Source organism: Gymnoscopelus microlampas, assembly GCF_963454915.1.
Source record: "Gymnoscopelus microlampas genome assembly, chromosome: 7".
Classification (NCBI taxonomy): domain Eukaryota; kingdom Metazoa; phylum Chordata; class Actinopteri; order Myctophiformes; family Myctophidae; genus Gymnoscopelus; species Gymnoscopelus microlampas.
The window spans coordinates 27144414-27288592 of record NC_139944.1 but is presented as its reverse complement, the minus strand read 5'-3'; the positions used below and the strand labels follow the sequence as shown (position 1 = coordinate 27288592).

The 144179-nt window shown below is 42.5% G+C and overlaps 1 protein-coding gene across 1 annotated transcript; it reads right to left on the bottom strand.

The window, feature by feature from the left end:
- Window positions 1-38204: 38204 nt before the first annotated feature.
- tafa3a (TAFA chemokine like family member 3a) lies at window positions 38205-140455 on the bottom strand. Its single transcript, XM_084061560.1, has 5 exons — window positions 140266-140455; window positions 75833-75945; window positions 46704-46853; window positions 45611-45735; window positions 38205-38788 (listed from the first exon to the last, which is right to left on the bottom strand). Exons 2-5 carry the CDS (start codon window positions 75942-75944, stop codon window positions 38777-38779), a joined length of 399 nt encoding a protein of 132 aa, XP_083917686.1. The 5' UTR covers window position 75945; window positions 140266-140455; the 3' UTR covers window positions 38205-38776.
- Between the last annotated feature and the right edge of the window lie 3724 nt (window positions 140456-144179).

Genomic DNA, 144179 nt, shown 5'->3' with positions numbered 1-144179 from the left:
TTTGTCAGCTCAACTCAATTCCTCCAAACAAATCAACAAAACCCACTGATGCACCTAAAGGCTTAAGTTGTACGCAGGCAAAAGCAAACATTGTCCACACGTTGAATTTCATTTTTGCATATTTACTGATCCAAGTGGGCAAGTATGTACAAACAGCATTATGGCATTGTTCTCATTATGGCATTGCGCTGATAAAAACCATCTGTCTACCCAGGTGCATGCATTATCCAATCAACCAGGCCTAGATATGCCCTTAAGAGGCATGCCCTTGGTGCCCACAAATAATCTAATGAACCAATAATCCATCAAAACAAATACAACTAATGATACCAAATAATAACAACAATAATAATAATAATAATAATAATTAAATAAACAAAAACAGGGAAATGGCTTCTACACTCCGGCCCCTAATTGTGCAAAAATATAAACACAATGAATAAAAATACATTTCTAAAGAAGCCATAAGCACAAGAAAAACATCAATAAATGGTACAGTATGATATGTGTCATGTATTTAATCTTGACAGAATCTTCTTGGTTGATGATACTGCAAAAAGAAAGAAAGAAAGATGGAGAAAAAGAAAGTATTCTTTCTAACAGTCTTAGTCCGTGGCCTCGAATAGCCAACAGAGCTTGATGACAGGTCTTTTCAATTCAATTAAAGTCTATGTGTATGTCCCTTTTCTCTGGCACAACTGCAGCACAGCCTTGATTGCTTCCTGAGAAGTCAGTGAGAAAAGATGTGCATTCTTCTTGAAGCTTTCTATTCAGGTTGAGGCGTACGTCGTTTTGACATTTCAGCTTGCTCCTCTGAAATCTCCTCAATAAAGTCATGCTGGTGCTTAACAATGATTTCCTCTGTGTGCATGATAGAGATTATGTTGGTGGTAATGGTGGAGCAGCCACATTTGCTCCTGTTGTCAGTTCCACCTTGACGTGGACCACTAAGAACCCACCCCACTCTACTTCTTACCGCATAGGGCACACCTCCCTGACTATTAATGACTTGCCATAGTTTTATGACTTTTGGAGCATTAGTTCCAATGAGAAGATCTATGTCAGACTCAATTTGTTGTAGTTTGATACCACGCAAATATGGCCATTGATCCACATCCTCTTGCCTGGGAATGTTTCCCTTGGATACAGGCATGCTGCTGTGGGTAAAAACATCAGGCAAGTCAATAAAATCATCATTGTCCACTCCAGACACTTCCAGTCCAGACACTTGATGGCTAGCAATTGTCTTGAACTGCACCATGGTGCGCAACAGCATGTTAGTTCTATGTTTCTTCACGGTCAACTGTTGTGCTAGTCTATCTGTGCAAAATGTACCAGAACTACCAGGATCCAAAAATGCATACGTTTACTATATTTTGTCACCTTTTTTGGACTTAACCTGGACTGGTACAATCGAAAAGATACAATCGTCCTCACAACCGGCCCCAATATGACCACATGTCTGAGGTGCAGGTTCCTTGGATTGTTCTGAGGATTTTCCTTTATCCTGATGTTCAATGTGGAGAATTCCTGGCTGCTTTTGGCTACACAAATTGCAACTTAACCGCTCCTCACAGTTGTTGCTAATGTGTCCCTCCTTTAGGCAGCCGAAACAGAGTCCCTTCTCCTTTATGAAAGTTAATATTTTCCTTGTGCAATTTTCCTTTGAACCTTGTGCACTTGTCTAATAAGTGACTGCTCCTTTTGAAGTACAAACAGTCTTGGTAAGTAGGGGGAGGGGGGAGTGTACATCCCTCTCCATCCATTCTGATGTTGCCTTTCCTTCCACCAAAACATTGGTGGCAAAACTGCTCAAAATAAATGCATTGATGAACAACAACAACACTCCTTTACAATTTAGGCATTTAGCAGACACTCTTAATCCATAGCGATTTACAGTAAGCAAGGTAAACACAAGGTAATACATAAAATGCATAGAGATAGTCATCTAGGATCATAGGTAAACCAATCAGTCTAAACAGTATAATATCAAAACAATTATAATGAAATAATGAAACTTTCCAAACCATAGGATGCCAGGTCAACAAATGAACCTGGCATCTGTCTAAATAACATGCCATCTAAATTACATTTTAACATTTGCATAAACCTGCAAGGTCATCAAGACTAGGGCAATTGCCTGCCCTGCTTGTAGTGCCTGGTGCATCCACTCTCAAAAGTCCTCTCAGTACGCCAAGGGATGTTTTCTGACCGTCAGGGTCAAGGAAATGGAGGTGAAGAATGGGGAGACAAAGTGACTTACGGCAATGCACATTCCTTTGGTTACACCAAGAGTTCTATAAAAAAAATCACACCCAGTGTGAAGTGGGCGGTGTGTGGTCATCACAACATGACTCACTTTAAAAAAAGGATAAATTACTTTTTTTAGTCCATACTGCTATTCATAGGGCTGCACATGTGTCATGTGTTTCGCTAGCCAATCACAGTCCTGAATTTACAAAGTCAGCCAATCACATTACAGTTAGTGGTGATGACACTAGCTGTAATGTGATTGGCTAACTTTGCAAAAGTATCGATTTGCATTAACAATGGAAGGGTTAGGGGGTATACAAATCTTTTGGTCGGTGTCCAAAACTCACTTATAGGGGGCGGCTACACCGCCCCAAAAAAACAGTCTGTGTCACACAATCAAGTTTCCCTATCTGTTTCTACAGTCAGCAGTCAGGTTACCCACAGGGGAACCACAAAGAGAATCCCCAACAAGCCCCACTATCTCCACCAGTCCCCCACCAACGCTGCCTGACCTCACTTAGTTTTTTCCATAAACAGTAAAACCAACAATATGTGCAAGATTACCAACAACACGTAAATGTATGCAAAGAAACGTGTGAAGCAATGGGGAAGGGCTATACATAATAATCTGTCGAAATAGCAATGTGCACAGGCTGGAGAGATCCCCCGCATCGGAGATTAAAGAGGTGACCCTCATTTCCCATAGGAGCACTTACACCCCCTCGCCCAAATCCCTGCTGAATACATGATCATGGTGGAGATTGCAGCGCAGCAGGCCTGGATGTAAACATCTCAGAAAGAGAGAGACTGAGAGATTGGCGGGGGGGCTCTCCAGAGCCCTTCTATCAACATGATGGGAGGTGTTATTTCTTAAGCAGGCAGACAATATCCATGTGATCTGTCAAGGACAGCAGAGTAGGGCTCAGGTAAGGTGGCAGACAGCTAGACGCTGCACGGCATAATGTACATTTGGTGGCCATGCGTGTGCATGAATACAGTGTAAGAAAGATGCACATAGATGTACACACACACACACACACACACACACACACACACACACACACACACACACACACACACACACACACACACACACACACACACACACACACACACACACACACACACACACACACACACACACACACACACACACACACACACACAGCCATGACACAATAATACAAACTTTCGTTATCCTATAGGAGGGATTGAGTGCTAGATTGTGAATGGACATGGTTTGAATTGGATTGTTTAAATCACATATAAGGCACAAATGAATACTATCCACATTTACACTACTTAATATAAATAAAGGTGACTGCAGTATGTTTTATTTTATTTTATTTTATTTTTGTGGAAGTCTCTAAGGGTCAGTATCCATCTTGCTGACACTGGTCAGAGATAAACTGACAACTTATATTGCATTTCAGCGTACACACACACTGGTTCAATTCCCAGCAGTGTTGCCTTAGGCTTGGCACGAACACTCCAACAAACACAATTGGCAGTGTACGGAGCCACCTAGGGATCATGTCCTTGTTGCAGTGCCTCCTCATTGGGGAAGGGATCTGAGGAAGATAGTGTGAACCACTGAAACTCCTCATTGTCAGGTGGAAAGAATTGTCTCACAACTCTGTAACCATTTATATCCAGTATTTTGACAACTATGCCGAATTGCCAAACCCAAAACATGGTTACACATCTGTTTATTACTGACATCCGTAGGACCATGTCGACACAATCAAATTTGTGATACAATGCTGGGCACTAAATAAATAAAATACCCATGATATTCTACCAGAATATTATGTGTAGGCGATTTTTTTAAACTTTTTTTTTGCCAATATATGGCAAGTATATGCAGAATATATGCTGCATATGCCATATTCAGGTTAATATATGTGCATATATGTGGATATATAGGAAATATATGTCTCTTCTATGTCCACATATATTCCACATATATGGATATATCTGTACATATATAGAGAAATATATGCAGGCGGCCAATTTCGTATATGTCACATATATGATAAACATATATGTTGAATATATATAAAAACATATATGTTCATGTATTTTCTTTGCCCCCCCTGGTGGCAGAGGCAAACATCGCCTATGGGCATATGGTAACCTCATGTAACCGTATCCCAGAGCCAAAGTCCCAACCTTCAGAATTTCACACAAATTAGAGTAGACCCTTCCTGACAGTTAGTACTTAGTGCTGCTAGCTTCATTGAATGATCTTATCCCACATTGATTATTGCTCCACAAACTGGTCTTAGGTAGATGATTCTTAAACCAATAGAACAGCTTTACAAGGCCCTTAAAAGGATCCCTTGCTAATAAGCCTTATATGCCTTAATACATTATGAATTCCCTCTATAACTAAAAATAAAATGAAAAACACCTTAAATATTTTATTTATTTTAGAAATAATCCCCTTTTACTCAAGGGGGACAATGCCATTCGCAAGTTGATGATGTAATTTGCCCATGTGTCCAGCCCTATGGAATGTATGGAATGCAATGCATGTGCTAATTAAAGCATAATAATATTTAATATATAGTTTTGATGCTCATATCAACGGAAGTTGAAGTATTAAGTTGTTTTTTAGTTTGTGAAGTGGGTATTTTCAAACCCTGGAGTGGATTTAGGGGAGAGTCAGTGAGAGCTGGAGAGTCAGTGAGAGCTTTTACCTAAATTAGGTAAAATGTGTCAAATGGAGTCTGTACGGCTGTCGACAAATGAACACATGACGTCGGTGGGAGAGGACATATTGTGTGTTTTGGACAAACAGCAGTGTGGTGCTAATGTTTGTTGTGTGAAGCTTAATGTCAGAGTGTTTGTGTTGGAGCGCCTCAGTGTGGCTGCAGAGTTCATGTGCAACCTCTTGCATGTGTGGCTGTGGCTTTACAGTTTTCCGTTTTCCTTCGCCGTGTCCGTAGGTCTCCAGGGACCCCCAAGGGTCTTGCGAGACCCCCAAGGGGTCCTGGGTGCACGACTAGGGCCCGTGCACGGCTAGGGGGCAGGGCGCCCGGACCTCTAGTTCCATACATGCCATAGTGTTGGGCCACACATGGACTCCCTTGAGGGAATTCATCAAGAGGACTGTTAGTGGGATTGGCATAGGTCAACCACTAGAGGGAACTGTGAAGTGCAGCGTGGCAGGGGCGCAGCCATGGGCCACGGCCCACCCACATAGAAAGCTGGCCCACCCAATCGATTTTCAGAAATAATTCAGGCAGTGAATGAGTTAAATAACATAACCCTAACCTAACCCTAAAACCGAAGTAAAGTAACAAAAAAACGCCCCAAAACGCCCAAAATCCGTCCAATAACCGCACATTTTGGGTCGGGGACGCTCCGCCCACCCGCTCCTGCCTAGGCCCAGCCTATACTAGCGTTCTGGCTGTGCCACTGCAGCGTGGTGAACCACATTCTGACAAATGTCCTATAATATCCCATCGGCCATAAGAGATTGTCCTACTTTCAAGCACAATCATAAAAAATGGTTACTTGATAACCAATCCATCCTTGCGACCATTTATAATCGATCCAGCACTTTATCTGACAACGTATCCTGCGACTAGGCTACTGTACTTGTAATTAATACTGCACTTTACATAACTATCTTACTTCATAGACCAATTATTTGTTTACCAACATTGAGACTGGATGCACAGGTGATTGTTTCATGCAATCAATTCTCAACCTGTGCTTTCGGGGTGCGCTGGTTTCAGCACACCCAACCCCCTCTTGTGTGTTGGCTAGTGCTGCGCGCCCTAGCGAGACCTGGCAGAATGGGTTTGACGGTTGCGCAGTATGACGCTTGCAACCAGCGTGACGTCGTCTGTTAAGGGGTCTATATACAGGGCTGCACATAACTGGTGCGCAGGTGCGCATGCGCACCCAAAATAAAAAATGCGCACCACATCAGGCGACGCGAGGCGCTTTTGCGCACCAACAGCTGGGACAGGAATTTCCAAGCTTTTATTTTTTAGCAAAACTAAAAAATAAAAGCCTGGAGATCGAGGCTAGGAATTTACTTCCTGAAGCCACACTCACACAATCACTCTAAAGCACCCGTCGGCCCCATGTACAGCCATTAGGCACAGGGGTAGAGATATGACTTGCGTCGCCTCGCATCGCCTCGCATTGCCTCGCTGCGTGCACGCAGCCAGCAGCGGCTGTTAGAGGCACTCGTCACCGATGATGAACGCACCGTAATGGTTCCAAATATGCCGTGAACGTCCCAATCTGGCAGATAAAATCAGTGCAGCAGCACAGGGCACAAACCTTGGGGGCTTTACCTAACAGCGTGAGAAAAAAAAACGGCGAAAATCGGCGGAATTTAGAAGCAGAGCATCCTTTTTTTCTCGCCCCCCCCCCTTGACAAAACTGTCCGGTGGGCACCGTGCTGAACACCCCCCCCCCCGTTGACAAAACTGTCCGGTGGGCACCGTGCTGAACCCCCCCCCCCCCCCCCCCCGTTGACAAAAAGGAAGGGGACCATGCGCACCAAGTCACATCTCCAGGTGCTCTTCTGCGTACCAGACCTAAAAAGTTATGTGCACCCCTGTCTATATATATATATATATAACGGTCACGTCACTCTGACTCAAACATAACCATAAACAAAGCCGACACGCCTATTTATAGGCAGGAACATGGCCACGTCACTCTGACTCAGGCATAACCATAAACAAACATGATACGCCCATATATAGGCATGTCACTATGACTCAGGCATAACCATAAACAAACCAGATATGCCCATATATAGGTATGTCCCTATGACTCAGACATAACCATAAACAAACCCGATACGCCATATATAGGCATGTCACTATGACTCAGACATAACCATAAACAAACCTGATACCCCTATGTATAGGCATGTCACTGACTCAGACATAACCATGAACAAACCTGATAGTAGTCCCAGACCAACAGTAGGGGTTGGCAATGACTAAATTGCTGAGAAAATGGGGGGAAATCACCACACAAAAAAAGAAAGAATCACGGTGTAAACAACACAAGGTGTAGTGTAGTGTTTCAGGAGAGGGCGTCACTTTACAATGTTGGTCTTGGAGTTCAAGGGCATGATCAAGGCATTTCAGGAGATTCATCTCTCTGTGTCTTGAAGAAAGACATTTTAGGATGGAGGTGTCGGGTCATCACTCTTCAAAAGCTGGCCCGGAATCCTTTGGACCAAGAGTATCTGGTTTATTACCAGGGCCAGAGGGGGATGTCAGGGGCCAACTGAACTGGTGAGCTGGAAGTCTCAGCTTCACGGCTTGCCACCCAAACCGCTATGACCCACAGCATAGGGCGCATGGCTTCAAGCAAGGACACCAGAGAGAATGCTTGTGTGTGTGTGTGTGTGTGTGTGTGTGTGTGTGTGTGTGTGTGTGTGTGTGTGTGTGTGTGTGTGTGTGTGTGTGTGTGTGTGTGTGTGTGTGTGTGTGTGTGTGTGTGTGTGTGTGTGTGTGTGTGTGTGTGCATTTTTGTGTGTTATCTGTAATGTTTAAAAGATTGTACTTCATGTTCTCCCACTTCGCCCCCTTTAATTAATCTCCATCATCATGTAACATAATAACCAAAATACCCCAAAGAATGTTAAACTGAATAAAAAAAATGTGCTGTGTACCTATATACCTCTTTACAACAGCATAATTCAAGGTCCCACCTAAAAAATAGAGGGAGTTTGTGTCGACAAACACATGCATAACCCGGAACAAGACAGGCAGAATATGCATTTCATCTGAGGTACACTGGCATTTCTCCAGTTATATAATTCATCACACACCTGTTTTTTCCTCTGTACACCCCCCAACCCCCCCAACCATTTTGTTTTGTATTCTGCTGTGCTCCTCCCTTCGTGCTATGATTATTCATTACAGGGGCCTTCTATCCACAGTGACAGTGCTCATTATGATGGAGTGGGCTCTATTTGAGCATGAACAGCTGGACTGTCTGAATGTGAAGTAATCCACCGCTGCAGTTGTTGTAACAGCACTGCCATGCTTTTGGCACTATCATCTATATAAGGCTGTGAGTGCTGTGTCATTTCTCACCCCAATACTGTACTGTACATTCATAATGACATCAAGTGGCACGTCAGAACTCTCAAAACACTGTATTATTCAGAAAAAAAGAAAGACAGCCGTGAGCCGAAGCTCACCAGAGCTCTTTCTAAGGATTTCCAGTGTGTCTCTGGTGTTTTATTGCTCTTTTAAGAATGCCAGCTTCTTGCTTCCCAGGGTCTGTCCTCAAGTAACAAAAGGGACATGTAGAAGAGTTAATGGGGAACCTTGCCGATATTTAATATTCTTGTTATGAGGAGGGCATGTGAAAATCTGTCAAAAGGCATAATACCTTCTGTGTGTTGAGAGATCGCTTTCTACATGTATATGCTGGAAGATCGGTACTAGCTATAGCTACAGTAATATAAAACAACGTGTGTGGATGAAATGTATCCAGGGTGGTGGTGATTTTCCACTGCAAGCTCATGACAGGAGAGGAGACAGAGAGGGATATAGAGGGGAAGCCTATGTCACCCATGCAATAACCTGGGCAATACAAGGTGATATGAACTTGTATAGTACTAGAAATTCAGGCCGCATACGCGGGTTGAAGAGCTCGCTTCTCTTGGGCTTGTTTTCTTAAACCTGGTTGCTTGTTTCACGCGCACAATCTGGCAACACTGATCCCGAACGTTGGTGTAGAAGACCGCACAGACAAACCGCGAAAGTGCAAAGGCACAGTAACAAACACCTTTATTTTTAGTTTTTTTTAATTACCTTTTTAGTTAGTTTTTAGTTAATGCAATGAACACATGCTCCTTGTGAGTCAAATTCAACTCCTGTCATGTCTCATGCTTTACCCCTCTCTCTGCCATTGGTTTCCTGTCTTGGAGTTCCAGCACACGCCTACATCTAACCCCTATGCTATGATCCAGACTTTTGGTTGAGGCTGCTCTTCTATTGAATCTGACCTCAATCCAGTCTTTATGGAGTCCTGTTGGGCACTGGTTCTCAACGTGGGGTCCGGGGACCCCCATGGGTCCTTGAAGGGGTTCCAGGGGATCCCTGGCTAAATAATTCATAAAGGAACTAAATTGACCCTTATGTGTCTATAGATCTGAGAGCATGCAAAAGGAACCAAATGGACCTTGGATTTCACAGTTTAGATTGGGATCCCATGGATAAGAGTCATATCAAATCTCTTTTCAAAAGTGTCATGGAGTCCAGGCCATGTCTCGTAACAGCAACTCTCTCTGCGTTCTTTAAAAGAATACATTAACTTATTTGGTGATACAAGGTTTCTGCATGACACCACTGATGTATTTCTTATTAAGCTGATGTTCTGCAGCCGCGAAAGGATGAAAATAAACCAGCCATTTGATTGACTGTGGAATTAGTCATCCTGTAGGCAATTACGGCAGCTGACAAGCTGGAGAGCTGTTTATTAACTCCTATTTTAAAAAGCTATGAGACAAATCCTCCAGTCTCAAGCCCCTACTCTGCACAAATACATACTAGTGTAATTAGATGCCACATAGTATGTATATATTTGTATTATTTTATTGTATTTTTCATTACAGTGCATATCATGAGCAACTCCTCCCAAATTCTTATTCAGAAACACTTAAAGCCCAATTTATGCTTCTTTGTAGAAGACAGTTGTGATGCTTGTAGATCAGCTATTTATCGGCACGTCTAAACACGATGATGGGATACAGTATAAATTCTGTATAACGTTGGGGGACATAAGGGTTGGTTCACCATCCCTCGGTAAGTGAGTGTGAGAGGTAATGAGTAGAGAGGGCAGGGTTCAGGACATGAAGACGTGCGTGCGTACGTGCGTGTGTGTGGAGGTTTTATTTTCTTTTTTTTCTGTATTCTCGACAAGCAACGAGGCCCCTGGACCCCTTTCTCTGGGGAGGGGGGAGGTTCAGATGCAGGTTTCTGCTGTTTCTCCAAGCTGCATAGCAAACCGAAGTCCTGGCAGTGGCACCTCTATTAGATGGCTGCCTAGGTGTTAATGTACTAAAGCTCTAATGTAAAGGTTCATTAACAGTTTGTCTGTTCTGTTCATCAGCACCTTGGATGTCTCATCTGGGCTGTTACAGGGTTTAGTGCAGGAGGACGGAAGGAGGCTGATAACCTAGCAGCTGGGTAAGCATAATGTTACACTAGATGGCTCAAATGAGACAATGCTGATTGCCGACATGGTGGTAATAGAGGTAATAGAATCAAGTGTGGGAAGCTTGCCCCTTCAGGGAACCCTGAATGTGTACACTAGTGGAGAATATCTATCCTTTTATTCTCCGTTCTTCTTTCCTTGGCTGACTCCATCATTTTAAGGTCACAAGAATACATTGTTATTGTTGTAACCGTGTGAGCCAAATGAAAATTTAAAACACTCACTTCAATGGCCCATAATGAGGAATTCTTCTTGGTTCAGTGGTGCAGAAGGAAAACTTTTGTAATTTAATTACAAATAGAATTTTGGTAAATAAGTGCTATTCCAGTTAATGTCAGCCTACTTGACAAGGCAGTGCTGGATGATTTATGGCCTGCTGGGACTATTTAGGCTCTTTATAGAGTTATTTACAGCTCTTCTGTTTATCTGTCTCTCAGTAGGATGTCATTAAAGCCCTATTTTCCATGAAAAAAAAACGTTGGAAGTGGTGCTGCTTCCCCTGTGTTGCTGAGCATTGATATACTGTAGCTGAAGCTCTGCTTCTCCCCCCAGCCCCTCTATTCACAAGCTTTGTCTGTCTATCTCTTCTTTTTTTCACTCGCTCCTTATTAATTTGACATTCACCAAAGTGTTTCTTTTGACTTCAAACGTATAACTCCCTCCTTTTCTAAGTCCCATTGAACCACACATTCCCATATTTATTTACTCCATCAAAACATAGTCCTGTCAGGGGGAGATACTCTTAATCAACATGAACCATATTACATTCTGCTTCTTCTGTACTGCTTCTATTCCATCAAATAAATTCATGAAATAAGATGTAGCAACATTCAAACTGTTAAAAGTAAAACTGATTAAAAAGCGATAGCTGAAAGAGATTAGGAGGTGCTGTTGGGGACATGCTCAGGATAAGTGGAGAGGAATGAAATAAAAGAAACTTCAGCAAAAGTTATTGGTCCAATTATTTAACTCGGTTCCCTGGGGTTTAGTGCCCCATATTTATGATAGCAATCAGACCTTTTTATCACTGACGCCAAACCGTCCGTCACATCTTAAACAAGCTTTAGTCATTAACAGCATGGTAACATATTCCTTTTATATGTCCACTAATGAAATAATGATTTGTCTGCCAGAGGACAGAGGAGAAAACACTGTGTATTTAGTTGATTTGGGCCCATCGGTGCTTACTGCCTGTAAGGCTCTAAAGTTAATACTGGGAGTTATGACATGCTTGAAGGTCTACCTCCAAGCTATGTCACCTGTGATTTAACGCTCACTGCTTGATGCACTAAAGAGTCCATGCTGGGTATGCGAACTCATTTCTCAACCCCTCATTTACTTTTACGCACCTGTCACTGATACAGTGATAAAGTTCCTCACATATAAAGAGAATGAGTGAATGGCCATTATCGCCCAGGAATTCTAACATAAATATTTATAAATTATATGTGTGTGTGTGTGTGTGTGTGTGTGTGTGTGTGTGTGTGTGTGTGTGTGTGTGTGTGTGTGTGTGTGTGTGTGTGTGTGTGTGTGTGTGTGTGTGTGTGTGTGTTCACGCACGTGTGTGCACATGTGCTCTGCATGTGTGCCATGAGTCGTGGAACCTTTGACCATGTGTTTTATTCATAGCTTTTATTTTGATACAACACTTTCAGATAAGGTGTCATGTCTCTCATCTCACGGCTCAAAAGCGGCGCTCTGAGTTCACTCTTGGTGTATCATAACACCTCCCCAGTTTTCTCACCTCAGCCTGAGCACACTGTGAAAGTCCGCACATCGCACCACCATCACGGTGTTATGATGCCCTCTCAGACACAGGCATGGGTTCAGCATCTAAAAATAAAACATGCCATACCCTCTCTACATAAACTTGCTCATTGTTCAGCTATCTCAGTGACTGGGACAAATGAAAAGTTCTGTCAACCAACTTTCAGGACAAAATAAGGGCATTTAGCTTTAGTTACATAAGTATTCATGTATTTATTTTAATTTTAAAATGAATTATAGTAAATGAGAAACTATTTGTGGTGCTTCTTCTATATTGGAAATCCTTTTATCAGTTCTACATTTTAATAATGTGGTTGAGTTTCTGTTACCATAGATACAGTAGATACAGTAGATACATGTAGATAGATAGATCGATAGATAGGCTGTATATATATATCAAAATATATAGAATTAAGCATTAGGCCTACAGGATTATTAGATTAGTAAGAATATACACCATTGATTATTTTAAGATTGCTTGTGTTCAGCCTCTTCTCAAAGACAACAACAACAACAACAAACAGTCTTGAACCAACCATCTGAAACAATTAACAGGTCCATTAATTCAGAACATTCTGCAAAAGTCTTAACTTCTGACAGCTGTTAAATCAAATACTATATTTGACAAAGATTTCAACAGCAGAGATGGGTGAAAGCAAAAAGTGTATTGATACAAATTACAAATACTGTCAAAAGATGCATCTCAAAATAAATACAAAATACTGGTCTGAGAAATAAAAATACGTATTTTGAAAATAAACGAAAATACATTTTATAAGAATTGATGCAATGATTAGTCAATTCAGAGATTGATTACCAAATATTAAATTAATTGCCTGTATGTCAGAATTTTTCAGAATAAATTGATCATACAAGCAGAGTATTTTCATGGTGTTTGGAACAGGCAGCCAACATGTTTACCACTGTGTGTGAAAGCGCATACTGAACAGAATACTGACACCATGCTGACCAGGATACTGACCACTGACCAGGATACTGACACCAGGATACTGACTACTGACCAGGACACTGACACCAGGATAGAGGATACTGACTAGGACGCTGACACCATGACCAGGATACTGACCAGGATAATTACCAGGATACTGACCAGGATACTGACCAGGATACTGACACCAGGATACTGACACTAGGATACTGACACCAGGATACTGACACCAGGATACTGACACTAGGATACTGACACCAGGATAGTGACACCAGGATAGTGACTGTCATGCAATTTCTAGGGGATTCATCCAAGCAATGTTCAAATTTGTTGCACTCTGTCCTATCTCCCATGCAGGAGCACAGCTCGTCCAATACGACTCACAGTATGTCATCCTCTTTCTGCCCATGTTGGCTTTCCCTTGGGTTGGTTCCCATAGGATGAGAGGGGATGGTGTGAGCTCATAGAGGTCATCACTTCTCAGGTATTCTTCCCATGACATGTCCAGGGCCATCCGCACATTCATGTGTTGGTCATATTAAGTGCCTTGGACTGTTGGGCTGTGAGGGTCAAGGTTTCAGCATTGTGAACTTAAGTAGTATGGACTCAGAAAGAGAGGCAGCCAACCAGAAGTGCGCTGTGCTCTGAAGCAGGCATGGACTAGGCGCACACACTCAACACCACAGAAACTGAATACTGTATGGAAGTATTGAATATTGATAACAAAGTTTTAAACTAGCCGTTATGGGTGGGAAATGAATTAAAGCAACTTCATGGCCTATTTCTTACCTAAAATGTATATTGTTTACAGACAAGCTGCCGAGATGAACATCGAGTGTCTGTACCTCTCCTGCCTGCCTGTGAGCTCCCCAGCTGGGTTCAGCTGCTCGCCTTGATCCACTCGGAGCAGCAGGGCTCTCACTGAAGCACAAACCACTTATTTACGATGGTGTCACTCATACCTCGGGCACGCCCATTTTACTGAATTTTGGACAGTCCCTTGTACTGCTGTGAATTTGGCATCAGGCCCGGCAGGCTGAATCAGCCCTTGCCTACAACTTTGCCTGATACACTAGCCCTTTGTTGGATAACCTCAGGCAACAGTGAATGTCCAGTATATACTGTATAAATAAACTATGCTACAAATGTACAACTGACTTTCCCCTTGAAGTCAGTAGTAGAAGAGGAGAGGGCTGTTGCCCCACCTTTCACCGATAACTATAGATGTGATGCATCAAGGGGAACATACAGAGGACACACATCACAGCTGCTGTCCCAACCTGTCAGCAATGGCTGTAATTTTTCTGTCCTTTGTAGTGCAGGTGCTGTATCATTAAAGCCAAAAGGGCACTGTGACAGGGACAGAAACATTAGGGTGCATGGGTTACTGCTACCATCAAAGGGGTCAGTGTTTCTCCTTGAGCGATCAAACGTGGGCCGAAGCACCTAGACAAGGGCAAAGAATACAGATAACAAAGCTCTACATAAGTAGATACTGTGGAATTGTACACTAAGGATTTATCATCAGCGCAAGTAAGCAATCATAGGTTACATGATGAAAGGAAAAAGTTGTACATGATTCCTATTCGATGTAACATTAAGCATTGTGGCTGGCCTGCCCATTTATCACTTGCATGGCGTGGGGAGGAGTCAGACCAAGCGACAACACTAACATCAACAACATCAACAACAACCAGTGGTTGATGAATGACTGCTGGCATGGAGAAGGGGGATCGAAGGGATTGATCCGAGCCCCGCTATCTCATCCCCTGTTTTTACCCTCTGTCAAACAGCTGCCGAGGGGAGATGGATTTTGTCTGCCGAAGGAGTGGATTAATGGAAGGGAGAGAGGGGGGAGTCTGGCTGCGCCCGCGCCCAGCCGAGTGCTACTGTCCTCTGGGCAGAGTGGAGGTGGCAGAGGGGATATTGACAGGGCTCCAGCAGGTCAGCGGAGGTGCCAATGCCGCAGGTCTGGTGGAGACAGGAGGGAATCTGTGCACCACACACACGCACACGCACGCACACACACACACACCCACACACACACGCCGACAGTAGCCTACATCCAAATTGAGTGGTCGCACTAATGAATATGCATGCCTGCGCGGGTGATGTTCACAACTTCAACACAGAGCATATAAATTGCCAATTGCTCTGAGTTAATGACACAAACATAACCCTTTGTTCACTTTCCATCGACTTGGTGTGCAGAAAATTAATTGTGTGGCTCGCAATTACAATGGATGTTTTCAGCACGATGGAGATGGATTCTATAAACATAGATTACATTACTCTAATTGAGGGAAAGGAAAATAATGTCTAAATAATTCTCAGCATCAAATCAGCGCTAATGGCAAACCAAAATGGAGGGAGCTCCATTCATCATTGCCAACGATAACTCAATTATCTGTAATGCAACAGATTTGGGCTGTGACACGATTGGTATTCATAGTAAACTTTGAAGGTCACAGTCTAAGAGTACAACTTGTGTGGAATAGTGTTATAGATTCGCTAGCTGGCTCGGTGTGTTGCGAGGAGGTAGAGGTGAGGATCTCAGTATGCTACTTGCATCCATCTCTCACCCCCCCCCCCCCCCTCTACATTCCCCACCCACCCTGACACACACATTCTTGTCTTCTCTCTCTCTCTCACGGCACATCAGTCCCTTGAAACAATACTGACAATTTCTCAGTGCAGCAAGAAGTGCTAATGCTGGTTTTCACAAAAGATGCTCGGTAAGACAACAGGGTGCGCTCTATCTTAGATTAATGAGCACTTAAATGTAAGTGGACAGCAGTGGAATTAACAAGGGCCTCATCGCCTCATCTGTCTCTCTCTCTCCCCGTCCCAAACCCCTGCCTCGTTTTCTTGATAATTTCTTTTTGTTGATCTCTAATTAAGAAAAAAGAAAGCAAAGAGAAATGTGCAGTTCCAACTTCCTGCACGTCTCCTCACACATCAGTGAGACGAGAAGGGCACGATGGTATCCTGTCCAGATGCGTTTGTGACTGACACGCTTGCTGGTGGTCACTGTGGCAAAGATTCTCTTCTGAGAGTTTGCAAGATGCATGAAATAGGAAATGTGAATACTCTGGTATCAAAAAAACAACTCATTAACGACAATGAATTATTCCTTCATTTATACTGACTTGCGCTCTTTGGAGAACATAATATGATAAATGCCTCAATGAATACTTCAACCTATAATTATATCCTAAATGAATATGGTAACTAATTAAATTAAATTAAATAAACATCAATTAAGGAGGCAGCTATTGCTGTAGGTCTACAATGTGCCTTTATGGAGGTCAGTATGACATGGGACCAGACCATGTCTTATATAGTTTCTCTGTTGATGTTATATCCACACGTAGTATCCTGCTTCTTACAGGCCTGGATTAACACAATATTCCCTAGGGTGTCCACAACAGAAGTTCCCCTCTCCCACTACTCTAGATAAAATTAGTGAACATCAATGTGATAAATACCATAGATTTACATAAGCCTATAGAGCTAAACTTCTAGGCTCTATTCTAGGAACGGTGACTTTAAATTAGGCTATGTATTTCAAAGATCAAATCATCGTATAATGATGTGCTCAATCTCAAATATATTACTAGCATGTGGAAGAACCTATTTTTAGAAATGCATCTTGGCTGCATAGCACCACTGAAGATATGGAAAATGTGTGTATGTGTGTTTCCAGCATAATACAGTAATGCTTAGCTTATTGTTGATAAACACCAACAGTCACAGTGTCAGATATTATAGAAATAATTTGACATGAGTCTCATTGCACACACAAAAGTGCATCATAAAGGCAAAAGGGAATAATAGGTGAACAATTATAATTGGAATCAATTGGAACATTAAAAGGACATGTAGCCTATTCCTTAGAATTAAGACAGAGTGCCACTTAATATATTTGCATACAGTGGCCTTCAGTGGTCTTCTGTTTAGTGCAGATAAATTAAACATAAGCCCAGTGAGTAAAGTAATATAGTCTACTAAATAGAAGCATAACAATGAAAACAAAACAACGGCAACAAAAAAAGTTTCCTGTGCTATCCAGTCGTTCTTGTTCAGGAAAACAAGCATATCCACATGTGAGGTCAGTTGGGAGCGTGGTCAGAGATAAGTCCTGCCATGGAGAGCACCCTCTTTGCACATGGAGGTCACTAGTATAAAAAGATTGAGTAGCCACATATGGTTTATGAGATAAGCAATAGACAAATGACAATTGTACATGGGCAAATGATATGGACATTCCAGCCCTGCAAATTGTACCTATTAATGCTACTTGACTGTATTTCTTATTACTAGGGCTCAATTTGCTTGGGGGGATGGGGGTATGACCCCCCTGGTCATACATTTGTCTCCGCCAGGCCGAAAGGCATGGCGAGAGTATGTTTTACCCCCTGTCCGTCCGTCTGTCCGTGTGTCCGTGTGTGTCCGTGTGTGTGTGTGTGTGTGTGTGTGTGTGTGTGTGTGTGTGTGTGTCCGTGTGTGTGTGTGTGTGTGTGTCCGTGTGTGTGTGTGTGTGTGTGTGTGTGTGTGTGTGTCCGTGTGTGTGTCCGTGTGTCCGTGTGTGTGTGTGTGTCCGTGTGTGTGTGTGTGTGTGTGTGTGTGTGTGTGTGTGTCCGTCCGTCCGTCTGTGGACAGCTAATCTCTGGCACCATTGGCTTAATCGCAGCCAAACTGTGCACACACCAAAGATTTGGGAGGTTCTTCCTTGGTTTAGTGGGAAAGTGTGTGCAAAGTTTCCCAGCGAATCGGCCGCTGCATTCATGATGTGTGGCATTTTCGGCAAAATGGCCACCCCCACAAACTTTGTAAGCCAATCGTAGCCAATTGGAATGGAATATGCGAAATGTGACAGATACGTCCTTGATCACTTACAGATAATAAAAAAAAATTAAAAAAGTATACCGATTGCGTCCGGTTTGGACAAAATCTGTATGAGTAGTAACAAAACATTTGTTTAGCAAAAATATGTCTCATGGTGGGTGGCGCTACAACCAGTGGCGCGGGAAGGGGGGGGCTACGGGGGCTGCAGCCCCCCTGATGATGGGAAAGGATTTTTAAAAAAAATGGTTTATTACATTTAAATTTAATTAAAAGAATTAAATAACGTAACCCTAACCTAACCCTAACCCTAAAACCGAAATAAAGTAAAGGAAAAAAAGTGCCAAAACCCACCCAAACCCGCAAATTTTTCGACCCGAACCCGCAAAAAAATCGCGCGCGCGCACGGACGGGACACATGCGTCAAGCGGATTCCCCCGACGCTCAGCCCCCCCTGGCTATTAAGTACTTCCCGCGCGCCTGGCTACAACTTATTTGGGGAGTGCCATATTCCATAAAGATCCAAGGAATCCAAGGGAAAGTGAATTTTGTATGACCTTCGATTAAAGAGTTAAAGGCCAAAACGTGAATTTGCCTATTATAGCAGCATCGTATGATGAGGCCGATTTGAAAAATGTAGGGTGGCATTTTTTCTTTGGCCTAGTGGGAATGTGCGTGCAAATTTTTTTTTTGTTGCAAAACTCTGTATTGGTGAGGCTATAACAAGCCTGATGTGACACATTTTGGGCAGAGGTTCTGCTCTGGCCTCCATGAAGTGTACTGTACGTGCACAGTTTCACGCTGATCGGTGCCAGAGATTAACTGCTCACAGACGTATGGATGGACACACACACACACACACACAGGCGAAAACATAGTCTCGGCCACATCTTCGGCCTGGCGTAGACAATAAAAAAATATGAAAACACCAAACGTGGTTAAGAAAATGTTCCTCCTGTTATTTTTCCCCCCCTCCAAATCGAACCCTGGTCATTACTGTATTATGCTCAGCTCATATTTCATAAATGATACTGTCCCGTTGCAATATTTTCATACTGCCCAGTTAATTGTCTCCGCCAGGCCGAAAGGCATGGCGAGAGAGTATGTTTTACCCCCTGTCCGTCCGTCCGTGTGTCCGTGTGTCCGTCCGTCATTCGATCTGTCTGTGTACAGCTAATCTCCGGCACCGTTGGCTTGCTCGCAGCCAAACTGTGCACACACAGTCCCTGGCTACCAGAGCAGAACCTCTGCCCCAAATTTTTCACAGGGGCCTGTTATAGCGCCACCAGGAGGCCGATTTGTGCAAAACACATTTTTTGACAGTACTCCTACAGATTTTGTCCAAAAATCCCACAAATCGGTACACAGTATCTCTACAGTCATTAAACGAAACGGGTCTTTCAGATTTCTCATATTCCATCCTGATTGGCTAAAAATGTTAGCAGGAGTGCTCCGTTTTGAACAAAATGCCTCAAATCATGAACACAGCATGCACTTTCCGAAAAATTTTGCAAGCACATTCCCATTAGGCCGAGGAAGAACTACCATTTGAACATTTTTAAATCAGCCTCATGGTGGCGCTATAACAGGCCGATTCGTGTTTTTACCTATAATTGCACCGATCTGTGTAAAACTTTGTATGCACACTCCCTATAGGTCAAGGAAAAACCTTTGCCCTGCATTTTTCACATCTGCCTTTTATAGCGCCACCAGGAGGCCGACTTGTGTAAAACACATTTTTTTATACTACTCCTTCCAATTGTATCCAAATTTCACGCAAATCGGTACACATGATCTCTATAGTCATGTGATCACGACGGATGTGTTTGATTTTTCATACTCCATACTGATTGGCTAAGATTGACATCTAAAGTTTGCATTATTGGCTTGTTTTGAACAAAATTCTGCAAATCATGAACGCACCGTCCAATTGCGCTCAAACTTTGCACGCACATTCACACTATGTTGAGGAACAAATGCCACCCTTTTAACATTGGCCTGTTATAGCGCCACCAACAGGTCTAATTCAGCAAAACACATGTTTTTGACAAAATGCCTCAAACCATGAATGCAGTCAGTGTCCGATTGTCGTGCAAGGCCTAAGAAGAAATGGCACCCTTTTCACGTTGGCCTATTATAGCGCCACCAGGAGGCCACAGTAGCCTACCTGACCTGGCGGAGACCTGTGCTCCGAGGAGCACTTTTTCTAGTTGATATTTATTTTATACTGTCCAAATATTGTTACAGTATACTGTCCTCCGTATTGCACTTTGTGAACTGTATGTGAAACAGGAATTCATTGGCTGGTCTGATCACTTTGTTAGCAGCTGGCCAAGTAGGCAGCTGATGAGGCCTTCGGCTACCTTCATCGGTCACATGTTTTCATTGTCTCCGCCAGGCCGAAAGGCATGGTGAGAGAGTATGTTTTGCACCCCGTCCATCCGTCCGCCCGCCCGTCCGTGGACAGCTAATCTCCGGCACCGTTGGCTTGATCACAGCGAAACTGTGCACACACACTCCCTGGATGCCAATTCAAAACCTCTGCCCCACATTTTTCATATGGGCCTGTTATAGCGCCACTAGGAGGCCACTTTTTGCAAAACACATTTTTTGACCGTACTCCTACAGATGTTGTCCAAACATCACGCAAATCGGTACGCAGTATCTCTATAGTCATTAAACGAAACAGGTTTTTCATATTCTATCCTGATTGGCTAAGAATGGCTTGTTTGCAGGAGTACTCCGTTTTGAACAAAATGCCTCAAATCATGAACACAGCGTGCAACTTCCGTGAAATTTTGCACGGACATTCCCACTAGGCAGAAGAAGAAATGCCACAATTGGGGGTCCTTGACATGAAAAGGATTGAGCACCACTGATATAGAAACATACGTTTTTTCAGAATACTGTTGGGATTCAGGAGACATGTAGAATCGGCTTCAGGTCTTAATGGGTTAATGAAGGATTGTTCATTCTGCTGAGGCAATAGGATATTATTAGCTGCTTACACCAGAACCTTTTTCATTTTTATACTGTATTGCACCTTGTGCACTATACTGTATTGAAGCCAGTAGGAGGTGTACCACTAGTCTGGCAGCCGCTGACGTGGGGTGGGACATTTGGTCTATGTTTTTTTTTATTGGTCCAAAACATTGTCTATATATACTGTTCCTAGACATTAGTGCAAGAAGAGTATCAGTGCATTTACATGAAGATCGAGGTGCAGAGTAAAGGCAAGTGTCAAGTTCAAAGATATAGTCCTCAAAGGTTATTTACTGATATAATCCACAGGTACCGGTACATCTATGAGGAAAGCAAAAGTCCAAGGCCAAGTCGATGACAGGCGGTGGCGGTGTGGTGTGTTTGTGTCCCACTTGAGCTGCACCCGTAAATAAAGGAAATAAGCGTTGGATTCGAGTCAATAACCTTCACTGTTCAAAACGAAGTGGCTGATGAAGAAGCAACTGTAAATTGACCATTTTGTCAAATTGTTTTGTGAAATGTTTCTTCTTCCTATAGACGCCTTTACAGACTACATCACACTGATAAGAACCAGTATGCACGCGCAGGCTGGCACCAACTGAACCCCACCGCTCATAAGATGCAATGGTAAAGTGGTCACAGCCTCACAAAAATGCATCCCATCAAACTTTCAGATGCTGTTTTTCTCCCAGTGTGGAGGAAGAATGCTTAGGATTTTTACTGTGATCTCTCGCTCTTGAAATATATAATCCTTGGTTTCTGTTGTGTGTAAACAATAATAATAATTCAAAGCAGCAAATAATTGGTTTATTAAACTTTTAAATGAAAAAATAGATTGTCTTGATGTCTTGATGAATGTAGCTGCAGTGACTAGTGTGAAAGGTCAAATGACCAAGTCCAGGCCCGGATTTACACAGTCCCCTTGACCTTTTGGTACCTACCAAAAAGTGACCTTTCAAATGACCAGGTCCAGGCCCGGATTTACAGAGGCCTATGTCTAAAAAGTATTTAATGCAAATTCCAATGGTAGCCAATTGGAATGGAATATGAGAAATATTCCATTCCACACACACACACTTACAATAACAGCCACAACACAGCCGACATAGTCTAGATTCACATCTGCCTTCAATTCCAGAGCCACAAACAAACAGTTACTGAACATGTTTCACTGCCACACCGGGCCCAAACAGAGCTACATCTTGAACCACATCAGCACATGACACGAACAGCATCCAACATAAACTGCAGCAGCAGCAGCAGCATCCAGCAAAGGAAAAGGAAAAATTAGGTCATAATCGGACAGTCCTAAAGAGGTTCTTACTTTGAGCCGTCTTCATCAGCCGTCTTCAGGGGAAACCCCCGAGAAGGACGAGGTCTTTGGCCGTTTGACTGTGCGGACCAAGTCTTCGGAGGAATCCCCCATGCAGACAAACCCATGGATAAGAGAGAGATCTCCAGATCTCGTTCTCTAGGGCTCCTCGGATGAGCCTTCCAGCGGCGACTCCCGCCATCTCCATCCTCCATACATCTGGTTAGCTTCACCAGTACTTTATTAGAGGTGGATGGTCTGGGAGGGTGTTACACTGTAAGTGAGAACCTCAGTCTTCTGGTCATTGACGTTGCAGATGTCATCTGCATCGTCATTATGTACAGTATGTGTGTGTGTGTGTGTGTGTGTGTGTGTGTGTGTGTGTGTGTGTGTGTGTGTGTGTGTGTGTGTGGGTGTATGGGTGGGTGTGTGTGTGGGGTGTGTTTGTGTGTGTGTGCGTTTATAAAAATGTAAAAAAGACTACATCAGGGAGCCACCTAGACCTCCTAGTTGTAGTAGTGAAGCCCAGTTCTTGCTCCCCTCCTCCACTGATGTCTTAATGCATAGTCCAGGCTTATAAGGAACACCTCTGCCAGCCTTGAGTATCTGAAAGAAAGAAAAAAAGAAAGCAAGAAAGATTCATTCAAGTACCGTAACCGAGAGCCACATATACGTATACTGTATCCTGTAACAACATACAGCCTAATAAACGTATACAAGAGCTTGTAGATCGGCCAATATCACAATGTTTGCCTCTTTCTTACATAATTTGACCATTTGGCCAGTTTAGTATTAAAGTCATTAAATTGTAACTTTATAAATGTGCAAATACCCTGTAGGCCTATACACTTAAAGGGCATAGCAGTGGCGCCCATGTTGTGGTGTCAAACCCATTAACTTTAGATTTCCAAAATATTTTCTATAAATTATGTTGAGCCTGGAACCAAGCCATCCAGAATCCTGGTGAATGTGTAAAGTGATTTACTAGGCCCAGTGGTGTAAAAAGTACTCATATTCTTTACTTGAGTAAAAATACAAATACAAAAATACTCAATTACAAGTACAAGTCTGGTATTCAAAATGTACTTGAGTAAAAGTACAAAAGTATTGGCATCAAAATATACTTTTGAGTACGCGTTGTGAGCTTGTAGATCGGCTATTTTCAAATAGCCAAACTATATAGGCTGTGGGCTGAAGTGGTATGTTTTGTAATAATAATCCAAATCTGCAAAGTAACTAGTAAGTAAAGTTTTCAAATAATTGTAGTGGAGTAGAAGTCAAATATTTGTCTGGAATGTAGTGGAGAAGTAAAAGTATTGAATATTAAAATACTCCAGTAAAGTAAAAGCTCCTCAAAATTCTATTGTACTTGAGTACATGTACTTAATACTTTAGTTTACACCACTGACTAGGCCTGCATACTGTAGCCTGTCTTAGCATCACAATCAAACACGGCTCAACAATACAACATATTCACTTCACTTCACATCACATCACACAACACAACAATGCTGCATCCTGACTAGTTGTTGCTTTACCAAGTCAAATAAAAGTGAAATTACACACAATTCCATCAATTCCTTTAATGCTAAGCAGCTAATTAGCTAAGTTAAGTCACCTGCAGAAACTCACCTCAGGTTTGTCAAATTGCACTTCTGTTTGTGTTTTAGAAGCTTTGACGACTCTGGTAATTAAACACTGACAACTGACAACTCTACTCAACGTTCATCTGGAGTAACGTTGTATTATGAGTTGTTTATTTTGATCTTTTACTTCCAAAACATTGCAGAGACTGTGTGTGTGTGTGTGTGTGTGTGTGTGTGTGTGTGTGTGAGGGGGGGGGGGGGGGGGGGGGGTGGCGCCCGACAATTGGAGGACTTATAAAGCCCGCCCCTCCCTCCCTCCCTGCTCCCAGGGAGTGTGGAGCAATAACTAACTACCTTCCAGGGCAGGGTTTCTCAAAGTGGGTGCCCCGTGGCAGACGGTGGCACGCTAGGGTGCCGTGACACAAGTCCAGGGGTGCCACAGCAGGATACTAATATTTGGAATTCATTCAATATCACTTCAGTTTAACCACTTAGACCCTCTAGATTTAATTAGTAAAACGGACCTTGTGACACGTTGTGAGCTTGTAGATCGTTTGTTTGGCTAATATTCCCCCAGAATAGGGATGCTGGGGTTCAAGTGGTTAAACGTCAAGTATAACGTCAATCTGTCTTAACTCCAAAAGGAATTATTCTCTCAAGTTTTCACTGTGACACGCTGTATCTTAGGGGGAAAGATTTACATATTTGCGTGGCGTAATTTGACATAAATGTAAGGTGATATAAAGTAACAAATGTATTCAGGGGTGCCGTGGATGAAAAAGTTATTTACAGGGATGACCTGAGAGAGATATATAAAGTGGTTAAAATGATGGTAACGCAGCGCAATATCAACTATAATTGTCTCCGCCAGGCCGGAAGGCATGGCGAGAGTATGTTTTGCCCCCTGTTCGTCCGTCCATCTGTGTGTCTGTGTGTCCGTGTGTGTGTCATTCCGTTGGCTTGATCACAGCAAAACTGTGCACACACACTCCCTGGATGCCAGAGCAGAACCTCTGCCCCACATTTTTCACATGGGCCTTTTATAGCGCCCGCAAATCGGTACACAGTATCTCTATAGTCATCAAACCAAATCAATCTTTCAGATTTTTCATATTTCATCCTGATTGGCTAATATTGCCTTCCAAAGTTTGCAGGAGTGCTCCGTTGTGAACAAAATGCCTCAAATCATGAACACAGCTTGCAATTTCTGTGAAATGTTCCACACACATTCCCCCTAGCCTAGGCTGAGGAAGAAATGCCTTTTTCAAATCAGCCTCATGGTGGCGCTATAACAGGCCGATTCGTGTTTTTACCTATAACTGCACCGATCTGTGTAAAACTTTGTATGCACATTCTCTAGAGGCCAAGGAAAAACCTTTGCCCTGCATTTTTCACATTTGCCTTTTATAGCGCCACCAGGAGGCCGACTTATGTAAAACAATCTTTTTGATATTGAGCCTTCAGATCTTATGCAAATTTCACGCAAATTGGTACACATGATGTCTACAGTCATGTGATCAAGACGGATCTGTTTGATTTTTCATATTCCATCTTGATTGGCTAAGATTGACATCTAAAGTTTACAGGAGTGGCCCGTTTTGAACAAAATGCCGCAAATCATGAACGCAGCGTCCGATTGCGGTGAAACTTTGCACGCAGATTTTCACTACGTTGAGGAACAAATGCCACCCTTTTAACATTGCCCTATTATAGTGCCACCAGGAGGCCAATTTTTGCAACACTTTTCGGCTGTGGCACTGAATGGCACTTTTTTTTACAATGAATTTTGGCCAGTGGCACTGAATGAGTTAACCCTAACATTAACCCTAAAATCTGTCAAAAGGTCATCCTGCATAAATCTCATAACATTACTTTAAGGTAGTTTGTCATTCAGACCTTCCAGAGACGAAAGTCTGTAGAGTGAAAATACAACACACGTCACATTTTCAACAACAGGTCATGATTGCCCCCTCTATGTGGTAGACTACCCTTTCAATGGTGCAAAGAGTGTTGTTAACAAGAATCAAGAATTATGTCACTACTCATACCGGTTCAAGCAGTGAAATGCAAGTGGTTGTCAAGGTCCACAAGCCTGTGCTTCAGCAACACAACAATAACAACAATAATTCTGAATAAGATGTGATAAAGCCCCATGCAGCGGGGTATTTGGGCTGCACAGCTTAGTACATAGAATGTGCAATAAGGCATAACCATACAGATACATTTATATATTGTGCAGTATCAGTTTGAGCAATCTATACATACAAGATACATTTTTGTTTTGTTTTGTTTTTTTCTTTAGATTTTTATCCATGTGCTTGTTTATGACTATGTCATTCACTTCGGCCTTGAGGCCTAGGCATTGAGACTCAAAAGACGCAGTCACAAATCTCAGGATTACTGTACATTACAGTCTGTCACAATGAAAGTGCAATTATCATATAAAGTGCAATTGTCACAAAATGCAAGTTAGAACATCAGCCTTGAGACACTGCGTTGGTGTATACAGAATGCAAATGTAAAGTGCCCTAACCATCTATTTGCTCATCATTTGACATCTCTGGTGGAAAAGCAACACAAAACATTAAGAGGGATAATTAAGTGATAGGATTGTTAATTCAGCATGACAGTGTCTGACACATACTGTAGAGAGTATGCCCCAAGCACAGAATTCACACTAATACAGCAGTGACATTGTGATGAGCATATGAGGAGCTTATACAATATCTGTCTTCACCTGAGGGCATTGTAATTTTAGCGTGCATGTAAAAAGCCAGGATAAATACTGTATAGTGATGAACTTGCAACCATGACACAGGGACTGAAACAGGTAAGGCGTTTTATTTCAAGCACTCTAAGAGCAAAAAGTGATTTTGAGCAAGCCAGTTGGGTTCAGGTCCACTTCCAAGAGTAGCCTATGCTTTTTGCAAAGATAAAACCACCCAGTTATGGGACAGGGCTCTTGGACAACTAGGTCATCATTGCAACCCACCATTTACCTGGAAGGCTGTAGATGATGGGATGCCTTTTGTACCAACTTTGGCTGCTGCCTGTCTGGAGGCCACTTCTTCAGAAGAATCACAGGTTTGTGCAGTCATATGGCATTTAGTCATAGAAGGAAGCAGTAATAAAACCAGGATAAATGGGAATGTGGAATGAGGATTGGGAGTCAGGCGATTTGAAGACAAGGCAGAAAGGGTTGGAGGGTTGATGATTAATTGTTTTCTGTGCACAGGGGGAGAGGATTCAGAGTACTTTTCTCTACTGTCCCCAACCTTCCCATTTGTCTGTGTCACAACCAAATACAGATACTCTGGTGCGAGAGAGGAGTTCATTTTGAAGAGGGGTTCAGTGGAAACAACGACCCTTCTGCAATCATCAGTTCAATCTCTTAGCCAATTCCAGCCAAAGAGGTTCACTTACAAAGCAAGTCCATGGGGAGAGCTCAGTCTATATACTCAGCATAACACCTTTGGTCCATTGATTAACATTTGCTAGCAAAACTGTAGCATTGGGAATACATTATTTCAATCCACTATCAACGTTCTACACACTGTTAACTATTTCTCATAGTGAGAACTAATACACAGTCAGAAATACACATTGTTATCAATATCAACCAATATCAACGTTATCAAGATTAAAGTGTCTCATTCCTTTTTAATTCATTCACTCCTTTTTGCACATCCTGAATGGAGCCTATAGTATCAAGAAATGACCTTCCTCCCATTTGCTCCTGTCTATGTCATTTGAGAGCTCTCCCCTCTCTCATCTCTGGCACATATCAGCTGAGTTGTCCCTTGCAAGCCTCCTGTCACACAAAATAAATTGCCTGCACTGTGAATGGGTCAAAACAACACAGAGATGTCATTATTTCACTGCAATTGATCATACCTTGGGAAACACAAGTCAATAGTTTCTATAATTGCAATGTCTCCAGCCCCTTGGAGGGTTCTCTCCGCGAGGGTTCTTTGCTTCTTTTGTATTTATTTTTTCGTGCCGATTACCATTTTCACATTACATTTTTCTGTTGTCCTTGGTCTCTTTAAAGTTTAAAGGAGGTTGGTCATTAGGAGAAAAAAACATGTTACGTATTTTCAGAGGGAATTATCATTGGAATGTGAAATCGAATGCAACAAATTCATACTTTAAAAGCGTATTTTCATTTTCCAGCATTTAACGAGTCTAAAAGCAAGTCAGCCTTTTTACATAATTCCTAATTTATGCTCCGTATGACGGTGTTGCCTATCAAAAATAGCTGATGTACAAGTTCACTATGTGTCACATCCTCAGTGTTCTGCTTGTAACACAGTATTACAATTAATAATAATAATACAAAATACAAGATAAATAGCAGAATAACTAAACTTTGTTTTTGTCTAGTTACTACTTTAGAATGATAATTTCCAGAATACAGTTCTGTATAGAATAAAATAACAAATAAAAACAACTGTTGTTTATTATAAAGGTAACGCTTCGACCAAAATGTTGCCTTTATAATAAAAGTTGTCTTTATTTTGCCAAGTGTCACACTTGTCATTTTATAATGACAAGTGTAGGTGGTGTGCGGGTCATTCTATGTTATTCTATAGCCTACACGTGTGCTATAGTACTTCACCGACACACCCGTCCCTAAGCTGACAAGGTGTCCAAAAGATTTTGCTTTTCCCAAGATACAGTACTAGAGGCAGAATGAAAACAAACACTTTAACTTTTGAGTAACATGAGGAGACATTAACAAAACTACTGAAGTGACTTAGGAGTTTGCATGGCAAAACTTGTAAACATATCAAAGTTAAACACACACTATTTAGGTGAAATTTGTTTTTGATTATTTGAGCAAGATTATCTTATTAAAGTCACAAGGGTCAAGTCCATACTTTTCTTGCAACAATACAGTACCTTCCAGTGACAATATTTGACCAGATTCAATCCGGCAGGGGAACCAACTTGCCTCACGGTGGATTTGTGAGAATTGTGTCAGTGGAAGTCCAACTGTAAACAGCAGTTAAGGGAGTGAAAAATGGCAACACAGTGCAGAGAACAGCCTCAACAAAGGCAAACATGCTGAGACTCACTTGGAGTTTAATGAAAGTGAAGTCCTGCCGCGCTGGGCCAAGCAGCCCTTCTGTTAGGCCTCACCAGTCCTGACACTGTGGCCATAAATGTACTGTACTTTAATCATCTGCTTCCCTTTTCTCTGGTCTAAACACAGTTGAACCGTGCCAGATCTGATGCATCTTTCAGTATTTGATCTTTGCATTCATATCTGACAACGGAGCACTGGTAAATACCCACAGAAATGTCACCATTACTTTGGCTTTGCCTTCAACAGATTCACATATAAATGTGCTGAAAATGCGTGGTTGTGTTTAATTTTATGCAAATGTGCACACAAATACACACACGCACAAGGAAACACATAAGCATGCATGTGCATACACTTATGCAAACACACATACACAGACACACTGACTGAGGATCGTGTGAATATCATCAGTCCCTAATGTAACCATCTGCTCCGGTCTCTGTATTTCTTTTACGCACAAAATGCTAACCATCTCATATGTATCACAGCTAATTAATGAGTTACCTGAGAGGGAACATGAATAGATATTTTGTGAGTCTAATGGGAAATTAAATATGGTTAACAACTCCGAATCAGCCAATCAAATGGAAGGTGCTGCTGTGGCCATTCTGGACGCACTCGGTACGCCACCTAAATTGCCAGATCACACAGAGGTAAACATGGGGAAGTGCAGGATGGTTCCATAACTGGCAGGTTTAATGAGCAGTAAGCTTAATCAAAAAAATAACCCATGGTGCTCCAGCAGGGTTCAGAATGTTGGTTTGAGCAGAGCTCCAATTAACAACAGATCATTACAGGGTTCCCATCTAAGTATTTGGTGTAGTTAATGTGTGCCGTGTGATTTTTAAGTTTTCCAAATTCTTCATTAATTCCATGCTCCACTAGCTCGACTAAAATTACATTTCAGATCTTTTGTCTTCAGCATATTTGAACCCTCACTCCTCCATCTGTTGTCCCCAGGAGGCCGTCAGCAGAACCGGGTGCAGTCACAGGAGATAAGGAGCTTGGATCACACGTATATCTTAAGGCAGCATACATCAAAGTCATTGGATTAAGTTCATTATATAAAACAACTCTACGGAAAGACTTATTTTGTATTGTTTGACAAGAGATCACCTGGGATAACATTGATTGTCACAGGACACCATTCTACCAGGGGATTCAGTTTCACATGGGAATGGCAAAGAATCTGAATTATGCAATGATGGAACATTCTGATGGACATCAAAGTGGCACTATTTGAAACAAAAGCAGTGAGATGTGATGTGCGGTATACGACTCTCATACAGCTGGGGGGGAATATGCGATTCGATGCTTTGACAGGAATGCGTTTGAAACTGTTCGGCAGTTATTGGAAACAGGGACGAATGATTGGCATGGTGCAATAAAATGGACCATCTCTTCCCCCCTCCCCTGCTAGTCAATGAAAGTAAATTAAGCACCCTGGGTGCGTACACTGTAGGTCACTTTGGCCATGCATGTTACAAAGTCAGCTTCCATTCTCAGTCTCCTTCACCTACTGACAAATAAAGGGGAGTGTTTGGAGGAGGGTTAATGGGGTTCATGTACCGTTTATTGTCTTATCATGCCGCTCCTCGCCTCTCTCCTCCTCCTCGCCACTATTCAGGCCCACCTCCTGCTTGCTACAATGTTTTGTTACGATGGATGAACAAATGAAGGAAAAAAACAACATTGCCCTAGTGACAAGAAAGCTTTTTTTCTGATTTCCTGAGAGGATTTTGGGTGCTCTCTTTTACCTTTTGCTTGTTTTATCATTTGCTTTTCAAAACCGTTTTTCTCACATGGCAAGAATACTTGGCACATCCAGTCATCCAGTTAGCTATATTCATCATGCTTTGATCACATTGCCAACTACCCACCTACACATAACCTCATCTATGATTTCCATGTCCAAAAGAGAGGGAGCATCCAGTGCACTCTGATTGGTTTATCAAATTGACAATCGAAAACGTCAGTTCTTTATTGGTTCATTGAATATTGCCTCTTATAGCTCCATATTGCAATGTCCCTTTTTTGGTAGATTTTTACTCCTTTGTGTTTTCCTAGGGAATGTAAACACCGGACTGTGGGAAGGAAACGGTAATCCCTCAACACAGCCAAACTCGTTCCGCTTATCCAAGAACATTGGGGGCCTTAAAGCCTACCTCCATCTGTATCCCACAATCCAAGGACATGCATCTTTGATTTCAAAGGTGGGGCAGACAAGTTTTGTACCGGCCCACATTCTCAGTGTACAGGGCCACAATCTCCCACTTTAGACACTTTAACCACTTAAACCCTATATATACTTAGTTGACCGGGGTCCATCCTTTTTCCCCTCTACACCAAATCCTCTTCCGAAAATAGCCGATCTACAAGAACACAACACGGCACATTGTGACGTGTTGTGAGCGTGTAGAAGTGAAATCTTTCAGCAAATGTTCACCTATTATGACATACCCAGAATAGGGATGCTAGGGTTCAAGTGGTTAAAGACCCATTCCCCTTTCTGGCACAACCTTGAACCATGGTCAAGAGTTGAATTTCATTATGTTGTGATGATGATGTTCTTTCTTTATACCACCCCTAATAGCCTTTCATTTCTCTCAAACTAACTGACCATTATTATTTCCTTTCCAGTGGCTAACCTTCCCAGGTAGGTGGGAAGTTTGTTTGTTTTGGGCACATCCTCCCAATAAAGTCATAAGCACAGATCAGACTTACACTTCAGTGGCACACTTTGAATCTACACTTTCATACCTCCTCTGACTTCACCCTTTCTCCCAGCCAACACGGCTTAATCTCAAACTCAAGCCCCGGGTTGCAGAAGTCGCTCTACATCTTGTCAGGACAATATTTTCACTGCCTCATTTCCCAGTGGCAATGACCTTCCATGTGTCTGTGATCTGTACACCACAGACACCCAGCCCACATTGACAGGGAAAGGCAGCTAAGCATATCTTAATCCTTTATAGCTCTGCTTGCTCTGACTCGAGTTGTCTCAGGTGCCGATGGTCCTGTTCACATACAGGAAGGAGGGAGCAGTGGACCTCTCGACCTTCTAGTCCATTAGCCTGAATGGAAAACGGAAGTTTGGACCGAGGGTTTTTAGACTACTGACAGACACCAGACTATTCTGTCCTTTCCTGTTATGAAGCTAAAAACACTTGTTTTTCTCTGGTCTACCCCTGCTGAAATATTCAGAAGGTGATTGCGTGGAGTACAGTATATGAGCACTGTTTCAATTTGCTCTCCTTGTAAATGCTCCTTTGGTAAATTATTCAGTAGTGTGAATGTGCCAACATACTCATCACAGTGAATGGCGTTGGGGAACCGAAATTTCATCTTTGTCTCAGATCCTACAGTAAATTCCTTCTGAAAATGTATTCACATGGCATTACAGTAACTTGCACTGCACTCTGAGGTGTTGAGTCAACTCAATTCAGCTTGTAGGGCATATCAATTATTGCATTATCCCTTTCAGTTGCATGCTTTTTGCAGTCTTGAAATTATTGCATTAGACATGGAAATGTAATAAATAAATAGAAATTAGAGTGCAGTCTATTCTTCATAGTGCTTTCTCTTTATTGAGATTGACAAGTTTAGTGGGAGAAAGCACGGGGGAGGAACATGTAAGAAGTCTGCAGGGAGATCTGATCCAGGGGCAGTGCCATCTGCTTCAAATAACTGTATTGACATGTCAACCTGTCAGCGCCCTACCCAACACCAGGGTCAAAATGTCTCAATGGAAGAATACGGAGACCACCTCCATAAACCACTAAAGATGAACTACTTGTATATTGTATTCATACTCTACCATAGCCTACAGATTGGTTAAAATACAATTGTATTCATTAAAATAAGTCCCGGATTGTAGCTTTAAATATCCACACCATACGGCTGTTGGTTTTGTGGAGAACACTCGAACGTAACATCTGTTGACTTTTGCACTTTATATAACTCCTCCCCCATTGAGTTTAAACGGCAGGACAGGGGGATGTTTGCACTTGAAAACTGACATCTAAAGGTGTGTGTATGGCGCTGGCGTCTTGCTCGTGGCCAGCCCGTGTACCTCCCTAGTTCCCTTCACAGATGGACAGGAGTGCCCCAGGTAAGGATATGAAACACACATGACCCGCTCCCACTGGAAGAGCACAGCGGAACTGAGTGGTTCTGGGATCCGCACTACAATAGATAATTAGTCGGGAACATCTGTTGGAGGACTCCGCCACATCCAGCCCCCCATCCCCTCCCCCCTCGTTCTTCAGTGGGCCACAGATCTTAAATCACTCTTTGGCTGAAAGAGGAGCTCCAGCTATTTACTTTTGATAAATAATTTGTATTAATCACGAGTTCTACCTGTACACCACTATAAGGTTGTGATGGCGCTGTGAAGAAGAGTGCTGCCAGTCGTGCCAGAACTTTGATCATTCCCAGCGTTGGTGAAGCATAGATCAGAGCTGGAACTAAATTAAACATTTTCTGAACAAGTCTGAACCTTGTTGGACCTTATCTGTGTTCCCTTTAGAGTTTGATCACTCATCTCAGCCTTTCAAAAATGAGCCACGCAGGGGTAATCTAATCTCATGCGCAGTCGATTTAGTTTGAAATCTGGACATGTGCCATCACTGCAAATTGCATCAAAAGCGATAGACGATAGATTCCCTGATTCCTCCCGCTTATATAACGGGGGAGGAGAAAGTGGTATTGGTGCATGATACCAGTATCTTCAACATATTGTGCCTGCTGTGCTGTTCAGCAGGGTGCAACCGACATGGGAACCATACCCCCACAAATTGGATTTCTTGATCTGTCCCAAATCCCCCCCCCCCCCCCCCCACCACCACCACCCCACCTTGCTCCCTGCTCCCGATGCCATCTAATAATCATCAATTTGAGGGACCGGTGACAATTGACATCAGGGAAAACACACAAACAGCCCATCTGCAGCTGCAAACAGGCATGAGGAAATTGTCCTCAAGAAAATATCGGTGGGGCTCCCATTCGACAAAACAACGCTCCATTGACCTCCTCTGACGGGCAAATGTAGAATGATACTTTAATTTCACTGGCATCATCAACCTGTCCTTCAGCTCATCACACACCTTATTGGTGCCTGACCCAACTCATGGCATTGTGTAACTTGTCCATTAGACAAAATCAGCTTCCCCTTCCAGGGGCTATTTACAGCATGTGGGGGGAAATAAGTAAATATATATATATATATATATATATATATATACGCGCGTGTGCGTGTGTGTGTCCATTCCGATAGATATCTGCTCATTCCACACCTCACTCCCATTAACCTGTTCAAAGTTGCCAAGAGACGAAGTCGTTTTTTCCCCACCTTTCGATCAACCGTTCTACCACCCCTCTAACTGAGCACAGTCAGACACAGATCACGTGCACGCATGCATGCGCTCTCCCTCACATTCCTTTTTCAGCTCCTTCCGTCTGTCTGAGCAAGTATGGCAAAAAAAATAATTTCCTTTTCAAATTACAACAGGCCTTTCTGTTGACCCCAGGGCATTGTGATAATGCAGTGTGGGAGCCAAGCGTGCCTCTGATGAGAGACTAGAGCAGCAGATGCACTGGCCTGCACTAATGCCTGACAACAGCTTGGACACGGGCACCTATAGCATATTGCACGGCTCCGGGCTTGTTGGGTGAGCTTATGCATTCGGATTCTTTTCACTGCAGTTCTGATCACAGCTAAAATCCGTGTTGGTCGGAAAAAAACATTTGCAGTGAGACGTCGCTTGCTGGCTGAGGCTCTTATACAAGGCAGCAATCAGGTTCAGTGACACAGGATACATGGCTGTTGATGGACACGCATTTGGTGTTGCGGGGGGGGGGTTCAACCTTCTGGCCTTTCGGTGCAACAACTGCACCACCTATCACCCCCATCTCATCACAGACAGCATAGCATCCGCGTATGGAAACGCACATCATGCTGCGCCGAGTAAAGCTTTGAAGGGGAGATATCTAGGAGGTGTGACTGAAATGCTGTAACAATTCTTGGGCTGTGTTGTGATATGCTAGCTAGGCTAATCACCTCTCATCCAAGCCCGGCAGGAGAACCAGAGGGACGGAGGGAGATGTCAGGTACAGCCAGGGATACTTTGATATTAAAATTCTATGCGTCTGTGTCTTGCCCTGAGCAGGATAATCCCATTATGCCTCAGGTCACAGTGGTGCACACATGACAGAGAGGCAGAACTCACTTTGAAATAAACTGCTTAGGGTTGACGGAAATAACACAAACCGCCGTCAGAAATAACATCAAACTACGACCCAGAGTGAATTAGAGAACATCCAATTTGGGGCATGGGAAATACCGCAGATATTGAAAATGGAGAGCACAACACAATTAGATAAACAAGCGGGGGAACTTTTTCCTGCAAGAGTTTTGCAGTTCATCTTGGGTGTTTTCGAGATCCAGTGGTTTTTCATTACACTCTGTCAGCTTTCATTACCAAGTGAGAAAATCTAATTTTGTGTGGTGAGCTGACAGTCTTTCAAACTAACTCATCCTGTTAAGGCGCTGCTCTGGTAGACCCACCAGATGGTGTTTGTGTAATGGAGAACTGTTGTTCTTATAGAGCAAACCCTTGTGATTGTTTTGCTTTATTCTTAGTTTAGTTCATTATTTTTATTTATTTATTATGGTATTTTATTTTTGGGATGGGGGCTGTTGAACAGCTTATTTATAAAAATAGAGAAACCATTCTCTTTTTTAATATGCATGGTCACTCAATTCAAGCTTCAAAAACATCTCTGTGAAAGCCATAGCTTGTATAGTTCACACAGCTGTGTAAAATCACGCAACTCTGCACAGATAAGAGAACATTACTGAGTGAGGATAAGCCTTTCATAGTGTGACTACAGGTGGTGCAACATCACAACAGGTGACTTATCTACACAATGCGTGACCAGTGCCATACACATCCCCAGTGCCCCCCCCCCCCCCCCCCCCCATCTTCATGCAGAGAATGAAGCACTGAGGCTATCCGCCACATAGAAATGTCAAACAGCGAGCCTTTAGATCCACACTGTGGTTTTCAAAACACACCACATTCATTACCATTCAACTTTTTACTTTTTGAGGTCTTTTGTGCCCAAGTAGCAAAAACACTCCAGAGGACCCTGTGGTATGAAAAGACATTTCAATATTAATAGAATATTAGCACACGTAAAGGTGAATGACAATAATTGTGTTTCAACACTGCAGGGGCTATAGGGGGCATGCAGGTTAATTCTCTGATCCAAGGGTAGGTTGGTTCATGGTTTGTAGATTGAAAGGGCTTTTCCAAGAGGGACTGGATGCATACACTCTTTCTCTTTCCCTCTGAGCACTGTGGTAGATTGCTGCTCTGATTAATCTTAATGAATTATGCAAATAGCCTTTATCTCAAATGATTTAGGAATGTTTCTCTATTGTTTTATTAATGCACTTTTGAATTACTCTGTATAATCATGTAGCCCTTTTTCTCCACCGTTCCATGTTTGTAATTCATCGCTGGCTCTTTATTAAATCCGCGGTGGTCTCTGGTGGCTTGTGCACAGCAATGAGAAATTAGTCATTACTGTAATTTAATGATTTCTAACCAAACAAGGGGCAAACTGGTTCGCTAACTGTAGGGGCCCTCTATCCCTGCCTCCCCTACAGCATTGGTCCCTTGGGTCTGATCTTTGGCAATATGCTTTTCCCTTTTTTTTTGTTTTGCTTAATTAATTATGGATATTATATGGAGCATTCCATGGTGAACATAGCATTTCAATTACAGAGGGAAATTTACTTACAATAAAGAAATTCCCTACAATGCATTGAGGTGTTTTGGGGTCTAGAAATCATCTTGATTATGTTAGTCTTTTCGTGTTTGGCTGTGTGCATGAGTGTACTTACTGTAGGTCGCAATTAACCTCAGAAGCAATTTATTTTGCCAGGTTTACTCAAATACTTCTCTCATTAAAGGTCTGATGGTGTGCTGATTTTTGTGCCTTCACCACTGTGACAGACATACATTAAATTTCAATTTCAGAAATATTCCTATTTATCCTTGCAGAGGTAAGGCCACACACATTATATAGTCCCCTGTCCCTAAGGTGAGAATGTCATAAGCGTAAGTGAAATATAAGATGATCTCCACCTGTGCCGCCCTCTATCTTTGCTCCTCCACTGAGTTGCCTGCCTATAACCTGTGTTTGGTTTCGACAGGGAAGAGGAATTGAGCCGCATGCTGATAGGAATATCGAAAATGATAATGGCCACAGTACATATCCATGTCGAAATGGAGGGATGTGCCATTCGCCCTTGGCCCACACAGATTAGAGACAGGCAGGCAGCACAAATGTATGGCCACCGGGGCCAACTAATCCCGCTACACCACGCTAGGGTCTCTGTCTCAAGCTGTTTTCACCCACCCACCCCCACTTGATGCGACACGACGCACACGGAACCGCAGCGTCGGTTTATTTTTCTGTAAGCTTTTAATGACATGCACTAACAGCGCTTTGGGATTTCTCTCAGGCAGCGACAGCAACAGAAAATCACTCAGACAGAAAAAATGGCAAGTCTTTGTGGATGACGGGCACTTTCATTTAACAACGCAATAAATGCCAGTTTAGATAATGACAACATTTCGTTTTTTTAAAACTGAATCAAGCAGGCTTAGAGGTGTTTCTTTGGAAGAAAGAAACTCATTATCAGTTGCTGTGCAGACCAGATTTCAGGTAGCTTACTGTGAATTGTGCTCATTTAGAAACACAGCTCTTTGTTCCTAACATTTGAGCTTTCTTTACACTCCATTATAAACACAACCGAAATGATCTGATCTCATATTATCGCATTACCTACTGTAACTACCTTCAGTACCTACAACATCGATACAAAAATGTTTATTCAGTGATATCCATTTAGATAGATTTATTGAGATAATACTGACATTTGTAATCAATGTTTTGTCACAAGGCTTTGAAAACAACAGATGTCACGAAAACAGTTTGGCGGAGCACAGCTTTACATCACCTTAAACTGTGGTTTTGAGCCCCGATGGCGCCTTGTCAAACATCATACTGTAACTACTCCTTTCTTCCACTGCTGCGGCAATCTCCTTTTGATGCATCAAGTCTTTGAAAAGAAGACTTGACGCTCTAATTTTACAAGAGCCAAACACTTGTTTGTTTCAAGTCCCCCATCCTTACCCAAAAAAATTAAATAAAGAAGAAGAAAAAACATTTAAAAAGAAGAGACATCTGCTTCATAAGGCGGAAAGGAATGAAAATGCTCATGATCTCACTAGGTCCTCAACGTACAGTAGATATGTATCAGGAGTCCCATGGCTCACTGTGGCGAGAGAATAACACAAAAATTTCACGTCACATGATTTTTGTTTTAAGGTGTTTTTTCTTTTGTTTTTTGTTTTCATGTGTTATCCACAGTCATTCAGTCAATATATTAAGTTCAGGCATTAAGCCTCCGTGTCCATAGGCAGAAAACTATGACACAAAAAAAGAGAAGATTTGGCGGGCAGTACAGTTCAGAGTAGGCTACTGTTGAAGTCTAAAGACCAGTAGTCCATTATGGATGATGTGTAGTCTTGTGTGGTTGTCCGGTGATCATCGTTCTCCACTTGCTTGGTGGAATGTCAGTGCTTTTTGTCCCTATTGGTCCCTAGTTTCCACCATTTGTCAAAACCACATCATATCCACAAGTCCTATGGTGTCGGTTGTCGTGTTGGGGTTCGCCTGGCACCAAATCTGGTTGTCTTAGAGGACTATCGGGTAACCTGAAAGAGAGGGGACCAAATGAAATGATTAAATCTGTGTTACGCAACAGAAACAAATTATTTCACCTAATGACCACGTGTGCAAACATATATTTAACCACTTAAGCCCTATTTTACACTTTGTCTGTGTCGCCTGAAAATGGCTGATCTAGAAGACCACAACGTTTCATATTGTGACACGTTGTGAGCTTGTAGATCTGCTAATTCTGCAGTTTTTGAAAATTAAGCAGATTTTCTTTTGTTTGTTTCAAAGTTCTGGTTAAAAACTACAGCAGGGTAAAACATGGCAAGCTGCATAACCTTAGAGTACAACGCAGCTGCAGCTAATACGATGAATAATAGCCGTGTTAGATTTAGGTGTGTGAATGTGCAAGCATTGACCAGTTGCACTCCGATGGCTCTGGGCACACATAAATCTAACACACCAATTATTAATTTTATTTATTAGCTGCACCTGCGTTGCTTACTAGCCTGCCATGTTTTTAATCTGCTGTAGTTTTTAACTTGAGCAGGAGAACAAACTACAAAATCAGGCAAGGGTTTCAGGCTCCTGTCACACCTGCTCCAACATAGTCACCAAATCTAATTCCATGGATTGATCCTAGATTACTATATACATGACAACAGTATAATTGGTGCACGTATAGCACCTATCCAAAGCGCTTTACAATGTGCATTACATTCACCCATACGACGGAGTAAACCATGCAAGGCACCAACCTGCTCATCAGGAGCAGTCAGGGGTTCAGTGTCTTGCTCAAGGACACTTTTGACAGTAACACAGTGGGAGCCCAGGATCGAACCGGGAACCTTCCGATTCCCAAGCAGCCACTCTAACACCTGAGCCACTGCCGCCCCATGTGTCAAACGTGTATTCCTAGTTTTTAAATTCCCAGGGGTCATTTCCTTCATTCATATGCCCTTGGTGCAATAGCCACATTATGGTTAAGCCAAAACACTTTACAGTTATACTGCAACGTGATGCCTATGTTTAATTCTAAAATGAGATTTATACCTTTACAAACTGATTCATATCAGACAATAAAAAAGACTACTGTACGGTATCTAAAGTCCGTGTTTTTTTGGGGGGCTTTTATGCCTTTAATGACAGGACAGTAGGCTGACAGGAAATGGGGAGAGAGAGATGGGGAGAGAGTGATATGCAGCAAAGGCCGTCGGGATCGGGACTCGAACCCGCGACACGCTGTCAGGCTACACTGAGCCTAGGTCAGGTCGCCGCTACGCCAGCAGTCCAGGCTAACATAATTACTCTTGAATGGAGTTTGTCATACTGTATTCTATGATCAACATTTGATGTAGTTTTGGAGCACACAGTGCTGTTCATAACCATAAGGACATTGTGGTGAACATTATTATTCAGTACAGCATTCTGCTGCCATAAGTATTTTTAGGTGTATTTATTCATGAATATTAATCTAACAGATTGTCACAAGACACAGTATGTGCTACCCTTTACATTTAGCATTGTCCTATAAATACACCAGTGGGTGAAATGTGTCCTTTGTTTGCTATCTTGCCCTTTAAAAGTGGAACATAAGGAACTTTCTGGCATGCCCTCTGATTTATGCTGTATTGTCAGAGGAGTTAGCTCACACCAGGCACACACACGCACGCGCATGTGTGCACGAACACGCACGCACGCACTTACGCACGTACGCACGTACGCAGGAGGTCCTGTTTGAATACAAGCATCCATTAGCAGTTGGCAGGGACACAGTTGTCTAAAATGTGGGACTGACTCCACCCTGTCCAGATTTCTGAGGGAACAATTGTAATATTGCACCAGAGTTTTTTTTTCTGTTGTCTGGCATGGCAACAGAGTATGCAGTGCATACTGTTCAGGGAGGCACAATTTAATCTTCACTTCAATGTGACAATCCTTGGGAATCAGGGGGTGGAGAGCGACAATATAGAAACTACTACGTGGTCCCACAGCGCTGGTAGCAGCAGACTGGAGAACATAAATAAGAACTTATGCCAAGTGGTTCTGTCACAGCATTAGCAGAAACCAACTTGTTAAGCTAAGCTGTGTCCTCCTGCATGTTTCTGCTGGCAACAGTACATCAAAAACAACAGAAACCGTGAGGGTGCAAAAATACTTTATCAACACAAATATGGAGATAACTTACTGTAGCACTGAATACTTACTGTAGCACTGAATACTTTGCATGTAAAAGTTACATCAGTGAGCTGATTGTTGTTATCATGCAGATTTGCTTTATTCATTATAGATGCAATATGATCTAAGCTTGGTTATGTTTTCTATCTCTTTTTTTTTTTACCCTTTTTTATAGTCAGATCAGATGGGTTTCAGACAGGAATCAATTAGGTCTGTCACAGTTATTACATATCACCTAATCGCAATTATTTGAGATATTCACAATTATTTTCTTCAAAATCGTTTCCATGTTGAAAAATGTACAGTACTTTTTCAAACACTGGCCTACTCGGGAACGATGCATGTCGGAAGAATGTAAGTTAGGAATGCATGCCCCAACCGGTTTTGTAAAACAAGTTGTACTTGTTGTCAGAATACCTGTTGTACCTGTCTGTCTGTGTCCATTTTATGCCTATAAGGAGATCTCTGTATCTGCCTGCCTGTGTCCCTTTTTTTATTTTTATTTTTTTAGCTTTACTAAGCTTTACTTTAATGTTTTAGACAGCTGATAGGTTTGATGTAATTTATTTCAACTGATGTGACCATTACGTGACCATTTACCAAAGACCGTTCATACAGGGTTCTATGTCGCTCTGGATAAGATCCTCTGCTTAATTCCTAAATTGTAATTGAAAAAGTTCCTGGATGTCTAGTAGGAGTACAGACTTTCTCCAAAGAACAGACGCTCTCCTAATATGAGAGTTTAACACTTACTAATGCTATAATACTCATTAAAATAATGTTATGTGTTTGTTTGTTTGATTTCTTTAATTTGCTGTTATTGTAGCAGGTAATATTTTTCCGGTTGGTTGTGTGGCTTTTTGATGATTAATCCATAAAATACCAACAAGCAGCAAAATACACAGAGGGGAAAATAAACCTTATCCAAGCAATTAGCATGCCAGGCTATTGGACATGTCATTGAGAGGGTGAACTAAACACACAAAGGGGAATCAGGAGAACAGAGAGTGTCTCCTAATGGTCTGATGTTTGGGCTGTTTCAGGATGAAAGAGCACATTTCACTGGTCAGCTGTAGGTTCAAAGACCCACAGACAAACTGACCATGCCTTTGATGGAGAGACTTTCGCTGTGTGTGTGTGTGTGTGTGTGTGTGTGTGTGTGTGTGTGTGTGTGTGTGTGTGTGTGTGTGTGTGTGTGTGTGTGTGTGTGTGTGTGTGTGTGTGTGTGTGTGTGTGTGTGTGTGTGTGTGTGTGTGTGTGTGTGTGTGTGTGTGTGTGTGTATCCTTGAGTAGCTAAGGGGGGATATATATCTGTATATGGTAGTATATCATCAATGTGCAGCATATTGGTTTAAGTGGTTAAGTCTCTACATTCACTGTCTTGGCTGCATGTGTCCTGTCTGATGCTTTCTGACAGCTCCAACAAAGTTATTGAGTTATCGAGGTGTATGAGATCCTATTTCACAATTGTCACGAATGCCCTAAAAGACAAAATTGCAGGGTCAATTCCAGCCTCAGGCCATGTCTTAATGGACCATATAAGACACAAATCAATGGCCGATAGAATGATTTAGCACCGCTTTCAGGGCACTTATCGACCACCATTATTGATAGGGACATCAGGCGTTATCTTTTAGCCCTTTAAGTATTAAGATCTTTCCTCACATAACCTTTATAAAGTTATTTACTCAGGTGAAACAGGAGAATCTGCAGACATGCCATATGCTTGGTTAAGTCACTGTTTGAGCTATATAGTCTTGGTGTTGGAACAAAATGAAAAATATATTTTTGTGGCCAATTTTTGTCAGAAGAGCCAGTTTTGTCAGAACCACTTTGAAACATTTCGATTTAATACAGCTTTACCTCCTATCATGCCATGCACAATACCCTGAACTCCGGATCTATTTGCATAATGGTCTATCAGTTAGCCTGTTGACATGATTTGAGGACATTTATGGGGCCACAGCTGGAGAACAGACTGCAAAGTTTAAATGGGAAGATATGTAGCTTAACCTTGTCTGAAGACAACAGAAGGGTTTAAAGTAGAGCTGCAACAAATGCAATTAGGACACTCCTCAGTTCAATATCATGATGTTCCTTTTCATGCATGCAAAGGCTATAGTGCAAATTATTACACACAATACAAAATAGAATAGAATAGGTGTGTCAAAAATACAAATCCACATCAGACAGTTATCAATCAGCAATATTCAACTATTGTCTAGTAGAAGGTAGTAGAGGAGGTTTTGCTTTGTACACTCCCATTGATACAGTGGTGCAAGGTGTGAACTGTTTGGGTTATAATTTCAGATATTACCGACACTATGACTATAAAACTGTGGCTGCTCTTTGACAGAGAAAGTGGGGAGAAAGCGGGTAGGGCTGAAGTTGTCAGAGAGGAGGCTGTGGGGGTTTCAGAGTGAGATTTATTGACGTGACTTTATCAGGAGGTGAGACAATCACCACCATCATTCTTCGTCAACCATGTCATGGCTAAATATCAGAAAGGATTTATTGAACAGGTATGGTATGGAACTGAAGGTTCCTTTCCCAATATTCTACATCAGTTATTTAAAAACAAAGCCTCAATAAAGACTAAACAAATAAAATAAAGACAAACACAAAGACTAATGCTACCAGATATTATTTTGAAATGTATAGTTTAATTTTTGTTAGCTCTAATTTGGTTGCAGCAGGTCAAACAACTACTTTCCACTGTACATTTTGAGAATTATTTCTCTACAGCACAACTAAACTGTACAGTGTGGCTCTGAGGGGGCCAGACATCTAGAACAGTAGTCACAAAAAAAAGACCAATCAGAGCTCATGCCCACGTGCACAAATACAGTGAACCACCCAGCTCAGCTGATGCTGCTAGGCCAATCACAGCTCAGTAATGTTAGCACACAAAGCTCACGTTAGTGCATCATACTGTTAGGTGATTGTTACACATATTATGCTTAGAATTGTGGCCCAATTTAAAAGGATGAAGGAAAGCAATTCTTCCAGTACAGTAGTAGCTACTACAGTAGCAGGATTTAAGCCAGTTAGCCAGATAACTGATTATTAATTTAGCCTTTTCAGTTGAACAGGGAAGCCCTGCTGTATTAGACTCTGTGTCGTGTTTTTTAAATCATTGTACTATTGCCACCGCAGGCCAGGTGGATGCTAGCTCTTGACCCTTCAAGTCATCCTCACTGCTGCAACTTGTTCCTCAGGTCAATGTTAATGATGAAGCCACGACACAGAGCCCTTCTGGCATGCAACGCTGACCCTCTCTTTCTAGCCTCTCAGTGGGAGGCGGCAGGGCAGCGATCATGGCGGGAACCCCCGTGGAGACTTGAATAAAAAAAAAAGTAAGAAGAAGGAGCAGAGGTTCTGACGGGTTCTACAGTACTAGCCACCTGGCACCCCTGCCTGCATTCTCCCCCTCTTTCTCTCTGTTGCTGCCTTCCTGGGGGCCGTGTGAGAGGGGGCATGAATTATTAACCCGGCTAAAATAAAAAGCTCTGCCTTCGTCCAGGCCTCCCGTAGCCATGAATAATGGAGGAGGCAGCTCAAGTACAGGCGTTTGGTGAGTCAAACACGAAGCCGTGATGGATGGCTCAGGGCCCACTGTGTCACCCCCGGGCCCCCCCCCTCCCCCTCACCCACCACCCACGCCTCCGCCCCCCCTACCCTACCTTCCAGCCGCCACAGGTCTACCCAACGCTGAAACCTACCCAAAAAAACACACAGGAGTGGATAACCTCGATTAATCTCTGGGAGTACCACAGGCTGAATTCTCCCTCCCTGCTTTAGAGCAGCTACAGTACCTTGGTGACACTCAGCTTCCTGGCGGCATGTTTGTTTGTTGTTCTCTTTCTTTGCCTTTCTTCCTGTCTTTTGCTTGCCACTTTGTTTAGCGTTCTCATTGACACTTTTGAGGTAGCACCCAAGACCACTCAAATGTATTTTTCAAAGCTAGAACCCGACCCAAATACATGCTCTCTCATCCAAAAGCAAGTGGGTCAGATGGAAGCAATGTGTGTTGGTTCGGGTTCCTGCATAAGCACTGACTTTGTGATGCTGCTATATGTTCATGGTACCTCACTCTCCATGTTTTCATATTATTTTCTGAAGAAACGTATTCAATGCGTCGTATTGCTACCCAATAAAATACATAAACAAAATCAATGTCATTTTCCATTTGTCATTTCCATTTCTTCCAAGAGAACAGTGCATTTTCGATATTATGCTGTTCTGATACATGCTTCCTCCACATTAGGACTTTGCTTTATTTGAAACAACACAGATGTTCTGTGGTGAAACAAGACATGTCTTGTTGCATATATTAATGTGCCATATCATATATATATTCATGAGTAATAACACGGCTGAACATTCTGCCTTCTGGTTGGGTTCACTGTAGAAAATAAGTTCAGTGATCGCAGAGTAAAATCTGACGGGGGCGTTTGATGTGCTAACGCAGTACACGCCACTCGTGGAAGCTTTTATCCAAAGCACCATACAGAGCGAAGAGAGCGTAACATTCTCGACATCATACTCCCAACGCAGTGTCAAAGCCGTTCTCTACTGTATGTATAATGAGCCGCGCGCACAGTTCTACCACAGTATATCCTGTACTGTACTGTACTGTACTGTACTGTACTGCATACCGATGACGGTGGCTTATCACGCACCTTGGTTGTCTTTACTTTGTTTCCTGTACTGCAGCTCCATCCTTTAAGATCTGGCAACACTTTACACTCTTCTCCATCCATGCAGGGATGCATCTGGCACCACCACTTCTGTGCAACTATAGATGCTGTAGTAACAAATAAAAAAGAGATGGAAAGGGGAAGACAGACAAAGAGGACGAGAGATGAATAAGAGGTCCTTTCTGTAACGCTGTGTATCAACCAAAGAAAGAGAACCCATGAAAAAAATAAAAAAAGAGCTTTTGGTTTCTATATTAACATGTCAGGGAGAGTAGAGGGAGGTTCTTTTGATGGCCGGCTGACAGTGGAGATCCGTCACTCCTGTCCCCGTGTATTTGCAGTGAGTGAATTACAGGGTGTGGGTCAATGTCAAGCTCATAACTGTTACAAGCAGAGTGAGCAGCGACACAAGTAGGTTGTGTGTGTGTGTGTGTGTGTGTGTGTGTGTGTGTGTGTGTGTGTGTGTGTGTGTGTGTGTGTGTGTGTGTGTGTGTGTGTGTGTGTGTGTGTGTAGGAGGGGTAATAAAGCGAGCAGCAGAGGTTGGAGCGTCAAGGTCTTAACTTGCTCTGAGGAGGCCTACGGGCGATATACGACTTCCCTTGACATTTCTGCAGCGTGGCGGGGGACTGTCAAAATGGAGGAAGCTCCTTGTCTGAGCCATTATTGTAGAAAGGAGGAGAGGGGGATCGATTCACCTGTAACAGAGGCCACTGTTGACATGATATTAAATGACCTGGCCCCCTCGCTCTGCTCCGCTGAACACAAGGACCAATCGTCTCGTAGTCAACCGCAGACAAAGGGACTAGATGGATGGACTGACAATCCAATTCGATTTAAAAGATTATAGAGCCCCTGAGAACAAACCCTGTAGGATTTTGGAATCGGAGGCACCGAATATAAACTTTGCTTGGCTCATAGCCAAGTAATTACACAACTGAAACACTGAAATAGGCCCCAGAAGCATATCACACACAGTAATGTCATATTGCAACAGTTCATGCAGTAAGTTCTCTAATAAATACTAACTTAATTTCACTTTTGAATCAACATTAAAATAATAATAATAAGGTCTACCGTCAACACAGGAGGGAGCAGCTCTTGTCGTCCCCGCCACCTGTCCTGGGAAACAGGAGCATTTGACAGTCTGGGATCGCTCTTCGATCTTGTTCTTGTTACAGCAGCGGTGGGCGGCAATCACCTCACAGGTCCCTGCTTTCACATGCACTGGAGACACAGACAAATACACAATGGTTTTTAAAATGAAGAACGTGTGTGTGGTAATAGTTTCTCAGCACAGCCAACAAAAGTGGGTACAAACAAATGAGGTGTATAATGGAGGAGATTTTAGACTAGCTATTACTTTTCTGTGTTTGCACACCGATTCTTAAATTATTCATCTTGCCAGCAGTAGATAGCAGATGATGTAAAATACATACAGATTCAGACACCTCATCAACAGACCAGTAATAATCAATGGGAATATTTTTTTGGAAGTGAAGTGATAACCTGAGAGGAACTGCATGAGGTTCAGGGTTGTTGTCTATGCCCTATCCATCTCTACTGATGCAGCAAAGTAGTCTGCAACTCATTTCTTCCCACATGAATCTCCAGTGTTCATGCTCAGAATGCTCAGCACACAGGGGCTTTCCTTGCCAACCACTTATGTATTATGCATAGAGAGTCAAGGAGGCTGTTTTTAAAGATGAGAGTACTACATACAGTATAGAATACACAGTGGTGAGAATGGTCAATAGCAATTGCATCATGGCATGAGAGATTCTTACTGTCTGCTGTGATGCTCCCACAGAAAGCTAGTGAATCATCAATTTAATCCAGATACCGAACAAGGCATACCCATTTAGCTTGTCGTTAAAAAGACCCAAAAGAACTCTTTTTAATGCTATGCATTTGGGAAAAAAAAAGAAAAACGGAAACGCAATGGACACGTTAATTTTCTTTCCATATTTTGTGCTTTATTAGGTGAAATTATGCAACAATTACAGCGGCTTCATTCTCATTTAGTTGGATCAAATATCAATACCACTGTCTATTTTATATTCATTACTTTGTTACCTAGACTTATCTCAATTCAAGGAGCAACATATATTTACACACAAGGCTCAGGGCAGCATGCCTGCAAAAAAAAAACACACATTTAAAAGTTTCAGCATTCTTCTCAGATCAGCCTTAATTATGTGTGTAAAGATTTTCAATTTGGGACTTGACGTGAAAATGGATTGAAATGGGCTTCCATCTTCCCATTACTTAGCAATCCAGAAATCTCATCTACAACATTAAAACATTTTGCCTCCAATCAATAAGGTTCTATTCACATTCCAACAAAAGGCCAGACAACAATTGCCGATTGACTGCTTTTCAGCTAACAGAAACGTACTGATGCACAAACAGGTCAGGGTCCTTACCGATGATGTGATTATCTTTAAGCCACCAGCACGCCCCGGGGTCAAAGTTAATTTCAAAAGTTGGAATTGCTTGGATAGAATATTCAAACTTTGTTTAAGCTGTGCATGTGTGCGTATGAGAGTGGGCGATCAGCAATCACTAGAGGTGCAGACAAGGAACAAAAGACAATCTCTCTGTTACCCAGTGGCTGACAAAAGAAAAGGAGGAAAAAACAAAACAAATGCATCATAAAGTGCCTTTGATGCCAACATTAAAGGCAGGTGAACAGGACAGGACCAAACAACTACAAAGACAATTACAATAATGTGTTTATTTTGAATACTTTCAAAAATAATTACATTTGACTTGTTTGACTTTTTCTTTTGACTTATTAAAAAGGGACATGCCATTCTCATTAAAAATCTCCTCAGCCATGACTGCTACTCTGCTAGCGTGGCGAAGTGAATCACACCCGCTGTGCTCTCTGTGGTGTGGAAGGAGAAGAGAGAGGGGGCGAGACAGACAGAGGTATATGGTATATGATATGGGCTAAAGTTTTGCCTCGCTTGAGACTGTCAACTCATTATGGTGTAGGAAGAATAGGTGGCTGGTCCGACGGGCTGCTCTCTGTGTGTGTGTGTGTGTGTGTGTGTGTGTGTGTGTGTGTGTGTGTGTGTGTGTGTGTGTGTGTGTGTGTGTGTGTGTGTGTGTGTGTGTGTGTGTGTGTGCACGTCCGTCCGTCCGTCCGTCCATCCGTGCATGTGCAATGCATGTGAAAGACCTTTGTGAACCCGCTGATTGAAACTCAGCCTGCAGGCCAAGGTCAGCGACTCCAGGACTGAGACCAAAACCACCATGCTGTGGGAGCAGGACCAGAGGTCAGAGACCTGAGCAGTGGGGTGATGGCCTCGCTGGTAACTACCCATATCTGTGGGAAGCAGCCATACAAGTGCCTGGCTGACAGTGGAAGAAGTACTCAGATCTTTTACTGCACTTAAGTAAAAGTTGCAATACCACAATATAAAAACACTCTGGAGGCAGGCTTTACCAGCAGCAAGCAGTGGCATGTGGCAGCATTTGAAAAGCAGAGATCCAGTGTAGGAGGGAGCCGTATTTAAACGGACTGCCTTGTTGAGGGAATGAGGTGTGATTGGTGTGTAGATAAGTGTGGCTGATTGAAAGCAATCAGCAGACTGACAGCTGATTACAGCTGAGGTGTATATGACTCACGTGCCCGCATGAACTAAGACAATGCTTAACTTTTGTAATAATAACCAAAATCTACTACAACGCAACTTGTAACTAGAGATGTCAAATAATTGTAGTGGAGTAAAAAGTACAATATTTGCTTCTGAGATGTAGTGGAAGTAGAAAGTATTAAGAAATGGAAAAAACTCTTGATAAATTGTACTTAAGTACAGCACTTGAGTAAATGCCGGTCCTTAGTTACTTTCCAGCACTGCTGGCTGCTGCTCGAGTCATACTGGAGATGAGATAAGATGATGACATGATGGGCAGGGCAATAAAATTTACATTACAGCGTAAGAAATCCCCCTTTTTGGGGGCACGGTGGCGCAGTTGGTAGCATTGTCGCCTCACAGCTAGAAGGTCCTGGGTTCAATTCCTGCCGTGGGCGCTGGGGGCGTGTTCTCTCCTCCGCGTCATCAGTGCCCAAAGGAAAGGGCCTTTCTGTGTGGAGTTTGTATGTTCTCCCTGTGTCTCCAAGGGTAGGTACCCTCACAAAAACATGCAGTAATCCTGGTCTCTATACTGCCACCCCCTGGTCAGCCGGGCGCCTGATGGAGGGGAAAGGAACTGGTTGGAATAACGTGTTCCTTCCACGTGCTACGTTTAACCAGGGAACCTCCCCCCTGTCAGGTGATAAGAAGCGGCTTGCTAGCTCTCATGCATTGAAGAAGGCATGAGCTTGGCTCTAGGCTCTCCCTAGGCTGGCAGAGGGAGTGTAGCGCCCAGGATTACTTAGACAATTGGCACTGGGTGAAAAAATGGGTTACAAAATCGTGGGATAAATATTTTAAGTTAAAAAAGAAATCCCCCTTTTTTGGGGGGTGGGGGATTTGAGGGATCAATCACTATATATTGTATATACTGTAATACTGTATAAATTGCTCCTGGAACAGGTAGGAGAAGGGGGAGACAGTGTCAAGGCTCACACTTGGCTGTTGTGCGGCTCAAACTCATGACACTTGGATTGAGGGACGGAACAGCGGAACAAATCACCCCATCTCCTCCACCCACGAGCAGACAGTTTATGTGGTGTTAGTGAGGATGACTGCAGGTGTTGTCACTGAAGGTGACATCTTAATGTATGGATAGAAGCTGTCTGTATTCTTTGGCCTGTGTGTGTCCAGGCAGCTGTGTAAATGGCTCCCAACACCTGTAATCAATATTTTTCACTTAAAGCACTTAGGACTGTCATCGGTTAGCATCACCAGGCGCCTACGTCAGCAAGGAGGATAGGTGGTAAAGTGAGAGACAGAGAGAGAGGGAGGAGAAAGAGAAAGGATTTCGAGAGCGCTAATGAGGACTGGCATGAAGCCCGACCCTTAAGCCAATCAATAGCACTCTAAAGCGCAGCACTACCTTCCACAATCATATTCATTGATTCCTGATTGATAAGTGCCAATGTGGAACTAGGAAAGGCTAAGAAGATGCATGCTGCTGAAAGGAACAGAAAGAGAGAGAGAGACGGAGAGAGAGACGAAGAGAGTCAGAGAGAGAGAGAGAGAGAGAGAGAGAGACACAGATAGACAGACAGACAGACAGACAGACAGACAGACAGACAGACAGACAGACCACTCTTCCTCCAACTAAACTAGTTCCTACAAAGAGGCTCACCCTGGCTTAATAGTGAAAGGGACAGTTACAGGTGCATGAAAATGGTTTGGAGAAAATGTAGATGGCTTATGTTACTGGATGTCTTTATCAGAGTCTGCATGTATGCACGTTTTTACCAGCATGCAATGCGGGTCTACAAAGAGACTGAGCACTAGTCATTTCTCGACATATCCTCGACATGTTTTCGATCATTGGCTGTCCTTTAAGCCAATGGCTGCCCTTTAAGCCAATGGGGAGAGGCATCCCATACTCTGAACGGCGGTCCCAGGCGTGGGGAGACATCCCATACTCCCACAGCCTGCCGTGTGGGGAGAGACATCGAGACATTTCAAATGGCTAGGGAGGGATCCTATGGAAAACAAACACATAGGAAACAGCCCAAACTGCATCGTCCTATAAACAGCGGCGTACTGCTCAGTAGTGCCAGACATGAACGAACAGAGAGCAGCAACAGCAGACAGACACGACACACACACAAGTTGCACACACACGCACACACACACAAGTTGCACCGAACTATATGACTTATTAATTCACGGACATCGGCTATCACGTCACCGATCCATGTTCCGATCCAGGACACACAGCCAGCTGAGTGTCATGGAGAGTCTCCACAGCGCACTTTCCGACAATTTTGATGAGATGCTTTAGAGTCTTGTAAATCCATGCTTCGCCGCTTTATTAACTACACACAAGTAGCTAGTGTGCTGCTTGTCGCTATATGTGTTTAAATTAGTCCTTTGTAATGTTCTCACCGTTAATTTGAGGTTTGCTCTAACATAAAATTGAATAGCAAAACGCGCGCCCCAAAACACAATCGCCCCAGGCCAACTTGGCGGTATTCAAAGTAAAGTACTTGAGTAAATGTACTTAGTTGCTTTACACCTCGGCATACGCGCTGCGTAGCGTCCCGCATGCTGGTATACATGACTGAGTCATGTCTTGTTCCTTCTTTCCTTGATCTAACATTCGGAGGAAAAATGTGCCTCCCATTTCATGCCACTCAAAATCTGGTCCATGTGCCAAGAGGCGGCTGTAGCCAAGTGGGTAGTTGGGCCGTCTGGGAATCGTGAGGCTGCTGATTTCCCCCCCAGCCCACCCCTATGTGTCAGTTTGTCCCTGAGCAAGACACTTAACCTCTAAATGCTCCCTGAGCACTGTATTAATAGCACCCACTACTCCTAATAGTTAAGATTGTTAAGATTGGTAAATGCAAAGGATGAATTTCATGTACTGTATGTGCAAATGTACAGTGACAAATACCTCAACAACTAAAATTACATTTATTTTTAGTTTTAAAGTAAGTTCTATTAAGAACATTTTTTCAACAAATAGTGACTATTCACTATATACTGAAATAGTATGGCCCCTGTGAGCAATACATGATAGTGCTGTATAACTGCTCTATTATGATAAACAAGTTGACTTATATCAAAATTTAAATGATACAAAACAACAATCCTGACAAGCAGTCACCTCGTCAAAACCAATTCAGAAGATTTGTCATGTGTAAGTAGTACATGTCAAATTCTATGAGCTTCACAGAAGCATTTTGTCGTTTTGCATTAATGCAGTGATTGGTAAGGAAGTTCTGAAAATGGAAAAATATAAACCTGTCATTTTCTGTGAGGCTATAGGGCATTTATAAATAAGACGTGCTCGGAGCGAACAAAAGGAACAGTTGATGGATGCACTTTCCTTTCACTTTGCTTATTTTACTTGTCATATTGCTGAATGCACTATCTCTTTGACTTGATGTTCAGTACATCTTTCATGATGAGTTTGCTAACATGATAACAAATGGAAGACTTTAAAAGAGTTTACTAGTGAAATCTGTTCATGGAGGAAATTTGCATTGGTGATGCGTTTGGCAGATGGGGAGGCTGTTTTCAAAAACATGTGTCATACTTTTTTCTTTCCCTGACATTATGAAACTGTTACATAAAGCTAGCAAAACGTCAAGCAACAAGAAGCTGAATTCAAGCCTGGCATGAAACATGGAATTACTGTATACTGATTAGGACCTTTTTTCTTTATTATCATCATCATCATCATCATCATCATCATTATTATTACCATGTTACTGTAGATGTCACTATAATTTAAACAACTGCACATATATCACATTCTGTTGAGTAATATTAATAGTACATCTGGGACTTTATTCTTGTCTAGGTACATTGTTTAAAGCAGTACAGCAGTACAGTACAGTACAAAGTAACATTTATTATCACACAGTGGAGAAGAATAATGGCAATTGCAATTTTCTTGGTTGGCAAATCAAAGACATGCCTTACAGACCAGATTCACAAAATCTAATAGATCTTGAAACTTCTGTAAATGCCTTTCTTTTAGCAACACATGCATGAATGCGGGGTTGGACACTTGATCGGTTGTTTCAAATGCTTTGAGTGTAAGGAACAGCAAGGCCTCTATTTGGTAATCGTGTTGCTAAGATTTTTGGAGGTAAAATACGCTTCTTAAATCCAATAATAAAAGCTGTAAGTCAATACAAATAGTAGAGCCTATGTGATTTCTGACAACACATTAACATTCAGCCCTTATGGGTTGGCTGTGAACATTCATGTTTAGTGGATAACAAAAAGCAGACCTATGCTGTTAATTTAACAGTGGACCATAAAGAATGGAACATTTTAAGTAATGTTCTACAACATAAAGGTATGTACAAAAGAAAAGAGATGAGATTATATTAAACAAAACCTACTGAATACATATTTCTCCATGGAGTTTAATGTAACATTTTCCACCATACACAGAGAGAAAAGGAGGTACTTATCAGGCCTAAGGCAAAAACCCACCCATCCCCGAGTAAGAGCAAAATGGCTACCTTGCGAATATGGTCTATAGCGCCTCTGGTACTGTACATATCACCTCATCATATCCTGTGTTCAAGAACTAATCAAATGTTACATGAACAGTCGCCTATGCGTTCTACAGCAATCACAGAGTTGATCTTTCTTTTTATTTGTATTTTTCTAAGCCAGCAGGGAGGCATCAGGAACAACACACAGCCCTCCAGCTGTCAGCCGTGTGGCCGTGTACATCAACCTCACCTGACTGGTCAAGCACAAGATACAGATACACCAGCATGGCAGCATGAAAAGGAGCCATGATGTTCAGTCCAAGGCTGACGCATCACAATCGGAGTCTATGGGGGGCGCTGAAATACTTTATTCACCAAGTGTCTCGGACAGGATGTTTGCAGTGTATTGTTTTGTTTCAGCTGTATTGTGCAGAAACAAATGCAGAATACAGTCAACTTTAAAAACACAGCTTGTTGTAGAGAACCACAGTTTGCACAGACAGACAACATTGACTCGCATACTACACAGTGCAATGGGATGGAGCACCATGCATTGCAGACAGGGGTGCTGTAAACTCTACAGGGTATTCTTCAAAGTATTCCACTGCTTTGGATTTGGGTTCATCAAGGATATGCGACAAGATTCTGATGATGACATCAGAACAGGGGTCTTCAAGGGTTTTCAGGCCAAGGACCCCTTAGCTGAGAGAGTGACGAAGCAGGGACCCCCCCCCCCCAATTGTGTTGCAGATTAAACTTTTTCACAATTTTCATAGAGCTTCATTGACTTGTTTGACAGCACTATCAGTGTTGTGTCAATTCGTGTTTTGTTTGTTTGTTTACAGGTTATCTTTTCAATTAATGTGTTGGATTCATGTTAATGTGTATTTTCAGAAATGTAACCTTTTAAACCCTCAATATAGTCAACTTGACTGTTGGCTCTGTACTTGGTCTGGTGCTTTCCCCTCTACACCAACTCTCTGAAAATATCTACAAGCAAGGCATTGCGAGCTTGTAGATCTGCTATTTTCCAGCTAATGTTCCCCATCATACAAAGATTTGGCGGACCCCCTGTAGTTACTCTGAGGAGCCCATAGGGGTCCCCTACCCCCTGTTGAAGACCCCTGCATTAGAACAAGGCAGCACAATGCCTTGGAGCAAGGGAAGAACATGAAGCACAGTATGATTTCTTTATTAACGACTACATTCTGCAGTATGGCTGTGGAATCAATATACAGTGAATCACAGGCGGGGTTTAATCCATTTATATGATTATCAGCTTCGTACGCCTCTGCATGTCCCCGCGATCGCTCACGCAGCGAGAGAGAGAGAGCAGAGATTGTGCAGGAGGACCAGAATCAAAGCTTTTTTGAAGAAGTACAAGAGAGAGGCGAAGCAATTACTCAAGCATTCACGCACCAATTTACAGCATGTCGGTTATGAAATTGTTGCAAGCTAATGAAGAACCTGGCCATGTGGATGCAAAAGAGATGGCTCAAACAAGCTCACTTGACAGGCCTTGCTAACCAGTGATGGGAGGCGACTCGGCTGCATGAAAACTTGCCATCGAATTAACGTCAAATCAAATGCTATTTCCTGGCTGTCTTGTTGACATGAACAGTAGCTGTGTCTGCCTGACAGGCAACAAACTTCTTTGTCTGCTGAGGCGCAAAGACTTGGAGTCTGGCTTCAGCGGGTTTTGCCACAAAATAGAGTGGGAGAGTTTCCTAGTCCAATCTTACCACATGCATGTTGCTTTTCTTTCTTTTTTCACCCTCTATTTTTATCAGTCCAACATTGCGGGGGAAGATCAAACCACTGAAAACAGTCACATTCTGGCTACGGTCCCAGACCAGGGAAACACCAAATTCCATAACAACAAGGTGCTAGAATCTACAATACACACACATGAATTGGTAATGACTCAAATGAGTCATTACTGTTTGCTCCTTAACCACTCGTCTATCAGCGCCCCCCATAGGAGGTAAACTTTGTAATTCATACCCAAAATTGGCCAATATGAGCCCCACTGACGTCCATTATCTAACTATATAAATGGCGACCAACTTCCGCACCCTCGGTGTCCACACCCCACAGCTCTGTTATCGACTAAACAACGCACCGCCAGACCACATGTCGCCAACTGACTCGCCACGCCGGCCGCGCTGAATTTACGCCTCGCGTAGGGGACATCTCACTGCTCAATACACCTTTTCCACCGCGCAACATAATTAATTCTACTCACCAAATGTCGGACAAAACGGAAGGGGAGGCAGCTTCGTACCGTTTACCGTGCGCACGACCTCATCACCACAACAGCACGCAGCCGCTGCGGGTTTTTTTTCCTTTTTTTCCAAACTTTTTTTTTGGTCACCATTTTCTCCAGGCACCATTTCTGGTGTAACGTCGGGTGTTTCTTTTCACCAGCCAATCACCTTTCACGTTGCCACGTCCGTTGCCACGTCGCGCTGACGTACGCTAAACAAGCGCTGCCGTGCGCACAATGCAAACGAGCCCAAAGGCGCGCAAAAATCAGCCGACCATTGCTTACACACAAAGTCAGACCTGGCAACGCAGCCTACGCCAATCATGTGTGAGAGATCTACAAGCTATGGGGCAGAGACGCCACCGTATCTTAGCAACAACTACAGCGCTCACTCTCATTGGTCGTGTCACGCTAAGAGCAGTCTCCAGACAATGGCATCGCAGACAGCTTGCTGTTACTGCTGTAGCCATCACAGGCAGTTGCAGCACGACGGACAGGGCGCTGTGATAGCTGCCATGTCGCTAACGCTAACCTGGTTGTCATGCCTGCAGCGGCTGTGCAATCACTTTGTCAACAATGCACGTTCGTGTGGTGAATGTCTATATTGCTGCTCAGTTCGTCCATTGTAGATGGTGTATGTTTGTGTGTGTCTTCTGGAGAACTATGTAGCTCCACAGCAACTACAGTAACTAACGTAATGGCAGGACCGCCCCCTGCAACGCATGTTAGGCTGCATTATGGTCATGTAGTAATTTCAGATAATTTCGCTCCGATTAGAGCAGTGTTTATCAACCCTTTCACGCCGCCCCCCCCCCCCCCCAAATACACGTACTTGATCTGGGACCCCCCCATTCTGTTTGACTCCGTTCCACAAGTAAATATTGTGAAAATAGCCGATCTACAAGCTCGAAACGCCTCACGTTCAGAGGCTTTGTAAGCTTGGAGATCGGCTATTTTCTACATGATTGCCTCTTTCTTACATTCTTTGCCAATGTGGCCCATGTTTTCATAGCATAGTTTATTGACTACTTCTGTTGCAGAAATGCCCATTTCCTTTACTTTCGGTTTTTTATTGTCTCCGCCAGGCCGAAAGGCATGGCGCAAGACTATGTTTCACCCCCTGTCCGTCCGTCTGTGATAGCTAATCTCTCACATCGTTGACTTGCTCGCAGCAAAATAACAGCCCGATGTGGAGAGTCAGTGAGAGCTGGATAAACGACGTAAAATGTGTCAAAAGGAGTCTGTACGGCTGTCGAAAAATGAACACATGACGTCGGTGGGAGAGCAGATATTGTGTCTTTTGGACAAACAGCAGCGTGGTGCTGATGTTTGTTGTGTGAAGCAGCTTAATGTCACAGTGTTTGTCTTGGAGCGCCTCAGTGCGGCTGCAGAGTTCATGTGCAACCTCTTCCAGAGAGACACAGAGACACTAGAAACTCTGCTGGGGGAAAAAAACACTGCTGGGCATTGACTTTCCCATGGACATTGATCTACACACTGCAGCTATATCTGCTACACACACAACATCAAACTACACACTGCAGGTATGATGCAGCGTTTGCATTACAGCCAGCATGCCAGCGTAGTTCCCATATGGTTTCAAGGTGGGCTAAACCATATGGACCCCATGTCAGCAATGTCAGCGCCATCCACTTCAGTCCCAACTGCGATGCCCATGCAGGCTATAAGTAGCTTCTACCTGGCCCTTAGGTGGGCCCCAACTAGCCATGTTTATGTGGGACCAAGGCGGGTTCCAACTGGGTTTGCCCATGCAGGCTTTAACTGGGTTCTACCTGGGCCCTAGGTGTACCCTAACCAACCACAGTGCAGTGCCCATCGCTCCAATTGTTGTGACGTCAGGGCTCTCAATACTGCACATTGGTGGAGGAGGAGGGGCCGCAGGGCGACCGCACACATCGCTGAACCAATGGTAGCCCACGGATGTTTCCTCTGTGGATTTACAATCTGCCCCTCTATGCCACATATCATCCGCACTACAGGGTCTTCACTGACCGAGCCACGGCCCCACTGACCCTCATGACGCTACGCCACTTAAACGTGCGGCAGCATGCGCTGGCTTGCCAGGTTTGCACAGCCTGCGCCAGAAACAAGCAACCACCTTCATGAAAAAAAAAAAACACCGAAATGGTCCGCAATGTTCCAGGGGTGTCCCCGCGCGTCCCAACACTCCACAGGGGGTCAGTGGACCATCAGGGGGTCCGCGGACCCCCTGTGGACCCCCTGAAACATAAGAAATATTATTTCTTCAAATTTTTTCCTTTTTCGAAAAAACTTTTCCACAGTTTCACTCCGGCGATTTGGGTCCCCCAATATACACACGGCTGGGCCCCGTGCGCGGCTGGGGTTGAGGGGGGCGTAGCCCCCCGAAACTCTAGTAAGTGATAAAAGAAAAGGTCAAATTTAAATATTTCAAAAAGTATAGAACATATGTGACAAAATTGTGGGGTTCTAATTGTTAGCCTAGTGGCAGTCTGCACAGGAAATTTGGTGTTGATCGGTCTAGCAGTTTACAAGATAAGCTCTGGACGGACGGACAGACAAGACAGACAGCTGTATACTGTAGGTGCGGCATAGAACTCTTTCATTTTAACGCCTCCAAACCACAGACAGGAGGTACTGAGGTGTTGGTTTATGAAACATCATTCCTCAGCCCTTGTGAGCAACGCAGAGATAATTCTCTCAAGACCTGTGTTTAATTGGATTATGGTATTCAGAAAAGATTGACTCATTTCTCCCCAGCTGTAAACTTGCTGAGCTGACAATCACAGCGAGCAAGGCAATGCCCGGGAAATAAACCCACATCAGAGCGGGGGCAATACACGCGCGCACACACACACACACACACACACTGAAAATAGCCGATCTACAAGCTCACAATGCCTCGCTCTGTGACCAACTGTGACGCATCTTGTTGTACCACAAAACAAGCATTTCCCAAGTGAGGACGAAGAAATTCTACTATACTTGTGAGGACATTTGGCCCTCACAAGTAAGTCTCAGGGAAGCTGTTTAGTATGCTAATATGCAGTGGGTTTCAGATACCTGTGAGAGATATTCAGCCTACCACAGCCCGGCAACAACATGAAGCTTTTGAGACTCATTGCATGCAAGAGGAAAAAAGAACAGCATTTGATTCTCTGCAAAGACGTATGAACATTCCTTGCTCGTCAGTCATTATTCCCATACTACATCAGTAACAAAAATAAAATAATAATAAAAAGAGCTGAATTCCCGTTTTTACCAGCTCTTTCCTTGCACAGAACAATCTTTTGCGAGAAAAGTATGTGAAAACAGATGAGTCGGCCCTGCCCCGTTCTCTGGATGTATGGTTTAGTTGGTTAGATGAAGTCCGTGGCAGCACTATTCATCTGGCTGCCACAACGTTGGAGCCCCACCACTGACTGATCAATCGGGCTCCCTCGAGGAATCATGCACCCTTATATCTGAACGGCTACCAAAGTTATTAAATCTAGGGGGCCGCGGAAGCAGCGGAGCAGAGAGGGAGGAAAGAAGGAAAGACACACAGATACGTGCGCGAATGTACACACTTGTGGGGACTGTACTATATATACTGTAGTGTCTTGGTACAGTCACTTGTTTCTTTGACGGGCGTATTAAATTCACACTATAAGATCCTGGGTGTCGGTTTAACTCTGTAAAAGTGGACCCCATATATGTCATTTTTTACACTCTCAGAGTTGAATTGATCCTAGTTCTCATCTGTAGGAATAAGGCTTCTCATCCACAAAGCAATGGAAGTCAATCAGTCATTGTTTTTTTGTTTTCACTGGAGGGGGGACTTGAAGCACTTCTGTTGTGCTGCTGTGAAAAAAACAACCACACACAATTACTTTTAATGTAATGCCACACAGAGGAATACATGGCTTCTATGCTTTTAGGCATTTCATCAGCATGGTCTGAGGGACAGTTCAGCAGTAGTGGGCAATTAAGTTATGATACCTGCCATATTTCAGTCCCTGGTTCACAAGAGCAGAGGCCCAATTACCTGCTAGTGAGTCATCTCTACTCTGTAACCCTTACAGGTCAATTTCTTTACCCTTTCAGAGTTAAATCACAATTACAATTTAGGGATTCAGCAGAATAAGCAGCGACTTTTTACAACATGAGATCAAAGTGGAATGAACCCTATTCAACAAACGGCAAGGTAAATGGTCACGGAAGTAGAGCGTAAAGAAAAACAAATATTCTACAAAGTAACTAGGATACCAGGTAAAGATCAAACCTTGCATCTACTGTAGTGTCATACAAAATACAATCTGAATAACATTCTTAGTATTGCTGTCAAGCTAACATGTCCATTTTCAAGAGAATCATTTGTGAACACGTAACCAATATACATCTGCATAGTACAACTAGCATTTATCAAAAGAAATAGGTGATAGAAGGAATGAGGAGTGATACGTTGTTTGTTTGATTGATTGAAGTACTTTATTAACATGTTTGGTAACAGTACGGCAGTACAATAAAAAAAAAGCTCTGCCAAAAGGACGACACAAAAAGCTTGGGGCTTGTTTCCGTTCATTGTACTAAATTTGTCAGTAAGACATTCAATACATACAATGCATTACACATCCATATAAGCTCCAGTAGCAGTAACATATATAATTAAAGAGAAAGGAGGGGTGGGGCTGGGGGTGGGGGCAGAGGATGCCACTACCAGCGGGCTACTGCCGTGGAGCTCACTGATGGAGATCGTTGTTTGACTCTCTGGGGGCAAGTTGGTAAGGGTGAAGTAGAGTCTTAAGACAAGAGTTTTCAGACTGCAGACTGCAAAAATGGGGAGAGAGTCTCCAGTCCTGACTGAGAGGTGAGGTCATTCCACGGCTTGGGAGCCAGAAGGGAGAAGACTAGAGATTTTGTGCAACCCCATATGGCAGGTTTATGCGAGTGTTCCAACTCATAGCAGGTTATTGCATAACTTCCAGTACATGCTCTCAAAGGCTCATCTACAGTAGCGGTCCATGCTCAACTACTTGTGACAAGCTTCCAGACAGGCCGACCAAAAGTCAGACAGAAAAGCAGGAGAGATTTCATCTGACATGCACACTGCTGTATGTGTGTCTGTCAAATGAGCCAATATTGTGTCTTCTCTAAATGGCTGCCACCTCTGCTGCTGCCAGTGCCAATGTTTTCATCTTAAGCAGATTCCACTAATGCCTTTCAAAGTGGGAGCTGAGTGACAGGCAGCATGTCACGAAACACAGCAGTGGCGCATCTGAAGGGGGATAACGGTCTTCTTTTCACCGGGAGAGTGCCACTTACACCGTACGTAACGATGTAACGATGGGAGAACCATAATTATCGGAACGCAGACATGAAATCTCTTCATAACACAGAGAAGACACTTAAGAAACTCCATTAAAAGTGCGGCAATGAGCAAAAAAGGCCGAAACAAATGGATAATAGTTTCAAATTAGTCACAACTAAACAAAGAGATTCCTTTTACCCATTACTTTAATTGACATAATAGATACATGTATTGTGTCTCTAACACACACTTTTGCTCTGGAGAATTAAATTATTTGGTTAGTGGCACGACGGCAGCCAAGACTCATCAACTCCGAATGGCTGGTCACCTGAGGACACTATTAAAGGAGTGCCTGACCCGTCCGCCCGCTGACAACTCAATATAAATGCAGCTCTCTCTAATAGACCATCCAGCTGAAAAATATGTCGACAAACCTTTTAAAAAAGCCATTTCGGGACAACTCCAACAGTTCCTCCCATTACATTTTATGCTCCAGTCCATTCACATAAACTTGATGCTCAGCCTTGGTTGCCGTTTTTACGGTCCGATGTGGACACTCGGCATGGCACTTCATTCCTGGCGGGACGTGAGCCGCCAGGCAAGGAAACGCAGAGGCGATTGATGGACTGCATTTTAGAAGCTTATATTTCACTTTATTCAGTCAGCATTCAGCCTCTGGTGAATAACTATTGGGCTATAGCGTAGCATTACTTTAAAAGAAAAGAGAAGGGGGAACTACCCCAAGGCTGTACGACTGGTGTGTATCTCTCCTACTTCCTTCCCCACATTGCCCGGTTACAGATGAGCTCTCATAAATGTCTGCTAGGATTTATATTATCTAACTGCGCCTCTACGCAAAAAGGGGGGTTTCAGGGGACAGTTATTAAAGCAAATGTATTTAATTTATGATTAGGGGACTGCCAATCTGTAATAGTAATAAGTACAGGGAATTAGTGTTTAGAGAGGACATTAAACTTTCCTGACATCAGCCATCTTGCACAGCACTTTGCTGTATCAGAGAGAGACAAGGCACCACTGCCACCCTACCAGCACCCTGCTGGTAGTTTTTCCACTGGTGTTAATGAAGGCATGGCTGCAACACTTGTTAGAGGCCTATGAAGGATCCTGTGATCATCAGAGCCTGATCAAAATATCCCGTGAGTCAAACTGTGAGAACTTGTGAGGGCCAAGTGTCCCCATAAGTATAGACGTGTAAGTGTAGAATTAAAAAAATAGACATCGTAAGGACCATTTTCTGGTCATCACAAGAGAAATGGATGTTTTATGGTTAAAAAAAAGATTTGGGGAGTTAGGCTTATTAGTTAGGTATAATAACATTTAGAGGTTGGGTTTAGGGGTTTGGAGTTATGCCTGATTTACACTTGTCGCACACCAAAAATGGGATATCTACAAGCTCACAAAGAGTTGCAGCGCTTGTAGATCGGCTATGTTTGGCTTCAGGGTTATGGATAAAACACACAAAGGTGTGTGTGTGTGTGTGTGTGTGTGTGTGTGTGTGTGTGTGTGTGTGTGTGTGTGTGTGTGTGTGTGTGTGTGTGTGTGTGTGTGTCTGACAGTTTTTTACAGTGTAGCAATGTGACCCAGAGGTTACAGAGAACTGTCATGTACCCAAAGGGTCAGAAGTTATATCCCATCAATCAACAGCCATGTGACCTACTTGAAGTCCCCTTGACAGAAACATTGAGCCCCTAGCCCCTTACAGTAAGTGCCTCTGGGCAAGGGAGACGGAGTCAACCTAATGTACTTTACAGTAAGATTGAGTTCAGAGAAAATATGCTGACAATTCTGACATAATCAGATCTGTCTATTTAAATTTGGATTCACAGGAAGGTTCCTGCTCACTCCTACCTAAAAAAAACAACCTCCGACTGTATGATACACATGAATTTGTGTTACCAACCTAACAAATACAAAAATATTTGTACACCATTATAAGGTGAATACCACTTACTGTGCAGTTATTAAAATCTAGGCACCAGAAAAAACAAGACTGCACTCTAGAGATCTGATAGTGCTCCCCTGACCAAGAACGAGAATTTTTAATTAATATAAATAAATGTACTTGTGCAACCATGAGTCTGATCCCATGGACATTGCACACCAGCACTTTACTGTGCTTTATAGCGAGCTGGGAGCGGTGTCTCTGCAATTCAAGTACAAATTACATTGAAGGTAAAAAGAAAGGACAAAAAGTCACCTCTGTAACAATTTATTGTGGCAACATTTCAGTCTATCGACTTTTCTCCGGACAACGTTTTTACAACATTACAACGTGAATTCCTGTCTGTGGGACTTTGGGATCGTTTGGAACACTGAATCTGTTAACTCCTAAAATGTTTGCCTAAATGTAACCGCATGAACCCTAGCATCCCTATGCTGGTCCTGTCATAAAAGGCGAACATTCTGCAAAAATAGGTGAACATTCCATGAAAATACCTGATTTACAAGCTCACAATGCGTTGCGGCAAAAGACCCAAAAGAGAAATTACAAACAAAAATACATTATGAATTAATCACTTCAGCTATTTTAAAATGGTAGAGATAGCCGATGAAGCTCACAGGGTGTCGCATTGCATGATGACAATCTTTTTAATAAAAAACACAAAAAGCTACGGGCATGTTTCCGTTGTGGTCCATTGTACTAAATGTGTCAGTAAGACATTCAATACATACAATGCATTACACATCATATACATATATAAGCTCCAGTAGCAGTAAAATATATAATGAAATAAAAAGGAGGGGGGGTGGGGGCAGAGGATGCCACTACCAGCGGGCCACTGCCGTGGAGCTCACTGAGGGAGAGCATTGTTTGACTCTCTGGGGGCAAGTTGGTAGGGGTGAAGTAGAGTCTTAAGACAAGAGTTTTCAGACTGCAGCAGAAAATGGGGAGAGAGTCTCCAGTCCTGACTGAGAGGTGAGGTCGTTCTACGGCTTGGGAGCCAGAAGGAAGAAAACTACAGATTTTGTGCAACCCCATATGGCAGGTTTATGCGAGTGTTCCAACTCATAGCAGGTTATTGCATAACTTCCAGTACATGCTCTCAAAGTCTCATCTACAGTAGCGGTCCATGCTCAACAACTTATGACAAGCTTCCAGAGAGGCCGACCAAAAGTCAGACAGAAAAGCAGGAGAGATTTCATCTGACATGCACACTGTGTGTCTGCACACTGTGTGTCTGTCAAATGAGCCAATATTTTGTCTTCTCTAAATGGCTGCCACCTCTGCTGCTGGCCATGTTTTCATCTTAAGCAGATTCCACTAATGCCTTTCAAAGTGGGAGCTGAGTAGCCGATGAAGCTCACAGGGCGTCGCATTGAATGACTATCTAAAAAAAAAAAAAAAAAAAAAAAAAATGTATAGGTTGCAAAACTTGCCAATAAAAAATTGGGTCCCTATGTTTGGGAAACACGGTTCTATAATATATGCTTAAGAGCATGTAATGGCAATCATCTGCAACTTAATGTCTTCAAACTTCTTCAGCACATTAAGTATTTAATGGAGCCTTGAAACCAGCGTTGAATGATGAGTGCGGCTACAGAGCAGTAGCCAATCTAACACTGTGACACCTCTCTCCGAGCTCCAACCGAGCATAGACCGTTAACAACAACACAATTGACTAACTTTAAAGGAGGTTTGTTCTAATCGCTGGGTAAGGGCAAGCCTTCAGTGTGCAAGACCCAATTACAGCTAGACTGTTAGCAACTCCTCCACTAATTGCAATCATCAGCTCAAATCATTATCACCAAGGCTCTCCTTCGATTTCTATCAAAATCCCCAAATCCCTCGGTTTCTCTGTGCTTCGGTACAGCTAGGGGTAACTCATAATGTGGCGAGGGATAATGGGTTTACATTTGCACCGTAATTAGAGTTAGAATGGAGATAGAAGACTTGGAAGGTATCTGATTCTCTGGAAAGCAGCAGGGGTCCTCTTGCCACAATGAAACATTTAGAGAGATTTCCCTCAAACCACTAGCCTAATCACTGTGCACTTGAACACATGGATGCGATGCCACTTGACTTTCAATGCTGGCCGAGCGCTGATAATGATGTTTAAAACTGCATGGTAGAGGATGAATAAAAAGACATTAATATCGAGCTCTTCAATAAGAGACCCAGCAGGTCATTTACAAAACCTAATTTCCTAGGAGCATGCAAAGCCACCGCTTGTTAAAGTAATGGCATTCCTGGCAGATTGTACACACTTGACCGGCTTCTCCACATAACAGCATGCAGCGATCGCCGGGGCACCACGCATCCATACAGCTGCCATTCAGACGTGTATAGCACAGGACGTTTGACGGTTTTCTAATCTCTGAGGCTGCCATCGGGAGATGGGGCGGGCTGACCCCTGTCATCCCTGCAGTGCATCTCAAACAGCGCAATGACATCTCCATCTCCATTTCCCTCTAGTCTCTCTATATCACCATGCACCATCGTGTCATTTACCTGCTCTCCAAATGTCAGACAAAATGCTTCACAGCCATATCTGTCACCCCCCCCTTCCCCCCATCCCCCACCCCCCAAGGAGAGGGTGACCCACTCCGCTGCTGCCCAGTATAATGTCAGACATTCCTGGACACGGCCTCTGAGATGACCTGCTGTGGTGTGTGAATGTGTACCAACATAGACATATGGACCAAGGTCCCAGTGAGGAAAAATACTAGACTTTGAAAGCATGACTTTTGTGTGTGTGTGTGTGTGTGTGTGTGTGTGTGTGTGTGTGTGTGTGTGTGTGTGTGTGTGTGTGTGTGTGTGTGTGTGTGTGTGTGTGTGTGTGTGTGTGTGTGTGTGTGAGCGCGTCCATATGTGCGTGCGTGCGTTATATTACTATATTACTGAATCATTTGTTATTTGCTATTTATTATTTGTCCGCCCTGTATTTTTCCCATTGCAGCGTACCAACAGAAAGTCCCAGTAGGGATAATAAATTTGACCCTGAATCCTGTGGGTATAGACTAGAGTACCACATAAACTAGTAAACCAGAAGGATTTGCTGTCACCGGCTCCAAGTTTGCTACTTATGGGAAATAATGGGCTGGAAAATTCACAGGCAGTGGGTTGAATAAACTGGAATGGAATGTTTTCCACAAATGCCCTGCTCCTTTATTTAAATGTCATCAGCTTAAATTATATAGGTGAATTGACAAATGAGGTACAAGCTGACCCACGGAAGAGGCCAAGTGCAAGCTCTCCATTGGTTTGTGTCCTTCAATGTATTCTGTGACTGTTAGCCACCATTTCTCACTTTACTTTCCACTTTTTCTCTGCCTAATGCCCTGTGCCTGTTGTTGGACACCACAGTATTTCACCTGGGCTGGGGGCAGTAAACATTCGTGTTTTTCGGCAGCATAATTGATGGGTTCTCAGGTTTGACACACAGAAGTGGAATTGGTACATTGGGTCGGCATAATGAGAATAAATCTCTACCATAATAACTAGGGTTGGCTACCGTAATTCTATGCCAGTATGGCACTGGTACAGTACCTACCAGGCCGAATCACAATGCAGATTTTGGTGCTTTATGTCTGTACCAATTGCCTGAGCTGTCAATCTGCCTCCTACTGCACCAAAATGGACATAATAGGCAACAGAAGCATCACTGCATGTGCGACTAGTAAACAACATTAACTTGCTCTGACGGCAGCATGTAGGCTACCATTAGCTTGCTAGTTTAAACTTGGTATTAACGGTTTAAAGAGTGTGGCTGCATTTCACTCCAAAGGATTCCAACACCAGGAAGTTGTGTTCAAAATAGGAGGAACATAACATTTAACAGAGCAACTGGAGACGCACCGGATACACTTGACAACAGAGGGATGCACCGACTGTATGCATAATGCTCATACTCAGTCGTACAATGTTGCCTGTGTCTGAGTTATGATAGAGGGGTACCAAGCAAGAGTGAGAGGGAAGATGTATAAGATGGTAGTGAGACCAGCTATGCTGTACGGCTTGGAAACGGTGGCACGGATGAAAAGAAAAGAGGCGGAGCAAGTGGTGGCAGAATTGCGGATGCTACGATTCTCATTAGGAGTGACAAGGAGGGACAACATCAGAAATGAGTACATAGAGGAACAGCCCAGGTTAGACATTTTGGGGATAAAACAAGAGATGTGAGGTTGAGATTGTTTGGACTTGTGCAAAGGAGGGATGAGGGGTACATTGGGAGAAGAATGCTGAAGATGGAGCTGCCAGGCAAGATGAGAAGAGGAAGACCAACGAGGAGGTTCATGGATGCGGTAAGAGATGCACATGCAGGTGGCAGGGGTGACTGAGGAAGACACAGAGAACGGAAGCAGCAGATGGAAACAGACGATCCACTGTGGTGGCCCTTGATAGGAATTAGCCACATGAAAAAGAAGAAGAGTATGACAAAGTTGTTCGCTGAAAGTAGCCAATCTACAAGTTCACAACACATTACGATAAGAGAGTTGTTGTGTGTTTGCCCATCTCCTTAATGTTGGTTATAATAGAGCACCGAAGTCCTGACGTCACTACCAGTAGAGGGCTCTTTTCGCAGGTTTGTGGCTTTACTTTTTGTGTTGATATCCTCCTTGGGGAATCTTAGATCGCTTCATATAAGAACTGTGTCCCAAAAATAAACCCCGGCGATTTTACTCATATGGATATAAAGCATCGACTGAAGGTGTAAATGTACACATTTACCCAAAGAGTAACACAATATAATCACTAGAAACGGATCAAACAACCCAAAGACTACATTTCCCATGAACACGGCTGCTGTAGGGACAGTGATATCAGACCCGGAAGTAGTCATTCTTAAGACTTTTAAGGCAGAATTCATTCCATTTTCGCCAGAAACAGGCTGTATCAAATATGAATGAATATCATAAACGACGCAGAGCCACCCCCCTGACAAAAACGCCGGGGTGGTGAGTTTATGTTTGGAACACAGTTCTTTTATGACGTGATCTAAGATTCCCAAATGGGGATTTCAATACAAAAAGTAAAGCCACAAACCCGTGAAACAGCGCCCTCTAGTGGCAGTGACATCAGACTTCAGTGCTCTATAAAGTTAATAACCAACAGTAAGGAGTTGTAATGTAGCTGCCTTCAGTCCATTGTTACTTTATTAAGTGTCCTCAACATGTGTACAACATGTTTGTCTATTTTTGCCTCAACTGGCATGAGCTGTGACTAGTCTACTTTTGAGTACAAACAGTTCTAGACAGCTTGGCTTTTGGCCACAGTGAAAAAGTATTATATTTGCATAGAATACAAAAAGAAAGAAAGGAGAAAAAAAAGGATCCCCAGAAGCATGAAAGCAAATATGGAAATATCCAACAGAATTCAAATTAAAGGCTGTGCAAAATGTTTACTTATTAACAAATTGTGTGAGAGAGAGCAAGAGAGCGAGAGAGAGAGAGAAAGAGAGAATAGAACAGGATCTTGTTTAGACATATTCTAAATATTTTCTAAATATCTTCCAATCTCTACAGCAGAGGTCTTCAACATGGGGTCCGGGACCCCTAGGGGGTCCTCAGAGTTACTACAAGGGGTCCGCCAAATCTTTGTGTAATAGGATTTTTTATTTTACCTTAACCACTTGAATCCTAGCATCCCTTTTCTGAGGAGAACTTTGGCCAAAAATAGCAGATCTACAAGCTCACAACGCCTCGCAGGCGTTGTGAGCTTGTAGATCTGCTATTTTTGGCAAAGATGTATAGGTGTAGAGGGAAAAAGGAGCAGACCAAGTAAAAAAAAGAAAGTTTAACCTGCAACACAATTTTATACATTATAGAAGGGGTCCCTCGTTCATCTCTCTCTCAGCTAGGGGGTCCCTGGCCTGAAAAGTTGAAGACCCCTGCTCTACAGGACACCGTCCACATGGCGTAATGCCCCCCAGGGCCGTTGAAGACCCATGGTTGGAGCAGTGCTTCTCAAATGGGGGGTATGTGTACCTTAGTACACAGAGGTACTACTGGGAGTATGTGAGAGAAAGTGGAACATGTAGAATACATTTTACTGTTATGTTTAATGATAAACCATTGGCAAACTTTGTGTGTTATTGTGTTATTGAATAAAAAGCTATACTTATTTGAACATTATATGAACATATGACATCCACACTGGACTTACTGAAAAGTTATGGCCACAGTTTAAAGGAAATCTGCTCAGGAGGCACTGATTGCAAACTCTTTCACTCCATTTCTTATTTGTCATGTTCTATTCTTCAAAAGACGGGTTATCATTAATTCACAGCATCATACTAGCTATTAGGGGTGTGCATTTTGGTGTCCCACGATGATCAGTTTAATTACACAACACTTGCCAATACAGTACATAAACATTGCTCTAAAAACGTATATCACTTGATATTGAATTATTAGGCTTAAAGAAGGCAGCTTAGTCTGTCTGTTTTTATTCTCTTCACCTCAATAAATTGGCATCGGCAGCTACAAGTGTGCGGCGAGTCTGGCGACTCTTTGATCTCTTAAGTATTCATACCATTGGCCAGCATCTCATAAGGACTGGTGTGCGTGGCACCTCTGTGAACTCAATTATTAGGCCTACCTGCTCATTCTTTATGACTGATGTCAATATCAGTCAGACTCGGACGGGCCGGCAGGGGTAGAGAATTTAATGGACAATATTGGTATGCGTGGCTAGATGGTGACGTCATGGTGGGCGTGGCAAGGTGGTGACATCATGACGTTCACTATCAAGTTTTGGTGTAGCTATGAAGAGTATACAAATATAACCAAATGAACTCCTCTGACTTTAGTTAACTAACTATAAGCACTTTAATGTGTTGTTAGATGACAATTGTAGTAAGTAGCTCTGGTTAAAGAATGTAATTTAACATTAATAAAAGTTAACGTAGTTTTCTTCTAGTGAAAGATTGCATTTCAATAAACTGCACTTTATTTTGGAATAAGATGGAAGTCAGAAGATATCCCCTCCATCAGGCGCCCCGGCAGACCAGGGGGAGGCAGTATAGAGACCAGGATTACTGCATGTTTTTGTAAGGGTACCTACCCTAGGGGACACGGGAACAACATGCAAACTCCACACAGAAAGGCCATTTCGCCCTTTTCAGCATTTATCATTAAGATCCAACTCATCAGTCAAGTCTTTGTGGATGTGCAAGAAAATCAGATGGTTGGGGCGTTTTTCGGTTATCGTTGAATGAATGAACTCAAGTTTTTACACGACGGAGGGTTGAGAAACTCCACGCAGCAGGCGTCCCTGCTTTTCCAGGACTAGTTCCAGTACAAAAGCCCCCTCGCCCCCCACCCCCTCTCATTCACTTCACTATTTTCAACACAAATGCCTGTTCGTTGCTGAGACATATCTGACTGTCAGCGGAGTTCTTGAACTAGAGAAAACCTTCTAAAAGGACACATGACTGACATAGACTTAATAATAATAATAATAATACATCAGACTTATATAGCGCTTTTCTGGTACCCAAAGTCGCTTTACAAAACAGCTTAAAAACAATTTTATTAGGAGCAAAAGAAAACAAAAGAAAAGAAAACATTAAAAGGCTAAAACAAAAGGCTAAGACTTGTCCTAGAGGACGAAAGTGAGGTTTGGTTAGGTCTGGGCAGGGAAGGCGAGTCTAAAGAGGTGGGTTTTGAGGGAGGCTTTGAAAACGGCAAGAGTGGGGGCAGCACTTCTTCTTCTTCTATGACTTCTATGATGCAAGACATAAGCAGACATTACTCCAATGGTCTAAACATCCTCTGAGAAGACGTGTATTATAGCAAAACTTTATCCATTTTCCAATATCCAACTTTATCTTTTTACTTTTGTCTCAGAAATTAATGCCCTATATGGGGTATTATTCAGTCAGTGGCTGCAGTTAGTGAGTGAGCCTGTTTGTGCACAAAGATTGTCATAGCGGGCAGTCATTTAAAGGCCAAGGGCATGATCTGCTCCTTTCACATACAGTTACAGCCAGCACAGAAAGATCAAGACTTGTGTATTAGCAGCAATTAGCATGTCTGGCGGAGACGGAGTGGCGGCCAGTTGATCAAGTTGGCCAGTAAGAGAGGCGATCTCCAGCAGCAGCCATTGAGCCAATAGGCAACGATTGGGCAACACAATGGGAACGGTGGGGTGCTAAACCAGCGCCGGTCGGGGAAAAACAATAAATATAAATAGACCAGCGGTCGGCGAGATCGACAACTCAATCGCTAAATAGTCCGGGGACATTCTGGCGACATTATTTATCGCAAATAATATAAATAACATTAGGCTAAGAATAACTGAAAATGAGTTAAAAAAAACATCCTCACTAGGGGATCCAGTCAGACGGGGTGAGGAGGGGTACGAGAGGGTTCAATTCAAGTGTTGCTGTAGAGTGTGTGTGTGCGAGGGGGGCCTGGCCTACATGGATTCGATCAGAGAAAAGGAGTACTGAAGCCAAAAAAGTTTGAGAACCACTGGCCACTGGCCACTTAGAGCTTTTTCATCTCAAGAAAACAGTGCTGTTGTTGCGTTTCATCCTGGAGCCCGAATGGGCTATGTGTGTTTCACACCTAGTTTCCCCCCTCCTGCATTTCAGCATTAAATGTCAAGGTCAAACTTTTAGCCTTTTCCGGCCAAAAAGCAGTTAGACATTTTACTTATTTCTTCTTAGACAGTGTGAGATAGGCCTACTGTGTAAAGTAGGCATGTAACGATTTATCATGAGACGATTAAAATCGATTCAAATTGGTGAAAAAATTGTAAAAGAAATAATCAAGCTTTTTCAGTAATTTGTCTGGAAAATAATTTTGTTGAAAAAAAATCATGAAGAAATCGTATTGTGAACCTAGTATCGTGATTCGAATCGTATCGTGAGTTGAGTGAGTTGTTACATGCCTAGTGTAAAGGTCAAAAATATTGTAATCAACTAAACTCAATAGACACATCCTGGGAAATCTTCCTCAGTGAGTAACAGCCTGGGATGCTAAAATATAGTTCAGCATTCAGGCATTTTGATGTGCTGCATCATCAGTCTAAATCACACCTTTGGTAACACAACTAATGGTTCCTGTTATCTACCTCTCTCTTTGTCATACTCCATTTCTAACTCTTTCTGAACCCCCCCCCCCCCCCCTCTCATTCCCTCTCCCACTCTCCACTCTTTCATGAATAGCTAATGAATGTGAATGGAGCTCTGGGGGATGCAGTAGTCTTATTACAGGGGGTTATGTGTGTGCTGGGCGCTCAGCGTGCTCTCATCAGCGTACGGTGAAAGGTTCAATTGCTCTGGCCAGGGCCCCCACCTCGATAAACAGAGGGGCTAAAGAGGTTTGTTTACTGGACCCACCTTGACTTGACCTCCGTAGCTTGGGGACAAGCTGCATGATTGCCTAAGTGTTGGCCCAGTCTGGGGAGACTACGCCCGGGCAACAAATGCTGGCCCTCTAGGCTGACTGATTGGATGTCTCCTGCTTTCTCCACCAATATCATCATTGTTGCACAATGGTATTGATGGTGGAAGAATATACAGTAACCATAGAGAAAGCAGATTCAAGTTAGAATGATGTACCTATAGGGAAACCATGAATTGAAGAATCATTCAGGATATATATTTTTTTATTGTTTTAGTTATGTATCGTGCTATTGCCATGCACGAAAATGTTAATATTTGTCTTTAATATTATATGAAACAGCAGGTTTTTGACTACTGAATATTTTTAAGACATCTGTTTGTATTCAGATAAGTTGTCTTTGCTAAGTCTTCATCATAATACTTTATTACCTTAGTTTGCAATAACTATATGAACTATATTAAATCACAGATTCATCTAATAATCAGAAAAATGATAAACTATAATAATAATGCAAATAATTGTTATGAAAATGCGTGTTAGTTGCAGTCCTAGCATTATGCAGCCATCTTGTTTTTATTGCTGTCTAAATAAAAAAAAAACTAGATATTCAACACATCCATGTTGTTCCAACATGAAGAAAAGTAGCCTGCAGTGTGACGGCAGTAAACCAAAAAAAGGAAAAGTTGATTGAATGAATTCTGCTGCTTCCCCCCTGTCTTCCTTTAACCTTCCGCTTGTCCCTGGGTGGGTAACATCCCCAGAAAACAACACAACTGTTGTTGTTGTTGCTGTCGGGCAGAAACCTTGTATCTCCGTATTTCAACATTTCATGTCTTTTTGCGCTACTTTGTCGTACAAGTGTCGCTGAAAAGTAGTGCAAATAGCCATTCTACAAGTCCACAAGTCCACAAGTCCACAAGTCCACAACGTGTCGCGATGCGGTGCGTCATGAGCGTCATTTTGAACGAATGAAAAGTATTAACAACATGGGCTTGTGACTAAATAATAACTACATTGGAACACAGATCTTTTTTTTTTCATTTCCTGAAAAGGTGCAACTTTGAATATACAAGGTTTCCGGCCGACAGTGACGATGCGCAGCCTGATGTTTATCCTCTCCCTCCCTATGCTTGTCTCTGTAGCCTTGGGTTTTGATATCTTATCAAAGTTCCTTTGCTGTTCATGTTTTAGTTTTTGCAGTTAACGTGGAGACATCCGCCCCCAAGCCAACTGTCAGCAGTGCAGGAGAAGTAACCAGATTTCCTTTTACTCAAATTTAGCAATACCTCGATGTAGAAATATTCTGTTACAGCTCACAACGCGTCGCATCACGACACATTGTAAGCTTATAGATCTGCTATTTTCGAATAGCTTAAGTTTAATAGGGGGTTTGTATACATGTTAAAAATCTAAAGTAACTAATAACTAAAGTTTTCAAATAATTGTAGTGGAGTAAACCATTTAAAATACAGTATGCCTCTGAGATGTAGCAGAGTAGAAGTACTTGAGTAAATTGTACTTGAGTACATACACGTAGTACTTTCCACCACCGACTGTCAGTGAGTGTGCTGTATAGCCTCCCAGAGGAAAAAGGCTCATTATTTAAATGTGTAGTCACAGCTTCTACTGTCCCATCATGATCTCTCCATCAGAGGAACTCTATCCGAAAGGTTTTACCCCCTGTAGGCATCAACAGGGGTTGCCTGTGTGTGAGTGAGAGACACACACACACACACACACACACTCTCTCTCTCTGACACACACAAACTCACACACACAGCACGCAAACATGCATGCACGCGCGCTATCTCTCTCTCTCATTCACACATACACTCACGCATATACACATTCTCTCTCACACACATACTATCTCAAGCGCACCCACAAACACACACACACACTCTCTCTCTCTCTCTCGCACACGCACGCACACACACACACACACACTCTCTCTTTCTCTCTCTCACATGCGTGCGCAAAAACACATACTATACATGCACACATAGACCAGGGTGGCTATATTGACTCTTTACAGAAAACTGTTAAAAATCCCCTGGCGCAGAAGTCAAGGTCAGCCCACCTTTGACTTAACACATCCACAACACTGGTTGCAGAGCCATTTGACTAAAGGTAGCTCTCCACCGCACCAACGTCGGTAAGTGTTGGAAAGCGTATGTTGCCGAAAATCTGCTGTTGAATGGACGGTGGGTGCACTGTCGCGTCGGGTCACAAGTTGTAGGGAAGCGTCAACCGTCGGATAGCAGCGGGCTTGTTGTTGAAAAAGACATCAAGCCATAGGCTATCTTTAGCACCATAGTAGCCGTCTGTCGGTGTCGGCTCTCAGGTGCATACAGCAACCTTTTTTCACACCTTCCAACAGACTGATCTCCCGACTTCATTCGACTGCCAGTCTCCAATAATCTGTAGTAGTCTGTTTGGTGGAGAGCTACCTTCATAAAGGCTTGCTAATGATGGCAGATTCTTCACCAAGGTTCAGAAAGAGCAACATACTGTGGTCAGCAGATATGATAGGTCTTATAGTCCCCTGAACATTTAATAACTTCAGGGGACAGCGCGGCAACTGTGCATTTTATGTATAGTCTGTAGAACCCAACTTGTAACATATTCATATGCCGTGCCTGTGCATATTTATTGCTAATTGCTAATATAGAAAATAATATAAATACATTCATAATTGAATTCATGATAGCCCACTTATGTTTATTAAAGGCTATGTGTGCAGCATACTGTAGTTCTTATTACAGTACAAGAAACCACTGTGTTAATGTTTTTTACATTAAACATTAAACGTAATCAGTTTAAGAGACACATTTGTTACTGCAGCAAGCTGTTGTTAATTAGAATAAACCTTTCACTGGTTAAATATGTATGAAACCCCCACACACACTTAACCACTAAAAAGGCAAAATGGTTCAAAAATAGCTAAAACAGAAGATCTACAATCTCTTGTAGATCAGCTATTTTTGCTAATTTGGCATGACAATGTCACATGACAAAGTATAAAATATGGCATTCATATATGAAAAAAACATATAAAGATGAAATATGGACAAGTTTTCTCACGACACCGACGAAATGAACTGTGGCTACTGTAAGCAGCGCTGAGGTGTGAATATTATGCACACCTGTGTGAATACGGAGGTAGAGAAATCGGGCACAGCAAATGTCCCCTGGACAAACAGAGGATAATAAAATAATAAAACATTATAATTGTTGCATCCTACCTATGTGACTTCTGTGTGACGATGCGTTGGTCAACTGGCCCCAAAGAGTCACCAAGCAGACGGTCACCAGCAGCATCCGTCTGCACATGCTCCGCAGGTCCCTCTCCCGCATTCTGGGGGAAAAGGCAAAACAAAATGGCCATGGGCAAGCATGTCTTGATACGGATACAAGAAGAGTGGGCACCTAAACACTATGGGCACCTCAATGTTGCTGAATGTTGCAATGTTTGCTGAATTTAGACACACACTTTTTTGTCATGTGGAATAATACATAGCATGTGAAAAAGTAATTTGCAACGTGTGCTGTCTCAAATGGGTGTAAAGCCAGATTTAGCCTATATACTCTTTAGTATGGCAGTTGTGTTGTGACACATGTAATAAAAAAAAGGTGCCCAGAGTTCCAGTTACACTTGATACTCAGGCAACAATGACATACGCTGGCTAACATGGGTTAAAAATAATCAAATGTATCTGGGAGGGACAGCACATATTAACGAACACGGCATACACAATCAGTATGAGGATGCAATGTAAATATGTTGTTAGCAAGAATGCTCATTTTCATCCGTAGTACACTACGTAAACAATAACATTACAAAAAGAAACAGATATTGTACATGTCCCTGATATGTAACAATCAAACAAAAAAACATCAAAACAATACAACAACATAAATGTAAATATAAAAATAAAACCAAACTCTGCATATGTTTTATAATAATAATAATAATAATAGACTAAAATAACAGTTACATTTAAATAAATAAAAGAGATGTGTGTAAGAGTTTTGAGCAGGTTTGATTCTGCAGCAGCCATATTTTAAGTTGATGCTTAGATGATGCAAATGTAGGACATTCTCTTATAGCTATAGGTAGGTTGTTCCATGCTGCGGAACTCTGAACTGATGGGACGTTTTGTCAAAAAGTGGTTTGTATACACTCAGCATGCTCCTTCTTCCGACGTCTGAACATTTGTTCGGAAAGGGAGGTGATTTAACTACAAATTGATGGGAGGTCTCAGAACTTTCCCTTAGAACTTTTGCACCTCCAGATGTCCTGACTCTACGAACTAGTTCAGAGAGCCTGTCCGAACCGGATGTTTTTTTACGACATCGGAAGGAGCATGTATTGGCCTAAAGCTTTGCAGAGAATGAAAACAAAGTGGTCTTGGTGCTTGTGCGACAGGAACACTGCAGCGCTACAATGTACAGGCTGCCGCACTTGGACTGACGCCAACAAGCTGTCCAAGCAGCCCATGGTTGGAAGTCAATTAGAGTAAACTCCCGAAATCACAAAGTAGGGATTTGAAAAGCTTTAGAACAACAGGCCTCCTCTGCCATGTCAAAGATTAGCCCACTGTGTGCCGTGCACAACAGGATTCCCCAGCATGTATCAAATATAGCCGCTCACTACCAGTGGTGTACTCAGATATTTTACTTTAAGGACAACCTAAAGGAGTAGTTCACCCAAAAAATGACTTATTTTCTATCAATGAATTTTATTTTCTACATGAAGCCTTGAATTCATGGAGATTTTTTGTTCTCCATGAATTCAAGGTTCATGGGGTGTGTAATTGATAGAAAATAAGTCATTTTGTTGGGTGAACTACTCCTTTAAGTAAAAGTAGTAATACCACAATATAAAATATGCTACAAGTAAAAGGCCACTATTCAAAATGTACAAAAGTAATGGCATCAAATTGCATTAAAAACGTTCTTCGATTTTTCTGAATATGACACACTTTTTAGCAAAATAGCAGATCTACAAGCTTGCAGATCGGCTATTTTCGAAGAGACAAAATATAACATATAGGACTTATGTTGTTAATGTACACATGTTTTGTAATAGGAATCTAAATCTACAAAGTAACTTGTAACTAAACTTTTCAAATAATTGTAGGTGTAAAAAGTACTATATTTGCCTCTGAGATGTATAGTGAAGTGGAAGTATAAAGTATATTAAGAAAATACTCAAATAAAGTAAATGTACCTCAAAAGTGCAGTACTTGAGTAAATATACTTAAGTTATTTTCTACCACTGCTCACTACTTGGAAATTCAAATGCTGGGTAAGAAGACAACAGGTGATATCAGGCAATACCCTGTATGCTTATGTAGGAAGTCCTAGCTCACTCTGACTGCCTGCTGTTTCTGCAAAGAGCTTTCTTCAAAGAAAAACAAACACATTTGTGTTGATTTAGTGCCCACTGACAAAACACAAATGTTATTATACATCCATGCATAATCATTCACGTGTTTGTGTTTTCTTTTTCCTATGGCGCTACGAGATTTGCATACGAGGTCACAAGCAAACGCTGTCATGACAAATAACGCACATGCTGCGATACATGACACTATTTTTAATAATCTACTCACTCCGGATGAAGGAACAAGAATCACAGTGGAAGGAAGGAAGGAAAATAAATAAAGAATTCAAGAACGAATTCAAGAAAGAAATAATTCAAAAAGGGATCTTTGATATCAAATCAAAGAAAGAGTCACACTGTCTGGAACTTGCAAAAAAAAAAGCTCTTTAATGAATCGACGTTTCGGTCGTTAGACCTTCATCAGGACAAAAAAACGATGTGTGATGATCCCGCCCCTCGAGCTGACAATATAACGCCCCTACAAGGGAGGGGCGTGTCACCTGTATTGTTATCAGAAATAGAAGTCGCATGACATGACACTTCAGAGGAATTTACGTCCCACTCCTCTCCTCTTCTCATTTCTTACATGCTTCCTCAGTGGGAGGGACTAACATGCAAGGATGCAAGTGTAGGAAATGAGGATTTAATTTAATGACCTGAGATGCACCCAAGGCACATTAACCACCAGACATTTAAAGGCTACCCAACATTGTGTTAGATCATCAGTCATTGAGCCCATTGGCTGCAAAAACAATCCCAAACCCTAAAGGCACACCAATCACCATCAGATCTCACCCCAATGAAAAAAATTCAATGAGTGTTTGCAATCCCAAGAGTGTCTAAATACAACACATTTTTCTGGGTCATGGCATCACAAATTATAGCTCTGAATAACAGAGGAAGTAGCCTGTATAAATCATCCGACCAGGTCTTCAATAGGCCTATCTAGGTAAAATAGGGAGATGACATTAGTGGACCCAGTAGAGAGCAATAATAAAAGAACAGCAGGAATAAAGATAAGAGTATAAAACACAAATCTCTAACAAATTGAAAGCACAGGTCTATTACATAGAATTGTTTTAATTATTTATTTTTTACCGACAGCAGTACTGACAGAAGTCCTTGTCATGTCTGTCTGTCTATCAGGCCCTCCTGGTACACACAACACCACTGACCACTTTATTAACACGCTGAGTAAGGCTTGACACCGAAAAAGTACCAAAGGGTTTTTTTTTTAACTGGCAGTCTTGATGGAGCATCGCCGCCCTCAAACGGATGTTGAGTACAGCATAAGAAGAAAAGAAAAAGAAAAAAAGGATTCAAGAAAGAAAGAATTCAAGAAAGAAATAATTCAAGAAACAAACAAACAAAGAAATGTTCTGTATCTTTTTCTCTCCATGTGTGTGGCTACCTGTGCGGTGAGTAATGCTGTTTGTGTGGTCTGTCTGGGCTGTGCTCTGCCTAGTAATCTTCATGTACTTTCACAGACTTGTTGTCCGGTAATACACAGTGTGTCTCTGTCTAAGAGGCCCACAGAGAGGGGAACAAACAACGCAATCAGCAGCTCATCTTATTGCCTACAGAGTCGGCTCCTCTCATGGGGGGACAACAGTCACAAATCACAGTCAACAGTGCACACACACACACACACACACACACACACACACACACACACACACACACACACACACACACACACACCCCAAATTAGCAAAACGATCGGTTTCATGCAAAGCTCTTAACTCTTGTTTATTTGGCAGGGCCTTGCAACAGCAGAGGAAGATGTCTCGCTACACACTGCCTTCACACTGACAGTCTGCGCTGGTGGAGGTATTAACAGGGGTTCTAAATCTGTACTGCACACTATCAAGATAGCAAAGAAAGTCAGCATGTTACTTACTGGCAAGGTTTCCATTAGCTATCTACGGTACTAACTGTAGCAGCATTACACAGATCTGGGGCCATGTAGATAACAATTCAACCACATAACACATGCATCATCCCACATAAAATTCTGGAGACCTGTGTTGTAGGGTTTAATGAATGCCAATCAAACGTATAAATGTACAGGTTTGTGGGAGTGCAGGTACAGGTATAGATATGAGTGTGTGGGTGAGTGCAATGCCCTTATGCAGGTATGTTAACACTTAGTTTCCAATGTGTCTAACTCTATTGTTAATGCTACTGTGCCAAAAGGTGTGGAAACTGGAAATTGATTGATTGAATACTTAATTAGCAGTTTGCAAAGAAAAGCACAGGAAAGCACAGTTCAAGCACAGGAAAGTACAGAAAGATAAGGATACATGTGTGAATGTGTGGGAATTTGGTGTTCGGCCTAGCGGTTTTGCAAGAGCCACGTTATAAAAAGCAAGGACACACTCCAATCCTCCTGTCATGACAAGCAACTATATAGTTTACATTTCTCTGCAGATTGTATTTAGGTTACAGACCAAGAGGCCAGGGTATCAATCCATACCTCTCTCGATCTCTATCCAGCCTCACACTACTATATATGCCCGTCTTTATTAGAGACCGACGATGCTAGACTGTCAAAGTTTCCATTTGAGAACATTTAACTTATCAGCAACAATACAAACACAAATAACTTTTTAATAGATAGATAAGGGGTTAGAATATACCGTGGTGCATCAGGCTTTGTCGAACACAATTGGCCCGTGTTCGGGTGGAGGAAGCCGGACGGGGAGGGTGATATTTGTCACAGCACGTATTCCTACAGGCTGGGGTGGCACCTATCAGCAGAGAGTGTTGGGCGGGAGGAATAGGACGAAGGCCCTACTGTACACATATGTGTGTGGGGAGGAATCAATTGGCCTAACGACTAAATTGGGGGGAAAAAGGGGCAAAAAGCAAAAAAAAAGGAAACAAAAACTGGACTTTAACTACTTAAGCCCTATTAAAAAATATCCTACAAGCTCACAACGCATAGTGAGCTTGTAGATGTAGAAATGTTGCCTATAATGGTATGCTCAAATTAGGGATGCTAGTTTGAAATTGGTAAAAGAAATCGGGACATGCATAATTGCAGACACTGATGTCGTCAAAAAAGTCAAATAATGGCTGATATATCGGCTTGAACGATATATCAGCCTGGCTCTAGTCTTGAGTGGAAATGTGTGTTCAGGTGGCTGGGCAGAGCCTGTTAACTGGACAATTATTTCACCTGATGGTGATGGTGCTGGGACCAGGTGGCTAATCACAGAATGGACTGAAGAGGGACAATGTGGTTGGAGATGGGATATAGATTATCTTCATACAGACTTGGCACACATTTGAAGGCATGGATACATGCAAATTATGTACAAAGACAGACAGATAGACGGACAGACAGACAGACAGACAGACAGACCACATACTCCCCCCTTCTAACATCTGACAAAAAGCTGAGACCCCCCACATGTGTGAGTGGGACACCTCGATTCATTACCAGGGCTGGGAATTGAACTTCTGCTTCCAAGGGCGATGTCTCTACCCATTCAGCTATGGCCGCTCCTATGGCAGCCTGCCCCTATAATATAATGACATGCCCAAAATAGGGATGGCAGGATGAAGGTGGATGAAAGCAAGTTATTTAAACATTTGGACTATCTTCAAACAGACAAGGTGATCTTTGACAACTCCCCCCCCAAGGGGGTCCCGACCCCAACACTGGGTTACTCGACTTTAATGGGCCCAAGCAAGGCAAGAGTAATCTGTTAACAGCTAATGTGTGGCAATGAATGGATTAAGCTGACGTGTTTAGAGGATAAAGAAAACCGGAGTTATAGTTGATAGCTAGTGTTAGGCTTTTTGTTTCCCTCTTACCCAAATGTTACATGCGGTGGTCACAAATCAAATAGTAGAGGTAAGCTAAGCAATTACTATTCGGAAACACAAGACATGGTGAAAACCATAAACCTTGCTAAATGTCTCAGCAGAGTCCTATTACAATAAAAGTAAAGTTAATTTGGTTTCTGGTTTTCTTGTTTACATTAATATTGATTAAATAGAATCCTTAATCTTATCTCGTATAATTCCCTTGGCTTATGTGCTGTATACCTAGAAGAAACGTTACAGCAAAATTAAGTCAGTGGGATGGGATCAAAATGTAATTAAATTGAATTAATTAATTAATTAGATTGAATGGGAGAGCAGCTAGGGGGAGGCTTACGTGGCTGCAGCCCCGAATGTTTTATCAATAGCCACGGAATTGTGTGTAATATATATATATATATATATATATATATATATATATATATATATATATATATATATATATATATATATATATATATATATATACTGTATATATAAAAATTGGCTTAAGGGAGGACCGGCTGGCAGGCCGGCCAGCTGGCGGGTGGACCTCTGATGTCACACTCATGTGTCACCATAACTCAGCCATAACCATATAAGGAGTTCCCAATGCAGCTACGACCAAATATGGAGTGTGTTGTGTAAGCTCAATTTGCCAAAGCCGTGTGAGTGGGGCGGGGCCAGAGCTTCTAAATCCTCACGGGTGCAGTTAGTATGGTCAGAACAGGCACACGTTGCAAACAGACATGCTCCGAACGGGCACTGCACTATACTAGTTCTCATGAAGTTTGCCACAACGTGGTTGTACTTATGGCAGAACTGAAAGTAGACATAGTTTCAATGTTGTGCACAACTGTAAATTTTGCAGGTGATCACTGCACTTTGCTGGCTGAAAGGTTTGCTGTCATGGACACTGCAGGGTATCGTTTTGCAATCGGTATTGTTGTAGGGTAGTTACACTTTTCATTAATAACAGGCTGGTGTAACTGCTGAATGATAGCCTAAGTGGTCTGAAATGAAAGGATAGGCTATAGAGAACAAAATAAACAACTTTTATTGGATATATAATCATTGGTTAAGTTTAGGCACCGCTACCAATCCACATTAACAGTTTATCAATGGCTAACTATTACGTTTAAAATATGCATAGAACAATGTCTCATGTCTGTGATGTCCCATTAAAATGCCAAATGTTTGAAAGCTACAGTACAACTGTTTATGTCCTGCTCTCTTCTCTCTGCCCCCGCATGAGAAAAAGCTATTACCTTTACTGTACAACTCAAAATTATTGAAAGCCATTTCACGTCTGCTATTTATAAGCTCCAAAAGTATCTGGATGATAATAAAATTGGCAATCTGCTGAAGAACTACAAGAGCTCGCCCAGTAATATTATCACTCATGTAGGACTTGTTTGGGGGCAAAAGAGAAGTACAGAATTGCCGCTGTAAATGATGACCATACTGCTGTAGAATTGAACAACTACAACTCCATTAAGGTTTTACTAAATGGAAGAAACAAGGCCCCTTTGAGCCACTGTGGAAACAGCGAGCAAACGCGGCATCTGTCTGTCTACTAGTAAGAGGCAGCGTTGTGGGCAATATAGGAAATCAAAAGGAAAATTCTGCTCAACCACATCTACTGTGCAAACAAAACACAAAGTGTGTGTACAGCTGAACTCGGCGCCGCTGGACAGATCAGCATCAAACTTTGAATGTACACTACACTCCCAGTAGGCCAAAGAAGACACTCAAACATGTTCTCATAAATACTCCTATATACACGAATGCTTCATCACACAAAAATGCATTTTATAATATATATTAATATTTATAACGATGTAATAACAGGGGCCAAAAGTGTGCATAGTGTATTATAATTGCCATGGTTGTAATACATTATATTATAATGTATTATAATCACTGTTATAATGTGATTATAAGTCTCTATAAGTGGTCATTGGGTGCTTGCATGAATTCAATGATATCTTTTTTTTTTTGCGGTGCCAACCGCTCTATACGTGGCTTTGACTCCGTGTCCGTCCGTCCGTCCGTCCGTCCGTCCGTCGTATGAGCCTGGGATGAGCACGGCAAAGAAGAAACACGTACAAACACACGCGCACACACACACACGCATGTGGACACTGCCTATGTCATCTCTCCTCTCATTGCCCACACGTACCACTGGTTATCAAAGAGGGGTCCAGGGACCCCCAACGTATGTTATGTCCGAGCACGGGATGAGCACGGGATTTTAAACAGCTATAACTCCAGTTCGCAGCATGCCACCAACTCCACATTTGGTATGTGGACTTAGACCACCAATAGGGACGGGCATGAATTGCTGACGTTCTCAAAGAGGGGTCCAGGGACCCCCAGCCTCTGTTATGTCCCTCCGCCCGTATGAGCATGGGATGAGCACGGGATTTCAAACAGCTACAACTCCACTTTGCAGCATGCCACCAACTCCAACTTTGCAATGTGGACTTAGACCACCAATAGGGACGAGCATGAATTGCTGAAGTTCTCAATGAGGGGTCCAGGGACCCCCTGCCCCCGTATGAGCACGGGATGAGCACGGGATTTTAAACAGCCATAACTCCAGTTTGCAGCATGCCACCAAGTCCACATTTGGTATGTGCACTTAGACCACCAATAGGCACGAGCATGCATTGATGACATTATGAAAGAGGGGTCCAGGGACCCCCAGCGCCCGTATGAGCACGGGATGAGCACGGGATTTTACAGAGCTATAACTCCACTTTGCAGCATGCCAGCAAGTCCACATTTGGTATGTGGACTTAGACCACCAATAGGGACCAGCATGAATTGCTCAAGCCCCGCCCCCTCTGTCTTCCCATTGGCTGGCCTTCAAACAGCCATAACTCAAGTTCGCAGCATGCTATGGAGTACACATTTTGTACATGGACTAAAGCCAGCAATAGGGACTAACTGTCATTACTTAAGCCCCGCCCCCTCTGTCTGCCCATTGGCTGGGCTTTAAACAGCCATCATTCCAGTTTGCAGCATGCTACCAAGAACAAATTTGGTAAGTGGACTCAGACCACCAATAGGGACGAACTGAAATGAGTTAAGGCCCGCCCCAAAGGCACCGCTTCCTTCACACAGGGTGTGATTTTTACTTTACTTAAACACCCAATGACCACTACAATGCATTATAACAGGGATGAGGGATTATAATGCAGTATACAATTATTCCACCAGGGTGGAATTCTGTATCCTTTTCTTTTTAGCGGTGCCAACCGCTCTACACTTGACTTTGTCCGTATGTATACGTTTGAGCCTGGGCTGCGTTCAAACAGCTATAACTCCAGTTCACAGCATGCCACCAATCCCTAATTTGATATGTGCACTTACACCACCAATAGGGACCAGCATGAATTGCTGGCGTTATCACAGCGGGGTCCAGGGACCCCCCGCGTATGTTACGTCCGTCCGCCCGTTTGTCCACGGGATGAGCACGGGATTTTAAACAGCTAAAACTCCACTTTGCAGCATGCCACCACGTCCAACTTCGGTATGTGGACTTACACCACCAATAGGGACCCGCATTAATTACTGAAGTTATCCAAGCAGGGTCCAGGGACCCCCAGCACATGTTATGTCCGTCCGCCCATTTGAGCCTGGGATGAGCACGGGATTATCAACAGCTATAACTCCAGTTTGCAGCATGCCACCAACTCCACCTTTGGTATGTGGACTTAGACCACCATTAGGGACGAGCATGAATTGCTGAAGTTCTCAATGAGGGGTCCAGGGACCCCCTGCCCCCGTATGAGCACGGGATGAGCACAGGATTTTAAACAGCTACAACTCCAGTTTGCAGCATGCCACCAAGTCCACATTTGGTATGTGGACTTAGACCACCAATAGGCACGAGCATGCATTGATGACGTTATGAAAGAGGGGTCCAGGGACCCCCAGCGCCCGTATGAGCACGGGATGAGCACGGGATTTTACAGAGCTATAACTCCACTTTGCAGCATGCCAGCAAGTCCACATTTGGTATGTGGACTTAGACCACCAATAGAGCGTCGCAGTTCCCGCCCACTTCCAGTTGCCGGAAGTAAATACTCAATGCATTTTTCCCATTGACTTTTCCGAAAATATTTATATAAATTAATTTAAGCCAAGAATCAAGCTATCCAGGATGCTGGTGAATCATGACCATAAAACGTTTGATTCTGTGAAAAAACTTTTTTGAAAACGGCAAAACAAAGGGTATTTATTAAACATAGTATATCATATCATTAAATATAAAATTTTAAAAAATCACAGAAAAAAAGGTGTTATGGTCATGATTCACCAGCATCCTGGATGGCTTGATTCTAGGCTTAAATTCATTGATATAAATATTTTTGGAAAAGTCAATGGGAAAAATGCATTGAGTATTTACTTCCGGCACCCGGATTCTGTGCAACTGCGATGCTCTATAGGGACCAGCATGAATTGCTCAAGCCCCGCCCCCTCTGTCTTCCCATTGGCTGGCCTTCAAACAGCCATAACTCAAGTTCGCAGCATGCTATGGAGTACACATTTTGTACATGGACTAAAGCCAGCAATAGGGACTAACTGTCATTACTTAAGCCCCGCCTCCTCTGTCTGCCCATTGGATGGGCTTTAAACAGCCATCATTCCAGTTTGCAGCATGCTACCAAGAACAAATTTGGTAAGTGGACTCAGACCACCAATAGGGACGAACTGAAATGAGTTAAGGCCCGGCCCAAAGGCACCGCTTCCTTCACACAGGGTGTGATTTTTAATGTTTACATGAATGATTAAGGTGATTTATTGAAATCACCTTATGTATGTGGATGATTTGGTCAGCTTTAGTCCATAATAGTGCTGGTCTAAAACAGCTTCTGAGTAGCCTATATACTCACAGTATGGTTTTGATTTTAAAATCAAATATGCTAAAAAGAGTAAGATCATGATTGACCGAAGTAGGGAAGACAGACAATCAACCTTTCCTGACTTCTATCTGTCTGGCACTGCCCCTAGTGTGTGAAGTGAGATCACTTATCGGGCCATATTATCTCCTGTGACCTTTCGGATGACAAGGACATCTATAGACAAAGTTGGAAATTGTTTGCTTAAGCGAACATTCTGTGTCGTATGTAGATACGTTGTCTCTTTTTTTATCGTGCTTCCCCCCCTTCTCTCTCTTTTCTGTAAACAATCAAAACGATGGAGCTGGCACAAAAACTAATTTCACCCACTGTTTTACACCTAAACCTGTGATGTGACAATAAAGATGAGTCGCAAATTTAGCATGTGCTCAGTACCTGTGAAGATCTCTCTCTTTAGATCTTTTTCACTGTATACTGCCCACTTTTGGTGGCAGCATCAGACGACTCACAGTGGCTTACGACGACTGCATGAGGCTGCTGCTGAGAGCTCCAATAAGCTCCAGTGCAAGCCATATGGTTTGTTAGTGTCGGTTAGCCACCTGCTCTGCTGTGATACGTAACCTTATGTATAGGTTTATGTGTAGGGAATCTGAGTCAGTGAATGACATCATCACTGTCATAACAGACCCTATACGCCGTTCTGTCAGTACGTTTGTATGTCAGAAACTGAACATTGTGGGTTTTTTCTGTCTTTCAATCTGCCCAGCTCATTGAGGTTTTCAAATGTTCACTAAAAACCCACCTATTCTCATTCTAATGTTTTAACTATGTCTGTGCACAATTGTGTGTTTTCTAATTGTGATATGGATCTCCATGGGTTGAATATGTATGTATTACAATGATGAGAATTGTAATACAAACTATGATCATAGTCAAGAAAAGGTCTGAATGATCAGTAATTATAAAAGGCTTTATAATGTGTTATGACTGCATTATGACTACTTATGAGTGCTTATAACTGTAATTATACGTGTTATAAGCCGATTAAATTGCTTTTAAACTTGAAGTCTTTATAAAATGCTTCATAATGTGTTATGATTATTGTTATAAAGCATTATGAGTATTTACTATGTATGAGTTCTTATAACTATATTATACAGTGTTATAAATAGATTATAATGATTATAAGTATTTTTATATGCATTAAAGATATGGGATGCATAGCAAGTGTTACCGGTGAGGAGGGGTTTTCTTTGTAAATCAGCACATAGATCAAGCCTTCTATCCTGAAGAGACTGAGGGAGAGGGTGTTTAAGGCTTTTTGGTAGCCATCAAACTCTCCCCGAGAATTTTATGGCATGCACGCTTATGATCCCACTCCAGAAATTGAATTTGTATTTGGTTTTAGTGAGCTCTGCCACACCAGGGTAGCATATTTAAGGCACGCCAGGGTAGCATATTTAAGGCAGGCTCCCTGTTATGTTCTTGTGCAATGCAAAACAAGAGATTGAATGTGTATTGAAAGCAAGAAAGGGTGAAATGTACTGCTATAAACACTGATGTTATTTACAGAACTAGAGAGCTTGAAGTCGGGGTGAAAACAGGAGAAAATAAGTACACAACAACACACTACTGCTCTGTGGAAGGGTATTGGGGAAAACAATAAGCAGGCATCCAAAGCTATCAGCACCACCATGGCATACTTATGGTGTGGAGAGTATTCGCCCTGCTGGAAGGACTCCTTCAGAATGTCATATTTTGGTTGACTGAGCTTCACAGGCAAATTCTCTCAGTATCCACTGCGGTATATCATCAGGCCCCGCTGTTTTGTTGGTTTTGACCATCCATACAGTAGCTTACCATAGACTTCCCAAACCTGTATTTAGGGAAGTGGCTCTTGGGCAGATAGGAGAGCTTTTCTGTCGAGTGGGGAGGGGGTTTGGCTAACCAATGAAAACATAATCTATTTCCTCCATGACTCTGAACAAGTTGGCTCCCTTCAACATGGACGATGATGGGTCCATTTCCAACTCTCCTGCTTTAGTCAGGAACCTGTGGGTTCTTGTTTGACCCCTCCCTAACCTTCCATCTTACAACCATCGAACGTCTCTCTGCCCTTCACGCAACAGCCTCTGCAGCTGAAATGCTCATCCATACATCAATGCATGCTACAGTATAGCACAGCCCCAATTCCCTGGCACTGCTGTCATCCCTCCCTATGGTTTTAGTTCTACACGGTTACTCACTTATCACCATTGCAATCACAGACACACTGCTGTGAAACAACCCTTTCTTAACATCTGAATTGCAGCATCAGAGCATGGACAGCTATGGGAGCATGGGCGTCAAGGAGCGAACGCCAGGCAAAGCTGCATCGACACTGTCAGATCACACTGAGTCAGTAATGAACTGTATGCTCTCTGGCTAGCAGATCTGGGCTATACCTGATTTTAGTGAAATAGGCATACATTTTGAGCCGAGCACTCGCAGTCATGCCACTAATTAGTTCCTTTGGAATCCTCCCCCCAGCATGCAAGGAAGACATCTGACATATTCATTTGTTTTTCTTTTTATAGCGTGGCTCTGCAAGAGGATAGCCATCTATGAGATAGTGTGTGTGACTGTGTGTGTGTGTGTGTGTGTGACTGTGTGTGTGTGTGTGTGTGTGTGTGTGTGTGTGTGTGTGTGTGTGTGTGTGTGTGTGTGTGTGTGTGTGTGCGTGTGTGTGTGTGCGCGTGCGTGCGTGTGTGCGTGCGTGCGTGCGTGCGTGCGTGCGTGCGTGCGTGCGTGCGTGCGTGCGTGCGTGAGAGAGAGCTAATCTCATAAACCACTATCAGTATCAAACTTTGTATGCTCGCTGGCAGTAGGCCACAGAAGTACCTCCATTTTTGTTCCACATATGTTTTATCATTTTATTTCATAATGTAAGACAAGGGGCTCTGATCGGGATGAAAATGTGCCTACAGTCATAGACATAGATGATTTCATAGATGACCACATGAAGTCCGAGATCTACATTGGAGCCACGCAGTTCCTCATCTCTCATCGACAAGGTGAGATGTAAAGATTCACGTGGTCTGTCTGTGAGGATTTTATAAATATGTAATCAAAGAAAAGCATTAACAAGAGCTTGTGACTAATAACTACATTGTGAACTAATAGGCAGGGATACACTGATTCTTTTTTTTTTTTACGAGACACAAAAATAATAGCCTCATATGAATAAAGATAGACCCTTAAATGAATGGCCATGTTTTTTTCTATCATACATAGACTTCACAATGATATGGATCACTTGAATCCAGCAAAAAGATGTCCCACCAACTCCCATGGGAAGATCTAATTCCAAACAGAATGGGATGAGAACATGTAACAGATGAGAGCCAGACAGCTCTTCAGTGCTGGCACTAACTTAGCTGGACTGATTACCTGACAAAACCATCAACTTCTGGGGGAAGGCTGCGTGGCATGTAATCAAGAGCCCAAAACATTTGGATGCACTAAATGCAATTAACATAGGAGCATATGGCAGAGTTGGCAGGCAAGTGCAAGATGTTAGAATCTAAATATGGCAACAAACTCTGTGGAAAATAAAACTTGCAGCAAATCGTAAACCAACGCAGTTTTCTTAAACAATTAATTTAGTTCAAAAGAACATAATTTAAAGACAAAATGTTCCAGTCAGTCTTTTTTAATACAGAGAAGAGAACAGTTGGACAATAACAGCAGATATTCATAATTGCATTTGAATAAACAAATTCAATTATCCTGGGTTTTGGGGAAAAGACCCAGGAAATAAAATGAAGGGCACATCATAAGAAATCAAGTCCAAACAGCATCAATAGTATGTGACAAAGACACGCCACATAGCACATTCGCTCACTTGTTTCTTTGAAACAGTCAATTAAAGTTAGCGCCAGGACGCTCCAAGGGACAACAGTGTCAATGTTCTAAGAGCTATTAGTTTGCACTATTTAACAAAGGCTTCCAGAGGACCCCTAAATAAATTGCATTCCATTCAGGAAATCTTTGCAATTGCTTAATTTGCAGGCACAAGTGTGAGCGTGCGTTTGTGCGTGAGCGTGTGCGTGCGTGTGTGTGTGTGACTGTGTGTGCGCGCACACTCCGCTAGTGTCTTGGAGAGATGGGGACAGACAGAGGCAGTGAGAGAGGGGAAGAGGCAGTTTTCAAATCAGCAGTAAAAACGTGATTTGCATACTTGTTTCCGGTTCAATAACTCACCCACAACAAACTCTGCACAACTCGCAACCTTTATCATGTCGAACACTGGCAGGGAAAATTGGGGTTATGAAAAACAGCGGCAAATTTAGCAGGCAGGGGCAGTGTGGCACAGACTGTGGCAATGTTTCTGTATTTACTCCCTGTGGGGCTTAAAAATACCTTAAGGGGTATATCACTTTAAAACACCCATTTTATCGGACACGACCCCGTCCTATAAACCCTTGAAACTTAAAACTCCATTATTATGTCAGATTCACTCAAAACACATCACGTCATAGGTTAAGAAAGCTTCGAAAAATATCAATAATATTGAAAAAAAGATTATCAACAAGATCATAACGCATCATCATTTTTTTGAGCTTGTAGATCTTTCACTATTTGAAATAGGGCTTTAGTGGTTAGTTCATAATGTACTTTTTCCTTTCCTAGAAATGTAGTGTAGTCAAAAGTACAATATTTGCCTTTGGAGTATCCAAATATACAAACACTCAAGTAAAGTACAGATCCTCAAATATTATACTTACTAAGTACAGTACTCAAGTAAAAGTACTTTGTTACTGTCCACCACTAGAGCTATTTTGGAGGTGGCAGACCAAAGGCAGGATGAATGGTCCAGAAGCCAACATTAGGCTCAGATCTGTTAGAAGACATCCCCTCTGGTGTTCATTTTGATTCCGCTAGCTCTGGCTGTTCTCGCCGTGTACACTGTCTCGGTTTCTCCCTCACTCTAGCCCTGTCCCCGTTATCATGATTCAGAGAAGTCTGCTTGCTTCTGACTCATTCTCTCTCTCATTGTTCTCTGCCACTGTACACACAGAACAGCCTGATTGAAATATTTATTGAAATGTTTTTATACAATGCATAAAAGATAAAAGTACAGTTAGTACAACTAAATTCAAAAGGACAAAACACAATAAGGCCTGAAGACTGAAGGTTTAGATTAGCTTGTATGTCTTTGAACAACATTATGTTGTTGCACAGCATGTTCTGTGTTTCTTTGTTACAAGCTGCTTGAAACTAATTGCCTGTAGTGAGATCAATAAAGTTGATTGAATTGACCACCTTTTTCCTATAGTAACAGACAATACACAGGGGTGTTTCTAGGCATAGATAGACAAACTAGGCAGTTGCCTAGGGCACCACCTGCTGGGGGGAGGAGGGGGCGGCACGTATTTTTTTGGTGGGGGGTTTGTAATTCTTCAAGGACGTATTTGGCAGAACGGTAGAGCGCCCCCCCCTCCCTCTCCTCCTCTCTCCTCTCTTTGCTGCCTCGCTCGCTCCCGTTTCAGTCAGACTCAGGCGGTCACAACTGAACTGCACGAGATAAAGCCACCTGCCTGCTTCTGTACTGTACCTCAAAATGTAAAAATTGGATCCTTCAAATATGTCCATGTGTATAAAATAGATAGTGCACTTTACTTCTCAGTTTACACATTTTACAGCTTAGATGGAGACAAAACAAGGGAATGATGTAGCGACCCTGTATGGAGACTTCAAAGTATTTCTATGGGGGGTTATGGTCATTCGCAGCCACAGGGAGGGTTCTAGCAGTAGCATGCGGCTCTGTGAATGGTTGGGAGGCTGGTGTATGCATGGGGACCTGTGCGGAACATGGAGAAGAAGTACATGTGTGTGTGTGTGTGTGTGTGTGTGTGTGTGTGTGTGTGTGTGTGTGTGTGTGTGTGTGTGTGTGTGTGTGTGTGTGTGTGTGTGTGTGTGTGTGTGTGTGTGTGTGTGTGTGTGTGTGTGTGTGTGTGTGTGTGTGTGTGTGTGTCAGAGGCGTAGCCACCATAGCAGCAAGGCAGGCAGCTGCCTGCCCAAGTGAGCTCTTGCTCACAGGGGAGAAAAACAAAAAACGCTTTGCCCCCACGACGTCTCTGCTTAGCGATAGATCGACGGGGAGCAAATCACCTTCCCCCAACAACAACTCCAAACGAATACAAGAACGGTCGCCACAAATCACGGTCGCTCCGGGGTAAAATCCGGCGATGTCGGAACAGTCGCCCCCACATATGTCTGACCACCAAGGTCCAAATTCGACGACCTTGGAACGGTCGTCCCCACAAATCCGGCGATGAGATCCCGTCATAACAAGTGGACACTGGCTGGATACAGCACTGCTCAGTGCTCACAAATGCATCTATTGTAGGCTCTGTAGCCTACTAGAAGAGAATGCTGTCCATTCCAACAAGAATTCATGTTACAGAGTCAAGTAAGAACAGTTATTTACAAGCTTGTTTTAAAGCAACAGTTAAAAAAATTAAAGCCTATCCTGATATTAATCTTAAATAACAGAATTCATTGGGGACACATTCAAATTACCATGGGGGTCCCTAGACCCACAAAACCCTAACAACATCACTGTACTGTGCTGTACATAGCTTGAATTCCCAAAAATTGAATTCAGCACAAAATTCAAGATCTCAGGGATACTTTGGAGTAGACATATTGGGCATTTTAAACATCTTGTGCACATAAGTATATTTCTTTCTTTTGCTTGTTTTTTTCTTCTTTTTTTGCATCTGTGTGTGTGGTATTTTATCCAAATGCCGTTGTCACTCCTGATATTGTGTGACACATAAAACATTGCTTTGGACTGTGTGCTTCTTGTTCCATTGACTCAGATGAATATTCAAATGCGTGCAGAGAATTTTGACATAAATTGAATGCATGAGCTAGGCATAAGCTGTAATAAGATCAAAGTAATACTAAGTGGATCTTGAGGCTTTATTTCCCCATTTCATCCAACAATGTGTCCACTGATGCAGAAAATTATGCTGCCGCATTAAAGCAATATGAGTCACTCTAAAATAAACATTGTGCACCTCGATTCTCATTCATACAATTAAGCTCCCACCGACTGACTGAGGAGATAAGAATGATCAAGAAATTGAGGGCGGGTAAAAATGACTAATGAGAGCATTATATCAGTATGCCAATAGTCTCTGTATGTGTATTAATACTTCTGGACAAACTCAGGCGCAAAGATAGACACTGTTCAACAAGGAGTATGCTATGCCCTCCACCCAGAATGGCAATAAGATGCTGCCACTAGTGCACAACCCACAGTATTGTTTTTGAAAATGCGATGTTTTCATTGTATTCTTTAATAAACTTTTATTCTTCCAATGTTTTGCTTATGGGCTCAGCACTAGCTGGAACTGATATACTGACAGCTTGATAAATCAATTGCCGTTAACAGCGTCCTCCGAAGTGCCAATATACATATTTTCAGATCATTTCCTGCCTTCACTGGCTTGAGGGACGCCGATGCTTGCGGTGAAATGTGCATCCTTGTGGTTCTGATTTGACAGGACCAAACTATAATAGTAGCCTTCAGTTCCGGACCAACATTGAATTTTACATGAGGAAACCTCTCATCGATCTCAGAGGAATGACCGAGTCATGATGCCCCCACACCTTTCTTTAATAAGTTGCACCCTGCACTCTATATTGAGTCTTATAGGTCAATTTCAACTTGAGAGAAACATTTTTGCCCCCCAAAACACCCTTTTCTAATGTGTGTGATAAACTGACAGGGAGTGGGGCACTCACTACATTACCGGTAATTATGTCCAGGGGCGACTGAAATGTGGGGGAGCCTTTCAACAATTGAGTCCTTTTTAAGCTACCAATTAGCTCTATTCAGAATACAAAGCTTGTTTTAGCACGCGGAGGCTTGCATTCTCATGTATTGTAAGTTTGGAACCTGCTCCTACACAGACATACAGTATGCCATATAACAAACTGCACTTTACCAGTCATGAACCCTAACGTTCCTATTCAGGGCATGTCACAACATGCAAACATTTGGCAAACATGTAAATAACCACCTGTAAAATGTAAATAATGTGCAATTTTTCGGCGAACAGATTTGGGGTAGAGTGAAAAAAGGAGGGCACCAAGAACCCTGGCGTTCTCCAGTCAACCAAGCATACTGTAAGTGGTTAACCACTTAGGCGATGAGTCCACTCTATTTTACTGCTGCTTAACAAGCTGTTGGGCTCATCAGAAAGACAACAGTTCTATAATGCATTGTATTGTGCCTCATCAGGGACAGCAGAGCACCAGAAAGCCACTGATTGGGCTGTGGGCCAGCTAGGATTCGGAGGCCAAAAAGACAACATTGTGCCACGGTACCTAAACGCTCAGTGATATCTTTGAAAGACTGCAGGTTCATGCCCAATGCATTATTTACACAGGAGCCAAGCAGGGTTCTCATTCCATTTGCTTCCGCCGTTCCGCGGCAAGTACTTTTGCATGCATTCATAAATAATACACAGACAGTACAGCACAATGCGTGGGAATGTTGGGGAAGAACAAGCGGAAAGAGAAGCATTTTGAAAGCACAAGGATGTGCTCCCATACTGTGGCCATGGTGAAACACAGTCTGTGTGAGCGAATCTTCCCTGAACAGACACATCACAACATGCAGACATGAAAACAACATGTGTGAAGTCAAGGAAACCAAAAAAGTTGTATCCGTGGGCACACTGCCAATGTGCTATAACTGATCTCATCACCAGCTGGTAGAGGAAGGCAAGCAGGCAACCAATTGGTGTTCTCATACAATACAGTGACAGGCTGTTAATTGCTCTTTGCTCATGTTGTCGTCTCCTGATTGTTGAATGCACAGTAAATGAGTCCCTGTGAACCAAAGTCAAATTCATCACACTGTAAAGCATTTTTGGCCAATAAAAACCCAGATTCGCTTTCATTGGAGTAAACTATGCTGATGTTTCTATGCTGCTTACACAGGTGCAAAGTGAATGGTAATGCAGTAGAATTCCACTTACAGATTTTGCAGTAAATGATTTGACTGTTTATTCACAGCTTCCAAACAACCATGTCAAGAGTGATTAAAAGTCAACCCTTTATCATTACCATCTACAGCATGCTTTTGATGTCTATATTTAGTTTTCATATTTCATAACAGAGAAGTCAATAAAAGTTGTTAAAGTAGTTAGCCTTGTACGTGCAGCGTGGCTATTATTGATGTCTAATTGAGTTCTCTGACATGTTTTGGACGAGCTAATTCTCTGAGCGATTTAAGTTTGATTTCACTCAAGTTCTCATAGCAAAGGCACCCAGCCACACACAAAGGAACTGAAACTTCTATCGTGCTGACTAATGCAAACCATCTCACTGTAAATGCCATGGAAACCTTTGCTCTCACATCCTATTAGAAAAGCAAAAGCAAAAAATAAAGATTGGAAAAGTCTGTTACCAAGACACCAAGTGGTCACCGTCAAGCTTAACTCCCCTAATTAGGCCTGAGAAATGTAGTGTTTTCTTCCTAACAAATAAGAGGGCTGACGTGCCCCGTCTACGTTTTTTTTCTTCCCTCCACGTTATAAAGATCTGCAGTGTGCCTCCGTTGGACTGCAGCGGCTTGGCAAGGCATGCGTTCTGGGAGAGTGAACTGCAAGGCAGAGGAGGGAAGCTAAAAGAATCCCCTTTTCCACCAAGAGCCAGTTTAATTTCTTGACGGGCTTGCTTAATTCCCTTTTACATTCCCTTCAAGAGATTTTGTTCTCTGCTGTGCCTTTGTGAATTTCCAACAGGGAGCCATGTGTTGTTTGTGTTTTCAGGGCAGACTTCCGCCTATTTATGCAAGCTAATTTAAAGCATAAATGAGGGCACGTTTTGGTGAGTGTGAGTACACAATAGCAATTGGGAATAGAGTTTACTGTTTATTCATTTCACCTATAGCTGGCTGAGCGAGAATGCTGTCTCCCATGACTCCTTAAGTGTATGCTGCTGCATATAATCACAGGAAGCTGGCTGCATTTGAGAAAATCCATATATTGCATAATATCTACAGTGAGGCTTTCTGAGGCTGTGGGGGGAAAAAAAGTATACTGTATTTTCATCACAGAAACACTGGACAAACTTTATGCCCCTTACACAATAGTATCAGTCTGCATTAACCAATCATGTCCAAGCAATAAACGCTCATGATGCTGCTTACAGTATAAAAGGCTCATCCATCATTTATCAAGTCAAACGTGCGTGGAGACGTGGAGTAAAAACAATATAGTTTATTTCATACAAGCACATCAAGCAGGTAACCAGCCAAGCGTACAGACTGTTGGGACAGTGTTGCACGGATGACAGATTATGAGATGAGCAGGCAGCGCAGTTGTGCCTCATGACTGGTATTTTTGATTCAATACTCTCCTACTCTCCATGGTCTTCATAATGCATGATATCATAAGGGAAAAGCTTGTCTCTTTTTTTCCCAGCGCTATACGCAAAACAATAAATGCAGACAGTACATCTCAATGGGCAATGGGCACAGTCACAGCCAGAGTCTCGCCTGATGTATACTCCACGGTACGACAGTGTCCCATGCCAGCAATAGCAGATCTACAAGCTCACAATCCGTCACGTCGCAATTGTGAGCTAACATTGGTCAAGCCTCACGTGACACGTGACAATACGTTGAAAGAGTGTGCTCTGATTGGCTAGTGAGACGCATGACGTATCAGCGGCCTATAAATAGATGTGTCACTTTGAAAGAGTCTTAGCCTCTTTCAAAGTGAGGTAAGACAGGAGTAATCACGAAATGGCTGAGAAATGGCGGAGTAACACTTAAGACAGGATTAATCAAGTAACACTTAAGACAGGATTAATCAGGAACAGTACTGGCGGAGACCTGTGCTCCGAGGAGCACATTTTCTAGTTGAATATTGTTTTGTTATGCACCTTTGTGTTTAAGTATTACCTATTTTGCTCAGAAACAGAAACATGTCGACACTGTGTAAAATTCCGGTTCACATCACCAGTATACACATTCATTTGTTTATCACGTACAATACAAACATGGACTCTGGGAGAAGGACATAAAGACAGCCATTACAGATAGCAGTGACTGTTTATATTTAACCACATCATCGCTCGCAGGTTACCCTGCGCTCACATGCCACCGCTCGGTGATAATGAGTGCCTCAGTGAGCATGTCACAGCCTTATCCGTCAATGACAAGAGCACCAGGGAACAGAGCCCTCGGCCTGCCCATACAGTAGGTGTGTAGTGTGTGTACATTGTACAGTGGGTGCATGTGAGAGAATGTGTGTATCCGGGTGAGGTACAAAATAAATGAGGAATGAGAGGAAACAAATGTGACATTTTATTTTTCTCACTGTCAAAAGTTACCAACATTAGCCACATGAACCCTAACGTCCCTATTCTGGGTATGTCAAAATAGGCAAACATTCGGCAAAAATAGGCGAGTATACGGCAACAATTGCAGATCTACAAGCTCACAACGTGTTGCGTTGCCATGCGTTTTCAGAGAAGAGTTTTGGTGTAAAGGGAAAAAAGGAGGATTAAAAGCGATCTGCTAAATGCCTAAATTGTAAGGAGGGGGCCAAGTAAAGACCCTTGGGGACCCTGGTGAACTTAGTATAAGGTTTATGTGGTTAAACTGTTAAATGATTTTGTCCTGTGTACTGTATTTATTTATATTTGTTACATTTTGCAGAATTACAAAGTGATTACAAAGCACAGCTTCCTGCTCTCCTGTGCGGGAAGAGGATCTGCTCTCGGCTTATCTTACTCACCCACTCCCGAGAATTGATTAATTCATCGCTGCAAGGTGTTTTTAATTACAGTGTCAAATGATCTGTTAATGGACAAAGTGAAATCTATTACATCATTTCATATGTGTGAGAGAGAGAGAGAGAGAGAGTGAGAGAGAAGGGGGGAAGAGAGAGAGAGAGAGTGAGAGAGAAGGGGGGGAGAGAGAGAGAGAGAGAGAGAGAGAGAGAGAGAGAGAGAGAGAGAGAGAGAGAGAGAGAGAGAGAGAGAGAGAGAGAGAGAGAGAGAGAGAGAGAGAGAGAGAGAGAGAGAGAGAGAGAGAGAGAGAGAGAGAGAGAGAGAGAGAGAGAGAGAGAGAGAGAGAGAGAGAGAGGGGGGGGGGGGGGGGGGGTGGCAGAGAGAGACGGCTGAGTCTTCTGTATAGCAGAATCCAGCACATTTACAGGTCCATTTGGGCACATTTTTGCACCCTCAACAGTTAAATTAACACTGAGCATTTGGCGTGTGTAACGTGCCAAGGATCCCTGGTCTTCGGCGGCTAAGGTCATATAGGATTACTGATATATGACCCCCACATGCAGCGAGCGGAGCAACACTTAATGAGCCCCTGTCTGCGCTCTCATCAGCATATCATCTCACTCCTGCAGCTCCACCATGCCCGTGACAATATTTGACACCACTCGACAAAGGGACATTTGTAAAACCGCCTCGAGTGCCATTCAGATCTCAATATAAAGTAATAATATGAGGGATTAAAAGAGATGAAAGTGGCTGAAGGGTAATGCAATGTTATTTTTGAATCTTCATAGCCATAACGTTTGGGAGAGAGGCACTCTATGCATGCTGAGCTCAAAATGTGAGAAGAGAGAGAGAAAAAAAAGTGCGCAACCTTGACATTGTGATAAAATAATTGGTGGCATGTGTTGCCAGCCTACGAGGCGAGCTCAAGGCCCCGAGGTTGAAAAGTGCTTTCATTGCGTTGTCTGAAACGATAGCGCAGCACATATTATAATGGCATTCAACCCAACGTCAGGTGAATGTTGATATGTGCTGTGTTATCACTTTCACTGAGACTCTTTGAATCCTTTTCCTCAATGTTGTACTTCATTCCGTAAATGAAAATTTAATCTCTGGATCAAGCGGGAGAGCCTCAATTATTTGTATTTCGACAACACAGTACATCCAGACACCCCCCACCCCCATTTCTCGTCTTTCTTTTGGTTTGTTGTTTATCTCACATTTACTTATTTATTTCATTTTTGAAAGGAGGAAGAGAGTGGGATGAGGCCGACATGACATTTTCAATAACAGAGATTTATGGATGCTCTCTGACCTAGAAATGTGAGGAATTCCAGCCTTGCCTCCTGTTGTCCTTCGCATCAGAGCTGTGTGGTTCTCCTTCATGAAGCAACTTGTGTGATCACAAGCCTTTCAAAATGGGAACATCGATTGCACTTTCTTGACATGAACTACGCTCTTTAACTATTAAACGGGGCCTCTGTTTTCTTGTTGGCAGGCAGGTTTTCAAATGATGTGATAATTCTAGGCGTGAGCAGCAGCGGAGGTTGGCAGGGTGAGGTGAGGGGTCTACTGTGACATTTTTGAGATGCAGAAAGAAGCCCAAGTGTCCCAGATTTGAGCATTGTCTCCTAGACTCCCAGAGAGAGGTATAAACCTCCAAAAACGTGCAATGAAATTGATATCAGATGTCTGCGAATCATCACTCATGACAGCTAAACAAGTCTCTGGTCCATAGACTCCCCTCAACCAATAATGTTGAACACCTTATCAGGAATGTATTATATCCTACGACGACACTATTTCAAAACTGGTTCAATAAATTAAGTAGAATAAGGAGAGCATAAAATAATATGTAAAATAAAGAAAGCAAATATCCAATGACTTGTACAGATTTATTTTTTTCAACCCCAGAAAAGGAAAACCAGCGGGTTTAGCACCTAAAATAGCCAAATAAATGGTCTTACATTATCGTCCTCTATCACAACAAGCAACAACTGTATATCTGTTGACGTGTTTAGTGTCTCCTACCCCTTTAACTGTGGCAGCTTGCTTCAGTAACACATGGTAGTCTAATTCCTGCAAGCCCTCCACTCTCCACTCAACCCACCAAGGCTTCAGGGAGCTTTGTCACATCACCGTTTGGAGTGAGCCAGCAGATCCCATTAGCATTGGGGATGAGCGAATAGAATGTTCCTCATGAGAGCAGAGCAGCACAGCCACGACAGTATCGTATGAAGGATAGGTATGCGCTGTGAAAGCACGCAAACTCTGCTATGAAACGACAGCAGCGCTTTGATAAACTGATATCAGTAACACAGTTACTGGCTGTCAATCAACGCCAGATTGAGCTACTGTAAATGGAAAACATGGTATTTGAGAAACAGGACGAAGAGTGTTTTTTTTTTTTTTCCTCTCTTTCTTGGAACAACATGCCGTTTGAGATGTGCATTAAAAGCTATGAGTGACAGTTGTGCATCAACGACTCCGCAGTGTCCACTGTCTGCTCTGTAGAGCTGAACTGGCTCGCCGGGGTCTCCGGTTGCGATCTGGTAACCACCACTCATTAAAATATTACTTTACACACAGTCACAGCCGTGAGTGACTCTGTCCGGAGGCCCCCCGAAAGCCACGACTTAAACTTTTTTCCCTGTCCTCTCCTCTCCATCTGCCTCTATCCCATTTAACCACGCTTAACACTCTTTTCCACTTAGTGCTGCCCATATTTGGCTGGCCCCCCGGGACAAGCCACGCACATATGTCGAGCGGGGGGCCGAGGGGGTGGCTGGAGCTCATCGGGCTATTAAATACAAACTCAGGAGTTCAATCTGTGAGGGCTGCCTCAGCGTCGCAAACTACTCTCCCTAATTCCTGTAAGCACTGCTCTCAAAGCGGATGGCAGCCAGTGCCCTGGCTCGTGGTGGCTGAAGTGAAACGCCAATCCATGCCTGCTCGGTTTATTGTAAGCTGCTGGATTAAGCAGAGTTTGGGAACACAGATTGGGCTGTGCGTTTTGGGGCGGAGGCTTGATTGGCCCAACAGATGGGTTTTAGTTGGGGAAAGAAGCTTTAATCAATCCAGTTTGGTTTTGTTTACCGAATCCAGCAGCACACTGCAGATTTTAGAGCTGTGAGGGATAAGGAGGGAGGGATGAAGGGAGAGAAGGAGATAAAATGAGAGAGAAAGCATGAGTGAGAGAGGCAATACAGAAGTAGGGTGAGTGAGAGAAGGGAAGACACAGAAAGAAAGCGAGAGGCCTGGGGAGATATTAAATAAATGTGCACACATCCATTCATCCTTTAATTGATTTATTTGTCGTTCTGTCTGACTTTTTATTTACTGAATCATTTCAGGAGAAAACATGGTTATCCGATGTTCAAATATATTTTGAACATCTGCAGTGAAAAACAACAGTCTGCTTCTTACTGTATTTCTTACCTTTAAGCATTTTATGCCTGGCATCCTTATTTTGGACATGTCATTGTAGGCAAAATTGTACTGTATTTTTTTTCATATTGCATATCTATATGCACACGCTTGTGGATTTAATTCATTTTCTTTACATTGAACATTTGGAAAATAAAGCTTCAAGGTGAATGAGAATTAGAATAAAGTATCGCTTTTCCACAAAGAAATATATGATTGTGAATTAATTTTAATAATTTTGGAAGGTCCAAATTGACAATGGTTGACAAATATTTGTAAAAGGGCTTAAGTATTCAATACAACAAATATTATTTTTTTATGTACTCTTCCTAGAAAGGTAGTGGAGTCAAAAGTACAATATTTGTCTTTGAAAGTGGAGTTAAAGTGTGAAAGTGAAAGTATCCAAAAATACAAACACCAAAGTAAAGTACAGATACGATAATACAATGATGACACCATTTTTTTAAACTTAAGTATTCAATTAAATGTATTTCATTACTGTCCACCACAGCAAATTGATTGACTATAAGCGGACAGCCGCCATTATCCATGTTGCTACGGTTTTAATTGTGGTTGGCACTTTTTTTCCTCTTAAGACACCTGGAGCCAAGCCAAGAAGTTTACAATGCTGCAAACTGCAGGAGTGCTGCCTTAAAGGCATTACTCAGGGAAATAAGGAACCGTATGCAACAGAGGTGTTGTAATGTTTGGAGTGTAGTGGCACATCTAGTGGCTGAATATTGTCTATTGCACCTTTATGTGATTAAAACAAAAATAATAACCATAGCTTGTCTGATCAAGCATGTTTTGCACATGTACTACAACAGCTGTGGTCATTAGCTGACTTGTAACAATGAACTCTTGGGTTCAATGGATATTTGTTTAGGTGCTGGAAATATGATTTCCACCTCTGGAGGAACCCATAGAGTTAAAAAATAATAGAGAGGGCACCCGAAATCCCCTCCCATCCACTTGCATTGAGTTGCTCACCCAGCGCATGAAGCGAATTCACCCCTTCTTCCGGGTTAAAAAGTGTGATGGGCGTAGGCTATTTGGGGCCACTGTGATACGTTCTGCGTCACAGAAGTGACGTGTTTTACGTCACAGAGGTGTGCGGCCCTGTGCGCAAGCTTGTGCGCAAGCTCGTGAGTCAAGCCCATTGGTCGAAACCGTTTTCGCCCGTACATTGTGCAGTGGCCCCGTCCGTTTAAGCTGCAGTACCTACGAATGGCCAGCATGTCCATTTCGCTTCAGTGCAACCACTGGGTTCTGGGGGCTTGGAGGAACCCCACAAGGATCAGTTGGAACTGGATATTCAACCCATCAAATAGAATTTCACTAATGGGACTGCCAAAAGACTGTGTAATATGAAAAGTCTACAATGCTAAAATAACTACTTGATTCTCATTCTACTATAAACTGAACAAAACCTCTGTCTGAAAACGTCTCTGTCTGTCTGCTCTGAACAGCCTTTTTCTCCTCAGTGGGTTGAGCAATTGATCTGAACTTGCACAAGGGCAGCAACCATAAGCATTATGAATAGAGTGATGAAGGCCATGTTTTACTTTCCCCAAATTTAAGCTGTTTATTATTAGCGTCATTATGAACTCTGTAGGAGCAGAGTTTCTGAGTTACTGCGCATGCACAGCCATGGGCTCTGTTGTCATGGTTACATACGTTTCGCACAGGCTATAGGATCTGCTCAGTTGTCACGGTTACGGTTACTCACAGGCTATAGGGTCTGTAGCCAGTGCGGTGGGTAGACGACGTCACCTACCTTTGGGTATACAGAAGCCACACAATGCCACACAGAATGGCAGAACGCTAGGCTGTATCCTTGTGTTGTTTACTGAGAGAAAACCTAATCTGCAGTCATCACTTTTGATATAGTACACATAAAACATCTTCCAGGACAACAACTTATTTTTGTGGTCAATGATATTTTTCATGACTAGCAATTGTAGAAAACTGTGTTAAAACCACTTAAGCCCCATTAAATACTGTCAAATTGCCAAAAATTGCAGATCTACAAGCCCACAAGCAGCTTGTGACCTTGCAGATCTGCTAAAGTTGCTTTATTTTCTTTTTGAATGGACATGTTTGAACAATTTGAATAATTGAATAATGTGTGCAAATTAATTAACATGTTTGAAAAAATGTATTGAATAATGTACAAATGTTGAAAAACTTGGAAATATTCACCTATAATGATATACTGTAATGCCCAAAAGGGGGATGCTATGTTGAAAGTGGTTATCCAGTAATGCATTGGACCCCTGCCACTTGCTGTGGTGCAGTTAGAGTAAGTGACAGAATGTGGTGGTGATTTCACAGGAGTGTGATGACAGCTAATGTGTGCTGATGTAAAGTCAATTGAAACAAACTATTTAACTTGCTCTTTTCATTGCTGCCAATTACGTGACAAGCGTGTCTGACATTGTTGTGCGAGCTTGATGGTGCAATGAGGATGACAGAAGACTGTCAATGAGAGCGGTAGCCTTGTCAATATGTTTTAATGCGATCTACGAGCCAAAGGCAAAGAATGGGTTTTGCAAAAGCAGTGCTTTTTGGCAAATGAAAATGAAAATGAAGTAAGGTATGGATATAAATGATTCAGTTCATGGGGCAACTGATTGGTTGACTGAATAGGTGATTGTCTTAACAATCAAAGAGTCCATCGTCACTTAATCAACAAATCAATGCTCAAAATGTCCTGCTCCATGCACAAACTATGATAAGTACTAAATCCAGAAACAGCACCTTCAGAAACGGTAAAATTTCTCTGGAACGTGTGTGTGTGTGTGTGCGTGTGCGTGTGCGTGTGCGTGTCTGCCTAGGTCAGACTGTTAAAAAATGTACTTTTTAAGTCTCATGGTAACTTGGTATTATGCTTTGTGCTGAATGTGCATTACATGCACAAATCCCAAAAGCATTTTTGGGGTAAACAAGCTTCTTGCTCAACTTAACTGATGAATAATTAACATTATGCTTCCTCCCTTACCTTCCAGGCATTGATTTCTTAGTTTGCAGTGGCATGCTGATACATTATCAGCACACTGAGTATATTTAACAATGTACTGTATGCAACTTGAGCTTGTAGATCTGCTATTTTTGCTTAGGCCCTAAGCGGTCAAATTAAAACAGGATTTTGCTGCATATCACACTAACTGATAAGAAAATAATAAAACGGTTCTCTTCGAGCTTCTATACTTTACTTTACTTTAGTTGGAAATAATCCACAAATCATACATGTAAACATTCAAGGATAAAACAAAGCCTAGGACCTATTTCCATTGTGGTCCTCTCACAAACACACAAAAAGTTGACAATGTGTGCAACAGTAACAATCAGTTCAAGGTTTTTGTTTAGTTTTTCTCTAGGCAACAGTACTGCCCTTCTCCGGTCTAAAGGTGCAGCCTAATCTTGTAAGCAGTTTGACGTATTACTGACTGCTGACTCCAAGACTTCTCTGCTCCTCTTTTTCCGTTCCCTCGCCTTTCTTCTCCCATCATCTCCTCTCCTCACCTCGCATCTCTCTTGTTCTAACCTCTGCTCTCATCCCCTCGGTCTTGTCCTCTCTTCCTCACCTTCCCCTCTCTTCTCTATATATATTCTCCTTCCATCCCCCCTCCATTGCTCTCCCCTTCTCCTGCAGCTGCCGGTTTGGCTACCTCAATGGATCACCCTCTGGCGTCTGCTGTATAGCTCGCTGAAATAAGCCTCTTTTCTCGCTACTGTTTTGTGGCAGAGGTACAGATAAGGACGAGAAGGGTATGCTGTGTGCCTGACCCTTTTTTCATGGCTTGATGAAAAAAGGCAGCAAAAGCAGGCGGGGGGAAAAAAACTTGCTAAAGTATTACCATGGCTCAAGTGAATAATCTGCTTGCAGTGCATGGGGAAATACATAGAGGAGATTGTTCTCTCCCTCTTGTGGTGAAACATAAATCCAATGAATTCTTCTCTTTTCTAAGAGCAAAATATTCCACGAATACTTGGAAAGCCAACATCACGACCTGTTTTGCAAGTGGGGCTTATTTGAGTATGACATCTAATATTGTCTGGAACCCGGACAATGAGGATTAGCGTGTGAAGGCTTTTGATCGCTGTACAGTTTTGTCACTGTAGCCTTTTGATTTGATGTTCGACATGTGTTGTTTCATCAGACTTCACAGGCCGTTCCTCTGAAATTTGATCAAGAGTTGTTGTTTTTTCACGCTCCAGGGCTTTCACTTTGTGGTGAAGAGGATGACAGTTTGTCCCTGGTGTACCGTTAGCAGGCAAATGAACAGGGTGAACTTTCAAACTTCTAAATATCATCTTAGTGCTTCAACAAAAGTCACACTTTGCATAATTCACAACACTTACAGTAGGCCTGAATAGAGATAATTGCAACCTGACAACAGTGGCTAATTGTAAGAGAAATAATTCCACAGGAATTAGCAAGAAGAAAAACAGTGTTGTTGTCACAGTGTCACGGCTTATATATGCCTGGTTTATACTTGCATATTGGCGTCGTGCACCAAACACAGTCGATCTACATATACAAGCTCACAACGGCATGATGCGCATCATGCGCAACCAAGAATAACTCGGGCTTAGCTTCGCTGTACCTCCCTTCTGTCTCCTATAGTCCAAATAAAACCCATTCCTCTGTGACTACTACTTCTGCTAACACCACCTAATGCAACAATGCAAGTCAATCAGACACTCCTGGCACGTTTCCTGGCTGTCTCAGAGAAGCTGGAGCTTAGTGGCAATCTGCTATCGACATCAGCCTGCAACCTGAGAGGCTTGTCATATTGAGTCACGCTCAGCTCTGTCATGTTAAATCGTATGGTCCAACTGAAATGTGTCATCTACCACACAAGTACCGACACTGATACAAACTGGTCGTCAGCTCTGACCTTGCATGGATCATGGGCCTGAAAGAAGGTACATTACAGCACTGACAAACAATAAATGTTATGTAGTTTGAGCCCTGTTTTTCCATTGAATTAGATATGCTGTACCATGCATATGTAATTTATCCCTTGTGTGAATATAAAATGTTACGGTGTCTTGAACAGGGTTTGGAAGCATCTCTGTATCTATTGCCATAGACATGCGTACTGTATGTTGTAGACATCACATTGGTCACTGTCGTCGGCACCACCTCCATATTGGTGAGAGCAAGCTGTGCCTCCTAATGCATGAGTGGTAGCTAGCTTGTCATAACTCCACTGTAAGAGATATGCCAAACCCACATAGTTAATTTAACCAAGAATCCTGCATCATAACATGTGGAGGAGAGCCTGTCTGAAGCCTGTCTAGGACAGGAGTCTCCGGACGCGAAAACAGATGATGATCCTACACCATAACATGTGGATGAGAGCCTGTCTGAAGCCTATCCTGAACAGGAGTCTCCGGACATAAAAACAGATATGTCTGGCTGAATTCTCAACAGATCGGTTTGGTTTCTTACAAATGCCAGTTATGATGATTTTAATTGTGGAGAGACATCCTGCTTCAATAGACATACATGGGGCAACTAAATCACATTTTGTCCTGTGAAAAAAAATTAACTAACGATGAAGACAATAAATAACAACAATAAAAACAAATAGTTAAGACAAAATAAATAACACTGTCTAATTATTTATATTTTTGATAAAATGCTTTTATCCTTTTTTAAATGAAGTTAGATAGTGGATACCAAGGTCCATGCCGCTGTAACAACTTGCCAGAATACCTGAACCTTTGAACACCTTTCTAAAGTGGTTTAGAAAATGCATATTTTAACGAGTCATTTCTGTAAAGTAAAAGGTGATAGAGGTTTGTATTATAGGTTGACAGTTTCAAATACCTTGGAGTGAAACTGGACAATAGACTTGACCAGCACATAAAGGACAACCAAAAGACATCAAAGGATGTCATCTGCAAGCTTAAAAGGCTCTTTGTTGACCACATCTCATGCTACTGTTGTATTACCAGAGTATTATTCAGACCATGCTACTGTACTGTTCCACCTGCTTCTCAAACATGTTATCTGTTACTAACCAGGCTAAACTCACATGCATAACCAACACTGCTGCCAGGATAAAGTCTCCCCACACCCAAACTTGCGGAACTAAACAATAAAGCCATTTAACACACTTCAGCCTCAATAGAACAGGATATCACACACACCCACTAAATCAATTCAATTCAATTCAAAGGAGCGTTATTGGCATGAGAAAACATACGTTTACATTGCCAAAGCAAGTGTCATAGAATAAATCACCACCATACTCTACTGCACTCCCCGTGCAGGTACAGAACATTGAAGTGCAGTGGTGGAAAGTAACTGCTAAGTAAGTACTATACTTGAGTACAATTTTGAGGTACTTTGCTTTACTTGAGTATTTCAATTGTTTTGTTACTTTAAATTCCTAGTTCATGGACAAATATGTTACTTCACTACAATTATCTGTGAGCTTTAGTTGGCCTACTAGTTACTTTTGCAGATTTACTTTTTACAAAACATGCATGAATGACTTAAGCCCTATTTTATACTTTATAATATTTTTGAAAGGGTTTGAGACATTTTGAAAATATTTTGTATTTCTACTGTGCTTTGGTACTGTAAGTATATGTTGATGCCAACACTTCTGTACTTTTACTCAAGTAAAGTTTTGAATGCAGGACTTCTACTTGTAACAGAGTATTTCTACATTGTGGTATTGCAACTTTTACTTACGCAAGTAAAACATCTGAGCATTTCTTTCACAACTGCTGAAGTGCAGATGTCCAGGGGCTCACTTTGGGAAAAGCCTGGTGGCCGCAGTCAGGTCTTAAACGATAGACCTCGCTGAACAGTGTGTACGGCTGTCTGTCACTGCATGTTGTTATTATTGTTGCTTTTGTTGTTATTGTGTGCTGTGTTATGTACTGTTGTCTGATATGTACAGTGCTGAAAAGGAATTTCCCAATGGAGACAACAAGGTATAAAGTCTAAACAAGTCAAGTGTTGTTCTCACCGCTGGATTTAGGTCTCTTGCATTCAAGTTATTTCCACCTAGGTAACATACTGGCGCGGTCACAACATAATTGGTAGGGCAATTGTACTTACACTGTGGCAAAGAAAATAACAAGTACCGGAGGCTTTGCTTGGAAGAGATGATTATTTTCAATGTTATAATTATTGACATGCGCAAGGGTTAAAGACGTTAAGAGTGAGAGGGAAATCCTGTCTAGTCTCTTACTGGTTGAGGTATCGGTCAATGTCATCAGCAAGGTCAAAGTTCAGCCTGAATGAACTCTAAAGTAAAGTAGGGGAAGTGATTTCATTTGGAAGAGTGTAAAATAAAAATAGAAATCCCTGGTGAAAATATCCATCAGTACTCGGTCACTCATGAACATGTAGTGTTATGATGATAGTAAAATCAACACTAAATACTGTACAGCATGTGTGACTGTACATGCAATCTGCAGTATTCATCATTACCAACATTTGCTGGGTGATAATGACCTCTTTCAAACACATCCATCTCCTTCGGTCTACACACACACACACACACACACACACACACACACACACACACACACACACACACACACACACACACACACACACACACACACACACACACACACACACACACACACACACACACACACACACACACACACACACACACACACACACACAAACCTCATATGTCCAAAACTGTTACTTTTCAGGATTGAAATAAAGAAATAGCAGATCTACAACCTCAAAACTTGTCGCCTTAGATCGGCTATTTTTGCTACTTTTGTGTGACACTGTTGTATGATAAAGAAGGGCATTCATTTACGGAAAAAACACGTTAAAATATCAAGATACAAGGTTTCTGCTCATCGACGATATACTACACACACACAGGCAAACATTATGCTAATTTCGATCGGTATACTGTACAATCACACCCACTTGCACCCGCACCCCCACCGACATGCATAAAGTGACAAGATGAGCAGGCTGTTGAGTGTGATGCTTAAGACAGTGCGGATCCACCTCGCAAAACTGCTTCATTAATTAGCAAAAGCGCCCTGTGTCCTCTGCCAAACAGGCATCTGTTTCCCATTCAGGGGCTTCCCTAATTCCCTTGTTTTTGTTTTGTTTTGTTTTTCTGACTTATTTATTTATTAGTGGGCTCGCTGGCAGGGAGCAAACTTATGTGTAATGTACAGTAGACTCCATCATGCACAGGTGGTGTCACATATAGAAAATAGTAGAACTACAAGTCCACTCGCAACGTACCGTGAGCTTGTACCGTACGTCTGCGACACAGGCACACGACAAAGTATAAATCGGGCATTATTTTTCACAGTAACTGTACACAGCTCCTCCGTTTTATCTTCAGCCTTTTAATTGCCTTCCTTTCTTTCAAATTCAACTTTTCAAATATGTTAATTCCTTTCAAATGCATTTTCCCCCAGTGTATTTATGTTATTAACTTCTAATCAAAGTATTTATGCTTTAAAAGGTACATTCAACAGAAATGTTATTTCTACAAAATATTTATGCTTTTAAATGTTTTTACTCAATAGCTAATTCCAGTTAAACGTTTTGCACTCTGAAGTCACATTCCTATCAAATGGCCCATTTCTGCTATTATTTTCTCTATAGGTGCTTTCAGCGAGCCCACACAGTTTCACCAGGAACTGCTTTTTCTAGTTCATCATCACTCCTTCACCACCTTTCTCTCTTTTTTGTCCTGCTCAAACAGTGCTATGTTTCTAATTAGCTCAGGGCTATTCATTACAAATGGCACATTCCGTGTTGCTCTACAGAGAGAGACGGAGAGATTGGGAGTGTGGAGGAAAATGGGGTTTGCCTTCACACTGTGTTTTTTCTATTGATGTGAAGGGAGATAGAGGAAGGGAAAAGCTTTTATCTGTGACAAAATACCATGCCGGGGCACAACTATCTTCTTTTATTGTGAGACTATCTTCTCAGTAAAGAATCTGTCAAGAATAGTTGTTCTTGCTTGAGAGAGCTTTGAGTGAGTTTGATCTGGAAGTATGTGTTGCTGTGAATCACCTGGAAGCAGAAAACGCCTGGAATATTGAAAATCCAATGTCTATAAAGGCACAATTGTGTAATTGCATCAAGTTACTTTTTTTGTGTATGATAGTGCTTCTTTTTTTCTCCTTTTTCTACCCAATTTAGTCGCAGATTAATTCATCCCACTGCTTGCTACTGCTGTTGTACCCTACTGGCTTACCTGCCAGTGAAGACGGGGGGAGAAAATCAATAATACACAATTTCAAATGTACAATAACAAAAGAAACTGAAATGAAGCCTGCTACAGCTAAACTAATTAATGGTTAGAATTACTGTATATTCAGCCAAATCTTTAAGGTGGACTTTAAGTTAGTAATAGAGCCAATCAACCTGAGGCCTTCAGGTAACCCATAATAAGTATAAAACCAGTCCTTTCCCATACAGCTTTTAAATCTGCATGGTACTACAAACTAGAAATCTGTAGCGCTATGGGATGCTAGTGCACTAGGATGACATTGAACAAGCTTGTGCCCCTGCCAATATTTCAAGAGCACTTTTAAAGTGGATGGATATTCTAGCTAGAAATTTGACTTTATGATTGACTTTTGAGAAAACATTTAGTGCCATTCTCATTCCAGATACGTTATGGTCTAATATTCAAAATGTGGTGGTATGTAGACCACTGTCAGACTATACTATTATGCTAATGTATCACTGCCACAAAAGCATATTAAACTCCTTGGTCTCCGCCAGGCGCTATAATAGGCCAATGTGAAAAGGGTGCCATTTCTTCCTCGGCCTAGTGGGAATGTGCGTGTGAAATTTCACGTATATCGCAAGCTGCGTTCATGATTTCAGGCATTTTGTTAAAAACGGACTAATCCTGCAAACTTTGGAAGCCAACCTTAGCCAATGAGGATGAAATCTGGAAAATCGGCCAGATGCGGGTTGATCACATGACTATAGAGATACTGTGTACCAATTTGCATGATGTTTGGATACAATCTGTAGGAGTAATGGGTTTTGCACAAATCGGCCTCCTGGTGGCGATATAACAGGCCCATGTGAAACATTTGGCATCGAGGGAGTGTGTGTGCACAGTTTTGCAGCGACCGGGCCAACGGTGCCGGAGATTAGTTGCTCGCGAACGGACAGGACACACGGACGGACAGGGTGCAAAACATACTCTCTCACCATGCCTTTCGGCCTGGCGGAGACAATGAATTAGTAACCAAGTGATTTTATATAATCAAATTAATGTATTGTACTAGCGCTACAGGATAACACAGAGCAAAGTTTACACCTCCAGGTCTCAAGCATTATCTGAATTTTACAGCACAGAGTCAGGATATATTAAGTTCTCTCTCTGGGGCATTGTTGAATATGCCAATATGCTAATGGTGAATAAGGTTACAGAGGAGTCTCATTTCAAAGAAAAAACTGTGTTTCACTGGAATATGCCTAAAAAAGTGAATAACACCTGTTCTTATCTGAGAGGCCTTGAACAAAGAAAGAACTCCTGTTCGCTCCTGAAGAGGGAGTATGATCTGTCTCCAAATAAGATGATTAATTAACAAAATGTCCTCCAAATGCCACATTCAAGGATGTGGTTTGCTGCTGCTCTGCACAATGATTACACAAGCACTTTAGTAAACAGCTTTAGCTATGATTACACATCTGCACCCTGAAGTTACACTACACAAATCTTCATTTGTTAACTTTTATAGCAAAATAATGTTATTGTTAACTTTTATAGCAATATAGCTATCATGATAAAACAACATTCATCCCTGCAGTCACAGCTAAACTTGTAATTTAAGCCCAAACCAACACTTTTGGTATTTCCTCCTCCTCTTCCAATAGCAGAGCAACAGCAAGAACTCAACGTTTGCTTGATTCCATGAAAGTTTGATCGCCCGGTTGTGCATGCAGCCCCGCTCCCCATGTGCTCAGTGCTGTCTTGGTTTACAATACATTGTCTGCCCCTAGCCATTTCTGAACCAACCACATCTGTAGTGAAACGCATTCTGTGTGATTGCTGCATGCCTTTCCCCATATTACAGCTTTATTTCAGCATTGCTTCATGTGCATGTAAATCTAACTGCCGTTTGATTCATGACATTTAACAAAACACCCTGCACCTCGTGGGCGTAAATGCACTGACTGTGGCACAGGATAATTAGCTGTAGCTGGTAATTAAGGAAGCTGAGCACTTTAGTAAACCATATAACATCTTTCTCGTCTTTACTATCTGTCATTTAAACTATGAATCTTAATTAATAAAATTAAGTCTTCTATACATTTCAATAATACTCACTTGAAGCAAAGATGGCTGAACTCGCGTTTTTCCGCAAACAAACAAAAATGATGTGACTACTATGACTACTGCATTTCAACAATGGAGAGTCCGTTAGTCAGTAAGTCTGTTATTGTAGTCTCCTACGGTCTGGTACAAATACAGCAATAAACACATTTCTGATCATGCAGTTGGGTTTTGAATACTAATCAGGCATCAGGCTAGTCTTCCTCTGACCAGCATGGTAAACAAGCACATTCAATCGGCCCCCAGTGGTGTACATCATTAGGCCTAGGCTAGCAAGTACACTTGTCAACAAGCAATCAATGGCATGATGCCATCACTGCAGGCCCGGCGGCAGGATTAAGTGACTGAGGGGGAAGCTAAAATGGCAATGGGGAAAATATATTTTATTGTGAAACAGTAATTTTTCATCCTGCTATGTCTTATCATGTTTCCCCCTCCTTTTTTTCGTCATGGAGATGGCTAAATAGTGCCATAATGATGCTAGAGGTGAACAATTACCCACCTTGCCTTTCCCATGTGTTTGTGTGTCATGACCATAATATGGAATAGGAATATTTGGGGCAGATTGCCTGGTCACCATCTAAAATTGGTCTGGTGGTGGCTTTAATGGTTAATTGATTTAACCATTCAATAGCTTCTGAAACGCAAGACAGTCTCAAATTCTAATAATATATTTGCACAGCGGTGGTTAAGCCAGTATTAAACCTGAGTGTCCTCACACACTTTACCAACATAATCTGAACATTGTTCTACAAGACACAAAACATACATTTTATGAATGATACAGACCACTGAAAAAGGACTGCTAAAATCAACTAAATTATATCCAACAGTGTCAAGTAAAAAAATCTGTTTTGTTGAGGAAAATATGACTGCAGCTCTGTTGCTGCCTTTCCACACTGAATCTTTGTGTCCCACCAGGTGTGGATCAAGACAATGAAGGCCCGGGCCGCTGGCGTAGCGGTCCAGGCACCTAGGCTCAGTGTAGCCTGACAGCGTGTCGCGCGTTCGAGTCCCGATCCCGTCGGCCCTTTGCTGCATGTCACTCCCCATCTCTCTCTCCCCATTTCCTGTCAGCCTACTGTACTGTCAATAAAGGCATAAAAGCCCAAAAAGAAATCTAAAAAAGCAAACAAAAAGCAGACAATGATTTGGAGGGTCCTTGAGCAGCAGACGGCTGTTGCGCAAGTCCTCTCGTTGGACAGAAAAGCCAATCTCTTCATCCCTACATCACAGGACATTTACGTCCTTGAGGCCATCAGCAAGTCGCTCAGCCCTCTGATTGAATTTAAGAGACTTTCCGGTGAGAAATATTTGAGTGTTTCTTTTTGTGAAACCTGTGCTCCATCTGTTCAATACATCGATCTTGGCAGTGGAGGAGGAAGACACAGACCTCACCAGATCTATCAAGACAATTGGATCCTGTCCAACCTCAACAAGTACAGTGACCTATATGCACACAACAGCTGCTTGACATGGCCTCTGCCCTGGACCCTACTGATACACGTTTGAAGTACTGTATGTCAGTGAGGAGGACCCTGGACCCTACTGGTACACATTGAAGTACAGTATGTAAGAATAGAGAATAGAGGTCAGTCCAAGCCAGACTTATTATTGGCCCCTCACACCAAATCTCTATGCCAAAAGTATAAGCAAGAGCTTGCTTCAATGTTTTGCTGAATGTTCGCCCCAGAATAGGAACACTAGGATTCAGGTGGTTAAAGTCAAGATCGACCACACTCCCTTTGAGACCAGGCAAGTCTACTGAGTACGAGACTATAACCAAAGAGCATAGGCCATGTCAGGAAGTTGGAGTGAGAGGGAAGGAAGAAAGGAAGAAAGAAAAGGAATTGGGGAGAGAGGCTGTGAGACAAAGAAAGAAATGAGAGGTGGGGGAAAGAGGGAGAGAGGGAATGGGTATGAGGCAAAAAATATGGAATAAGTAAGGCATATACTGTAGATGGAATTTAAAAAGAGAGGGGATTAGAAAAACATGGGCGAGGGGGAGGGATTTAATATGTCTGCAGTCATAGAATGACATGAAAGAAAGACGGAAAGAAAGACGGGATGGATGGCAAAAAGTGACAGAATGGAGGGGGAAGGTCAGAGGGGAAAAAGGAGAGGGGGAATAAAGAGAGAAGCTTCAGAAGTTTGTGAGAGTGATACAAGCAGATTAGATGAAATTAAAGAAAGAGGCCCTAAAGCGAGGCAGCAAAACGGGACGTGATAAGAAAAAGAGAAGGAAAGAATTGTCAAAATTACCACCAGACTACTGAACAGCAGCAAGAACAAACGGCAGGGGCTCAATTACGCACATTTTCTGCTGATTCGCTCGCTCTGCATGATTGGAGAGCTTGAATATATCACCTCATACAATGTGCTAATTTGTGTTTGTTTTCATTCTGTTTGCCATGTATCGTTCCAAACAAAGTTAAATTCTTGCGTCATTATTACACATGAAAGTCCAAGCTGTTGTAAATGTGGTAATCATTTGTTTCTAGTTAATTGCTTGGCAGAATTACAAGCAAGACAAAGTACCATCAAGATGTTTTGGAAACTGTAAAAAAAAAAAAAACATCCCCTCATGGAGATGATGATGTAATCGGAGGCTAATAATAATGATTGAGCAGACTTTCTCAGTAATTCACATCCAGCTTGTCCTTTCATCAGCCCACACCCACACCCACACACATACACACACACAAACACACAGAAAATGGAATTAGACATACTGATGGAGGCCAGATCAATAAGGCTTTTGGATATTTGACAGCGGAAAATGACTGAGGAAGCACGCAGCCATCCCGGAGCTGTCCCCGCCTCGAATCGCCTTGCCTCGCCTCAGCCGTGTGTATTTAGAGAGCTATTCCCGAGGGTTAGGCAAAGAGCAGCAAAGCTCAAACAGAGCCACCGAGCCATTATTATTTTTAGTTCTGTTTGCTGTGGGCTTGTTCGAACGCCCTCCATCCTCCCCAGGAATAAAGCATATACTGCATGCAGAGGCAAATATGGAATGAGCCGTGAGGAGAGCACACATACAGGCACTCACATCATTATAGAATCTGATAACGCCATTATTACAATCACTCAGTTTCATTTTCGTTTTACAGTGAGGCAATATCATAAAAAAATAATATCATAAAAAAAGAAAAATGGGGGCAAAAAACTACAATTGGATAGAACTTAAGAGTCAAGTTCCTCAGTGAGCTTTCTTTATATTCACTAGTGGAAAGTAACTAAGTACATTTACACAAATGTACTTAAGTAGTGTACTTGTAGATATTTAGCTTATTAATACAAAATATACATTAACTGATCAATGATTTATGATGCATTATTATAGATTAAGCTGCAATTCCAATTAAATCAGCCCCACCAATACAAGCTGCAACATAAAAGTGATGAACACATGCATATGATTGTGAAATGTATTATGATTGTGAAATGGGCCACTCTAGTCTGCATAATGAGAAGCCTACATTTACGTTTCATACTTTAAGTATGAAACTTTAAGTATACTGATGGTAATACTTTCGTACTTTTACTCAAGTCAAATTTTGAACACTGAACTTTTACCTGTAACAGTACAGTGGTATTACTAAGAATCTGAGTGGGCCTACATATTCCACCACTGCTTACATTTGAAAATTTCCACATCAAATCATCCTTTATGCTAGTGGGCTTTCACAGGTCACTGGAGACAGGGGAAAGGTCTGACACTGTACCACTTACTATGGGATTTGGAGGCACAAAACGCTCCTTCATCATAATAGTCTCAGTCCCCCCTCTGCGCACACAAAAGGCATGAATCGCATGCACATGCATGGACACTCACGCTTCTGTTCTCATGCATACGCTTGTCCTCGCGTGCATGTCACCGAGGGTGTGTGCATGCATGCATGCGCAGTATTGAGTACGTGTGTGCGGCATGCAGACAGGAACTCATTGTGGTATTACTAATACACAACACAGCAGAGGCAACCCTGACATCTATGATCTATCACACTCAGCCACCTGCTTCCCAAAAAGCAGGCCATTTAAATGCCACATCTGCCTCAGCGAGCCGCAGCACGTGCACAACGGAGAAAAACTCACTCATACCCACACAGATGTGTTAGAGATACACCCACATGTGCTGCGTGCATAATATAAATTCATTCACACACATGCACACACACACACACACACACACACACATACAGATACGTGTGTGTGTGTGTGTGTGTGTGTGTGTGTGTGTGTGTGTGTGTGTGTGTGTGTGTGTGTGTGTGTGTGTGTGTGTGTGTGTGTGTGTGTGTGTGTGTGTGTGTGTGTGTGTGTGTGTGTGTGTGCGTGCGTGCGTGCGTGCGTGCGTGCGTGCGTGCGTGCGTGCGTGCGTGCGTGCGTGCGTGCGTGTCTGTTCAGAGAAGCAAGGAGGTTGACATGGATTTATCCACACTGTCCACCTCTTATATTTAACAATGCCATAATCTAATTCCTTAATATTAAGCTGTGCGATCATCTCGATCATCTCCTGTCTGATGCAGTCTAAATTATAATATATGAATGTGCATTCTGCAATGTATTCCCATTACGTTGATGCGAGTCCCGTATGTCCCTGTACTTTGTCTGCAGGCCGACATTGACTGCTAATTGTTTACGGTCAAGTTGTCACAGTGCCCCTTGCCAAAAGGAATTTTCCTTTTAACCCATTCAATCCGGGAACGCATCTACAAATGTCTTCTAAATCTCAGGATTTTGATAAAACCATATGTTGCTATAATAATATCTGTGGTTCGCAAACCTTTTCATGTCAAGGACCCCCAAAATTATATGTACTTGGTCGTGGGCCCCATCTCAAAATATTTTGTTCCAGGGACCCCCCAGAAACAAAGATTTGAGTTACAAATATTTGCTTTAAAAAAAAATATATAATTTCAAAGTCAAAGATTTGCACAAATTTTCATGATTTTTCAAAAATAGCAGATATGCATATCTGCTATTTTTGAATAGTCAAAGTATAAAATAATGGCTATAGCTAAAATCTAAAATGACACAGATGCGTTCCCGGATTGAATGGGTTAAGAAGCTAACACTGTACTTGGCAGCAGAATGTTTTATGATTCCGTTTCTCAACGTGATGTAGTGAAAGGACTGCTCCAGCCTTCTTGTTTAGTGAGGAGATCTGGCGTTGGTTCAAGAGCCACAGAGGGGACTGCCTGGGCTATTTTAATGAACTCCCTGTTCATCTGAGTGATGAATAGATGTGTCTGAGCTCCACGTATGCCCCGCCCCTTCAGGGGGTTGCCAGACCCCACTCGTAAGTAGGGACTCGTGCCTCCCAATAATAAACACAGTGTACATACGTTGTGAAATTAATTAACCTACAGGTCCATTTAGGTCTATTCTTATACTCCCAGAGTTAAATGAACACTGTGTGAGTGAGTGTGTGTGTGAGTGTGTGTATGCATATATAGCGTTTCAGAATAACTTGTGCACACCTTAGGATGCTAACGTTCTAAATATCACGTATATACCTGCTTTCACATCTGTATGTAGCCTATATAACTTTATTTGTTCTATTTAACCTGTTTTCTGTATCGTTCCCTTTGCTCACACCATACCTCTGTCCTCGCTCTTCTCATGGAATAGGCCTACTACAAAACGATGGAGCACACATGAAAAAATGAATTTCACCCACTGCTTTACACCTGTAAAACTGTGATGTGACAAACAGTTTAGCATAGGTGCAGAGTCTGCAGACACAGATGCACATACAGTGTGGGTGGGTGGGTGGATGCGTGTGTGCGAGTGCTTGCGTGTGTGTGTGTGTGTGTGTGTGCGTGCGGACACACATTACAGTATCTTGCCATTATAGTGCAAAACTACCTTTGGAAAAAGCTGATAATGTAACATTTTGTTACATGGCAGATTAGAAAATATGGAGGATGGAGGCAGGCGACACACTCCAGATAAACACTGTTGATGCATCACAATACAAAAACAAATATACTGGCTGATGCAACCATACCCTCAAACAGACGCAAATCCATGAAAAAAATAATCAACAACTATGCCATGTTCAAAGCTTCAGTTATCAGTGAACAGTTGACTGTACATTAGCGGGTAGCACAGGTCCACCCGGAACCGTAAACCGGAGACCCTACCCGAATGCAATCACAAGAATATGCGTGCTCCATTTTGAATGATTTTCTTGAGAAGGGAGAGGATAGAGATAGAGTAAGAGCAGGAGAGAAAAGAAAAACAGTCTCAATGGTGAAATGAGCACTGTTTTACAAAGCCTTGCAGAAATAGCCTTGCTTATATAATGTAACCTATATCGTGTCCCGTCGAGGTCCATTTTGGACCGGGTCTATTCATTTCAAATTATCCTCTGTCCGTTTCAGACCAGGTCCAATTAGCCTTGCTCTGTTTCGGAAAGAGTCAATTATTTTGTTCCTGTGCTACCCTCTATTGTACATTCATTCCAAAAATGTGAATGTTCAAGAAAAACCTTGACTTCTAAAAAATAGTTAACTTTTGGAGGATAGAGTTCTTTAATAACTTTTTCTCAATTATATTTTCTCAAAATTTAGTCATTGCCAATTCTCCCTTGTGCATTATGGTCCTGTCACTGGCAACCCCCACAGTTGGCCTGGGGAGGGGGAAGACAACCATATGCCTCCTCAGTTACACATGGAGTCACCAGCCGCTTCTTTTCACCTGACAAGGAGTTTCAACAGGAGAGTGTAACACACAGAGGTTCATGGCCTGCCATCTTCCCCTGTCCCCACTGAACAGGCTTCTCGACCAACAAGTATTAGGCAGTAGTTCAGAGACACGGTCCCAATTCCTTACCGGGCTCCAACCCACAAACACTGCCAATTGTATTAATTGGAGTGCCAAACCAAAGACACCACTGCTGGGAATCAAACCTGGGCCTCTGTATATTGGGTTAGTGTTTTATCATCCGTATGCCCCTGTTTGGGATCATTTTATTCATTCTTTTTCTCCCCAGTTTAGTTATTCCCTGGCCTATTACTCCCATTTGTAGAGTCCCTGTCAATGCCAGCCCCTATTGGTCTTGGGGAGAGACGGTGTAGACTTGTCTCCTCTGATACACACGAGTCAAACCGGAAGCACTGTGGTGAATTCAAACCACAGGTTGTGGGCCGGAACTTTACCCCTGTGGCATGCGGCCACTCTTAATTCCTTTAACTGCTGAGTCATGAAACTCAGGCCACAACGGCTTCTCAAAATACAAGTATACGTAGCATTTTTGGTCTGGAACATTTCATGCCGAATTTGCCATATCGAAGTGAATCGCACTGGTCCATGGAGCATACAGTAGCTGTGGGCCATCTGAGAGCTTCATTCAATTCCTAGTGTTCATTTAGCCTACCTGTGGATGGTTTGCAGAGCATTGCTCACAGTCACACTTGCAAGCACAAATAGGCAAGAGATGTACAGCATGCCATCAGTGGAGTCCTTTTTTGGTTAGAATTGATAGCAGGAGAGACTGTAGCTATAACTTCATAGCGCCGTTCATTAGCAGTGAACCAGAACCGTTCCATTTTCTCCCCTTTTCAGGGAAGATTTATTCCTCCTATTGCAGCACTGTTCGCTATCTGTCAGGATCTTAAAGCTGTGTCACAGAACATGCTCTTTAGAGGGGACATGCTATGGTATAAGATCCCTAGACTTCTGGCCTAGATCCAACACTATAAAGGGAAATACCTTTGTAACCTTTTAGTCTGATGCAAACTTCCGATTCCATGGCCAACGCTGTGGTCCCAGTGGTGCATATAGTGGCCCTCAGGGTAAGATCACTGCCTATCAAGTCCAAGAATGCTATACCTATGGGGGACTGTCTACAACTCGATATCTCTACCCGTTTCTCATTTTAATTCGCCTCCCCTCCTTCCCCTCTCTTCTCTCCTTTCTGTGTCCGACCGTCTCCCTCCATCTCCATCTACCCCTCCATTCACATTACACACTAATTTGCAGATAATATGCCATACAGTGGATGAAATGCCCTTTTTAATTGTCCCCAGGGTTATGAGGTCTTAGGTCGCTCCCAAATGCTAATCCCACAGAGCGAGGTTATGCATCTTTGAATAAGGCAGAGTATATTACACCGCCATTTAGCCTCTGTGGCTCGCAGCACACCTCATTTGATAGGAAAATAAGAGTTCAAAAGGTCCTCCCATGAGAGACTTTTCAGCATCTGATTTAAAAGTAAACACTGTAACTCACAAACAGATAGAGAGGAGTGAATGACCACAATTCAAGAGTTCAGTGTTGGGATACACAATGCAGAATGATGAGTATGGTGTTTGGAGTCATGTGACGAAAGCATAACATACTTTATCAATAGGAGATACTATAGATGGTAATTTCACATGGATTAAAGCCAAATTAAACCTGAAGCCAAGTTTAGCCAAGCACTAATGTGGATTGTGGACCCCCCCCCCCCCACACACACACACACACACACACACACACACACACACACACACACACACACACACACACACACACACACACACACACACACACACACACACACACACACACACACACACACACACACACACACACACACGCTGTTTCCTAAACAATTAGCACAATATATAAAATAATGTTCGAGTAATATTGCAATATTGAGGCTTTAACCTTTGCTTTTATGAAATATCCCAGACCTTTTGTTTTTTTTTGGAGATGCTACTAAACATGTATTCTATTGCTAGTTTGACCAATTCAAATATTCTTTAATCTTAAAATAATTAATAACCGAAAATAGCCGATCTACAAGCTCACAATGCCTTCCGCTGACATGTGCTATTTTCGGGCATGGGGGCTATTTTCGGTGCATGACATGATTCCATAGAAGACATGCTGGCTTCTATAGAATCCAAATGACTGGGTGGTTCTGTCCAGCATCAATGTTTTACATGTCATCAAACAAATATGCATTTACTTCAATTTCAACTGCTGTCCTGACTTTGACTAAAGACTGTCACTTTTCATTTGAAATGTGAACTATCATTTTCAAACTGATGATGTGTTCCATTTCAAAATTGGAGTACAGCAGGCCATTTGAATGTCGTTCCGACTGCTGTGAATGTGCTGGTCAGCGGCCAATCTTGAAAATAAAAAAGAGCCCCATTTGATGATCCCGATGAAGGTGATAGACTTGTCTGCAGTAGTTATAATTCAGTTACTGTACTGCTGCCTAGTTATGCTGTGCTTGCCCGTAGACAGATGCTGTAGCCTTAAAGGGATTCTAGGCAACATTAAGCCTAAATTTAAAAATATATATATATATATATTTTATTTTTTGCATTTTTCCCCCTCTATCAGCCACTATATAATGATGCTGGGGTGTTTTCCTGCATTGAAACACAGTCCTCTTTCTGAAATCCGTATTTTCCCTACTGTTTATGTTTGTCCGGGGCGTAAATTAACGCACGCATGTGCGCGTCCGTGCGCATCCGTGTCCGTGTGAACTTTTTACTTTCGGTTTTAAAACGCTCTCAAAGAGGCACAGAATTTACTTTTAAGATAGCGTTTGGATAGAATTTAGTTGTTTAACTTCATATATGTGGTCAATTTATCATGAAAGAGCCTATTTAAAAATAAAAATTCAGAGAACCAGCACGGGCGGGCAGTAACACGCATTGGATCCGAATAAAGCAACCTTTTTTCGGCATGGCCCCTTCAGAAGTCCCCTGAACTCTATGGAAGTCCCTCCTGCGTCACCCCCTGGTGGCCGGGGAAACAAACTGCTGGAGGCGCGGTGTTTGTTTATCTTATCTTGCCGTCAATGCCTTTAACACTGCTTGTGCTTTTGTTTTGTACTAAAGCTTTTTTGGTAAGCATCCTTTTCAAGTTGTAAGCTGTATATAGCCTGATTACAAGCCAGTGAGTAATTGAGCTGCTGTTGTATGCAACGTAACGTGTTGGCCAATGCATTGATTTTATTTGCTAAAAATGTATAGAAGTAAATGCACAGTATAAATCATAACGAGGATAACACAAAATATGATGAAATACTTGTGATATTCTATAATACAACACTCCACGATGGCAAGGCAATAGTAATAATATCCATAATTCAGACCAAAGATTTGCGACAAGACTAAACCATTTTAGAGTGTTGCAGAGAAAAGTCACAGCGGTCTGAATTACCTTGCTGATGCCAGCTGATTGAGTGGCAAGAGAACTTGTCGAATCGCCAGCAACAAGTTGGAACATATTTCTGATCACACAAACACGTTACTGTGGGTTATGTCCAAATAAATAGCATTTTTGCCCAAATCTGTTAAAATTTGGCTTTTGGTAAAGGTGACACTATTTTGATTTCTCCTTTTCTTTTTTTTATCTGACTTTAATTATGCTATGGTCCTATCTGATAAAATATAAGCTTTAGTGTGATAAAATATAAGCTTTAGTGGTATATCAACATGGTCTACCTATGGTCAAGAATAATCCTAAAAGATAATAATAATAATGATAATACATGCTTCGAAATTAAACACAACCGGGCTGACTAGGCTAATACACACACACACACACACACACACACACACACACACACACACACACACACACACACACACACACACACACACACACACACACACACACACACACACACACACACACACACACACACACACACACACACACAGTTTGTAAAGGAATGTTCAAGGGCCGCATGTGACAAATAAATGTTAAAATAAAGGTGGAATGAATAAAGAAATCACCCACTCCTCACATTATATATTGGCACTATGGCTAAGAATATATGATAGACAAACATTAGATGTACTGTAGCAAAAGCCAACCTGACCTTAAACATGACTCTCTGCAGTAACCAAATGCCTGTAATGTGCATGGGTCATATCTGTACAGTTTTCAGAAAATCAATAACCTCACTGCCTTCGTTAATTACAGCTTTGCAAAGGTACACAGGATTTCGAATCACCCACATGTTCTTTATTCCGTCCCAGAAACCCACGCTGGAGACTTATTTATTTTTTCTTCTCTTTAATTTTGTATTTTCTCCTTGGCTCGGTTAGCTGCTACTTTGTCAGCAAACGTGGGAGACAAAATAATTGCCTCTATATTTCCTTGAATTGATTTCTTGCACGGTTCTAATACAGTGGTCAGGCTGGCACTCGGGCGCCCATGACGGCTTCTATACTGCAGGCTTTGTATTTCAGAGTAGAGCACTTAAAAGTCAAGGCTCCTTTTTTATCATCTTGTTATCAGGGTCAAACCCTAGTCATGCAAAGCATAAAGCCCTCGCAGCACATACTTTCTAGAAGAATGAGAGGTTTTGTCTTTAGGATGGCATGACGCATCAAGCACCCATTTTATCAAGGTGGAACTGATAACATCATGAACAAAAAAACTGACTAGACACACGTGCATGAAATCCTTCATCACACAGAGACAGTCTCCTCGTATACCTTTGCAACTAATATAATGTTGGTGTTAGGTGGAAATCTCATATGTCCAAAACTGTTACTTTTCAGAATTCAAATTCAAAAATAGCAAACATAGCAGATCTACAAGCTCAAAACACTTGTAGATTGGCTATTGTTGATACTTTTGTGTGACACTGTATTAATTTACGGAAAAAGTAAATGGAGATAAGAGGTTTCTGCCCAACGATAAGTTCATATGTTCACATTCTAAAGTGAAGCAAAACCCTAAAGCTAAAGTCCTCCTGTTGTCCTCTGATGGATAGAAGGCATACGGTTATGCGGCTCTTAATTACTTCACCTTTCATCCTGCTTTACCCTTCACGTCCAGCTCCCTGTGGTGAACGTCAGTCTAATGACCCCCTTGACCCTTCCCTTCTGGTCCAGACTTCTCTCTTTAAATTAGGCACAGGCAGCGCGGGTAACCACTGCCCCGTGCAACCCAGCTGATAGGAGGAGAATGTAGGGCCCGGCTCAGGAGAAACGAAAGGAGGACAGAGAGGGAAAATCTAGAGTAGAGAGAGAGAGAGACTCAGAGCAATGTATATCGTCCAGTTACACCTGTCTTGACTCCTGTAGCCTGGCCAATGGACTTCTATGTGAGATCTCACCCTTTGTCTAACATGCTCCGTGCCTCTCAGGGGAGGAGGGTTGGCCAAAGCACACTCTAAAAGCCTTTTAGGAAGACTTTATGACACGGCACCTCCTCCCAACACCCTCCCTGCCTTCAGTGTGGGCGGGAGGTGGAACAAGACACGCTAGATTTGTGAGGGAAGTGAGGAGAGAGTGCATTAGACCCCTGGCATCAAGTGAGGCATCAATTAATGAGTGGCCTGGGAACAGGGAGCGTGTCCGTCCAGACGCACTCTACTCTGGGGGTGTCGCGGGATGCCAGCCTAGAGCCACAGATGGCTGGGGGACATGAATAATTGAGGTTCCCTGCCTTAAAAGTTTAAATGAATTAGGGCCATGGGAAGGGGTGTTAAGAGACGGGTGAGGGGGGACACGGAGGGGCTATGGAAAAAAAAATACCTTCATTATGTTTCTAATCATTGTGTCCTGTGTCCTCATTATTGTACTGTACTGAGTCACATAATTTTGAGGGACAAACTGAGTGCCTCCTTAACACAGCTTTTTATACATCTTGATCAAGTATGTTGCCACATTTTTGTTCCCCATGCATCAAGTCAATTTGTTGGTCACAGAGAGAAATGAGAGGAGATCAAGGATGGCCATAGAAAATCTTCAGCAATTACGATCAACTGTCTCTCAACTGCCCATATTGGTATCCAGTATCTGATATCCTTTCATTAGGAACTATCATCATGATATAATTTTACATCAATGGAGAAAAAGCCTTTGATCTTGTTCTCCCTTTCATCCTTTCACAAAATTCATCAATTCGAATAAATTTGAAGTGTTGTCACTGACTGACCCATGGGGGGCTTTCACTGCACACAAACTGTAGAGGACCTCATGCTGTTGTGGACTTAGTCAAGCTGTGGAGAAGAATCATTGTATCGTACAGCATGTGGAGGTAGTCAATGTTGTCTATTTACATGTCACTTATTTATACAAGCGGAGACATTTGTATTATGGAAAGACAATGCAGAGAGCAAAATCTGGAGAGTTAATTAAACTCTACGGAAATGTGTAATTACAGCTTTGGATTTTACAATGTGGTTATTTATTTTCACTGCTACATCTGGGAAAGCAAAGTAAAGCAATGGCATGGCATGGCATGCAATTACAAAACTCCAATCCATGTGTGAGAATATGTGCTCCAATGAAGAAAGCTCTTGTAAGCTTCTAAGTCCCAGCACATAAAGTCTTGTTTCCAGCTTTCCCCCCATTTTTGGCACACTTGCAATCCAATAAATGACAGCACATTCAAGTCTTCAAGAACAATGCACTAAGAGAACACATTTTGAGGTGAGGAGCATTGTCTCACAAGTTTCCAATTAAGTCAATGTTACTCTTTGTTGCACAAAGATTGTGAAGCTTGGGGAGGTGTTCCATCAACTATGTTACTGTTGAATCCTGTGCAAAATGTTTTACTTTGCCACTTCAAAATGGATTAAAAAACAAAAATATGTTCTAATATAGCTCCTCCATTTAAAGAACCACTCCAATGAAAATCATGTTTTCCAATCTCATTCTATTTTGTAACATAATGTATGTTTGTTGATGTAGTTATCTAAAATGTTAGAACTGACGACTGACGAATGTTAGAACTACCTGACTAAATAAAAGATGCTCAAGAAAATATCCTCCTGGTTATCAACATAATTAAACTATTTCAGATAATCTACTTCCAGTAATAAATTACCTCATTTTATACCCCACCTGGAGAATCAATGAATTCTCATCAGTCAGTCAGTCAGTTGGTCTGTTGGGTCAGTCCATAGACGGCGGGTAATGCAGGCTAGAGTAGGCTAACGGTGCGTTTTAACAGCGGGCAACTCTCGGGCGACATCGCCCAAAATATAAAGATAGTCTATGAGAGCCGGCAACTACTGGCGATCGGGCGAAGTGGGCGGGGGGGGCGATGAAAGATGGATTTTCTTTATCTTTTTGGACGATGTCGCCCGGCATCGCCCGAGAGTTGCCCGCTGTTAAAACGCACCGTCAGCCTTCCTAAATTTAACGCTGGCTATTGTGCACATTATAGATATATGCCTGGATTGTGGTAGTATTATGTGTCATTCATGGAACAATTTGTCGCTGCAGCCACCTGGTGACAAACAGGTGCCATCAGCACCCGCACCGCAACAATGGAGCAACAGCGATTGCTCCGGTGGGGTCAATTGCCGACTGCTCCAAACAATACGTTTGTGAGATATAAAGTGCAACCGAGGAGACGTAGCCTCCCTTGTCGGTTGATATACGCCACCACCATTGTGTTGTCTGTCTTGACCAGGACATGGTGTCCCTGGAAGAACAGGAGAACATGCTTGAGTGTCAGGCGCACAGCCAGGAGCTCCAGAACATTTATGTTCTTTTACCCCAGACTGGGGTCCCGCTTGCCATCCTGCCATCATGTGTGGCTCCCTAACCTTGCAGACTGGCATCCATGGTGACCATCTTCTTAACCAAAGCCATTTTCCGTGCTGGAGACACCGTTACATGCCACTGTCCCGAGTGGATATCCCTAAGGGACACCATCCACCGCTGGAAAGCCCTCATTCGTAGTCTGCTTAGCCATACAAGCGCTACTACTGACATTGTTTCATGGTGACTGTGCGCCTTTCACAGCAGTGGCATTTCTGGCCATCCCAGGGGAAATTACACTTTCATTTTGTTATGACAATCACAAAACAAAAGAGCAGGTGTGTGTAGACGTATATAGTCTATTGTATAAGAATGGCTACAAATGTATAAACATTTTTACATTTCACCCTATCCTCTGTGGTTAAAGAATTGCACCACAAAACCCTGAGGACAGAGAGACAGTCTGAAAGGCAAAACCAGGTACTTGCCCGAAAACCGATCCAGAGGAACTTCCTTTTATTTTTTCTATTTCACAAATGTCTTTATTGATTTTGCATAGACCCTAAACAATTATTTATCTATAAGAAGAAATGTTACAAAGAGGAATGTCAATTTCTGACAGAAACTAATTACAAACAAACATAAATCCCTAACCCTAAAAACAACACTAACGCATTAATTCCAGGACAAGGGAAAGGGGAAGGAGAGAAAAAGGTACTGTAAGTGAAAAAAATAAAAAAGGAGGGGGATAAAGAGAGTGAGTGACTACACACCAGTTGTGCATCGATACACACCGGATAAATCAGTCATCCCCACAAACATTCAAGGAGAGATAGCCTCTGTCATGACAGGTCTGGTCTGTCCATATCCTTCCGCCATCCCACAGTTTAATTGCCAGTCAAAAACTAAAAGATTAGGCCAATACTTTATATTTCTATCCCCAGACTTACAATATTGTTAACAAAACAGAGAGGGTAATCTTCAGCAACAACGTTATCATTCATAGATTGCTTTCCCAAGTCCGGAATTGGTAGAAAGTAAATATATTCATTGGTTGCATGCTTGCAGTTGGTAATAACAATAGAGTGCAGCAGCCATTTTGACATATGACATATAATCAAAGATGTCTCCAAAATGACCCTCTGTTGTTTAGTCGTTTTTTTTTATGACATCGTAAACCTACTCTTCCCTCTCTCTAATTGTGTCATCCATTGTTTACATGTAATTTCATTGGGGAACAGATATCCATTAGGGTTAGAGCATACACTAAAAATGCATATTGGAGTCATCTTTATGAACTTCTACCCCAATAGCCAACACTGAGAATTGGCTGTGCTCTGAAGGGGACGGCAAATAGCAAATCAAATGATACATTCAAAGCCAAAATAATTTCTGCTTTTCTATCACCGTATGGATCTTGGATTTGGGACAAAATAATTATTTGTTTCAACTGGTTTTACTAGAAACATAATGATGCATCACAAGGCAGTTCATTATTGATACATACTGTGATGATTCAAATCAGTGAATTGAAAAATGTATCACGAGTACAATGGAGGAAAAAATAAATGTTTGCAGATCTACAAGCTAAATAGCCGATGTACTGTACTGTATAGGGTTGAAGTGGTTTAATTGATTTTTATGCTATATTAATTAAAAAGAGCTTTCGCACACCCAGTAAGTGTAAAAGCAGGCGACAAACAGTAGGTGAGATCAATCATTACAGATATACCCGCACACTGCCACTTGCACGTGCAAGTGTGCAAGTGGCAGTGTGCGGATGCTATATTAATACATTTTGCTAGGGACCCCCAGGAACCCTCTCAGGGACCCCTGGGGGTCCTCGATCCCCACTTTGAGAACCACTGCCCTAACAAACCATGGCATAGTAAGTAAGTAAGAGTGTTTCATTTTGAACCGACTTCTGGGAATCATAGTTATAACAGATTGTTGCACTGAATAACAGATGACACCACTGATGTCTCCAAAAATGATAAGTTATACAGGTCTGACCTCATGACCTAAACTCAAACTTAAAGCCTGAAAATAGCCAATCTACAAGCTCACAGCACATTCTGATGCAACACCTTGTGAGCTTGCGCATCAGATATTTTTGACGCACACGACACAATCGTAAATCGGAGTATACAGATTAACCTTAACCATTCTTTAATTTGACACGGGTGAGAATGACGTCATCATATTGGTGACATCAGAGATCATCTATGGGCATGAAAGGGACACAGACAGATAGTACTTGGAGGCCAGCATATACATCAGTACTATGACGTCATATTGGTGGCATGGGGGATAGATACAGCGCTTAAACACACAGACAGACAGATATTTGGATTTTTGTATCTGGACAACTGCTAGTCTGACTAGCTCAGGTGCTCTGCGATACACGTGCCAAGTTTGAAGTCAATTGGTTACGAGTTATGCGTAAGACAGTCACAGACAACCACAGAGATTCCATGCACTTATAGATTTTTGCATGACACCATTGTACAGCAATGTACAGTATAATACAGTGTTAATCAGTTTAGTCTATGATGAAAACATCTATTACAAAGTTTTCAATTGGTTGATATAAGAAATGAAGAAAATGTATTATTAAAAATACCTGCTTCTCGATTAAAATATATTTTTAAACCCTGCTTCTCGATTAACCTGAGCAAGATTAAGTCGGTTAGAGGTTCACAATTTCGGTCTCGGTATGTATTCTCGGTTAATTGCCCAGGGCTACACACCAGGGCTTTCTTATCCTCACAGATGGGAACGTGGTGCACAGTTGCCTGTAATTTTTCATCTAGTACCTGATACAGCAGAGTAAACAGTGATCAAATGGACACACAGTCCCAGAGAGGCTGTAGCAGCAGGCTGGGGGCTGCACAATGCACACTGGACCGGAGCAAAGGGAGGGAACGGAGGGGATGGTCTGACAGTGGAGATGAGAGGAGGTGGAGGACTCCTTCAATGTGGGCAGCTTCCTCTAAGCTGTCAGAGGACCGCTGCCTCTCCCCCTCTTTCATTTTCTCCTTTTCACCCTCTCTCGCTCCCAAGACCAAAGCCCAAGAGAAATTAGTCACCTCGCACACTTTGCTGGGGAGTGTGTGTGGCGGTGTGTGAGAGTGACTCTCTGTGTGTGTGTGTGTGTGTGTGTGTGTGTGTGTGTGTGTGTGTGTGTGTGTGTGTGTGTGTGTGTGTGTGTGTGTGTGTGTGTGTGTGTGTGTGTGTGTGTGTGTGTGTGTGTCAGAGAGCTTGAACAAAATTGTTTTCCATCCCAAGCTTTATAATTCTGCCTTGTATCTGACAATTGCTGCTATATATATATAAAAAATAAACGTCTCTCATGGAGCAAAGAGATTGTCCTCCCTGTAGTGTAAGAAGAATAAAGCAGTAGTTACAAGGATGTGGACATATAACAAGGGAGAAGCAGAGAGAGAAACGGCCAACAGTAATTACCAGACTGATGCATAGCCATCTATTATTTGTGGCAGATATTGGCAATATTAGCATGTCTTAAAAGGGAGCTTTTGAAGCTCATGTGATCAATATTTCCCTTTCATGGTTTATTTAAATCAATGTATGAGTGAAGTAAAAATACTGAATATAAAAAAAACACAGTCAGTCTTCTCTTTGAGGCACCTATAGTCCTGACAAATGATCAGTTATCTGATGTCTCACTCATCCTATGCTAATCTAAGAGCAAACCGGCAACGCAATTGAAACATAAAATTAAAGTACTTCATTGTGTAAGTATTTTTAGTACAAGTACGTTTTGTACATACATGGCTGAGAGACAAGACAGCGAGAGAACGGATCAAAGTGAGAAAGACGTACCCCACATACCCTTGAGCTAATTTTATCATGTGAGTTTTGTTTCTCATTCCCATCTCGAGCATCAGATCAAGGCTCAAATGCTTGGTTGCTGCAACAATATGTGGAATGACATGGGGGGTACATTCCTTTGAAGATAGGAGCCTTCTTTGAAGTCTCCTAGGCTCTTCCGTGGCATCTGACGATGAAGAACACTGAACAGTTTCTGTGTCGAGTAAAGAATATCTTCTCCCCAGTTCATTGTTTGTGTGATCAGGGGCAGGAGACGGGAAAGCATCATTATGCCAGTGACAAAAATCGGTAAGTGTTTCAGTCACAACACTTCATTCCAATGCTCAGTAATAAAGCCACAGTGCCCTGACTCAAATGGTGAGAACCTTTGACATAATTGCTGGCTTCACTGCCTCCTGTTCCTTTTAATTATAATCAGAACACGTCTCTCCCTTGCCTTCTCAACAATAGAATAACAAGAGAAGAAAACAGGCTCATTTTAAAACTCTGTAATTGCAATTTTCTGCCTAAATTGCAGTCTAATGATTACACACATGAGGTGCATGGTGCCTGACAACAACACAGAAGGAGCAATAGGAAAAATTTTGAAAGTAAAAAACAGCACAGTGCCAAGGACCCTCGGGCACCACAAGAAGAAAAAAACAAAACAGGACCAACAAACTGAATGCTCTCTCCCCATGGGAAGCCTGGTTTAGAAATGGGCTTCTCTAAAACAGCAATTCCCCAAACTTTTCACATGGCTGACGGTGAAGGGCTTAGAGAATTGAGTTCTGTGCCGCTATACGGGAGACGGAGTTGATGGGAATCCAGTGCAAAGGCTCCATGGGAGTGCAGCACACCAACTCCCTAGCTCAAAGGAGCACAATGGAGAGAGAGAGAGAGAGAGAGAGAGAGACACAGAGAGCAGGGAAGAAGTAAGTACGTTCAGGAAGTGGCGGAGGGAAGGTGAGATAAGGGAGGAGAGGAGGGGGAGAAAAGGTGGGTGGGAGAGGAAACAAAATGGCATAATGGGGAGGGATGAGAAGGGATGCTGCATGACGTTTGGCAGAGCTGAAAAGCATGTCCACGGAACAGTGGATTCCTAAGCCCTGCCGAAGCTCTTCTTCACTCTGCTGTGTTGTTGAGTCTTGACCATTTCAAGGGCTAGCGGGAGAAACCCTCCGGTAGAATCTCCATGCTTTCACTATACACCAGTGGCTCTAAAACATTTCCATGTCAAGGACCCCCAAAGATTATATGTATTTGACTGCGGACCCCCATTTGAGGCTTTGTGAGCTTATAGATTTTGTAATAGCCGAAAACAATAAAGAACATAAGGCTGCAGATCAACTAAAAGAGAGCATAGTTTGGACTGGGGAAATGTGTCCATATTTGGCTGCGACCATGCAGCGGGAATGAGCCACTTCACTGGTCGGTTGGTCCAAAATGTTCAAGCACATACCGAGAGCTGGTTGTAGTGGCTATTGCTAATCATGAATTACGTGATTTTGTTTTGTATATATGCCAACTCTAGACACAAAGTCCCTCAGGAGGCAGAAGATGGAGGAGGAGGAATTGGATTTGCTAATGTCTGAGCAAATGGTAGCTTTCAGAATGACATTCTGAAGCTACCATGTGGGTTCCTATGGGTCACTCCCAGTAGGTGTTTTTTTAGGATTTGGACATATGTTTTAATCATATTCGTAGCTGTAGGTGTCTAACCAATCCACTGCACCGTCATACCAGATTTTATTGCACATCAAGAACAATCCTACAGGATGTTCCTGTTGGATTCCTAAATTATTTGTGAAGGGGGATGAAACCAATAATCATTTGCAGGCTCTGACCCGCGGTCTCTATAATGTATCTCATGGGAACAGCTTCATGACATTGAGAGATCATTTCACTTGTGACTTCAATTATGAGCGGACATGTAATATTCGTTATAATATTTGTTGCTGTCGGGTAGAAACCTTATCTCCATAATTCAAAATTCTTATGTTTTGTTGTAAATTAATGTCCAACCTACATCAAACAAGGTGTCGCATAAAAGCAGTGAAAAATAGCCGATCTACTGTACAAGTTCACACCGCCTCACAATGCGAGGCGGTGTGAGCTTGTGAATCGGCTATTTTCACTATTTTAATAGTTTTTGATAATGAAAAAAAAACATTTTTGGACATATTTGGACATAATGAGGTTATCTCCCACAATTCTTGGTTCAAAGGAGTTCAAGTTAAAATATGTAGAATTCATGGTCGTTTTCCTGTCCGAATGTACTGTGCAAGCTGTTTACTGGCCGCGCTTCTTAACAATATCATATGAACTGTATGTGATAGGGCCCTACAGGGACAACCATCTGCAGTCTGATCAGGTACACTGACCAGACAACAGATGCGGCTGAGACCACATTTTTCATAAGCCCACGAAAAAGCAACCTTTGCCAGACAACATGCACACATATACACACACACAAGCACGCATGACACACACACGCACACACACACACACACACACACACGCACAAACATGCAGGCAAGCCTCATAGTTTATTCAAAGATATCGTTGTCTGGGGAAAACATCTCCATATTTCATGTTTTTTTCCCCATAAATTAATGCCGTATTTCATAGCCTACTTCACGAAAAAGCAGAAAAGAATTGCAGATCTACAAGGCTGCCCAAATGCCCCAAAAAGGGATGCCAGGTTGAAAATGATAGTCTGTCTATGCTGTGGGTTTTCTGTGCTGTGGGTTTTATAAATAAAACCAATGAAAAGTATTAACAAGAGTTTGTGACAATGTAAATAATAAATAACATTGGATCCATTGGAACACAGTCACCGTGTTTCCTGAAAAGTGAGGGTTTTGGACATACAAGGTTTCAAGACTGACAGCAACGACATGCAGCCTAATTCCTCATTGTGTTTAACTATCTCTCCTTCTCCATGTTTCTGTCTTTCTCCTTCACACATGCATGCATGCGTACACACAGTGAATCAGCATAAATAAACAAGAGATGGAGTTGTGTTTCGCAGCCTAATCTCAGAGGAGCAGCCACCTCGCAGCGGCGGCGGGGATGGGTCTAAAGCAAGGCCAGCGAGTGGGACACCGCTGGCTTCCAGGCAACCAATTTGTTTGTTTATTGTCTTGGTGTTTTGTTGCGGTTACAGTTCATTGCCAGTCAGCCTATCTTGGGCATGCTCCTTTAAATGGCATCTATAAAACATGGCATGTGCTGCTCCCACACCGGTACCCCCCCCCCCACCCCCCGCATGACAGAACGGCACACACCAGCATCACGGGGCACTGCTTTTTCACTCTGCTATGATGATCATGGGGCTTTAGAAATTCCCCTTAAACACTCAACAGATTCACCTCGGCAGCTTTTGGCTGCCGCATTTTTGAGGTGGAACAAACCGTGTCTTTCCAAACACATTACTGCTGTGAACGGACTGCTGAAGCAGGGTGTAATCTTGTAGATAGATGGCTGATGTTTTATTGTTCCGCGAAAGCGTACAAAAAAAAAACACACACACAGCTGCTGCTGAATATCAGGTCTCTGTACTGTAGTGAGAAGACATCCAGGATGTTATGTTGAGCTTAGTGATGTGTGATTGGTTGCCTGGATGTGTGATGTGTGATTGCTGCATGTTCTGTGACAGATGCTGGATGCTGGTCATACATGAACTGTTACTGTAGAGATACTGTTAAGAGTAAAGCAGAGCCGAGAAGTAATCGGCCACTGGGTCTTTAGTGAATGAACGATTCTCCCTTGCTTAAAGCAGTGGTCCCCAAACCTTTAAACTCGAGAGACCCAAAACAGAAATGTTATGATGCGACACGTTGTAAGCTTGGCTATTTTCACTACTTCTTAGACTTTTACTTTTGTTTTCTAATTTATAAGATTTGTTTTAGATTGTATTAGTTTGCACAACAAGATGTACACAATACAACGTGCGCCTGGCTTTATTTTTAGATTTTGCCTTTGCTTACATTTTCAATTTTGGCAAAACAGCATTATGCACAGTTAAGAAATCATGGCTGTTTGAAATCAACAATCAACACATATTTATAAACTATATGAGTAGTAACCTTCCATAGCACCTTCAAGTACATCAAGAGCCCTAGGGCAAATTAGACAAACTTTGTTTTCCTGTATAACAATTACTGTTGTTCTTTCATTATTTATTTATATGTTTTAGCTTATATGTTTATTAGCATTGCTGCTATATCTGAGGAAACAGAACAAAATAATTGTATGTACTCACAAGACTTACACAAGATGTAACAATAAAAAAGATCTTAAGCCTTGTTTTATACTTCGTTGTACAACGCGTCCCACTGTGAAAATAGCTGATCTACTAGCTCAAAACGTGACGCATTGTTGGTTATGACTTCCTTGATAATCAACAAACCATAGTATGCTTCGATCAACAGTAATATCAAGTATACTCTGACTTGATATTACTGTCCAAACAGCTGGTATGGTCCTTTAACCATCTTTTCTGCCTGTGAGCAAGGCACTCTACTCCCTTCATTAAAGCTGTTGTAAAGAACAGTGGTTCTCAACCTGTAGGTCGGGGTCCCCACCTGATTTGGGGGGAGGGGGGGGGGGTCCCAGATGACAGTAAAGTGACAATTTAAGGAATTGAAAAAAAGGCGATCTACAAGGTCACAACGCCTCACAATGCTTATCTGTGGAACCGAGTGAAACTAAATTGAATGCCTCAACTCCAACATTCCAAGTGCTTATCAGGGTGGGGGGCCCCCAGTTCCAATATGATTATTTTGGTGGGTCCCCAGTTCAAATATGATTATTTTGGGGTTCACGGTTTGAAAAGGTTGAGAACCACTAGTATAGAATACTGCGTGGGTAGAGCATGCCTAGGTGGAGGTGAAGGAGTATTAATCAAGCTACTGCTGTACACTAAAGTCCATGCCAAGTCAACTTATTGTGAATTCATCTGCTGACAGAATCGGTACTACCAGTTGCCCACACCACACTCTAGGTACAAATGTTATTTTTATGATGTAAGTAAGTCAAACAACATTCAGACGGTGTACAGTCAGAATAGGTCAACTTGATGCATTTACAAGTTCCATAAAGCTATGTGTAAAGAAGACCATGGATGCAAAGGTGTACACAACAGTGTATTTGTTTTGTATCACAGCAGCAAACAGAGACTGGCATTTGCTGCTCCCCACATATTGATCTGACAGAGAGAGCAGGGGGCTGACAGAGAACACAAATACTGCCTGAGGTGGCTCCTTAAAAACTAGCGACAAGTGTCTTATCCACACTGTTCTTCTCCTCCTGGAAACGGTGTGATGGGCCGTGCATATCAAGCACCTTCGCTGATCCTGTATTCAGCTCAAGCTCTGCTGTTTGTTGCCCGACCTGCAATGATGATGGTAAATGGTCTTGCATAGCGCTTTTCTAATCTTCCAACCACTCAAAAAGCTTTACACTATATGCCACACAGACGAAGACACACACAAGTCCGACAGCGGACGAAACCTTGCAAGGCACCAGCCTGCTCATGGAGAAGCAGTTAGTGGTTCAGAGTCTTGCTCAAGGACACTTTGATAAGATGCCAGTAGGAGCCAGGGATCGAACAGCCACTCCTGCGCTACCGAGTCCGACGCCCCTTTTTGGCTTTTAAGTAACACAAGTGAAACTGTAAACTGATCTATTTAGTGTCTATGCTGCCGTTCCATTGAGTGGCGGATGGCATAGCCTAAGTGATTTGTGGAGTTGCTGGGTGTTCTGTTACCCACCTAGAGGAAACAATCCTTTTTCTTTTTTTTTCAATTTCCTATTTCCCCATAATAGAACTAGCGATATCGTCACAGGATGGTTATAATGTAATTTCTTAGTACATTAGATTACATGTCTTTATTATCCACAAGGGAAAATCGTTTTGCTCGTACATCTTGGTACAATATCTGGACTTGGCAGGGCCATAATGCCAGGGTTTTAATGGGCACATGGGAGCAACGCAACGTGGTGCCAAGCGTTTAGCCTCATAACCAATTCTTACAAGTTTCCCCCGATTGGCGCAGAGTGCACAAATCCTTATGAGTTACCAGCGGTACATGTGGCACACCGTAGAGCTGTCACACACATTCCATCTTCAATAATCCCAGGGTGGCCTTTGCACTTGCCTGTCAGCAATACCTACCAATAACACTGCACAATAAAAGCCTCCGGAACAACAGTGGGGCCGAGGGCAGCTTCAAGGGGGCTAGTGACTGCGATCTATAAAACACTGTAATGGGTTGCCTGTCAGAGGGTGTGAAAGAGAAGATCTACACCTCCTCTGACTCTCTGAGGGGACTCCAATTAATCACAGCAGAATTGTATCACCACGCAATAGGAGACGTAAGGTTATTACCATCCCCCTGTTCCGCAGGATGAAATGTGATGATAGCACTAATTGCGGAAAAAGAAGAGCGAGAAAAACAGCTGACCGCACAACACTTGTCAGGGGGATGAAGGGCAGATGAAAGAATGGGGGGGTGGGGGGGAGACAAGTAGATAGACCGAGATAAAAACAGAAAAGGAAGTGGGCAGGGGTGGGGAGGAAAGGGGGAAATCGAGAGGGAGAAAGAAGAGTACAGCAGTGGTTCTCAGACATTTTCATATTAAGGACCCCCAAATTGATATGCATGGGTCCACGGACCCCTATTTGAAAGGTTTTTGTGCCAGGAACCCCAGTAAGAGATTTGTCAACATTTGTCGCAGCGTATCACCATGCGTTGTGAGCTTGTAGAACGGCTATTTTTGAATAGCCAAAAGGGTTCAAGTATTTAAACTGTCCCTCGTTTTGCTGGGGACCCCTGGAACCCCTTCAATGACCATGGGTCCCCAGGCCTGTACTCCCCAGGCACCCCAGTGGAGTACAGTATGCACACCGGTGTGTAGGCAAGCACATTGCTAAAAATCTTACAGTTGGCATGCCATGTGGTTGGCGACAAACACCAGACCCCCGTTATCACTCAGGGGACCATCCATGTGTCTTCTAAACCTAATCCACAAATAAATTTGCTCTTCTTTAAAGTTATAAACAAGCTGCTTAGCTGGCTTGAGAGCTCACACCAAAAGAGGCCCCGGCTCACTCCGAATGCAGCTCCAGCTAGTCTCTCTGTTCACAGCAGAGATATGTTTGTAAAGCTTACTGTTGGGAGCCATGCTTTACATTGCTTTGGTGCCTCCTTCAATAAGGCTACCTCATTATTTTGTATGTTTAAACTTAGAATCACATTGTCTGGAAGAAAATGTTAACTTTTAAATTAAAAGTTGGACTACTCCTTGCCAGTTAGACAGAGAAGACAGACAGACAGACAGACAGACAGACTGACAGACAGACAAGACTACATAAAGGACATGGTGAGAGCCAGTGAGACAGAGAAAGGAACAGAGATGACCATAAGAGGTTAATTTAGTGATTAAATGCCAAAGTACGTAGGCTATATTAGGCTATACACAGTATTGTCATATAGTCAGTCATACAGCAGGGGTCTTCAACAGGGGGTCCGGGAGCCCTAGGGGGTCCTCAGAGTTACTACAGGGGGGCCGCCAAATCTTTGTGTGATCTGTATGTTTTTACATTAACCACTTGAACCCTAGCATCCCTTTTCTGAGGATAACTGTGGTCAAAAATAGCCGATCTACAAACTCACAACGCCTTGCCCTGAGACATTGTGAGCTTGTAGATCAGCTATTTTTGGCAAAGAGGTATGGTGTAGAGGGGGAAAAGAGCAGACCAAGTAAAATCTGCAACTACATTTTATACAATACAGAGGGGGTCCCTGCTTCATATCTCTCTCAGCTAGGGGGTCCTTGGCCTGAAAAACATTGAAGACCCCTGGTCTACAGTTAAATGTTTTCTTCTCCGTAATCATTATGAAATAGAAATAATTTCTGTGAGGGCAGGTCTCTCTCATCATCAGCTTTTCACCTGGACTTGGACTTATTGGCTAGGGACGGCAGACGGTGCCGCTTGGCGACACCGTCGTACTAAGGAGTACAAATTCATTGAACATTAATTAAAGATAACAAAAATGTTCAATTATGAAAGTACATGAATGAAAGTTGGTACACGCGCTCCGTGCTTGCTTGGTCCAACATTAAAACAGTTCGTTATAAATGGCTAGGCAGAATTACATTTTATTTAGATTAATTCATATGGGAACTGCAGGGATTTTAAAAGCAGGAACACAGCCTACTGTAGCCTAATTTGTTCATTATATTGTCGTCTGAATGAATATATACATATATATATATATATATATATATATATATATATATATATATATATATATATATATATATATATATATATATATATATATATATATATTCAGACAATATACGATAAATGTATAATAAAATATATTTAATACAAAAAATATAAATATATATAAAATATATATATAATGAAATAAAATATATATATTTTTTTCCGAGCCTATAGCTAGAAAAAAGAATAGCCTATATTGTTTATTCTATTTGTTGTATTCTTTAGCGCTTGCTACCAGCCCATAAAGTGATTAAATTAGTTTGCAGTCCGGCTGTCTACTATTTATCATTTATCACTTAGTGTTCATCATTGTAGAAATAAATAATAACCATGTTAATCGTAGATGGATTTGTTTGGTGGAGTAACGTCCGGCCAAAGTGCACTAATATCTTTTCGTTGACTCAGACCTAAATTGTAACGTTCAATTAATAGCCTATATTCAAAGCATAATAGCCTACCTGTCGATGTGCTGTCAATTAATCCCAGGAAATGTCCTTCTCATTTGTTCCCACTGTCAAAAACCAGAGATTTATGTTAAAGAAATGCCATTTCCTCGGCGCTGCGAGATGCCCACGATAATAATTCATAACCTACGACGAGTAGATGTTGAGGTAAAGCTTTCCCAAACGCACAATCCCTGAGTCAAAGAAGTGAAGTGAAACTGCAGGCTGAGTGCTGGAAGCGGTGGTCCGCCGCACCGAGACTCTTTCAAAGTTCCTGTCCCTGGAGCTCTTTCTCACAACTTCCCATTCGCACAGACCGGGACACATGTCGGGTTGTCAACCATCATTTCTGGATTACAACATGATATGATTGATTAAGAACAATCCACTGCTTGATTGCAATTAGACATTGGGAACGTCTCGCACTAACCATGGAAAGAACTAAGGATTTGGGGAGTGAGTTCCTGTGGATGTTATGCGGGGAAGACGGGACTCAACCTACCGGCGATCAAAAAAGGCCCACTGGCTGCAGTGTTTAGGCGCCACCCAGTGGATGCGGCGTATAATAGATGCCTGTGTGATGCCAGGCGCGCTGCTCTGCTCATAGACCGATAATTCCACTGCCATACGTGGGCTCCGCCTCCGTCTTTAGTAAAACAAAATAAACAAAACCACTACGCTACTCACCAAAACAAAAACTTTTTTGTGTTGTTGAAAGTCTATTCTCTAGGGTGGGCTCACCTTCTCTGTATAACATACTTTTTGGGCAGAAAATAAAATATGTCCACCAGATGGAAATTATTTTATTAACTCCACTGCGCTCTCTACAGATCTGGTTAATATAAATTACCATTGACCAGATCTGTAGAGGGCGCAGTGGAATACATCAAATAATTTCCGTCTGGCGGACATATTTTATTTTCTGCCCAAAAAGTGTGTTATACAGAGAAGGTGGGTGCTGAGAGGCCTCCCACCCTAGAGAATATACTTTCAACAACACAAAACAGCCTTTGTTTTGGTGAGTAGCGAAATAGTTGGTATTTTTTACTAAAGACAGAGCCCTCACTCACACGGCAATGGAATTTTTGGTCTATGAGCAGAGCAGCGCGCATGGCAGGGCGTTAGAGAGGACTCACAAACGCTCTGGAACAGGGCTATGTGTGATGTAGACGAGGAAAGAGATTTATGTGTCTGTTCTATATATTATTATACCTCTCACTCTCTGTGACCCCTTCAGCTAAATGTACCCCTTAAATGTATCCTCAGATAAGAATACCTTGATGATTATGTCATCATGTCAATGGCTTATCGTTTGCAGAACGTTGCACAATAATTATCTAGAAATAGGCCCGCATCTGCATCAGTATGTCTCTTCAAGTTTCCCCAATCGCCATAGCCTACTTCTGTGTTTGTTTGTTTGTTTTATTTGTATATTGAATAATTCAGCCGTTTTTTTAAAGGTAGTAGTAGCTGCTGTTGCTAATTCCAACATTGTGGTGAACCTGGAATATACTGCTGTCTAGCTAGAACATAAACCATGAATAGGAAAGTGGCCAATAATGTGGGTTTGGTTGCAGTGGCTGCATGCCACTATTTTGGGTTAGTGGGTTGCTTAAAATGATGTACTAAGAAGACTGGTGTGTTATGACATGCATTAGACCATTGAATACACACTGAGGTTATGATGTATTTTTCTGACACTAAGCCTCTCCACTCTCCAGAAGCATTAGTGCCCAGTCTAAAAAGGCTTCCCCCCAGTAATTGCATTATCATCTCTCCATTTTTCAAGCAGTCTCTTTTGTCTGGCCCTCAAAAGACAGGAATGGAAGGAATAATCAATACACAGCTTTGAAATAGCTTGTGGAGAGGTAAACATGTGGATTTGGATTTAATTGCTTTTGGACATCCTTGTCATAAACCCAAAGCCTTAAAAACACACACACACACACACACACACACACACACACACACACACACACACACACACACACACACACACACACACACACACACACACACACACACACACACACACACACACACACACACGGGCACACACGGGCACACACGGGCACACACACACACACACACACACACACACACACACACACACACACACACACACAGTCACATGCACGCGCACACGGACACGGACATGGACATGAACACGGACACAGACTCGTTAGTCTGTGTCTGTGTCTGTGTCTGTGTCTGTGTCTGTGTCTGTCTGTCTGTCTGTCTGTCTGTCTGTCTGTCTGTCTGTCTGTCTGTCTGTCTGTCTGTCTGTCTGTCTGTCTGTCTGTCTGTCTGTCTGTCTCTCTCTCTCCCTCTCTCTCTGTTTCAAAAACTCTCTCCCACATACACACTCATGCACACAGAGATAAAGAAAGAGAGAGAGAGAGAGAAAGGAATAAGGGGCTATGACCTCATTAATCTCTGGAGCATACTGTACACCTATCATGTCATACCCCGCCACATGACACCGGCTCATTAAATCATTTGACAGGGTGAGTCAGCCATGAGGTAAAGGTGACTGAGGCAGTGGGTGAGGCAGATAAAGGCAGCGTTATTAGCTTCTGCTAAAGGCCACAACAACCACATGGTGCACAGATGAGCCAAGTCATGAGGGAAGCCCAATTAGTGGGCAGTGGGCATTTATTATTCAAACAATAAAAGAGGGGACAGATTCCACCAGCATCTGGTCACTGTGAGGTCACACCATAGGAAACTGTCTGCCAAGGACAAACGTACTGTAGCGTCCCAGGGTGTGCATTGGACAGAGGAGGGACTTCCCATTATGCCTCAGGGCTCACTCACCGTTTTTAATTATTGTGGTGTTATTGCATATCATTTTTTAGTGGGAATGTGTTACAGGGAATGAGTTATTGGATTAAAGGCCTGCCATTTGCCAGACAGGCCTCTGACTGCACCACAGGAAATGCCACCTTCTGCGATCTGATGACATTTCTGGACCATGTGGTAAGCGATGAAGTGGTCACCACCAGCCAAGGTCACTGCTGTTAAGAACTGTCCGACACCCTGACACATTGGAGAGCTGCAGAGTTTCCTGTGCCTGGTGTCATATTCAATAGAGGTTGATGCGGACGTGCAGAACTTTGCTGCAATCACCAGCCCCTTCCACCACCTAATACACAAGGGGAAGATGTTTCAATGGGATGAGGCATGTCACATCGCATTTCAGCAGCTGCAAGGAGCACTAGTAACCAGAGCATCCATCCTGGCGTACACCAACCCAGACAGACCATTCATAGTGGAAACCGACGCCAGTGACAAGGGCCTGGGGTACAGTGCTTTGGCAGGAGTGGGAGAATGGAGAGTGGGTGGTCGCATACTAGAGCTGCTCTCTCAACCCGGCCGAGAGGAATTACTGTGTCACCCTACGGGAGCTGTTGGTGGTGGTGCAGGTGTGACAGGGTCAAAGCAGGGGGGTGAAACCAAATTGTAACATTTTTTATTGATGATGAAAAACCTGTATTACGCACTTAAAAACATCATTCTCTTAACTATATTTCTGCACTGCATGTTTTATGGTTGACAATGTATTTCCCCCCGGTCCCCGAGCCACTTGACATTGGACTCCCCTATAGGCTGTGTGACATTGGCCTTGTGACAGCGGACGGCCAATGTCCCCAGGTCACGCTGGTGGCAGAGCGAATGAGGGCGGAGTAGGGTGTGGCCCACCTTATTCAAAAGTGAGCGCGAGCCACTTGGACAGCAGAGAGACAGGCATACAGGGCAGTGTGGAAGTGACAGCCAGAAGGGACGGTTGTGCACAGGAGGAGCAGACATACCACGGAGCAGAGGTGGGGAATACAGTGATCGCGGCACGTACCAAGCCACCAGCAGCGGACGGTGAGCAGACGGCGCAGTAGCAGCAGAGACGGGGAGGACAGACAGACGAACCAAGG

What these genes read in the sequence shown, in the direction of transcription:
- tafa3a (XM_084061560.1), bottom strand. Translation starts at nt 75,944, where the DNA reads ATGCGGGAGAGGGACCTGCGGAGCATGTGCAGACGGATGCTGCTGGTG. An exon ending in GTCACACAGAAGTCACATAG is followed by an intron (nt 46,854 to 75,832) that starts GTAGGATGCAAC and finishes CTGTGTCTCCAG; the next exon opens with TGCATGTGAAAGCAGGGACC. An exon ending in TGCTCCCTCCTGTGTTGACG is followed by an intron (nt 45,736 to 46,703) that starts GTAGACCTTATT and finishes TTGTTACTACAG; the next exon opens with CATCTATAGTTGCACAGAAG.